The 141,922-nt window shown below is 48.9% G+C and overlaps 3 protein-coding genes across 9 annotated transcripts; all 3 read left to right on the top strand.

Annotated features, from left to right (window-relative positions):
- The first annotated feature begins 34,243 nt into the window (after nt 1-34,243).
- Nucleotides 34,244-49,242, top strand: LOC105941854 (signal-regulatory protein beta-1-like). The gene is made up of 7 exons (XM_058679894.1): nt 34,244-34,307; nt 35,472-35,801; nt 36,981-37,301; nt 39,972-40,280; nt 45,106-45,420; nt 46,230-46,339; nt 47,659-49,242. The coding sequence occupies exons 1-6, from the start codon at nt 34,244-34,246 to the stop codon at nt 46,334-46,336; spliced, it is 1,446 nt and encodes a 481-aa protein (XP_058535877.1). The 3' UTR covers nt 46,337-46,339; nt 47,659-49,242.
- Nucleotides 49,243-56,184: 6,942 nt separating this feature from the next.
- On the top strand, nt 56,185-106,603 carry LOC101520822 (signal-regulatory protein beta-1-like). Of its 7 annotated transcripts, none has more exons than XM_058679431.1 (7): nt 56,188-56,627; nt 62,739-63,092; nt 99,737-100,093; nt 103,538-103,858; nt 104,386-104,724; nt 105,341-105,452; nt 105,865-106,603. In XM_058679431.1, exons 1-7 carry the CDS (start codon nt 56,555-56,557, stop codon nt 105,929-105,931), a joined length of 1,623 nt encoding a protein of 540 aa, XP_058535414.1. In that variant the 5' UTR covers nt 56,188-56,554; the 3' UTR covers nt 105,932-106,603. The 7 variants fall into 7 exon arrangements, with proteins under 7 accessions (XP_058535417.1, XP_058535414.1, XP_058535415.1 ...); XM_058679430.1 differs by having other exon boundaries at nt 56,190-56,627; nt 62,736-63,092; XM_058679434.1 differs by lacking the exon at nt 62,739-63,092 and having other exon boundaries at nt 56,185-56,627.
- Nucleotides 106,604-108,957: 2,354 nt separating this feature from the next.
- Nucleotides 108,958-125,779, top strand: NSFL1C (NSFL1 cofactor). The gene is made up of 9 exons (XM_004585684.2): nt 108,958-109,114; nt 111,013-111,113; nt 116,530-116,604; nt 119,123-119,288; nt 119,755-119,847; nt 120,291-120,400; nt 121,212-121,349; nt 123,957-124,121; nt 125,377-125,779. Exons 1-9 carry the CDS (start codon nt 109,010-109,012, stop codon nt 125,537-125,539), a joined length of 1,116 nt encoding a protein of 371 aa, XP_004585741.2. The 5' UTR covers nt 108,958-109,009; the 3' UTR covers nt 125,540-125,779.
- The last annotated feature ends 16,143 nt before the right edge of the window (nt 125,780-141,922 follow it).

Raw genomic sequence — 141,922 nt, 5'->3', positions numbered from 1 at the left:
TTGTTCTGGGGAAGGAGAGAGAGACCTGTGAGAACACTAGAGAGGAGAGGGGATGGGAGAGAGACTGAGAGGGGACACATAGCAACAGGGAGGCTGGGAGGGTTTAGGGGAAGAGACAGGCAGGAAATGGCAGAGAGAGTGGGAGAGAGAGACAGAGAGAGAGACAGAGAGAGAGAAAGGAGCACCACTATGGTAGCTTGACAGAGTAGAGCCAGAGACATAGTAAAGCCGAATTGGACACAGGGAAGAGAGACACAGTGTGACTGTGACCCACAGTCAAGGAGACTGAAGGGACTTGTGTTGCTTAGGCTTGTGCAAGGGTGTGAGCAGCAGTGAGTGCCATGATGGTGTGCAGGAGGGGAGGAGCCTTGTCCTAGCCTGGCCCACTCATGTGTGCGTCAGTGGCATAACTCAGGCAGGCGGAGCAGATGGACCCACAGGGCGTAGTGTGGGTAAGTGACAGCCAGCCCTCCCAGGCCAGACATCTGTTGCACCAGTCATGGCTGGGTCCTCCTGGGCACCGGATCTAGTCTTGTGGAGTCTTAGCTTTGTTTTTGTTCTCTTTATTATTTATTTATTTATTTATTTATTTATTTATTTGAAAGGCAGAGTGATTAGACAGAGAGAGAGAGAGAGAGAGATGGGAACAAGTCAGGTAGAATCTTGGAGCCAATCTTAACCACCCAAACTGACTTGTTGCATCCCAGGTGCATGAGCAGAAAGCTGAATTAAAAGTGGAGTAACCAAGATTTCAACCAGGTACTCTAATGTGGGATGTGGGCACCCCCACCGGCAGCTTAGCCCTCTGCTGCACAGCCTTGGCTTTCTCATCTGAAAAGCAAGGACAGTAACTGCTGTTTCACAGGCTCACCCTGGTATCCACCTGTAGCACTTCCTGGAAAGTCCCCAGCAGAGCTCCTGGGCATAGTGGGGGCTGAGTCCGTCGGTGGGTAAAAGGGGAGCTGCTGTTCATCCTGCTGTCTGAGGCCCAAGTGCAGTGCTAGCATAATGTCCAAATGGACCAGCATCGATCTTGGTGTTCTGAGGTGAAAACCACCTGGCATGGGATCTGGAAAGGGGCCCCATAAGCAGAAGGGAGCAGCAAGTCTCTGTGGGAAGAGTGGCCAAGGGGGCTTTCTTGGGCAGCTGTGGTGGGTGCAGCAGGTAAGGGGGCTTGTTTGGTGTACTTGGCTGCCTTCCCTTCTTGACGTGTGGCCTTGAGTCCTACAGGGCTTCTGTTTGCCTGGCTGACTGGGCAGGGGATGGACAAGGTGCCCTGTGAGGGCCTTTGAGGCTTGATCATTCAGGGGTTCTCAGAGTCTATGATTGTGAGCAGCCCAGCTTCCCAGGGGGGCAGGAGGGTGTCCCCGGCTCCCCCCACCCTCCTGCCAAGACTGCAGAGGGAACAGAGGCGGCCCACTCTGAAGGCTCTGTCACAAAGCGCCGTGGTCGCTTACCGGTTACTGCATCAGCCAGGCCCTTGATCTGCCGTGTTTGAGGAAGCCCTTTGTTCCTTTCAAGCCTCTTTTCTCGCAGCCAGAGCTGGTGCAGGGACCCAAGCAGCGGGTTTGCTCTTTATTCCTTTGCCTTTTGGATTTTTAAAAATAACCAGCTTGTGCGTTTGGGCAGTGTTCTGAATTGGGTTCCCAGGCTGGGGTTCAAGGCCAGGGACCCCAGCAACACCTGATCCCAAGAAGCCCTTGAGGGAGGGAGAATCTAAAGGCTAATAGGGAAGGGAAGGGCATACACGGGTGTCCCCCTCCCCCTGTAATCCCCTGAGGGAAACTTGGGCTTGAGGAGATGATGGGGCATCCTGACCAGGCTGAAGCACCCCCAGGTTGGCTGACCCTGGCCACCTCCCTTCCCCTGCCTGGACCTCAGTTTTCACGATGTAAGCTTAGAAGCCCTAGTAGTCCTGGCCTCTTCTCCCCAAGCTAGACCCAGGCCAGACATTGTTAACTGATTGCCTTTCCTTGCAATGCTTTGATGAGCCCCAAGAACCCTTTTGTACATGTTGCTCAGGTCATCTGCTCTCAGTGACTTTTGGTCTCCAAAATGGGACCAGGCTTGCATCCTGGGGCAAGATCATCTCCAAGGATCCTTTTGTGAAGTGGGTATATGGCAAATATTTGTTGGATGAATGAAGAAATTTTTTTTCTTAGTCCTTCCTACCTCCCAGGCATTGTTCTAAGTTCTGTTCTTAGCAGTGAACAAAATAAAGTTCCTGACCTCAATCTAATGTGTGAGGGAGACAGGCAGTAAGCAAATAAGCAGAGGAATCTATCGGATGTCAGGTGGTGATCAGGGCTATAAAGGAAAATGAATGAGAGTAAAACAATGGGGAATGCAGGAGAGCGGGTGTGCATTCATGGAGTTGATGGGGAGGGGGGTGTGGAAGCACAGAACTCCAGCAAAAAGGAGTTGCCCAAGATACCAGCATTCTCAGCCTTGGCATCTGAATTGCCTTGACTCTAAGATTCTCATTTCTGTGGAGTAGGATTCCAGAAACTCATGAATTGAGGATTGTATAACCCGAATCGTAGATTTGCCCTGCTCTCAAAGTCCACCACAGTGATGGAGAATTCTGTGACTGAAATTCTGGGATTCACTGAAGCATCTTTTTGCTTGAATAGATTGGGATTCATGTCCCCCCTCCCTACTACCCCTTGGAAATGGAGCCGAAAATAGCAACAGTCAAAACAACAAGCCATTGCCGGGCTGAGCGTGGCTGAGCGTCGTAGTAAACAAACGGGCCCATGTCGCAGCAGGCTGTCACCACAGCGTTCCCAGACAGACCTATTCAGGAGGGGTCTTCCAGGGGTGAGGAAGAGGCATGAGCACCCAGGCTGGCTGAGGCCAGTTTCCGGAGGACTGAATCAGGTGGGCCCTCTGCCTCTGGGGAGCAAGGTGGTGGGCACTGAAAGTAGAGAGTAAAGAAAGGAGGGGCTATTGGAGTTGGACCTGGAGGCTGGTGAGTCTGCCAGGTTGGCAGAAGCTGGAGAAGTGAGTTCAGAAACTCCAAGGTGTCAAAGTGAGAGGAAGCCTGGCACTTATTCTACAGAGTCAGAGCCCAGGGCAGGGCAGGGGAGCAGGTGGGAGCAGAGGGCTCTGGAGGGGCAGGATCCTACAGGGATGTGACAATCAGGGTTGGGGACAGGGGAACTGCACAGAGTATGTGGCCGTACAATGGAATGGCACCAGTGTACCAGCCAAGAAGTGCCCTGGGGACTCACGGGAGGCAGTTTCTGGGAGGTAAAAGAAGGTCTTCTAGAGGAAGCATTGAGGAGGCAGGATGTAAAGACAAGGAAGGAGCCTTGGGGAACTTGGCTTGCTCTGGAAATGTGGAGCTGTCCACGTGGGCTGGGCCAGCAGGTGAATGGGAGGACCCAATGTGGGAGGAGCTTACGTCAACTGGGCTGGAGGTGGAGGTAGGTTCAGAATTAGGTCTGTCCCTTCCTGCTCAACTCTGCCTGCCCCTACCAGAGCTGAGTAATTTAATTAAGTGCCAGCTCCTAAACAAGATGCAGCTGTTTAGCAGATGTTGCCTTCTAACCCAGATGGAGGTGCGTTTTGGTGACGGGAAGAACATTTCCAGGGCGTCTAATTTGGGAGGCTGTGGAGGGGAAAGGAACTCAAGATGCTGCCATTATTCTTTAATAACCACCATTCATTACGCACCCCCTTCCCACCAGCACCACAGCCACATGTCCAATGTTCCTATGGGCTCCAGCCTTGAAGCTGAGAGGCGACAGGCTGGCAGGTGGGCAGGGAGTTGGACTTGCTGGTTCTTGTTCAGAAAAACAAGAAGAAAGAGGAGTGTAAAAGTTGCCAATATACAGAGTCTGCAAGGACTTTTAGGAGAGTGGTAAAAGACTTTCCCAGCCTCCCTGCTCATTTTTCATGAAAGTAGACAAATGGTACCCCCCACATACACACTACTATCACCACACACATACATGAAGCACCTGCCCGGAGACCTGGATACTACATCAGGTGCTTCTCATACATGGTCTCTGAGGTGTCCACCCTCCAGAAACCATGCACGGCCCTACCCCAGGGTCCTTGCGGTTTCCTCTGTTTTGGAGATGTCCTTCCTCCAGGCATTCATGGGACCAAATCCCACACATCCTTTAGGTCTCAACTTAATGGTACTTTCTCAGAGAGGCTTTCCCTGATCATGCTTCATAGACTTTTCTTCTCCTTGCTTAATTTTGCTCAATGTGCATGTGTCTGCTTGGTGTCTGTGGCTTCATTCTAGATTTTAAGCTCCCCAGGGCAAGGACTCATGTCTGTTTCTTTCATGATAGCCTCCCCAGCACTTGAAACAGCACAGAGTCCTAAAAATATTTGCTCAGTCGGTGAATGAACCATCAGTGGATCTCATTGAACACAGGGAGATAAAAATCACTTTCCCAAGAGTTACACAGCAGGCAAGGGGCCAGCTGGGATTTGAATTTGGGTCTGCCTGATGGCAAAGACCTGCCCCTTTTATCCGGGGCTTCTCTTTGCTTCCCTCTAGCATTTATTCCCTTGTACATATTATTTATCTGTTTGGTGCTGCCTGTCCCACTAGAATGGCAGTTTTGTGAGAACAGAGCTCACCCATTTTGCACACAGCTACAACCTAAACACTGCCTAGTACCTACTCATAGATGTAGGCTGGATGAAGGTGGGAAGGGCTGAGGTATGGGAGGCTGGGGGTCTTGACCCCCTTAACTGTGCCTCAGATCAGTGGGAATGAGGATGGGGAGCTCGCAGGAACTTTCTACCTTCTTTCTGTCACTCACACACAGACTTCTCACCTCTGCAAGGTAGGTATTAGCAATGCTCTTTTACAGACAGGTAAAATGGAGGATCAGTTAGAGAAATGACTTGCCTTGCCCCAAGATGGCCCAGCTACTGCATGGCAGAGCTGGAACTTGAACCTAGTCCTCCAGAGCTCATCTGTCACATGAAAGGAATCCCCACTTAGCACTCGCTGGTTCAGGCCACCCAGAGGCTTTTCTGGCCTGTAGGTGCACTCAACAACTCACTTGGGCTTCTCCTTCAAGGTCAGTGCTGTGAGGGCCCACGTGAAGCTCATGCTGCATTCGTAGCTCCCCAACTTTGTCCATTTACATGGAAACTTTCATGTTATTTTAACCCAAATCCCCCATCGACTTCAAGGGAAGCTTTGAATCCAAGAGGAAGGTCAGGAAGCGCTGGTGGAGGTAGCACAGGCACCCACTGGAAATCGTATTAGCATATTCATTATCGACAGGGCCCTTTGAATGTGGTTTTTTTGAGCTGTTCCCTTCAAGTGACTTGGGGACAATGGTTCCTTTCTGCCCACGAAGTTCTGGGCCCAAAGCGGACTGTGGTTGACTCTGCGAGCTTCCCACGTGGCCACTGAGCCTGAGTTGCATCAGGTGATGGGGAACAATGTCATCCGTGCTGCAGAAAAGATGTCACCATGGCAGGTATGGTGGAATCCCAGGGATTGGCTCAGGTAGCGAAAGGTGTCACTGCTCTGCCTTCTAGGGGGCTGCTACCTGCTCATAAGAGACCCCTGGGTGCTACCAAGAATCACATCAGGTCTGGATGACCACGTGGTCACCAGCAATAGCCTAGACCACAGTTGCCAGGGGAACTTGTATCAACAACCAAGGTGTACTACCTCTCACTGGATCATGGGGGTGGCCTGAATCCTGACAGGTGGGGGACAAGTGGGTGTCCAAAATTATTGGGTGTACCTTTGTGACTTCCCGGGCACAAATAGGCCGGGGAACAATGAACCGAGCTGCTTCCCACTCAAACTAGTGGCCAAGGAGGGAGGGAGGAAGGAAGAGCCACAGAAACTCTCCAGGAGGTGTACAGGGGAAAGAGAAATTTGGGGAAAGGGCTTTGTTTATTTAAAAAAGGACAATTTTTGGGCCTGGCGCGATAGCATAGCAGCTCAAGTCCTCGCCTTGAACGCGCCAGGATCCCATATGGTTCCCGGTTCTAATCCCAGCAGCCCTGCTTCCCATCCAGCTCCCTGCCTATGGCCTGGGAAAGCAGTGGAGGACGGCTCAAAGCCTTGGGCTCCTGTACCCGCGTGGGAGACCCGGAAGAAGCTCCTGGCACCTGACTTTGGACTGGCTTAGTTTCAGCTGTTGTGGCCGCTTGGGGAGTGAAGCAGCAGACAAAAGATCTTCCTCTCTGTCTCTCCTCTTCTGTATATCTGCCTTTCCAATAAAAAAAAAATCTTTAAAAAGGACAATTTTTAGGGCCCGGCGGCGTGGCCTGGCGGCTAAAGTCCTCGCCTTGAAAGCCCCGGGATCCCATATGGGCGCCAGTTCTAATCCCGGCAGCTCCACTTCCTGTCCAGCTCCCTGCTTGTGGCCTGGGAAGGCAGTTGAGGACGGCCCAATGCATTGGGACACTGCACCCACATGGGAGACCCGGAAGAGGTTCCAGGTTCCCGGCATTGGATTGGCGCGCATCGACCCGTTGCGGCTCACTTGGGGAGTGAATCATCGAACGGAGGATCTTCCTCTCTGTCTCTCCTCCTCTGTGTATATCTGGCTGTAATAAAATGAATAAATCTTTAAAAAAAAAAAAAAGGACAATTTTTAAATGACAACAAGGCAAAGCGGTGAATTCCCCCAGACCCGTGAGCAGCCTCATGGGTCATCCAGCACAAGCCCTTCCTGTTGCTCGAGTTTCCAGGGGAGTGCTGATCCAAGCTGCCCTGCACAGCTCCTGGGAATTACACGTAGCTTACTAGAAGATCCGTGGCCACAGCTCTATGACAGGTGTGCCAAGCTCAGATCTCAGGATATGACAAGCTCTAGCAGCATAGTCAACAGCTGGGACACAGCCTTTTATTTTATTTAGTATTATTTTTTTTTATCATGAAACAGATTCATCATAAAATAAGTCCTCCCTCTTCCTCCTTCCCCCCTTTTTGGACTCTCTGGAGTAGCTTCTCCTCTGTTCTGATGTTCTGGGGCAAGGCTTTGTGGCAGTTGTTCCCTGAAGGGATCCAGGATGAAAGGGGACATGCCTAAGGGCTGGGGGCATCTCGGCATGAGAATCAAGTGGGGATGCCTCTAGGAAATCCTCTTGTGGGACTTCTGGTTTGCTTGGCAGTGATTCACTGCGCACCTACTCTGTGCCGGGCATGGTCTCCTAGGTAACGGGATGCAGTGGTAAACACGGAGGCTGCCGAGAGATTTCCCCACGCGTAGCTTGCATTCTTAGGCAGGAGATGAGCCAGTGGACGGTGAGTGCAAGAGACTGTGTGGAGGATGGGGTCCTGTGCAACAGAGGAAAAGAGAGCAGGGAGCGAAACTAGGAGAGGGAGGGCTGGGGAAGACTGGTGCCCAGAGACAGGCATGCCCCCATCTCCAAGGGAGGAGCACTGCAGGTGGAGGACTAACAGCCGCAGAGGTCTGGAGTTGGGAGTCCTCCTTGCAGGAGCAGGGAGCAGTCCCACAGGCTAGGCATGGAGCGGGAGTAAGGGAGAAGGTGGGCAGGAGGGGTCTGTAGGGAAAACTAGATAGACCAGACCAGGTAAGACCTCACAGCCCTGCACCAAGGCATTTGTTTTTCTTCATTGGGAGAAGGGGCATAATTGGAAGGTTTTAAGCAAGAGGATTATGAGATCTGGCTGGGTTTCAGTGGGCTCTCTCTGGCCACTATGTCTAGAACAAGCTGCTTTAGAAAAAAAGACCAGAGCAGGAGATGGCTGTTGTGGCATCTAAGGAGACAGATAATCGTGGCCCAGACCACGGTGGGCAGGAGGGGTGTGGCCACAGTGGTTAGTTTATGAGAACATTGGAAAGCTGAGCTGATGAAACTTGCTGATGAAATAAAAGGAAAAAAAAAAAAACCCTGCTGGTGAAGGGATGCTGGGGTGTGAGACAGGACAGCAGCAATATTCAAGTGAAGCTTCTAGAACCAAGGAGCTGAGGTCTCCTGAGATGGGAATCCTTCAGGAAGGGAGGGTTTTGGAGACATCGTGAAGAGTTCTGCTTTGGATAGGTTGACTCTGATATCCCTGGACGTATGCTGGAGAGCAGAGGGAGATGGCGGGTGTAGGGTCTGGGTCTTGCACAGAACTGGGACCACACCTCTCTCCGTTTGCCACCTTCCCCACTTGGCATTTTCCCTAAGGTCAAAGGTGAATGTGGAGCTGTCTTCCTCTGGCTTGAAAAGAGCCTGGGGTAGATGTGTGGCAGCTCATGGGGATTTGCAGGCAACACCACCGCTAGAACCACTCAGGACTCCATTCCCCTGGCCTGACTTCATTCACCACCCTCCCAGGAGCAGGTTGTTGGTCTTCACCTCCTCCCCTGTGTTCCCCTTACTCGCCCGGTGTCTTGTACCCTCATGTAGTCCTGGGATTATCTGAGTATCCAGGGGTTTTTGTGCACTGTTGTCCCAAGGCTGTGATTGCAGCTCACACTGAGAGCCCTGACTGCTGCTGGCTGGTTTTATACATGATGCTCAGTGCCACTGTGGGGAGCTTCTGGACCAGCATCAGCTGCAGGACTGCCTGTAGTTCAGCAGCTTTTGGGTCAGGTGGATTCTCTTCCAGTCAGGTATTGTGGCAGTAGGGGAACCATTGGATACAGAATTAATGGTCAAGGTTAGTTAGAGTTATGGCAGTGACAGCAGCATCTACATGGAAAGGGACAGGATCAGACAACCTGGGTTCATGTTTAAGCCCCAATTCCACCACTGACTCATGTGGGACCTTGGGTGGCTGGTTCAACTTTACTGTAGCCCCATCTCTACATGTATAAGAGCCAAAGAATAATGGTACCTACATCTTAGGGTTGTGATGAAAAAAATGTATAAGCTAATCAATGACATGCTTACAGCACAGAGTTTAATTAGGGCTCAAAACATGCCAGTCACTATTATCATTGCTGCTGGTAGAAGAGTTCATCTGCACTAAATTAGGTGTCTTAATGGCACACTCACATCAAACTCTCACAAACTCCTCACCTTACAGAGGTGAAAGTGAAGGAAAGTTACATCACTTACCCAACTGGTAAAGAGGGAGGCTGGAATTGAAATATACGTGTGTGTGTAGCTCCAAGCCCAATGGTCAGAATCACTGTGGGCCCCTGACAGGGCACCTCCAGCTAAATAGCACCCTTGGACAACTTCTGTCACTTTCCCTCTTCCCCCAGCTCCCAGAAATCCCTTCTTTCCAAGGACTGAATGCTTTAAGTATCCCTCAACACTCCCACATGCACCTACTGTGAAGGGACTGCATCCCTCCCCAGCTACAACTTTGCATAAGTTGCTCCTGCCCCATGTTTTACATGGTCCCCAGCACTGCCCTTCAGCAGAAAAGGGTAAACTCCATCCCACAGTGCAGGTACATTGAGATCCCCCCACAGGATGGAACTAGGGTCTGGCTGTCTCTTTTTCCTCTCTGCCTTTTTAAGTGTCCTTAAGGAAAATTTGGGAGCCACTGCAGGTTCTTGAAGAGAGGTGGAATAAAGGTAAGAAGGACCTGGTGTCAGAATAGAATCACAGGCCCGGCGGCGTGGCCTAGCGGCTGAAGTCCTCGCCTTGAACGCCCCGGGATCCCATATGGGCGCAGGTTCTAATCCCGGCAGCTCCACTTCCCATCCAGCTCCCTGCTTGTGGCCTGGGAAAGCAGTCGAGGATGGCCCAATGCTTTGGGACCGTGCACCCGTGTGAGAGACCCGGAAGAGGTTCCTGGTTCCCGGCTTTGGATCGGCGCGCACCGGCCCGTTGTGGCTCACTTGGGGAGTGAATCATAGGACGGAAGATCTTCCTCTCTGTCTCTCCTCTCTGTATATCTGACTTTGTAATAAAATAAATAAATCTTTAAAAAAAAAAAGAATAGAACCACAGAACTGGATCAGAAATGTGTCTCATTTAACTGGCCTTGATATTGGACCCTCAGAAGAAAGGCTGGGCTGTGGGCTCTTGGCTCGTGTTTGTCTCCTATGACTCACACACTGAGTGGAGATGTGCCTTACCCACACATCAGCCAGTGGGGGGCTCCTGGGCATCACATGTGTGGGTGCATAGTTCTGGAGGCCAATAGACAGGGACAGGACTCCCTGATCCTTCTCGTTGTGTGGACTGGGGCAAGCCACTTGCCCTCTCTGGCCTTCCCTTTAGTCATCTCTGAGTCTCCATCCCTGAGTTGCTGCAAAGCTTGAGTGAAATGTGTCCATACAGAGGCTGGTGGGTGGCAAATGCTATTATTGTTGCAGGCATTAAGATCCCATGGCCTTCACATGAAAAACTTGAGATGCTAGCTGTTGGCATGGGAATGATTAAAACATTTACCTCTCAGGGACATAAAAAAAGAGAAAACTTCAAGGGAAGATTATTTTGATGACAGTGTGGAGGATGTATTCAGTGGTACAAGATGAGAAGTTGAAACATGTTCGTTGGTTGGGAATGTGTTTGGCTGTGGTAGCTGAAAGCCCAGTGGGGGAATACATTTCCAGCTTTTGCTCAGTGTCCATGGTCACCTTCTTCCTTCATCAACAGAATCCCTGTGTTTAAGGCTGAACACATGGCATTCTAAAGCAAATGAGACAACTTTTTTTTTTAATTTTATTATTATTGGAAAGCCGGATATACAGAGAGGAGGAGAGACAGAGAGGAAGATCTTCCGTCTGATGTTTCACTCCCAAAGTGAGCCGCAATGGGTCGATGCGCGCCAATCCGATGCCAGGACCAGAAACCTCTTCCGGGTCTCCCACGCGGGTGCAGGGTCCCAAAGCTTTGGGCTGTCCTCTCCTGCTTTCCCAGGCCACAAGCAGGGAGCTGGATGGGAAGTGGAGCTGCCGGGATTAGAACCTGCGCCCATATGGGATCCCGGGGCTTTCAAGGCAAGGACTTTAGCCACTAGGCCACGCCGCCGGGCCCAAACGAGACAACTGCTACCTCCCCTCCCACACGTAAGAGATGTCCATGTGGGTTCTGGGTATTGGAAAATGCTGCCTGTGACTTCTAGTAAATGCCTTGGCAGGAAAGTAAAATCCTTCTTCCTTTTGTCTCTGCTGGCTAGAATAGAAGATGCAATGGCAACATCTCAAGCAGCCATCTTGGGCCACGTAGCAAATTAGCAGTGGCTGTTGAAGCTTTGGCTCTCCTCCTTTTTAGAGAAGGGGGCTGTGTTCTGTGTCCTTGATTCTGAGTTGGCCTGTGACGTCCTTGACAAAGAGTGTGTTAGAAATGATGCTATGCTAACTCCAAGTAAACCCCTTAAAGGCACTGGCATCTTCTGTTTCATGAGCTTCTGTGAGAAAGGTCAGAATACCTTGCAAGGAGAGGCACCTGGGAAAGTCCTGGGGTCCCAGGCAGAGAGAGAGGCTGCTGGAGCCCAACCTTCAGCTGAGAGCCATGGATTTGGGTCTGCTCAGTGTTCCATCCAGCTTGGCTCTGCCTTAATGTCCCACCCCCCAAACCGCAGCAAACAGAACATTGTCATGGCTTGGGTGCAGTGTTGGGTCACGGTACATACTCAGATGGAGACCATGCAGTGGTCCCACCAGCCCCAGCCTGGCTGCCTCCCCTTTCCTTGTGACAGGCTGTTTGGCTCAGGCTCTGAGTTTGCTCCCTTGTTGTTGAAGGAAACACCAACCCCTGCCCTAGTAGTTTCCAAAGGAGCTGGAGTGGGTAGAGTGAGAACCAAGGAGAGGAGGCATTTATCATATAGTAACAAGCAGTACTCATGTCCCCACAGACCAGTGAGTGACCTGCACAGTTACAGTACAGGTAATACCTGCAAAATGGCTGGGTCCTGACCACGAACCAATGGTGGTGGAATTTGGAGTCAGACACACTACGGCTTGATACTCAGCCCTTCCATCCTGCAACTGGAGGAATTGGCGCCATCACCCACCCTCTCCATGCCTTAGATTCCTAATCAGTGAAAGCCAGCGGGTATAGTTTCCTCTTTAGAATCTGTGTAATGGGGTGGGCATTGTAGCACAGCTGGTTAAGCTGTCTCCAGCAGCCCTGATTCTGCTGAACAATATGTAAGATAAGGGCTTACAATGTTCAATCCTGTCTCCTCCACTTCCCATTGAGCTCCCTGCTAATGTGCCTGGGAAAGCAGCAGAGGATGGTGCATGACCATGGGCTCCTGGCACTGAGGTAGGAGACCCACATGGAGTTCCAGGCTCTTGGTTTTGGCTTGGCCCAGTTCTGGCCATCGGGTCCTTGGAGGAGAAAGCTAGTGGATGGCAGATCAATGTCTCTCCTGTCTGTGTAGCTCTTGCTTTCATATAAATAAACAAATATTTTTAAAGAAGTTTGAATGGAATTAATCCATCTTTTTGATAAATGTTGTGTGCTGGGTCAGAGCTACCCTTGATATTGGTGGGGTCTGATGTCCACTCACCCCTACCTCCAAATCCAGCTGGCATCTGGATTCTAAACTATTTTGCCCTTTCCTTGGTATGTAGAACTCCACAAACAACCTGGCTTCAGGTTTGGGATCTATGAGCAGGGAACACAGAGTCTGGGAGCCCAGAATGTTCTAGAAAGGGAGTAAAGGAATCTATGGGTGTGTCCGTTGGCATTGTGGACGCTCTGCCCTGTAGGGACATATGCAGCAGAACGATGACCAGAGAGGGACCTATCATAGCGTGGGATTCTTTAGGATCAGGAGCTTGCTGGGTATTGCAGACGCATGTGGAGGTGGAGCACCTCCCATCTTTCCTCCTTCCCCCACCCTGGGAGATGAGGCCACATCCCTGTCTTGTGGGCCTCAGTCCCAGCCCTAGCTGTAAGACAAGGGCTTAACTGATCTGACATTTCCAAGTGTGCGTTGGAGACCCAGGACTAGGGACTTGCTGAATGTCAACACATCTCCTTGAAGCCCGGAGTCCAGGGTTGGGGGTGGGAGTGGGAGTGGGGAAAGTGAAGGGACTAGAGGTTGGGGAGGGGACTGAGTGACCCAGCCTCCTTGAACCCAAGGCTGGCAGATCCGGGGAGCCTCTGCCATCTGGCTCCATGCCTTCCTTCAACAGCCTCCACAACAACACAACTTCCCACCACAGCTAGAATTGAAGTCCAGTTCGCTGTGGAGACAAAGTCTGCTCCCAGCATTTCCCATCCCCTGGGGCCTGACTCTGGCTGTTGCTGTTAGCTCAAGGTAGACCTGTCAGGTCTGGGAGGTCTGGGACCTTCCCTCTGCTCAGGAAACACTGAGCAGTTCACCACTGCCCCCCCCCCCCCCACACACACACCTGTGCACCTGCCTGGAGCCCCCACTCTCCTTACGTGGCTGGATTTTCTTACTAGATGGTGACACCCTTGAGAAGTAGCTCCCCCTCCAGCCCCTTCTCTTTGGAGCATGTCACCACTTTTTCTCCTTCTAAAGCCTCCCCCAAACCTCTTGGGGTTGACTTGCGGGGGGGCAGAAATCCACCTCTACCCTTCTTGGGTGTCTAAGCCTGGTGTTCAACCGGTGTCAGCCTGATGCGGTATTCCCGCATCCCTTGAATAGAATCTCAACCTCCATCTTCCCACGTGTGGCACGGGATGAGAATGAGGCTCTCTCAAAGGTTTGTGCGGAGCACACGGTAGGCAAGACCCACAACAGCGTTTAGAAGAGAGGGCGGCGCAAACATTGCTTTTGTGATCGCCAGCATGTTGACACCTGTTGCCTTTTAAAACGATCTTGTCTGTATTTCTTGCCTTATTTATGTTCCCTTTCTCTCTCTGAAGACAAACTCACCGCTGCAGCCTGCATGTGTCCTCCCAGCTCGCTTCCTTGTCCCACTATACAGGGACGAAGGATGGGTTGCAAGGAGCTGGCATCCCTAATAGCCAACTGCTGGTGGGGAGGCTGAGGCAAGGCGGGCTGCTCCCCATGCAACGCAGAGGGCGGGCCGCCTGGATCGAGCCCTCTCCCGCTCCCTATCCCGCTGCCGCAGACGCGGAACCGCACTTGGTGGGGCACACCCGCGGGTTTCTGCCGCGCTGGCGTTTTTTGTTCTGGCACGATTAAGTCTTTCAGGCCTGGTAGAAGCGAAGGCGGAAAAAGCGGTGCGCACCCGGCGTCAGCTGCGGTGCCGTCCTCCCGTCCCCAGTGTGCCGAACAAAGGCATTTGCATGAAAACAGGAACTCCCGATTGCTGCAAGGACCTGTTGGGGGTGCGACGCGCGCTCCAGTGCTTCGCAGCTGCGCGTCGCTCCCTGGGCGGGCAAGGAGCGGGATGCTGAGGCACCGGGCAGGGAGGGACGTCGCCCGGGTGCCTGGGACCGCACTCTACCCACTCCTCCGCACAATCCGCCAGGGCACGAGCCTCCTGCGCGGCGCCCTGGCCCAGCAGTGGCTGTTCAGTAGCTCGGACCCGTAGTCCACTCCTCTCGCAGCCCTGGGTTCAGCCTCCCAACCTGTCCCACCAGGGCACAAGAGTGGCATAACGCTGGTCTCCAGGGGGTACGGGAGCTTCCAGAGGGCTCCAGCGTATTCACTCCCAGGCCGCTTTCCAAAGCTATTTCTTAGCCGTGTCTCCTTTGGAGCCCCTCCTGGCTGCGCTCGGAAGCGCTGTCGGAACAGGTTTAGGAACCGGGGAGACCTGCGGTCAAAGCCTGCTCTTACTCAGCAGTGCGGTCGCTGCGAGCTGGCTGCTGTGTCTCCCGAGGCCTCAGCCTCCCCATCTGCAAAATGGGCACAATACATCCTCCACGATGCTTCGTTCAGTCTGTGTCACAAATTAGGGACTTCATTCTCGGATCCACGGCTTCCAGTTTGCAGATCTGGGACAGAGTTCCAGAAAAGGGCTTTCCCAAGGTCCCACGGTGTGTGTGGGAGTTGGGGGAGGCTGTCAGAGGCATACCCTTCGGGTCTCCTGATTCTAGGGGTCGTTAACCTTTAGCAGCCTGAAAAGCAGGGTGCCCAAATGACTTGTTCAGAGCGGTTTAGCCTTGCCTTTCTGGACCAACTCTTGTGGTTTCCCCTGGGAACCTGCTGTTCCTCCTGGCACTGCCTGGAATTAAGTTTTGGCGTGCACCCCCACCTCACCCCAATCCCTCAAGTCCAGATAATTTTACTTTTTTTTTTTTTTTGCTTACTGAAAGGCTTTTCGTTAAAGCCAGCCTGCTATAGAGGTAGAGGGCAGACTGCAGCGTCTTTTGGGTTCCTCGCAGGAAGGAAGCTGTGCGCTGCCCTCCAGTGGCGGCTCATGGCACTGGCCCCGGGTGAGCATGGAACCCACCTCTCTGTCCGCGCTGGGGGCAGGGTGCTGACCCGACTGCCAGCCTGAGGCTCCCAGCGGGTCTCAGAAATCTAGGAGAGGCACAAGTTTTGCCTTCGGCTTTTGTCTGTGTTTGAACAGGGGACATGTTTGCACGATGTAAAAGAAGCGAAGACGGCAGAGTGAAACGGAAATCTCTCCCTGCTGTTGGCCAATGATCACTCCCCACTCTGGGGCAAGCATCCTTACCAGTTTCTCCCTGGTCTCCTTAAGACTGGGAGCGAGGCTAGGCAAATGCGGATATTTCACAGGGTCAGTGGCTTTCCCGGGGGGGGGAAACTTCTGCATCTTGCTGCTGGCCTTAAAAATGGAACGTGGAGGGGGCTGGGTGCAGGAGACAAAGCTGCTGTTTGCCACTCAGCATGCAGTGTACGAGGCTAGTTCAAGTCCTGGCTGCTCCACCTCACATCCAGTTTGCTGCTAGTAAATGGCCTGGGAAGGCAGCAGACGGTCCAAGAGCTTGGGCCCCTGCCACTTATGTGGGAGACGCAGCTGGAACGCCAGGCTCCCAGCTGCTAGCTGGTCCAGCCCCTGCCACCGCAGGTATCTACGAAGTGAGCCAGTGGATGGAAGACCTTTCACTCTGCCTTTCAAATGCGATCTTTAAAAGTGGACAATTGGAGTCTGTTCTACCTGATTCTTTGGAACTTTGATCAAATGCCTCTTTTACGGATCTCTTGTGAGTGTTTGAAGAGTCTTTATTGAGATTGGAGATCACTCTCATGTCATCACAATGCTACAACAGATAAGCGTGTCCTTACACTGTCCTGAACTACCGCCAAATGGAAGGAAAGGTGGTGGTGTCTTCAAAAGTGTGATGGAAAAAGCTCTGCATGGATTTATCTTTAAAATTTGCACCCAAGTAAAATAATATTTTAATCCCGTTTCTACAAGTTGCTTGAAGGACTGTGATAGGCAACAAATCACTCCAAAAACTCAGTAGTTTTACATGAGTCACCTGTTATTTCTGGGTTATTTTAGGGTTCAGTTTGCCCTGATTCTCTGCTCCTGGAAACAGAGGGTGGGTGATTGCAGAGGAGAGGAGGGGGAGGATTGACTCATCCACGATGGTCCCAGTCGCCTGCCTGGCAGTTGGCTGGCTGTCACTGGGGACAAGTGGGGCCAGGCCAGACTCAAGTGCCGTGGGGAGCTGGACACCGCTTCTTCCAGGGAGGAGACACCAGAGTCACATGGCAAGGACTGTAGTGCAAGGGATATCAACTGGGGAGGCCGTTTGAGGATAAATAAGCTTTTGGTTTTAGAATACATTTAAATTTGTGGAAAAGTTGCGGAGATTTTTGGGAGTTTCCAGCTTCCCCTGATGCCATCACCTTATACCACCCTGGGGCATACACTGTGTTTTCCTGACCTGTGCTTTGAGGGACACTAGGTGGCATGTTGTCCAGTCTGGCTCTTGTAAATGCTGTTGCAGGGAATACAGGCATGCCAATAGCTTGTGCACCTGCTGCGTTCACTCCCCCTGCATAGGAGCCCTGTGGGACTGCTAGATTCTATCTCTGTGATTCTATCTCTGATTTCGGAAGGGGAACCTCCATACTAGTTTCCAAATTGTGCTGACATTCCCTTTAACGCTGGGCAAGTTTTTTTTTTTTTTTTTTTTTTTGCCACGTCCTCATCAACACTTTTATTGTTATTTGCTGTTTATGAGATTGGTAGGAACAACCCTCTTCGGTTTTTGATAGGAGTAATTTGTGTCTTCTCCCTCCCCCAATCTGGGTTAGCTTGGGTAGAGGCTTACTGATTTTATTCATCATTAAAAAGAAGCAGTCTTTGGTTTCATTTGTTTTTCTCTATTGCTTTTCTGGTTTCAGTTTCATTGACTTATGCTCTAATTTTTTTATGATTTTCTTTCTTCTATTAGATTTAATTTCTGCTTTCTGTGGTGTTCTAAGGTGGAAGTTTAAGTTATTGATTTTAGAACTTTACTTTTGCTAGCATGCAATTTAATGCTATAAATTTTCTTCCAAGTGCTGCATTAGCTGACTCCCCCATTTTGATAATTTGTATTCTCCTTTAGTTCCAAACATTTTCTTATTTCTTTTGAGATTTCCGTTTTGACCCATGGTTTATTTAGAAGTGTATTGTTTAATTTCTAAAGATATCCAGCTGTTTATCCATGTCCTGAATTTTTATCTTTTGTTGCTAAAAACACAATAGCTTCCTGGGTTCTTAAAGAATGAACCCCTTTATGGTGGCACAGTGTCCCCGACACTTTCTTTTGCTAACGTCTGCTTTATCTGAAATGAATAGAGTGACCCCAGCATTTTATGGATTAATATTAGCATAGTGTCTCTTCTTTGGTTCCTTTACTTTAAAATAAAATCAAGAGGCATTTCACATATGATAAAATTCCCTCCTTTTAAATGTGCAGTTCTCAATGTGTTCACAGTATCGAACAACAATTGCCTCTAATTCCAGAGCTTTTTTAAAAAAATTTTTTTTATTTATTATTTTTACTGGAAAGTCAGATCTACCAAGAGAAGGAGAGAGAGAGAGAAAGATCTTCCATCCACTGGTTCACTCTTCAAGCAGCTGCCAAGGCTGGAGCTGAGCTGATCCAAAGCCAGGAGCCAGGAACTTCTTTTAGATCTCCTACGTGGGTGCAGGGTGCAGGTCTCAAGCCTTTGGGCCACCTTTGACTGCTTTCCCAGGCCACAAGCAGGAAGCTGGATGGGAAGTAGAGTAGCTGGGATGAACTGGCACCCATAAGGGATCCCAGCACATGTAAGGTGAAGTTTTTTAAGCACTAGGCTACTGCACAAGGCCCCACATTTTTAAAAAGATTTATTTATATTTATTGGAAAGGCAGATGTACAGAGAGAAGGAGAGACACAGAGAAAGATCTTCTGTCTGCTGGTTCACTCCCAAGTGGTAGCAATGGCTGGAACTGAGCAAATCTGAAGCCAGGAAGCAGGAGCTTTTTCCGGGTCTCCTATACAGGTGCAGGGTCCCAAGACTTTAGGCCATCCCCAACTCTTTCCCATGCCGCAAGCAGGGAGTTGGATGGGAAGTGGAGCAGCCAGGATTAGAACTAGCGCCCATATAGGATCCTGGTGGATGCAAGGCAAGAATTTTAGCCAATAGGCTAATTGCGCCAGTCCCTTAATTCCAAAGCTCTTTTTTTTTTAAGATTTTATTTATTTTTATTGGAAAGTCAGATATACAGAGAGGAGGAGAGACAGAGAGGAAGATCTTCTGGCCAATGGTTCACTCCCCAAGTGGCCACAATGGCTGGAGCTGAGCCAATCCGAAGCCAGGAGCCAGGAGCTTCTTCCAGGTCTCCCAAATGGGTGCAGGGTCCCAAAGCTTTGGGCCATCCTCGACTGCTTTCCCAGGCCACAAGTGGGGAGCTGGATGGGAAGCGGGGCTTCCAGGATTAGAACCGATGCCCATATGGGATCCTGGGCGTGCAAGGTGAGGACCTTAACCACTGCACTATAGCGCAGAGCCTAATTCCAGAGCTCTTTAACCGCCCTAAGAAGATGCCCACAGTCATTGGAAACCACTTCCCATTCCCCCTTTCTGGCAGCACCTGGCAGCTGCTAAGCTATGTCCTCTATGGAGTCACCTGTTCTTCACATGTCCTATTTACGGAGTCATACAATGTGATTCTGTATTGTCTGGCTTCTTTCACTTAACATACTGTTTATAAAGTCCGTTCATGGTGTAGCACATGTCACCTCTTCCTTCCTTTGTTATGGCTGGCTAATGTTCTGTTGTATGATACTGTATTGCAGGGCACCATTCCATTCTGTTTATCCATGGCCGATGAACATTTGAATTGTTTGTATCTTCTGTCTCTATGAACACTGATGTGTGAGCTTTTGTGTAGATAAATGTTGCGGATCCCTGAGAGTAGAATTGCTGTGTCCTTTGGTAGCTGTGTATTGTAAACATTTTGAAAAATCACTGAACTGTTTACCAAAGCAGATGCACCGTTTTACCTGCCACTAACAACGCAGCAGTTCCTGGTGCCTCCAGATCCTTGCTCAGCCTTCTTATTGTAGATCTTTTTTTTGAGTATTCCTATTTTGATAAATGTGACAGAATTTTCCACGTTAAATGTGCATTACTTCATTCACAATGCCTTATAGCCATGATCATTATGTCTTGCTCTGTGTTTAGAAATCATTCCAAACAGAAATGCTGCAACCATTAAGCAATAATTACCATTTTTCTCCTAGTAACTGGTAACTCATAGTCTACTGTCTGTTTCTATTAATTTGTTTGTTCAAGGAATTTCCTGCAAGTGGAATCATACAATGCTTGTTATTTTGTGTCTGGGTCATTTCCCTTGGCATGTTTTGGGTTTTTTTTTTCCTTGCTGTAATATGTATCATATTGCCAGACCTCTCTGAGCTACATAAACACTACACTCCAGGTATTTGCCACATTTGGTTTAGCCATCCATCTGATGATGAACATGACTTGTTTCCACTTTTTGGCTATTGTGAATCATGCTACAATAAACTGTAGCATAGGAGGATTTATTTGAGGCTCTACTTTCACTTCTTCATGGTATTTAGACAGGAATGGAATTGCTGGATCATGTGGTAAGTCTATGTCAAGCTGTCTGAGAAACTGGTGAACTTTTTCTGTAGTGGCTTCAACATTTTCTATTTTTTAAAAAGAATTATTTATTTTTATTGGAAAGTAAGATATAGAGATAAGGAGAGACAGAGAGGAAGATCTTCTGTCTGCTGATTCACTCCCCAAGTTGCTGCAATGGCCAGAGCTGAGCTGAACTGAAGCCAGGAGCCAGGAGCCAGGAGCTTCTTCCAGGTCTCCCATGCTGGTGCAGGGTCCTAAGACTTTGGGCTGTCCATGACTGCTTTCCCAGGAAAGTGGATGAATGCCACAAATTGGTGCCCATATGGGATCCTAGCGCATGTAAGGTGAGGTTTTTAGCCACTAGGCTATTGCGCCGGGTCCAACATTTTCTATTCTTACCACCAAGTTTTGAGGGTTGCAGTTGCCCCCTATCCTGAATGAATGATGTTGAGCATCTTTCCATGAGCTTCCTGGATATTTGTGGATCATTGGAGACTTGTCTTTCAAGTGCTTTGCCCATTTTGTAAATTGTTTACTCTTATTGAATTGTAGGAGCACTTTATATACGCGTATATTGGATATTAAATTCCTATCACAAGTAATTTGCAAATACGCTCTCCTGTTGTCAATGGTTGTCTTTCTTGTTCTCTTGATAATGGCATTTGATGGCAAAATTTTCAATTGAAATAATTAATTTATTTGACAGGCAAGGAGACAGAGAAAAAGAGAGGGAGCATGCTTCCACCTATTGGTTCACTCTCCAAATGCTACAATGGCTAGTGTTGGACTAGCTTGCAGCCGGGAACTCGGACCTTGGTTTAGTCTCGTAGGACAGCCACATGGGTGGCAGGCATCCAGGTACTGTGAGCCATCACTTGCTACCCCCTCCTCCAGAGTATGCAGTAGCAGAAAATTATAACCAAGGCTTGAACCCGGGCACTCTAACATGGGATGCAAGTAGCCACACCACTAGGCTCAATGCCTTCCCCAAATTTCCAAATTTGAATCAATCTTTTTCTTTTGTCTTTCATGTTTTTGCAAACACTGCCAAATCCAGGGACATGAAGATTTATTTCTATGTTTTCCTCCACAAATGTAATGATTTCAGCTCTTATATTTAGGCTTTGATCCATCTTGAGGCAATTTTTGCATTTACTGTGAGGTAGAAATCCAACTTCAGTTCTCCGCATGTGGAACTCCACTTTTCCCAGCACAATCTGCCGGACAGTCTATTCTCTCCTTGTTGACTGGACCTGTCACCCTTGTCAGAGATAAGTTGTTCACAGATGTACTGGTTTATTTCTGGACTTTTTTTTTTTTTCCTTTTTCATTGGTTGATATGTCTATCTTTATGACAAGACAGCACTGTTTTAATTATGTTAACTTTGTAAGTAAGCTGCAAAATCAGACATGTGAGTCTTCCAACTTTCTTTTCAAGATTATTTTGGCTATTTAGGGCCCCTTAGAATTCCATATGCATTTGAGGATTAGATTTTCCATTTATGTCAAAAATTATTTTGGGGATTTTCATAGCATTTATGTTGAAATTTTTGATGATTTTGGGAAGCACTGACATGTTAACAATGCATGTTGTTCATCTTATCCATGCACAGAAAAGGTCTTTCTATTTGTCCAGATATTCCTTCATTTCTCCTGGCAGTGTTTTGTCATCTTTTGTGGACAATTCTACCATCTCCTTGGTTAAACCTCTCCCAGATATTTTGCTGTTTTAGATAATACGTTTAAGTAGAGCTGCTTTCTTAATTTCCTTTTCAAATTATTCATTGCTTATGTATAGAAACATGATCAAATTTTGGATATTAATCTTGTACTCAACAGCTCTGCTGAATTCATTTACTGGCTCTTGTAGTTTTCTTGTGGATTCTTTGAGGATTTTCTATTTGTAGAATCATGTCATTTGTGAGTAGACATGAGTTTACTCTCTGCTTGTTAGTTTGGTTACCTTTTATTTCTTTTTCTATTTAATTGTCTTGGCTAGAATGTCCAGTACCACACTGAATGGCAGGGGTGAACGTGGGCATCTCTGTCTTGTCTCTGATCTTTGGGGAGAAGCTCTCAATCTTTTACCGCTAAGTATGCCATTAGCCTTGGGTGCTTCAGAAATTCCCTTTATTAAGCTGAAGGGCTTTCCTTCTATTTGTAGTTTGCTGAGTGGGTTTTTAAAAAGTTATTATTATGAAAGAATACAAAGTTAATCCGTTGTGTGTTCTGGCTCAATAGAGATGTTCATGTGGGTCCCCTCCTTCATTCCAGTAATGTGATGTGTTACGCTGATTGATTTTACTGTTGAAACCACCCCTTCATTCCTGTACTGAATCCCACTTGGTCATGGAGTATGGTCCTGCTGAATCCAGCCAGCTAGCGTTTTAATGAGGATTTTGTGTCTCTATTCATAAGGATATTGGTTTATAGTATCATTTTTCTTTTTGCGTGTGCTCGCTCTGTATATGTAGAGAGAGAGATGTTTATCTGGCTTTACAGCCAGGATAATGCTGACTTCATAGACTAAATTAGTAAATGTTCCCTTGTCTTTTATTCTTTGGAATGGCTTAAAAGTCTGTGTTAATTCTTTATAAGTTTGGGTAAAATTCACCAGTGCAGCCGTCAGGCCCTGGGTTTTTCTTTGTTAGGAGAGTGTTTTTTGTTTGTTTGTTTTGTCTTTTGTTGTTGTTGTTGTTGTGGATTTGCTTTCTTGTAACAAGACTGTTGATATTTTCTATTACTTCATAAATCAGTTAAGGTAATTTCTATACATCTTTATATATATATATACATATATATATATATATATTTTTTTTTTTTTTGAGAAGCAGATTCACAGAGAGGAGAGACAGGAAGGGTATTTACTTCCCAAATGGCAACAATGGCCAGAGCTGAGCCCATCTGAATCCAGGAGTCGGGAGTGAACTGGATTGGGAATGGAGCAGCTGCAGTTTGAACCAGTGTCCATGCAGATGCGAGTGCTTAAAAGTGGAGTAACCTGTTGACCCATGGCTCCGGCCCCAGTAATTTATGTATTTCTAAGAATTTGTCCATTTGATCTGGTTATCCAATCTGTTGATATAATATTGTTCATAGTACTCTCTTCCAATCCCTTTTATTTCTATAATCAGTAGTAATATCCTTATTTTCATTGCTGGTTTTAGTAATTAGATCCTTTTCTCTTTAGTAAATCGATCTAGAGAGTGTCTAATTTTTTTATCTTTCTGAAGAACTATCTTCTGATCCGGTTGATTTTCCGTATTCTATATTTTGTATATTAGATATCTTTATCATAGCTTTCCCCCCACCAACTTTATATTTTTCCCTCTTCAAGTTCTGGGTTCAGCTTGCTTTTCTTTTGCTAGTTCCTTAAGACCTATAGGAAAGTTAATGATTTGATATCTTTTTATCTTCTTTAGTGTCAGCATTTACAGCTACAACTTTCCCAGTCAGGAATGCCTTCAGTACTTCCCAAGAGTCTTCATTTTTCATTTATCTCAATATGTTTTTAATTCCCTTCTGATTTCTTCTTTGGTTCATTGGTTGTAGAAAGTATGTCATTTAATTCCTATGTATTTGTGAGTTATTGCTCTACTTTTCCTTCATTATTGCTTTCAAGTTTGTTCCATTGTGTCTAGAGTGAGTTCAATCTGATAATTTTCCTAGGATTTATTTTGTGGCCTAGCATACAGTCTGTCCTAGAAAATATTTTCCCATCAGAAGCTGAACCATATTGATTAGTTATTTTCAACTCCCTTTCTGATAGTCTTTTAGCCCCCATGTTACATCTTCTGATAGCTGTTACATTTCTTTAGTCTTCATTTTCTCCCTGTTGTTTGGCATGTATAAGAGGCTGAGTGATGGGTTTTGGGATGGCAAGATTTTCCTGGTGGACCCTAACGCTATCCTGTATCTCCTTGTAAGAGACAAGTAAAGGGAACCGTGCACACAGGAAAAGAGGGGTGACGTGACCACGGAAGTGAGGCAGGTGTGATTTGGCCATGAGCCAACAGAAGAAGCAAGAAGGAATCCCTGCCCTCACGGGCAGTGCAGCCCTGCTCATGCCTTGAGTGCAGTCCTGGCCTCTGGAAGAATCAGGGAATGTATTTCCTTTGGTTTTATCCACTGAGCTTGTGACAATCTGTTACAGCAGCCCCAGGAAACTAACGTAGCATGCCTTTCAGATTTCTGTTGAAAGTTGGACACGCTGTGTAGGAAACTCAATGGGTGAGATAAGCAGCTTTCAGTATAAGGATGAGGATTCCAGGGACTAAGAGCCGGGCTCCACGCAGTGCTTGTAGCTCTAGACACCAGGGGCTTTTCATTCCGTGTTATTTTGTCCTGGTTTATGCAGCTCACCTCTGTGCTGCTCTTCACAGCTGCAATCTGCTGTGCAATACTGGGGTCTGATCTGTGTGGTCACAGGGTTGGGGAGTGTTTGCACTCGGGGTATTTAATGCAGAGCACAACCTATCCATGGTTAACAGAGGCACAGAGATGGGAAGTAAAAGTTTGTTACTCACGGTTCCTGTGAGGGAGTGTAGCAAGCCTGGAGGTCTACCCCCATCACTCCCGCCGACACACACACACCATGGATGTTCACAGGCCAGTGCCTCCTCAAAGCAGGTGTCTCACATGGGCTTGTCATGGGTGACAGCATGAGTTCCAGGAGAATATGAGAGAGCTCATTCTGCCATAGCCATGGGCTCAGGCATGTGTGAGGATCAGTGGGGCCAGTCTGTGGGTGGCCCGCAGCAAGGAGGTGATCTTCAGGAGGAAGGAGTTGAAAGCAGAAGTCTCTGGACTGCCAACACTGAGGAACTAGGAACTGCCCTAAGCCCTGCTCCAGCAGTAGACAGCACAGCCTAGGCTCAGAATGAAGCCACGGCAATATAAAGACATCAAGAAGAGAAAATGAAAGTGGCTGGACTTGGGCCAGGCCAGAACCAGGAGCCTGGAATTCCATTGGGGACTCCCATGGGGATGCCCATGTACTTGGGCCATCTGCTACTGCCTGCTCAGGTGCACTAGCGAGGAGCTGAAGGGAAATCAGAGCAGTTGGGACTGGAACTGGCACACCCAGGATGGTAGATGTGCAGATGGCTGGCCTCAGGGGGAGACCATGATCTGTTAATGAAAGCTCTTTCTTTCCATGGCCTCCACTTTAGGAAGGCATACAGCCGTCAGAGAGGTTTTCCTTCCTCCTTGGTGAGACAGGAAGTCGGGGAGGGGGGTGGGTTCTGGAGGATGCAGAGTTCTACTGTCTGTTGTGGGGATGAGAAGTAAAAGGCTTAGCATTGCCCTCTGGAGCAGCCGTGCCTCTGCGGATTGGGGAGGAATGGATAGCGGGACCTGACCATGGCTCCTGCCTGCCAGAACGACATGGGGGCTCTCTCAGCTTGTCCCCAGGAGAATCCGGAGGCCAGGTACCCAAAGGACAAACAGTGTCTGCTCTTGTGGCCTCATGCCCCTTCCAGTCTGCACTTGGACTCTGGCAGTCCACCAGAACAGCTAGGGGATGCTCTGGGTCTAAGCAGACCTCAGGGATTGGATCGCTCCGGATGCACCTGACTGCCTGGATTCTAGGGTGCAGGTTTACTTGGCAAGCTCAGTGCTCTGATGGGCTCCAGAAAAGTTGTTGCCTTTCTATTTGATCAGTTTTTGTTTCTCTCGTTATCAAGACAAGAGTAACAACTTCCAAGCTCTTAACATGTCAGAGTTGAAGCCATAAGTCCCTGCTGTGGCCATTTGGAAAAATCAATCAACTACAGCAAGTAAGAAATACTGTCTTGAAATCATAGGACTGTAATCTTGGAATCATAAAGGCTTTGACACTAGACTCATAGAGTTTTACAGCGGGGGAAGCATAAATTCTAAGAAGGAGTATTTCTCATTGAAAATCTCCATGGCCTCATCTTTGCTTATCGGATGACATTGGCATAAAATGCTTTGTGTGATCTGACCCGTTCCGTCTCTCCAGCCTCATTTCTCACCACTTGTCTCACCTCCCACTCAAGTCCTACTCTCCCTCCCACTCCCTGCCAACAGCAATTTCTCCCCACCAGCCAGGGTTTCAGCCACATCTCCAATCACTTGAGATTCCTTGATACATTTTGAGTCCTGCCTGAAACATGACAGATTCTCAGCATTCATTCATTAATCTAAGTAAAAATAAAATTACTGGGCTTGGCACATGGCATATCAGTTACAACACCACTTGGGGAGTCCACATACTGTATCAGAGTGCCTAGTTCAAGTCCCAGCTGTCCCACTTCCACTCCAGCTCTCTGCTAATGGGCCTGGAAAAGCAGATGATGGCCCAAGTGCTTAGGCCCTTTGCCACCCCCCTGGGAGACCTGGATGGAGTGCTAACTCCTGACATCAGCTTGAGCCAGTCATTTGGGAAGTGAAACAATGGAGAAAAAAAACTCTCTTTGTTTATAACTCTACTTTTCAAACAAATAAATACGTCATTAAAAAATCAAAACAAAAACCACAAGCCCTATGCTCAGGTGGCCTTGGGTTCAAATCATAGTCCTGCTGGGTAACCTTGATTAATCTTTTGTGTGACCAATTGAGCTTTTATTTCTCTCATCAATGAACTGGTGCTGAGAAAATGAGCTTCCTCATGGGCGTGGGTGAAATATGCAGCCATCTTAGCCAAAGGCTGAGCATCTACTGCCGTGTGGTTGTGACCATCTGATGAAATGCCTGTCTCTGTCACCTGTCTCAAGGGCAGGGACTGAATCTGATGAATTTCTGCCCCCGGCACTCAGCTGGTTTATGCTGCACATGAAAGCAAGATGGAGTCGTGAATGAAAAGAAGGAAATGAAGCTTAGAATCCCACTTTCATCACTTGGCACACAAAATCTAGGAATCTCATGTGACATTTGTTACATAACTGCTAGGTTGGAAAGAGCTTGCATATCAATTTCTTGAGGTTTCCAAGGATGAACTCCCATAGTTAGTAATATCCTCTATAGAGCCACCTGGTGCAAAGACACAGACACATGTATGCATACATGCACCACATGTGCATATCAAGAATCAGCACTTGTCCATTCAGTGTGAGATCAACACAGGTGTTTCCTCTCCCTCCTTTCTCCCTATCCTGTCCTTCCCTACTGTCCTCTATTGTTTTCCATTTGGGAAACTGCTGGCTTAAATCAGCCAAGTGGGTTTCATCACCCATGAAGACACTGTGACCTTCCAATGGCTCTAGCAGCCTCGTGTTCAGGAACCTGTGCCTGACTCTCCCATGCTCACATATCCCCATGAAGGAAGTTCCCCTCCAAAGGTACCGGGTTTCATTGTTGGACAGCATTCATTGCTAGAAAGTCCTTCCTTTTCTCAAGCTCATGGGAGCTCCCTCTGACACTTCTGCACTAGCTCCTGCCTCACTTGCTGTTCTTTGGCAACCTTCTACGTGGCTGTCTCGGCCAAATGCACACGTCTTAGGATCTCAGCACTGAAAGCCTCCTTCCAGGTGAAGGCACTGAGCTCCACCCATCATCTCCCAGGAACATGCTCACTTCTTTCTCCAGGAGTAGCAGACACGGGGGCCCATCCAGGGATAGCAGCTGAAATTTTCAGCCACTGGAGCAGAGTAGCAGGTCAGAGCTGCATAAGATACAAAAACGGTTTCTGTGCACCCCCAACCCCGGTCCCACTTCCAATCTCCTTGCTTGTCTTCTTTCTTCAACTGTTTGGGTCTTTCCAAGGAGATACCCATTGGGGTGACACATTGCATTTCAGGAGCCACAACCAGGCAAGGAGAAAAGGGCAAGTGTGTTGGCTGAATTGTCCCAGCCACCTTTTGTCTCCTCCCCCGAGGACCAGCCAAAGGCTGGCATTTGCAATGACGGCATTCCCCAGGGGAAGTCACCAGCCCTGAGGACACTGTGCGTTCTTAGTATCGGATAGCGCTGCTGATTCTGTAAATTCAACTCTTACTTCACTCATTCATTCAGCAATGTGTGTTGACCACCCTCTTCATGCCAAATTGTGCTTGGAGTTGAAGCCCTTACTCCCAACCTCCTTAGAGGGTTTAGGGCAACAGTATTGAGGACAAGGATAAAGGACAGTATGACATGTTAGGTGCTCAGTCAGATCAGGGTGTCGAGGGAGCTATGAGCCCGGTTCCCTCAGCTCACTGGGTGGGTGGGTGCATCCAGGGAGGTATCATGGAGAATACTTTTGCGCCAAGCCAGGTGAAGGACAGGGAACCCAGGCTGATGGTTAGCCTTTCTTCCTGGCTTTCTCTGTCAAGCTTTATTGCTGAAGCCAACTGGATCATGAGCTTAGAGAGAAGAGGACATGGAGGCAGGAATGCCAAGGCTGTCCTGATTCTCTGTGGTGTATGCTTTCCTTCAAAATGAAGGACCAAGATACATAGCTGTACCTGTCACATCACTAACCTTGCCCCGAGCATTTCAAAGTCAAGCAGCAGAGTAGTTATCAGTGAGTCCCAGTGAGCACAGGCCATGCAGGGGCCAGGCACCCAGCAGAGCCTGCAGAGGCTATGGAGAGGAAGGTCCAAGTTTAACCACAGGAACTCACACCACACTTATGAACGGTCAAGACGGAAGAGTCCTTAGCAATTACTTGGCAACTCATACCACACTTATGAACAGTCAAGATGGAAGAGTCTAGCAATCACCTGGTCACCCCTCCATGTTTCTTCAGTTGTAGACTGCAAGACCTGGAAAAAGGTACAAGCTTACCTTGTAACCTGGAGACAGAACCCGCCCTGAATTCCAGCCCCAGAACCTCTCTCCTTCCCTCCCTTTCTCCCCAGGGGGTCTCCTCCCTATGCAATGTCTTTAGGAAGCTCCCACCTAGGGCCAGCTTTGTAGTAGCAGGTTGCCGCTTGTGATGGCAGCATTCCATGTGGGCACTGGTTTGAGTCCTGGTTCCTTCCATTCCCATCCAGCTTCCTGCTAATGTGCCTGCGGGAAATCAGCAGAGGGTGACCCAAGTGCTTGGACCCCTGTACCCACATGAACCCTTGACTTGCTGTGGCCTGGTGTAGCTCTGGACATCGTGGCTGTTTGGGAATTAAACCAGCAGATGGGAGATCTCTCTCTCTGTCTTTCTCCCACTCTTTCTTTCCCTCTCTGTTAACTCTGCCTTTCAAGTAGGTATATTCAAAAATAAATAAAAAAAGAAACCTCCCACCTGCGTACAACTTGCAAATGTTCATTGCCTTCCCCACTACTTCTCTCTGACCCCAGCCCCAGACATCTAACCTTCTGCTTCCACCTCACTGCCCCCTAAGGCTTCCTCCTCTTCCCGCCCTGAACCTATCCACTTAGCTCCCAAGCAGTCTGAAACTCAGACCCAGCCCAGCCCTGTGCTCAGCCCCGGCATTGCAAACAGATTACAGTCCCAGGTCCTCACTGCATGCTGCAGGCTTGCCCTGCTCCCACCACAGTGAGTGGCTCAGAGGCGCCCAGCTCAGACCCACATTGCAAGCCACATCCTTCTCTAGAACACTCCGTCCCAAACACTCTTTGATGCTTTCCTTTCTTTCTACCACACAGCCTCTGGGAGAGAAGAGATCTGTTGTGCTCACTGCCCCCTTGTTCAGCACCCTGAATGGTACTTGGCACGAGGTGGGCACTCCATCAAGAGTTGAAGGAATGAATGAACAAACAAATGAAACACATCACTCAGTGAACGCATGTTCACAGGCTGTTCTGGAGCTAGAGGTAAGGATTCAGGCTTGGAGCTAGTGCACAGCAGAGGGTCCTTGCCCTCAAGGAGGAGGCTCACGGGGCGGGGGGAACACAATTCTTTGTGTGCAGGAGCCTTGTGGGGGGGGGATACAAGTGGCATTTCCTGCTGAGACCAAGCCCTGTCTCCGAAGATGGGGTGAGAATGAGAGTGAAGACAGCAAAGCACTGGGTTTCAGGACCCTTCAAGTACTTTTTCTGAGATGTGTGGGACTCTCTACCAGAGAGTGGGGGCCTACACTCACAGCGAGGGCTCCTGGCATCTCAGATCCCCTAAGAGGTTATACATATGGACTGGGTGGTATCTGGAAGAGGACTTCTGGGATTCCACCCAGAGGAAATTGGGTCCCACGCATAGGGCACATGCCCAGCTAGGAGGAGCCCTGTTGCTGGGTAAGCACTTCTCAGCACTCTCCCAGAAGACTCTCATTTCCTCACTTCTCCAGCCCTCCCACCTCCCAAGTCAGATTGACCGCAGCTCCCCTCCCTCCGTGGCAGCCAGCCCCATGTTGCCATTTCCTCCTTCCCTGCAGATGGTGTTGGTTAGAGAGTGTTTGAAGACAAGCTCACTTCCTCCACCTTTTCTGCTTTCTCACTGGGAGTACTTCCCTTTTTCCTTTACCCCACAGTGCGCGCGCGCACACACACACACACACACACACACACACACACACACACACACATTTTTAAGTTTGTTTAGCAATTGATCCATCCATTCTTCTACCCATGACTTCATCCATCTACCTATGGACCCACCTTCTATCCATGAATCCATCCAACCCTCTAGGGATCAAACCATCTATCCATGGATCCCTCCATCCATCCAGCAGATACTCACCAAACACCTACTGTGCTCCTGATCTCTTATTCAAGGTGGGAAATAAGGACATAATCCCTGTCCTTCAGATCCTACAGCCTGACAGGGGAATAACCATTGCACAAATAACTGCAAAGTTCACTACATCTGTGATAAATACTATGCAAGAGAAGTGCCTGAACTCTTGGAAAGTGGCACGGTAGACCTGTCTGAGAAAGGAAGGGTTCACTCAAGACCTGGCTGACTTGTTGCAACAGAGCACTGGACACGTGGCATTTAACAAATGGATACTTCAGTTTAATTTCAGTTTAAAAACAGAGCAGTGGAATTTTATTGTTGTTTATGACACAATACTTCATTGTTTGTGGTAGTGTAACCAAGAGTATTGGGCAAGAGGGGAACAGACAGAGGACGTGAAACTGTTTCCTGGCTTCAGCTTGTGTTTTGGAAGATGTAGAAGACAGACTTCCTTCCTGACATCTCACTCGGGAAGGCCCGGGCTACTACGGCCAGAAAATTCCTAAGAGACTGCTGCCAGATTTGCGGGTGAAGATGCGTGATGCTCGTGCTTGTGCAGAAACAAGCCTCACCAGACACTTCACTTGCTGTGGAATCCCCAGCAAGCTGCCTCTCAGGGAGGTGGTTTCTTTGGGGCAATTAGCCCTTCTCACTGTCTCCTTTACCTGGCATCAGTAAATAATACTTTTCTCTTGGGAAAACTTGGAGCTTATTTGGTGCCCCACTCCCCAAGCAAACAGACCTCTATGAGTAGGACTGCATTTTTACTTTGTAGAAAACTCAAGGTATATATATATGAAAACATGTAAAATGTCATATTTTTATGATGTTTTGCATGTTGAAGTGATGCCACTTTGGATATTGGAGTAGACAAATTTATTAAATTAAATGGAGTAATTTCACCTGATCTTTCTTAAATTTGAAAAAAAATATTTTTTGAGATCCCATTTCAAATTTACATCACATGGGCAGAGCCGAGGAGAGATGCGATACTCATTGGTCCCAATAGAGGTCGGGGCTCAGAAGAGAACCAACCCAGTGGTTAAAACCATCAGCTGATCAGAGTGATGGACGGTGGCGGGCACTGTGCTTACTAGTAGTACATGTAGGAGCCTGGACTGGGAATGCCTCGAAGTTTTTTTTTAGGGGGATTCCCCTGAACAAAATGGAGGAATCAAAGTATTAACCAAAAAAAGATGGAAAATGGAGTAGATCAATCAACCACCTCAGCTTTATGCTTCCAGCGGAAAACTGGACAAGGGGAAACCCTAAGACGGACTATGTCAATCAGTGGAATCTGCACCAGCCTCATCATACCTGGACTGTTGCTGATGATATGTTGGAGCTTCTAATTGATCAAGGTGACGCTCTGCTGGCTCTGCCTTCAAACCTGAAAGGGCCTCCCTAAGAGGCCGTTGAACTTGAACTGGACAAGGGGGATGCTGGACTCTGTATGGTGTGAACTTTTGGTTAGGGAATCTCAACGGAACTTGAGCTGTGGTTATGCATCAAGGTGAAGGAATTCATGATGGGGGAAGGGTTTGGGGTGAAGGGGGGGGAAATCCCAGTACCTATGAAATTGTGTCATGTAATGCAATGTAATTAATGAATAAATGAATATTAAAAAAAATTTACATCACAGTCAGCATTAAGACTCCATTAAATAGAGTTCAACAAATAAAATGTAAAATGACATAATCCAACAGGAAAATTGACAAGGGCTTATCAACCATAAACAAAGGAAAAGTTCAACTTCGCTAGTGTCCATTTAAAAATAGCTGCAGATGGACCTGGTGCAATGGTTCAATGGCTAAGATCCTTACCGTGCATGTGCTGGGATCCCACATGGGTGCCAATATGAGAGTGAATGGGCATTTGGGACTAGGAAAGTCCCACATAGCTTCGTGCTTCTGGCCTGGGAAAGCAATCAAGGATGCCCCAAAGCCTTCAGACCCGCGTGGGAGACCAGGGGGAGGCTCCTGGCTTCTGATCAGCTCAGCTCTGACTGTTGCAGCCACTTGCGGAGTGAAATAGTGGATGGAAGATCTTTCTCTGTCTCCCCTTCTCTCTGAAAATCTGCCTTTCTAAGAAAAATGAATAAATCTTTAAAGAACAAAATAAAAATAGCCACAGAAGCATTAAAACTACACTTGTTTGACAACCTTTATACATTTGAAAATGTTGCTACTAGAAAGACTAAATAACAACAAGTCTATAGATAAGGGACTTGCGCTCTGTCTGTGGACAGAGCTGAGCCGACAGTACAAGGCAGCAGTTGGCCAGCTAAAAGCAAGCAAAGGCACCAAGGATCTGGGGAGGCTGGTATTTCTGAGACCAGTTAGTTCCCATTTTCAGAGCTCTCATCTTGAGCTTACGACTTCAGACCTCCTAGGCACAGGAGGGAAACCATCTCGAGGGAGACGTGACGGATCCATCTCTTGCAGTGTATGAGCACCCTGAAGCATGGAGCTCCATGGCCGGTTGAGTTTCTTGACTTTTGCAGTGCAGGCTGGTTTTCATGTGTTAACACTGCTTTCAACCCAGCTCCGTTAAGTTCCTCCTGCCTGCCTGGCCTTGGTCTCTTAGACACCACCGCTGTTTCTGGACACTTGTAGCGATGCGCTGACAAATGGACCCCGGTCCCCAGTCCCGTGCTGTGCCTCTTGTGTCTGAGTCCTCCCACAAAAGGCCAGTGCTCCCTGTGGACTGCAGGCAGGATGCTGGGAACCAGCCACCACCCTCCCTCCATAGGGGACTTTCTAGGACTCTGCACTCTGACTCCTCTGTGTGGAGGAAGTCCAGGCTGCCCCTCTGTCAGCCCTTCTCTCGTTTCGGTTCCCTTTTCTTCTGCTCACAGCAGCACAGGTGTGGACCACCAAGTGGCTGCCTTAGGAGGTAGTCGAAAAAACAGAGTCTGCTTGCAGGCACCCTAGTCTGCGGGAGGGACCAGGCTGTCGTGACTCGCTTTCTGGGTGGCTGCAGGGTGGAGAGGGAAGGGAAATTTCATAACATGCCCAGCCCTCGGGCTGATGGCTTCTGCTGGCAGCTGAGGTGGGAAGGGGGCTGCGGTGGCTGGGGGAAGCAAGCCGGGCTTGGCTGCCTCCAGTCAGTCCTCAGGACTTCCCTGGCCCATTCACTGAGATTGAGCAGCCACGATGTGCTTGGTGCTTTGTAGTGGAGCAGGTAGCAACATCTTCACAGAAACCTGCCATTCAGGGGTGGAAACATATCAAAGCAAGCAAGTGTCCAAACAGGGCCAACCGAGGGAAACCAGGCAGAGCAGAGTGAGGGGTGGAAGGGAGACCTACGGTGGCTGGGGTGCCGGTGGCTGTCTGAATTTCACTTCCATTTCCCCAAGCTGGACGTTCAGGGGATGATCCTGGGCCTGGTGAAATGGCGAGGCAGGGGCTAGCTGCCCAGTGTACACCTTCCTTTTCTTCCTGTCTATCCTGATCCGACCTGAACCCAGAAACCACCCTGAGTCTAGAACAGCTGTTTAGGGAACACCTTCCGGAGGAGGGACCCCAACAAGGCCACCACATCAGAGACAACTCTGGGGCCTGGAGCAGGGTGCAGAGCCTGGCTCCCTCCCAGCCTAGCTCCAGGGCATCAGCAAGAGCCGGTGGCAGCCGACACTGGCCCACCTGGGGTCTGGGGTTTGGAAGAGGCTTGGCCACAGTAACCACTTCTCTTGTGGTGGCATAAACATCATCCCAGGCCTGGAGATGGGTGGGTAGGCAGCTGGGATATATAAGTCAGCCCTGGCCATGGGGACAGCGGGTGGTGACTGTTGGACTTGTGCAGAGTGTTGTCTGCGGGTGTCATCTGGCCAGACCAGGGACGCTGCGAGCGCCTTCCCATGGCTGCCGTACCTGGGCAGGTGCTGGCCTTCCTCTTGCCTACCATCCTGCTGGGATTCTCAGGTGAGTCTTGAATCAATGCAGGCACCCGTGTCCAAGCCCTGGCCAGGCTGTATCCCTGCCTGCCGGGTCTTTGTTTGCTTCTCTTTCTTTGTGAAGACCTTGGGGTGGCGGGGAAGGGAGATGAGCGAGCATGGGGTGAGAGCAGGAAGGTACCACACAAGGTCTGGGGGACATGGGAAGGCCACCTCCCACCCAATGTTCCTTCAGTCAGCACTACTCTGAGTCAGAGGGGGTGGGAGTAGGAAAGACAGAGGGAGGGAATGCTGAGTCCTGGCCGCAAATCCCACCCACTGCTAATCCTCCACCAGCCACTGTCAAGCTGTGTGATCCACAGCAAACCACCAGCTCTGAGTCTCTGTCTCCTTTTCAGGATGCTAGAATGACCATGCTGGCCTTCCCTACCCCCCGCCCCACACACACTCAGCTGGGGAGTGGGTGCAGACAGGCATGCATGCCCACAGCGTTTTACAAACTGTGGGGTGCTGGGCGTAGGCAGCATTAAGAGAGGACAAAAGGCCCCATGGCCTCCTGCTGCCTGCTGCCACCTGTCCCTGTTGGCCCGTAGGCTGGAAGCAGAGCATTTTGCCCCCGTTCCAGTGGCAGGAGACTGGGTAACACTGCCTGGGTGGAGACAGCCAGCAGAGGGAGGCTGCCCAAGCTGAGGGACGGAAGGCTACTTGTCCCCACACTGAGGGGACACTTCACTGCCAGACACAGTGCCCTTGGTGCCCGGCAGGAGAATCCTTACCTTTCCTAGGCTGTGTTCCCCAGTTCTTCCCATCTCAACAAAGGGGAGCCACCTCCACTCCGAAGCTGAAGAGGAGATGGATCACTTGTCCCTTGGCCTGCTCTGCTCCCACCTGTGTCAAGCCATTCCCAGCCTGACGGGCTCAGGCTCCCACATGCATTCCCAGGTCCTTTATTCCTCATGGCCTCCATGGTCTGGAGGCCCACAGGAGTCCCTTGGAAGGCTCCCCACACTTCTGACCTGCACCTCTGCTTGTTTCTGGAAAGGGCAAGGGAGCCAACCTTGACTGCCGGTCCCCTGGCTGTGGTGTGGGGCCTCCCCTGAGAGCTAGGCCTCCCGACCTCGGGTCCTGCTGTGTGTCCACCATGCGGCCCCCTCTCCCCCTAGCCACCCAGCTGTTGTTGTCGTTTGGTCAGGGGCTTTTTTTCTTGCAGCTGCACAGTTCTTCATCTCCCTCACGGGCCCCACCTCGAGGAACACCCCCGGGACGAACGTGCCTTTCAACTGCACAGCGGGTACCTTCCCCTCACAGAACATCAATGTTACATGGCTGAAGGACAATGACGAGAGCCCAGCCTCGGCCCAGTACCTGCTGGATCATGGTGGAGGCAACTATTCGGTCAGCAGCAAAGTCTTTGTGGTCCTGTCCTCCCATGACCTGGGGTCCACCATCACCTGTGAGATTGCCCACAGTGCCCTGGCCGAGCCCCTTCGGACCACCATGAATCTCTCGCAGGTGTTCCAAGGTGAGCCAGGCAGGTGGGTGGGCCCCAGCAGCATTGGCTTTCAGGGTCTCCTCCTACCCCACCCCATCCCCAAAGCCTGAACACCTGTTTCTGGATGCAAACATGGGTTCCTGAGGTGAGTCCCAGTGGCTGTGCCTCCCATCCAACTCTCCACTGTTGCAGCCATTTGGGGAATGAACCAGCAGCAGATGGAAGATTCTCTCTGTCTCTGCTGTTCAAGCTAATGGACTAAGAAAGAAAGAAAGAAAGAACGAATGAACGAAAGAAAGAAAAGAAAAGAGAGAATGCAGTTCCAGAAGACTGTTCCCTGCTCTCTGGTCCTACCTGAGTCACTTCACATGTGGCATGGGACTGGTCACATTCCTTCCCTCTTTCGTGTCTCAGTTTCCCTGTAAAATGGGGCTGACATGAAGCCTGGCTTGATCGAATTTTCACAAAGAGGAAACATCATCCCTCATACAACTCCTCCAGGAGTGCCTGGGACGGAAGGATGCACCTGCGCTGTGACCCCGTCTGGGTCTTCCCCGGCAGGCTCTCTCTGCTCACTGCTTTGCTCCATCAGCGTTGAAGTATGTAAATGTTCATCGTCCATTCAGTAAGTTAGGAGCACCCACAGCGAGCACGGTTCAAGGTGCTGGGGATGCTGCTATGAACAAAAGGGAGCCCTTGTTCTTGGGGGCTCTCATTGTGCTTTAATCATCCTGAAAGTTCCGTTTGACAACATGGAAGATCCTACACACAACAGAGAATGTGGCAAATGCCCTATTCTCCTGCCTGTATTTAATGAACTTGAACATCTACCCTATTTGCCTTATACTGAGTATGCAAGAACAACAAAAACTTAAAATTAATTTCTTATTTTTGTTTGAAACGGGGGTTACAGAGAGCTCACACAGATAGCTTCCATTTGCTGGTTCGCTCCCCAGTGGCCACGACAGCTGGAAGTAGTCTAGTCCAAAGTGTGCGGGGGTAGGTTGAGTTGGGGGTGGGTGGGTTGGTGGTGTAGTGCTTCTTCCAGGTCTCTCACATGGGTGCAGGGTCCCAAGGCTTTGGGCCATCCCCCACTGCTTTCCCAGGCCACCAATCAGGGAGCTGAATGGTGCCCATATGGGATCCCAGTGCTTGGAGGTGAAGGATTAGCCACTGAGCCATAACCCCTCTTTCTGTTTCCTGGTTCAGTCACCCCCACCCTGAAGATGACTACCAAGCCCTCTGTGAACCACCTCCGCGAGCATCAGAGAGTGAACCTCACCTGCCATGTGAGCAACTTCTACCCCGCCCATCTGACCCTTACGTGGATGGAGAACTGGCACAGGGTCGCTACCGTGTTGGACCCCCAGGTCATGAGGAACACAGATGGGACATACTCGCTGAGACACACGTGGCAGGCAGAGGCCACGCTGGAAGGGAGTGAGTTTGCCTGCTGGGTGGTGCAGGACGATCAGCCCCCTATACGAATCAACATCACCCTGCGTGCACAGGCACAGGAGCACAAGAAAGGTGGGTGTGGCCCCTGCCCAGCCTCCCCCAACCCCTCCCCGGGCAGGGCAGTGTGGCCAGGAAGGGCCAGGGGCTCTGGGTGGGAGTGGGTGGAGGTGAAGATGAACCCACATATTTACCCCACATCCACTTCTCCCACCCCCAGACTGCAGAGGACTGGATGCCCCTCCCTCAATCCCTTGTATCCTTCACATTAGAAGTTTCCTGCCTCCGCACATGAGTGTGAGCTTAAGGGACTGCTGGGCACTCAAGAGTCTTTAAGGAAAGATGTTTAGCAACACCGGTCTCCTGGGGAACTTTTGGATATCTGCTGAAAAGAGAGCAGAATTCGTGACTCATCCAGATGGGAAAGAGGAAGGACGGTATCGCCCCATGGGGTTGGTGAGAGTCCTTCTCCGCACTCACTCCTGTGCCTGTGATTCCCTCTTGTCTCTCTTCCCTACCCTACCTCATCTTCCTCCCCTTCCTTTTCCTCTTCCTACTGTGGCTCGTCTCACTCTTGCAGCCTTACATCCTGTTCTCCACCAGGGGGCGCTGCTGGCTGGCAGTCTGGACCAAACGGGCTGCTTGCCTTAGTCCAGCTGGGTTAAGCCTGGAAAAACGGAGTTGTTGGCATCCAGAATTTTTGGCCGTTTATGGGTAGTGGGAATTGGGTCTGACCAGGCCCAGGTGATCCAGGGATAAGCCATGGTGTGGACAGACAGCTCTTTAGAACCATGGGAAGTGACAAAGGTCACTTCCTAGGAGGTGTTAAGTGTGCACCAGTTTGGGTGTCTCTGCCACTCTCTGCCAGAATTGGCCTTGGCCTGGCGGCTGGGAGAAGCCGGTCCTAGCCCACCTGCTTTGCATTTCTCTGCACCCTTAGTGCTGCCCACCAGGAATGAGAAGCATATCCCCACCCCATGCCCCAGCAGCTGGGCACCCAGCTCCATCAGGGCCCTCCTGAGCAGAAACTGATAGGGCTAACTCTGCCAGGCCCACTGCTGCATCTTCCCATCTCTCTTACTGTCCACCCCCCACCAGTGGACCTTGTACCTGGGCCACTGTCTTCCAGCACCTCCCCCACAAATAAGCACCTGGGCAGCCCCTGTGCTTTTGCTGCTGTTTGGCCAAGCCCCACCGGGCACCGCTGTGTGCCAGGCTGAGACTGCGTGGCAGGTGTGGGGACCAGCAGCTCAGAACCTGGGACTACTTGGTGAGGCTGTCCACTCCCGTGTTCCCCTGTGTTTGTCTCCTTTCTCCTGGCAAGCCTTAGGGCTATCTAAAGCTTCTTCTTAGAGCCCGGTCTTAATTACTTTATTATTATTTATTGAAAGATTTATTTAGAGAGAGAGGTCTTCTGTCTGCTGGCTCACTCCTCAGATGAAGATCACTCCCCAGCCTGGCAGGGGCTGGGCCAGGCAGAAGGCAGAATCTAGGAGCTCCATCTGGGTCTCCCACATGGGTGGCAGGGGCCCAAGCACTCAGGCCATGTTTCATCCCTTTCCAGGCATGTTAGCAGGGTGCTGGATGGGAAGTGAAGCAGCTAGGTCTTGAACTGGTACCCATATGGGATGTCTGTCCCAGGCTTAACCTGATGAGCCACAGCACAGGTTTCAGCACTTCCCTTTTTGCATCCAAGTTCTTCACCTGTGTCCTGACACAGCCTTAAGTGGCCTGGACCTGCAAGGACTCCTCTCCCTGCACCCTGGGTGGCCTGTGAATAGGCATGCCTGCCCTCTGTTCCCACCGCACCTGGCCCAGAGCTGGGCTGAGACCAAGCTGGTGTTCAGCATCCCTGATTGGTATGGGGGCACCTGTGAAGAGCTCAAGTTGGTGCTCATGCAACAGCGAAAACTCTCAGCTGGGATTCAGAACCCCTGGGTGTCTATGTCCGTTCTGTTAGCTGTGAGGCCCCTGGGTGTGTCACAAACCCTCTCTGAGCCTTGAAAGAATAATTCATATCAGTTCCTCGGATGCACAGGTCACCATTCACAGAGTAGTAATGACACACACATTCTCCATTGGTTACTGTAATTGTCAGCTCGGAATCGACAACCATTCCCATTTTACGGTAAGCAAACTGAGGCTTAGAGAGATCAGCTGTTCAAGCTCACCCAGTGGAGGAGCTGGAATGCAGACTTGGATCCCTTGCGACCCCATAGCCTATGCTCCTCACCTATTCCTTCTGGTTCTACTACTTCCCCAGCCCGGCCAGGCCTAGTCCAGAAGCAGTGAGGTGTTCTTTCCTTTTAAGGCCTGAGACATTCAGGAACATGGACTCTGGGGCTAGACTACCTGGGTAAGTGCCTCGGTTAACCCCCACCCATATCCTGCCAGCTGCAGGCCTTGAACAAATAACCTAGTCTGTCTTGGCCTCATTTGCTCATCTGTGAAATGGGCTAATTGGCAGCCTCACTCCCTGAGATGTTCTGTTGGAACTCAGTCTGTCGAGAAGAGCCTGTGGCAGAGCCAGGGTGAAATGGGTGCTCCTCGAGCCGTACTGGTAGTCAGCTCCCTCAGAAGCTGCTGCTGTCCCCTGTGGCTCGGGGTCCAGCCCAACATCTGCCTCAGAATCAGCTCCTCTTGGACTGCAGCCTGCAAGCTGCAGGCCAGGGGCAGCCCTGGCTTCCTGACGTCCTGGGCCCTTGGCCCTGCTGTGTCCTCTCTCACAGGGGTTTCTCCCTGCAGGCAGGATGGCCCACTCCGTGCAGCTGCAGGGCCCCCAGCAGCGGTCTGAGCCAGGCACCAGCATCCAGCTCACTTACAGCTCCAGCAGGGTGCAGACACAGCACGTCACTGTCACCTGGTTTAAGAACAGCCTCGAGCTCCCCAGATCACAGACCAGCATCCAGCCTGTTGGGGACACCTACAACGTGACCAGCAGCGTGCTTGTCCCTCTCCTGGCGGGCGACGCGCTCTCCCTCGTTCTCTGCCACGTCAAGCACAAATCCACCCTGGTCTTCCAACAGTCTGTCCACCTGAACCACTACCTCCGGGGTAAGACCTTTCTCTGTTGGGCCGAGCTAGTGCCGAGCTGGGTGCTTCTCTGAGCCTCAATTTTTTCATTGAAAGAAGTGTAGCTCTCACTCGGCTGAGGCAGGGGCCAACACCTACTGGGTACTGAATAGCTCAGGGTACTCAACCCAGTTTTGGTAGAGTACTTAAACACAATAGCTGTAGAGTGTTCAGCTCAATGTCTGAAGCGTACTTAACACAGTACCTGTGGTGTACTTAACACAATACTTGAAGGATACTTAACACAACACTCACAGGGTGCTTAACAGCTCCAGGGTACTCTGCACTACACCTACAGGGTATTTAATACTACTACACCTGCAAGGTACTAACATGTGCAGGGTTCTTAGCGCAAACCCTGGAGGGTACTTAGCTCGTCTGCAGGGTACTTAACACAGAGCCTCGCCCACACCACTCAGAAGTTACAGCTTGCTAATTAACCCTCTTCATGTTGCCTCTCGGATTATCCTCCTGTCTGTAAGCTGCAGACAGCTTCTCCTGTGAGAACTTAGCTGCATTAATGCTGTTTTACATGAAGAAGAGTGAAGGGCTTGGCAGGCTTCTAACTTTTAGGGACTGTGATGTCTTTAGATCTTTAGTCATTTCTGGAATAAGTCTTTTGGTTGCTTTCCCTGAGCTGGGCCTGTGCTTGGCAGATCTGAGGGTTCTGTGAGGTCAAGAACGCATTATGGCCAGAGGGAATATTAGCAATCATTCCATAGCCAAGGGCCACCCTAAAGAAGGTGAGTGAGGCCTTTAAATGCCTATTGCACTTTAAAATTGACACAATGTTTCCTGCTTCACTTTCTCCTCCACAAGTTAGGGAAGAAGTACGCTGTGTGAATATGGAAGTGAGCCCATCCTTTTACCTGAAGGAAAATATTGGTAGTAAAGCTTGAACGAGCCCAGTGCAGTAACACACAGTCACGTAGGGTAAGGTACACCCATGTTGTCTCCTTCAGGGCTGCCAGGAGAAACTGGGGCCCAGAGACGGGAAAGCTGCACGAGTCTGAAAACTGCTTGAGTCAGGCTCTCCATGCTGCCAGCTGCACCTGCTATGAGCTCACCTCCAAGCCACTTTCCTTCTCTCAGCCTCGAGATATTTGGCTTGAAATAGAAAATGGGCAGTTATTTTTTTAAAGATTTATTTATTTTTTATTACAAAGTCAGATATACAGAGAGGAGGAGAGACAGAGAGGAAGATCTTCCGTCTGATGATTCACTCCCCAAGTGAGCTGCAATGGCCGGTGCTGTGCCGATCTGAAGCCGGGAACCAGGAACTTCTTCCGGGTCTCCCACACGGGTGCAGGGTCCCAAAGCATTGGGCCATCCTTGACTGCTTTCCCAGGCCACAAGCAGGGAGCTGGATGGGAAGTAGAGCTGCCGGGATTAGAACCGGCGCCCATATGGGATCCCGGTGCTTTCAAGGCGAGGACTTTGGCCACTAGGCCACGCCGCTGGGCCCAATGGGCAGTTATTGTTTGAAGGGTAGAGGCAGAGATCTTCTGCCTCCTGGCTCGCTCCCTAAGTACCCATATTGGCACAGGTTGAACTAGGTTGAGGCCAAGACCCTGGCACTCAATCCTGGTCTCCCTTGGCGTGACAGGGACTTGAGCCATCACCTGCTGTCTCCCAGGGTGTGCACTAGCAGGAAGCTGGAATTGGAAGTTGAAATAGAACTCAGAAAGGTGCACTCTGATATGGAATGAGTGTCTTAACTACCTGGCCAAAATGCCCTATAGTCAGGACAGGTGTATGGAGAAGCAGAAGTCATTGCAAACACAGTGACAAGTGAGGGATTATTCCTAAAATTAGCACACACTACTAGGCCCCCTTGCCAGCACTGCCTCCTCCCAGGTCGTGTCTTCCATCCCACATGACTTTTGTGGGAGGTCTTTCTTGTGGTTCCCCTGAAAGCAGATCTTGAAGCCAAGACTTGCGGGCAGGAGGTTGGAAAGTGATGCTGAGAGGAGTGTGATGGGGAGAAAGAAGGGAGGAAAAGCAAGGGGGAAGCCACTGAGGATGTCCCCTGGACTGCGGGCAGTGGGTTTCAGCCTCCTGAGGGATGGGTAGGTAGACAATGCTTCAGAGGGCCCCATGCAGGAGGAGGAGGCTGGAGGTGCCTGCAGGTCTGTGTGGTTGTAGGAAAATCTGAGGTCAAGAAGCAAGCAAGTGTGAGAGCCAAAGGAAGGATTCCACTTGGGTGTGGCCCCAGTGGCAAGGCTGTCTTCTGGCTAGGAGGGTCATGGCACAGGGTATGGAGCTGGTCACCACACCATTCTATACAAATAGAATTCACTTCCACTGCAAAGGAACACCAGACATCTAGCAACACTCTTGTGTGAAGAAGTTGATGCAAATGACACTGTTGCGGGTGGAGGGGCACAGGAGAAACCACTGAGCAGCTAAGTGTGGAAGAAGCGCAGTGGGCATTTGATGCAGTGGTCAAGGCACTGCTTGAGACCGCTTCATCCCCTCTTGAGGTCCTGGATTCGAGTCCCAGTTTCTGATTCAGCTTCCTGCAGGTGCACACCCTGGAGGGGTAATAGGTGATGTTCAAATAGTTGGGTCCCAGCCCCTCACATGGGAGGCCCAGATTGAGTTCCAAGCTTCTGCCTTCAGTCTAGCCATCCTGGCTGTTGTGGGCATTTGAACAGTGCACCAGCTAGTGGAAGATCTCTGTCTCCCTGCCTTTCAAATAAATAAAGATAGTTAAGTTATTTATAAAACCATAGAAGAATAAGGAGGAAAAAAATCTGTGATGATAATAATACTATGGGTACTTTATGGAAAAAACACTGTGAGTAAAAGGGGGCCTCTGTGAAAATTGATAGAGCATTTGAAGAATTTCTAATAATTTTCCCAAAGTATCTTTTAATGGTTGTGCTGTGAATGTGAAATTTGAGGTGAAGGATTGGTTGGTACCGTGGCACAAGTTTGCAGGAAAAATGACATCAGCTTCCTTCTGCCCCCAGCAGTTGTTCTGTTTGACGCATAGCTGTAATTATAGCCTATATTGAATTAAAAGTACAAATGAAATGAAATTGTCTTTATAATTTAAATGTGTTTCAAGACGGAGTTCCAACCAATTGTCTTGATCATTTCTGTGAAATTGGGGCTTGGTTTTGTATTTGCTTTTTGCTGTTCCCATAGCAAATGATTTCTCTGTGTTTACTGCACTTGCTTTTATAAAGAGTGAATAAGAAAGTGTACACACAGTGCCTTAAACACTGCCTTGGAGTGCACAGATACAGTTGTTCCCAGTTGTGCTCGGGCCTCCTCCTCCCAACACCATGTTAGAGAGCTGGGATGGGCCACCAGTGCCCTCCACTCCCTGTTTTTCTCATGGCACCTGCTTGGTGGCACCTCTTCCCAGCTAACTGTGCATCAGGCCTTTGTCATTCTGGACCCTCCCTTCTCAGATCTCTTTGCTCGGTGGGAATCCCTGTGCTATCCCTGGACGGGAAGGATGGAGCACAGTGAGCGAGCTTCAGGGGATCATGTCATCCCTGAGCTGTCCAACCCCTCAGCAAAATCACATGTCTGAGTGGGCTGAGGGTGAGGAAAGGATGTTTTGAGATCAGATGCCTTTAGTTTCTTCCAACTGCACGACATGCAAATTGTTCTTTCTACCCCAGACCAAGAGGTGGGATCTGTCTAAATTAGACCCACGAGAACTCATCGGATCTTAGAGGATTTCATCATTTCTATCTGGGAAAACAGAGTAGAAGTGATTTGTGCCAAGTTTTGCTGTTGACTATGGTGTCAGTGCAGTGACCAGAATCTGGGTCTCCTGGCCGTTAGCTTGAAGCTGCATCCTGCGGAGTGCTTATAGGAAGTCCACTGGTACTGATGGAAATCCTTCTTATAAACAGTTTGGATTGCACAGCTGGAAAAAGACTTTTATAAATCTTAAAGTTATTAGGTTCTAATGTCAGAAGTCCAGAGTCAAAAATGCATATTGCTTTATAGTTTGGGTATCAGAATAGTATAAAGCAAAAAACATTGCCTGTAGTATAATCCCAGGTTTGCCACTTGTGGCCGTGGGCAAGCAACCTATCCTCTCCAAACTCAAATCTCTTCATGGGTAACATCTTTGTATCTTGGAGCAGAATCTAAGAACCTTCAAATCTTAGAATAATTGAGGCACAGAATAATTGAGGCACTGATTTGAAATGAATTAAATGATATTCATACCTCATCTTTTCATCTTTCATGGGCAAAGTGGAAAAGGAAGTAACAGGGAGGTTAGCTTTCACCAGTCCCGTTCATTCTTCTGTCCACTCATCCGCCACTCCAACTTGCTTTCATTCATGCACTCATGCTCTTTTTTTTTTTAAAGATTTATTTATTTTTATTACAAAGTCAGATACACTGAGAGGAGAGAGAGAGAGAGGAAGATCTTCCATCCGATGATTCACTCCCCAAGTGAGCCGCAACGGCCGGTGCTGTGCCGATCTGAAGCCGGGAAACAGGAACTTCTTCCGGGTCTCCCACACGGGTGCAGGGTCCCAAAGCATTGGGCCATCCTTGACTGCTTTCCCAGGCCACAAGCAGGGAGCTGGATGGGAAGCGGAGCTGCCAGGATTAGAACTGGCGCGCATATGGGATCCTGGTGTGTTCAAGGCGAGGACTTTAGCCGCTAGGCCATGCTGCCGGGCCCACACTCATGCTCTTGTCCAGTTGTATGTCTCCTCTGCAAGCTGCAGTTCACCAGTGCCTAAATCCCTCCCCCCCCCCCCCCCGGGCAGCTCTGGCCTTGCCCAGCAGGCTTCTCATGGTAACTGCTTTCTCTGGATTTTGTTAGTTTCCCCTGCAGTGACCGTGTCCCAGTCTTCCACTTCCTCCGGCTTGGTGGCTGTCACCTGCCATGTGCAGAGATTCTATCCTCAGAGTGTGTATGTCACCTGGCTGGAGGACTGCCATCCACAAAATGGAACCAAACAACCCCTGTCCAAGATGAACCAAGATGGGTCCTACAGCCTGGAGAGCTCGTATCTGGTGAACATGTCGGCACAGAGAACAGAGCGTGTGTTCACCTGCAGGGTGCAGCACGAGGCCCAGTCTCCCATCCAGGCCAGCCTCATCCTGTCCGCAGCAGCACACACCCCCTTGAGCTCAGGTGAGGTCCTCTTGGTGAGAATAGATGCCCAGAGACATGGAGCGGAGGGCAAGCGTGATAGTTGCTATTGAGGTCTTGGCCACCTTAACAGTGTGCAGTTCTCTGAATCACCAGAACAGTTTCTGGCCAGTGGCTTCCTGCAGGGCTGGTCCTCTGGAAGTTTGTGAGGAAAGAGTACTCTCTGATCCCAACCCCCTTGACAATGGCTGTGAAAGTGCAACTGGGTACTCTCACTTGCTGGGGATTCTGAGATGGTTGCCACCAAGACTGTCTTATTCTAAATGATCTTTGTGAAAGATGTAGCAGCGATCTTGCCTGTACATTGACTTGTTCCCGTTTGGGGTCAGGGGAGTGCCTGATGATAATACAGGTTTTTCTGGTTAATTCAGGTACTTCTCCCTCTATACCCCAGTTTGTTCATCCATAGAGGATCTAAAGGAAGTTTATAAATCATGGAGTCCTTCTGGGGGCTAAACAAATTAATCTATGTAACTCATGACCCTACAAACATATAAGAAATTCAGCTACTGTCACATTTGAATTCTAGTGGAATGATTTTTAATTTCCAGTAATTACAGTTTTGCAAACTTAGCCAACTAAGTCCATTTTTGTGTCAGAGCCTCAGTTTACTCATCTGTAAAATGGGGCTAATTATAGCACCCTCCTAGGATTGTAGCAAAGCTTGCATCTGACAGCCACAGGGGGTTGAGCTTAGACTGTGATGGAACTGGGTACAACTTGTGCGTTATGGGACTTTGCAACCTCAAGCATTGAAATATACTTACTGGCTCCTGTCCTGTGGCATTTAGGTCTGGAAATGCCTGCCATCATCTTTGTGGCTTTGCTCCTGGGATTCAAGGTCTTGCTGGTGATCAGTTTCACAGTCACATACATCTGCAAGTGGTGGCACCTGTGACAGGTAAGGTCAAGGTGGGCCTTACTCCTTAGGGAGGAAGGTCAAGGCCACATTTGTGAGGTGGCCGGGGGGTCCAGGACATACAGTGTCCCTGGAGTGATGCAGCCTCCAGAGAAAATTCTGCATTCTCCTGCCTTGTCTGATTCTTTTGGAAGCCTCAGAACTTCCCAATTCTGTGTGCTGTGCAGTACCCTGGGGTTAGAAGATTTTCCAGTTCAGGACCTTGATACCCTGAAGATGGACATTCAAGGTGTGGGAAGGGCATCAAGGTCAAGACCCAATCTCTGAAAATTCTGAATGCTGTTCGGCATTTATGTATTCCTGTTGATTATGCTTGAATGAGTAAAGAAAAGTACTGCTGAAATCTACTCAGAACTATTGAAGGGGCACACAGATATGGAATGGTGGCAAAGATGAATGTGGGTAGCAGAGAGAGTCCAGAACCCGGACAGTGAGCACTAGATGCTTTGCTTCTAGTCTGTACCATGAACTTGGCCAATGAACCAATAATAAGTAGTAAGCAAGTAAATGTCCCATAAGTACATGGCATCATGAGCTGCCATGCAGTAAGTGCTCAGTCAGTACTTGTGGCTTGAATACACAAGTGAATGAGTGAATGGGGTACCTTTTTCCTATAACTCTTATAGATCCTGGAATATGTTATCTTCTGGCCTCTCCAATGGGCTCAAGTGCGAAGAAACAGCTAGCAGGGACCTACAGGTGTCCAAGACCCCTGGCCCTTACTGTGCCATCCCCCATGGACATGCTCACTTCCACAACCCCTCCTGGTCCTGCTCCCTTAGATTTGGAGCCCAGTTAGATACGAGACCCCAGAGATATCTTGGTCCTGCTACACTGGACTTCACTCCACTCAAGAGAGAGCCAGTATGCTTGATCATGAACAGCCCTTGGTCTTCAGAGCACTTTTCGTCTTGCATCTGGTGGCTTTCATAGGCATAATTTCATTCCAACACACGTTTAATTTGAAGTCATTAAAATAGTGAACAAGCATTTCTCTACGCTGAATTCTATAAAATATCATATAAAATATCACCTTTTGCCATTGTGTTCTTTGGTTCCTTCTTAAAAACATTGTCCTGAAGTTGGTCATTTCTAAGCATGATCTTACACTTCTATAATATTTGGATATACCTATAAGTAATACACAGTATTACTATGCATGTTTTAAATTTTATGTGTTAGTATATTGTGCACTGCATTCTGGTTCTTTTTTATGCATAGCAGTTTGTGGAATTTATTCACATTGATATGTGTAGCTCCGTTGCATTAATGTTTCACTGCTCTGTGGTCTTCTGTTGCAGGCATACAGCACCACGTGTAGATTCTTGTCGTGATGGATGGTGAAGCTTTCTTCAGTGTTTTACTGGTACAACTTCCTGACCTTCTGTCATTTGTCTCCTTGGGTACTTGTGGGAGAGTCTCCTGGTCCCGTTAGTATTGTCTACAAAGCAACAGTGTTGTTAACATTTGGAAGCTTTAGTTACACAAACTGCTTTCAAGTGTTGCCTTTTTTTTTTTTTTCTGGTGGGTGAGCAAGTCAGTGCGGTGTGTATGTGCTGCAGTTGGGAGAGGTCCTTTTTCCTGCAAAGATACATTGTTCAGCACTCCCTCATAATGCATTTCTCTCTTTGCCATTTATCAAATTTCTAGAAATCTGAGCTGTTTTGATGATCTCTTTGTTCCACAAATCTACTTACCTATCCCTTTGTCAGCCCTGCACTCTCCTAGTTTGAATAACTTTGTAATAAGTTTTGCTACCCCTTTTGAACAAATCATCTCACCTTTTCTTGTTCAAAATTGTCTTGGTCCAAATGTATTTTAAACTTGCTCTGTCGAGTTTCATGAGAACTCATTTTAAATGATTTGATGGCATTGAATTTATACATTAATTTGGGCAAACGGATCTCTTTCCAATATCTTCTCATTGATGGGCCTGGCATACCTCTTTTTATTTAGGTTTTCTTATATAACTTTCAATTTATAATTTTGCAGTCCCCCCATAATGGACTTATGCATCCTTGGAGCTGTTTTTAATACTTTTTAGTCTGAAACCTCTAAAAATCATTATTGCTTTATTTCAGTGGCTTTTGACTGCTGAATAGGATTGACATTGGGTTTTGAACATCAATCTTATATCCAGAAAGCTTATAAAAATTCTTCTGCAATTGCTAATAGTATGGGTAGTCTTTTATGTGTAACTCCTTTACATCAACCTGATGGTCTAAGATTTGTTTTGACCTGTATCAGTGTTCCATGTGCACACGGGGCGACAGTCACATCATTCTGTAAGTTGCTCCATAGGAGACCTGGAGTCACTCACATCTGTGCCATCTTCCACTCCTGACATCACCATTTTCAGTTCTGCTAACTGATGTTTGTCACATCTCTTGCAACATACATGTTGCTGATTTTGATTTTTTCTTTCGGAGCCATTATTCAACTTCCCACAACCGAGGGTGACATGATGCCCTACTCTTACTTCATGTCACATGTGCTCCTGTTCTCTTTCCATCACCCTGTTGTGATTTATCATAATCTGGGACAACTGAATAGGCAGCGTCTCCATTGTAATGACCATGTGAATGCCATTTATTGTCAAGCCTGGTGTTAGTCCCAGCTCCTGCTTAGGTTGGTCCTTTCATACATGTCCTTACGTGACCACAGTCAAGTACCCTACAGGACAACGCCATGATTCTAACGGTCTCCCTGTGCATCGTTTCTTAGTGATCTCCCATTTCCACCATCCCCAATCCCTGGAAAATACTAATCTTTTCTTTGTTTATGTGATGTCAACACTGTTAAATGAAGACACTCAGACAGGATGTGACTTTTTGCACTCAATGCCTCAAGACCCTTACAAGTCATCACAAGTAATTCATTCCTCTTCATTGTTTTTTTTAATTATTTATTTGGCTTTATTTAAATTTGAAAATTGACACCTAATTCCACATTCCTCTTCATTGTTAAGGAGTATTGCATCAGATGGCTATGCAGTTTGCTTTATTATTCACCCTTTAGATGTCTTTGTTGTTTTCAGCTTTCTGTCACTACAAAGAAAACTGCTGTAAGCATTTATGCACAGACTTTTCTGTGTACATAAGTTTTCATTTCTCTGGGATAGATAAATGGGAGAACAATTGTTAGATCATGTGTAGTAAAGTATGTCTTGGATTTTTGAGAAATTGCCAGACTACTTTAGACTGACCGGGCCAGTTTGCATTCCCACCTGCAATCTGTGAGAAATGCCCCTCTGCACGTCCTAGCTGGCATTTTGTAGCATCACCATGCTTTATTGTCACCAACTGATTAAATACATAGCAGTATCACACTGTGGTCTTCATTTGCATTTGCCTGATGGCAGTGATGTTAAACATCTTTTCATGGTTTGTTTGCTATTTGTATATTCTTGTTGGTGAAATGTCTCTTTATGTCCTTGGCACAGTTGCAATAAGAATTCTTGTCTTGTTTTTCTTGCATGTTTGCTGCTAAGTTGTGAGAGTTCTGTTGCAAATGTGAGGCCTTTGTTACATTTGTGGTTGGCAGATGTTTTCACCCAGTCTGTAGCTTTTTTTCCATGCCTGGAGCTGACCTTTTGGACAGTATAAGTGTTTAATTTCCAATTTATCAAATTAAAAAGTGGGTCATGTTTGTGATGTCATACCTATGAACCTTTCACCAAACCCCAGATCTTGAAGATGTTTTCCTATATTTGCTTCCAAATATTTAACGTTTGTCTATTTTACATTTGTACCTATGATGAATTTTGAGATTTTTTAATGTAAAATGTAAGATTTAGGTCAGGGTTCATTTTTTGTTTTGAATAATAACCAGTTCCTTGTGTTCAGAAAGCTTTCTTGGGTCCAGTGTTGTGGGATAGCAGATAAACCTGTTGCCTGGGATGCTATAGCATTCCATATGGTTTGAATCCCTGCTGCTTCACTTCTGATCCAGTTTCCTGTTAATGTGCCTTGGAAAGCAGTGAAAGGTGACTGAAGTCTCTGAACACCTGCACCCATGTAGGAGACTGGGAAAAAGCTCCTAGCTTCAGTTAGGCCCAGCTCTGGCCATTGCAATTATGTGGGGAGTGAATCAGCAGATAGGAGATATTTCCCTCTCTTTCTCTCTCCCTCCCTCTCTCCATTTCCCGCTTCTCTGTATAAATAAAATAAACCTCTCTCTTTTAAAAAAGGCTTTCTCTTTTAAGGAATCAATTCCTCCTCTGTTGAATTGCTTGGCCTGTTGGAGAAACTGTCAGTTTATGGCTTTGTTTCTGAGTTCTTTGTTGTATTCCATTGATCCGTGCGTCTGTCACTTGCCATGCCATGCACTTCTGACTACTGCATCTGAACTAGGCTTAAAATGGTGTGCAGTAGCCCTCCCATTTTGTTCTGTTTTCAAAACTGTTTTACACTCATCTCTCTCTCCTTCTCGTAGTCTGCCTGTATACATGTTTGAGTGCTTTCATCTATACCTACAAATCTATGGCTGAGATGTTGATAGGCATTGGTGATCCAATCGAGTTGGAAAAGGCAATTGCTGGGTCACTTTCTAGAAGTAAGATAAACAAGACAACTTGCTCCAAATCTTATCTGACTGCCAGAGTGTTACAGGAGGGAGAAATCCCAGCTACATTTCTTCCAGATTTTTGTCTCAATATATAAAAGAATTCAAGGAGGAGACACAGATGTGCAGGAGAGCGAGGTTTATTTAGACACATGGTATAATGAGAACAATATGGTGACTTATCATTGTTAATCTTCAGCCTGTGGTGCCAGTAGCTCAAATAGATACCAGCTTGTATTCCAGTTGCTCCATTTCTGATCTAACTGCATGTTTACAGCCTAGGAAGGCATTGTGGATGGCTCTAGTCTTTGGTCCACTGTACCCATCAGAGACCTAACGGAAGTTGCTGGCTCCTGGCTTTGGAGCAGGTCATCTCTAGCCATTGTAGCCATTTGGGAATGAATCACCAAATGGGAAAATCTCTGTCTTTCCTTCTCTGTGGATTTGCCTTTCAAATAAAACTAAGTAAATATTGAAAAAAAAGTTGGGGTGGAGAGGAATGTTACACTGTCAGACACAGTTGAGTTAATCTCTGAGAAAGCTGAGTATTGACATTTACAAGAATGGGGCAGTATGGTGTGGCTCCAGTTGCGCAATCGGTTAGTGCATGGTACTTATAAGAATGGGGCAGTATGGGGTCAGGGCCTAACTGAATATTCAAAGGAGGTGTGGTTAGTGGTGGGACTGCTGCAAATGTGGTGACCTCTAAGACAGTGTCACAGCATCCATTGCATGGTGGGAAATGAGGCTAAGGTGCATGATGGGGAATGTGGTCCTGAGCCTGTAGCTATGTAGGACTGATGTGGAAGAGTGTAGGGGGTTTGGGCACTGTGCATGTGTGGGCAGGTGCTGGCAGTCCTCAGGTTTTCTTCAGTTACTTCCCCACCAAGCCCAAGAGCAATCCAGATCTCAAGTTATTTAATGTAGAGACTGGAGATTATAGTCAAACCGAGAGCATTCTGGCGCTTAACTAAGCCTTCGGCAAAAGCCCAGTGTGCAGTGTCTTTCCCAAGAGGGAATTAATAAGCACTTGGAGAAACACAAGTTAATCTGCTACCAATGAAGTGACAACAGCTCTCTAGAGGAGATCTTATGAGACCAGCAGAAAATCTCCCAAAGACATTTCTCTGTCATTGTGTCTGAACTAAGCACAAAAACCCCATTGATCAAGGAACTAAATGGTAATGGGGTTAAATATTGGGGACTTACGTGGTGACTCCAGAGCCTGAAGTCAGCCAGGATGCTGTCCCTGCTATGAAGAAGCACTGCGTGGAGTATGACCTTTCAAAACATTTCAACCATGATCAAGGATGCAACATTTATGGACAAGGAAAACTGTGCTGCAGCTTGTGGAGGAGCCTTACATCTTAGGGCAACTGTGGGCAGAACAGTGAATGAGCCTACTGTTTTATTCTCCTCCTTGGAAAGGACATGCAGTGTGGGAATGGAATGTCCCTCCTTATTGATAATCAAATCTGATATTATGTCAGCTGTTCTTCAGTTGTTCAGCAAGGTATGCTTGGGTTTTCAATGTGATTTATTATACATGCATGGATCTGTAGTGATTAAATCTGAGTCAATGGAAGCACTCCCCCTAGCAGAAAAGAGTAAGACACAGTGTACTACACACACTGTTAAAAATGTGTAACCTCTGGCCACTGACCAGGTAGTTATTGGTTTAAATCCTAAGTTTGCCTAGTGAGATAATCTTTAACTTGGATTTTTTTTCAAAGTGGCTCTGATTATTTCTGCCAATAATGTGAAAGAATAAGCCAAAACCAAGTTGCATTCTCACCCTGTTACTGAACAGAAAACAGCAGAACCAAGGACATACCCCAGTTTGTTTCAGGAAGGAGCTAATCCCTGACAAAGTAAGCATGAGGTGATAACCTTCTCAACCATGCCTTAGACCTTAAACATGCAGAAGACTACAACAATGAAAATTCAGGAGCCATGAGTTCTCATTGAGCAGTTGGTAGCCGAAATTCAGCTATCCAAAGCAGCCTAGCCAAAGAGAAGATAAAATGAGGATAAATCTAACAACAGCTTTCAACCATAAGCATGGACTCTGAGCTTTAACTTGAGAAAAAAGCTCTTCCCAGAACTATTTCTTGAATGGTAACGGTTCCCAAAACTCAAGACTCAAGGTGGTGACACAACCACCGATGGAAAGGAACCCCGAAGGGAGTCCAAACTAATTTAAGTGTTAAAAAGAAGACAACAGCAGAGGAACAAAGAAAATGACTGGAAGAATGGCAGAAACCTGAGTGGCCCCATAAGAAATGTCTAAGAAAAATAAAAGAATTGAGTGTTACATTCTAGAAAACCAGTGGAAAAGAAGACATAGGGGGGAAAAAGGACAAGCTGACTTACCCAATAGAAATGAGAACTCTGGGGCAGAATGTTGGTAACTCATGGAATGGGGCACTTTCTAATAAAATATTTAACATGTTTTCCAGTACTCCTGAGGCTGAAAAATTGTTGAAATGGTGGATCTGTAAAGTTGTTAGCAAATAAAGTGAAGTTACTGGATGAATGGCGTAAAGCAACCACTAAAAATGGGGCAACAATGAAATAAGCATTGCCAGAGGTGGTGGTGAATATTTTGTAAGATCCAGAGGAACCACAGAAAAAATTCCTGTGTGTCTTTAGTTTCTGAAAACAAGAATCAAACCAGGGACCCCATGTGATGGCAGAGGCTAAATCCTCATCTTACTAGAGACCATATGGTTACTGGTCCATGTCCCAGCTGCTCCACTTCCCATCTAGCTCTTCACTTATGTATGACCTGGGAAAGCAGTCAAGGATGGCCCAAATAAAAATTATTTATTTTATTGTTTTATGACACAATTCACAGGCTCTTGGATTTCACTTCTCCCCTCCCTAACTCCGCCTGCCACATTAATTTCTCCTATATTATTGCAATAGTATAGTCCTTCATAGACAGTCATAAATGTCCATTATTCTGCTATTTCAATGTATCCTGATATTACGGTATTGTCAGTGGAAGAGTTCAGCAGCTTATTGTTAAGATATATTTAATAGTTTCATTATGAGTCCATTTTTAATTTGGAAGTGCAAATGCATACTGCATTGCATCTTCAAATCTGGATATGATAGTCTCTACTACACAGTTACTATATCCCCTTGAATGAAAGGCATAACATAAACATAAATAAGTCTTTGAAAAAAAAAATCACAATGGTGGGACAGCTGGCCAGGGTGGGTCTGAACAGGTTGCTCTTTCTTCATCAGAAAGGAGTCCTAAAATGGTCTAGAATCATCATCCTAGGACCAAGCTACAGATTGTTCCATCCCTGGAATAAATCAAGGGGAAGACATTTTGGGCTTGGAGCCCATTACTCCTGTGTGGTGCTCAGGCTAGCGTCCCCAGAAATCCTACAGCACAAAATGGAATGAAAGTTTCTCCTGACAAACTCCAAAGGTAGAGAAACAGAGAGTTTTATATTCAGTAAAAAAGAGTTTTTGCCTAGAACACTAAGGTTTCAAATTCTTCAATCATCAGTTTTTTTGATTCTTTGCAAAAAGTTATTTTATCTATTTGAAATGCAGAGTGACAGGGGGAGAGACAGAGAGGAGAGGAACTCTTCCAGCTGCTTAATTTTGTTAAAGATTTATTTACAGAGAGAGAGAGAAAGATCTTACATCTACTGTTTCACTCCCCAAATGGCTGCTCTGGCAAAAGTTGTGCCAAGCTAGAGCCAGGAGCCTAAAACACCATCGAGGTCTCCCACATAGGTGGTAGGGCCCAAAGCACTTGGACCGTCTTCTGCTGTCTTCCTGGGCACAATTAACAGGGAGCTGGATGTGACATCAAGCAGCTGGGATTGCAATTGATGCTCCTTTATGGAATGTGGCACCTTAACCCACTTGGTGGCAACATTGATCCCTCTTGATCCTTTTTTGAAGAAAAGAAAAAAAATGGAGGAGGGAAGACAAAAGGGAAGAAAAGGAAAAGTTCAACAAGAAAAGAAACCCTGCTCAGGCACAGCAGCAGACTCGGCTCCTGCAGGACTGGGTGTGGCTGAGGACGGGGCTCTGCAACTACAGATCAAGGAACTCCTCCTGTTTTCCACAAAGCGTTTCCCAGGGAACAGAGAACCACAGACACGCATCCTATGGTTACATGTGTGGGTGTTTCCTCAGACTTCTTCCAAGATTTTTTTCTTTGCCTTTGACTTTTTGGATTTTGAATAGAATGAGCTTATGTCTAGTATTTCAATATTTCCCGCCCCCCTGCATTGATCATTATTGGTGCTGCTGAGGCATCTCCATCTGTGGTTAGGTGTCTGACATCCTTTGGGGAAAATTCTGTCGGTACTGTTTTGAATATTCTGCTTTTTTCTCTTCTTCTGATATGCTCACATCGCTTTCATCATCCACGACTTTGGGATGCTCTCAGATGTTTCCAGTCTTTTTTTCTCTTCTCTCTGCTTTTTCAGTTTTGTGGTTTTCTGCTGTTTTGTCCTCATGCTCAGAGATGCTTCTCCTCCCATGCCCCATTTCAGGCACTCCTCACTTCTGCTCTGGGCTTTTGATTCCCATCATGTCTATTTTCTTTCTTGCCTTAGAATTTCAGCCTCTCAGATCTCATTTTTCCACTGTTCCAACCAGTTTTTTACTTTTCCTTCCAAAACACATTGCATGTTAATTGTGGAATTTGTTTTTGTTTGTTTGTTTGTTTTAAGTTCTGGTCTGTCAATTGCAACATTTCTGCCATAGACTACTTTGGTTCTGGTTCCTGTTCTGTCTTCCCATGGTGTTTTGTCACTTTTCAAAGCCCTCGTCATGTGTCGTAATAGCTGAAGTTGACATACATGCTAAAGCCAACTGCCATCAACAGGCCTTCTGTGGTGTGGTGAGGAGGAGGGAGCATCCAAAGTCCATGACTAGAGCTTTTGGTGACCAATGTCATGTGAATGTCACAAGGACACCACCAGGTTCCCCACCCTACCCTGCAACCTTAGAAAGAGCTAGATGGCTGGGGGAGCTGGAGTTGTGTAATTTTTAGCCACCATGTACAAGAATAGGAGGATATAGTGCCTTACTGACTCCTTAGCACTTGCTTGGGTCAGGGTCTTCGTCCGTGCTCTCTCCTCAATTCTTACTGGCACACAGTGGTGACTGGAATGGTTGCTACCACAGGGATCTGGTCCAGAGCAGACCTGGTTCTTCTCCCATGCTGAGCAGCTCCTGGGGTCCCTCCTCCTGCTACCAGCTGACGGAGTCCCTGTTGAATCTGGTGCAGAGCCAAGCCACAAGCCAACCACATTCCAGGCTTTGGGAGTTGGGGACACAACTTACACCACAAATCCTTCTCTACCTGGGACTCCCAAATGGGAAATCAGCAAGAGGACTTCAAGCTGCCTCAGAGGACCAAGAGGCGAGGGTTCACACCCTAGGCAAGAAGGAAGCATTGCTTCTTAGGGACCTGTCCCAATCTCTCTAAAAATGGACAATGAGCAACTCCTAGCCTCGTGGCAGGAAGCTGATTGCTATTGGGGGCACTTCCTCTTGGGGTGTAGCAGGCACAGGACTCTTCCTTCCCCAGAGTAACCCAGGATCCCTGCCAGCACAGACATTCAGACCAGGCAGGCTCCTCAGGTCTGCACCATGCCTGCCCCTGCCTCCCAGCCCCACCATCCTCATCCTTTCCTGCTGCTGACTCTGCTGCTGGAACTGACAGGTGAGTCCTGCTGGGGAGCACCTGAATTACCCTACCTCTCGCGAACTTCTGGGGATTCCAGACAGCTAGTGCCGTGAAAGGCCAGGGGCTGGGCATTGCTGAGTTCAGAGAAGGTGGACTTGGAGCATTTGCTCTATAGCAATGGTCAGAGCATCAAGGCAGAAATGCTGAAGCCATGGCAATAGTAATTATTACTTAAATTCGCACCACATTTTTATTTGCAGAACTATATCAGAAGGGGTCCACCGTGGGGGAGGGGCATGGAGATGGGTGGGGTGGGGAATCCCAGAGCCTATGAAACTGTCACATAATGCAAAATAATTAATAAAAAATAAAAATAAATAAAAATTAAAAAAAAGAACTATATCAGAAGGGTCATTTCAATCCTCACAAGGCACAAGGCCTCAAGGGTCTATGCCACCTGCCCGTGGCCACAGAATGAGCTCAAAGACAGCTGCCAGCACTGCCTGGCTTCCAGCCAGGGATTTGCTTCCTGTAGTCTGGGAAGCCCCTGCTCACAGCTCGCAGACACCCCTCCTCTCCAGCCATGGTTCTGACCCCAGGGCGCCGGCTGCCCCCAACATGGGATTTTCTGTGATGCCACCTCCCCTGTCTGAGAGAGCAGGAGTATAGCTTCACAGAGTGTCCCTGTGACACACGCTGCGTGAAGGACGGTGGCAGGGGCTCTGTGGTGGGGCTCTTCTGGCAGGGCAGGTTTAGTCTTCAGCACTCTGTGTGCTGAATGCAGCTCAACCTCACTGCCTTCCTGAGTGCTAGCTCTTAGTATCATCACCTGTTTCTTCATGGAGAAACTGAGGGAGAGAGAGGAATAAGCTCAGGGTCTCCTCCCTCCATCAGTGGAGCAGCCAAGATTCAAACAGTCTGAACAAGCTCCAGGCTTCATCTACTTATTTTTTTAAAGATTTATTTCTTTCTGTTGGAAAGGAAGATCAGATTTACAAAGAGAAGGAGAGATAAAGATCCTCCATCCTTTGGTTCATTCTTTAAATGGCCACAAGCTGGAGTTGAGCTGCCCCAAAGCCAGGAGCCAGGAGCTCCTTCTGGGTCTCCCATGTGGGTGTAGAATCCCAAGGCTTTGAGCCAGCCTCTGCTGCTTCCCCAGGTCTCAGCCAGGGAGCTGAATGGGAAGTGGTCCTGCCAGGACATAAACCAGGACCCATATGGGATCCTGGTACATGTAAGGTAAGGATGTAGCCAATTGAGCCATCGCACTCAGCCCTAAGCTTCCTGTAGTCTTTTAAACTTTTAACCTTACTGTGCTGGCAGCTCCCCAGGTAGAATTATGGAAAAAAAATAGAAATTGCAGAGAAGCACACTGAAGGATGACCGTGATCAGCCCCCTCTTGGGGATAACTGCCATGTACTGGATGCTTGCTGTGTGCCCAATAGTCTCCTGAGTTTTTACCATGTATTACGATGTGAATCCTCAAAACCACCTTTGTCCTAGCACGGGGCCACACATAACCTGTGAAAGCTCCCCTGTGCATGCATGTGAATGCAAGTGTATGAAAGACATGAGTGTGTGCATGTAGGAAGCACACATACAGACAGAATTTTCAAAAAACCTGTCCCTGCTGCTGTCTGTACAAATAGCCTGTTACACAGATGTGTGGTCTTTCTGCTGCCCTGCCACTTCTCTATCCTCCACATCCCCTCCAGGCTCCTCAGGTGAACCAAGTTCTCTGCCAGTGAAATGAATTATCTCTCAAAGTTGAATGTCTATGCCCCACAAGCTTGCCGTTTGCTCTTCTGTGCAGGGGGTGGAAGGCAGAAGGGAATAGGACAGACATTCTGCTGTTGCTGTTGTCTGTGTCTGTAATTACATCTACATCAAGTCTACCTTGGTGGGTATAAGCCAGTGCCTCTGTGCCTACAGGTTGTCTACCATTTTGTTTAAAGATTTACTTTATTCATCTGAAAGACAGAGTTAGGGAAAGAGAGATGGGGGAGAGAGAAAGAGGAGAAGAGAGGAGAGTAGAGCAGGGCAGAGGAGAGGAGAGGAGAGAATAGGAGGGAAGGGGAAAGGAAAGGAGAGTAGAGCAGAAGAGAGGAGGGGAGGGAATGGGAGGGGAGGGGAAAGGAGAGGAGAGGAGAGAAGGGGAGGGGAGGGGAAAGGAGGAGAGGGGAAGGGAAAGGAGGAGAGGAGAGGGGAGAGGAAGGGAGGGGAGAGGAGGAGAGGGGAGAGGAGAGGAGAGGGGAGAAGAGAGGAGAGGGGAGGGGAGGAGAGGGGAGGGGAGATGTCTGCCATCTGCTGGGCTTCTCCAGAAATGACTAAAACAACAAGAACCGGGCCAAATCAGTCAGGCATCAGGAACTTCCTCTGGGTCTCCCATGTAAGTACAGAGGCCTAAGGACTTGGGCCATCCTTGGTAGCTAAAGCAGTTGTCTCAAGCACATTAACAAGGAACTGGATCAGAAGCCTAGCACCTGAGGTGCAAACTGATGCCCCTATAAATGCCAGTCCTAAGAATGGCTACTTAACCCACTATGTCACATCATTGGCTTCTACATTTTCTATGTCAAAAAAAGAGAGATTTATTTATTTAGTGAATGTTTGAGAGAGGTAGAGATAGAGAGAGGGAGAATGGGAGAGACAGAGAGAGAGAAAGAGAGGTTTTCCACTTGCTGGTTCACTTCCCAGGTGGCAGTAATGGCCAGAACTCGGTCAGGTGGAAGGAAGCCAGGAATCAGGGGCTTCATTCAGGTCTCCTATGTGGGTATCAGGGGCCCAAACACTTGGGCTATTTTTATCTGTTTTCCAAAGATGCATTACCAAGAAGATAGACCGTAAGTGGAACAGCTGGGATATGACACAGAATTTGTGTTGGATTCAGGCTCCACAGGCCATGACCTAACCTGCTCTGCCAGAATGCCAGCCCCTTCCCATGTGCCAGACACTGTTGGAAATGCCTAGGGATCCTTCCCCATGTGAGCCTTATATCCAACAACTCTCCTCACCCCGCCTGACTGTTAAAGACACAGAAATGCACCAGGAGCTGCAGGTCTTTCAGTGGCAAGGGGGAGCTGGGGTTTGACCTCGGGCAGGCAGATGCAGAGCCCACAGGATTACCTGTTACTTTTCTCAAACACTCTTGAGCTCATGAAGGTATAATCCCTGAGGTCTCATCAGCTTCTGTCAGTGGAAGAAGAGGAGGGCCAACAGGACTAGAGGTGCCTTGTCACGTCCATGGGTCACTTCCTTCATCTATGCAAAAAAAAAAAATTTTTTTTGTTGACAATTCCTATAGGTGGGATTTATGAGAAATAGTCCCCAGTGTCCGTGTGACGTGTTACCCTGAGTATTGAACCTATGGGGGACACAGATGATGAGGTACCTGTTATATGCCAGGAACTGTGACAAGTGCTTGGGTGCAGTGGTGGATAAGCACAAAGTACTTGTCCTGTGTACCTTGTGTCCCATAGGGGAAAATGACAGTAATCAATGCACACAGTACAGAGGTAACTAATATGGAATATTTAGCCATGCTGAAGGCTCAGGAAAAAATTAGGTATAGCTAGGTATGAGAATTGGGGTCTGTGAGGGGAAATGGATTGAAAACAGTATAGCCTAGATGGGCTTCATGAGGAACAGAATTCTGAGTGAAGCTATCACACAGGCATGGGAGTGAAAAGGTGGCTCTTAGGGGACAGACTTTCTGACAGGGAACAGCTGGTGCAGAGACCCTGGGACTCTATTTTCTTGCTGGGCTTCAGGAATGTTGGCTATCAGTGCTGAGTGAAGTAGGAACCATGGAAAGGTATAGAGAAACACTAAGTGAAGTGGAAGCCATAGCAAGGCATAGAACAAACTCAGTCATGAGTCTTAAAGGGTTACTCTAACATTTGGCTGCAAATAGACTATAACTAGACAGATGGAAGCACCTAGGACATTTAAGATATTGTTGCACCACGTATATCTGAACAAGTGATGGAGGCTTCCATCTGGGAAGCAGCAGAGTTAAGGAAATGGGATCCCATTTTGGATGCACAGTGAAGTGGAGCCACAGGATTCCTAGTGGACAGGATTTCTGGATAGTTAAGGCCTGAGAAGCTGTAGAAAGGCCTCGGGTAAGATACAGAGGGCTGAGAGAAGGGACAGTCAGGAGGTCAGTTTGGGATGTGATAACTTTGAGATTGTTTTCATCCATGGAACCTGTCGACAGGCAGCAGGACAGACAACTCAGAGCTGAGAGGCGTCAGCAGGGGAATTACAGATAGGCAAATACAGTTTCTTCCCCTGCTGGCCCCTCTTGACTCTTGCTGCTCTCTGCTCTCTCCTCTAACTCCTGCTTTCCTCTCCCCGACAATTATTCCAATGTCTGCCTGCCCTTCCCTGATCTCTTCTACTCTGAAAACTGATGCTATCAGGTATCCCAGGAGCACAAAGCCACTGCCCTGTAAAGGCACGTGCCCTCCTTGGGGCCTGCATTCCCTCACCAGCAGTGTCAAGGGACTCTGCCCTGCAGCACATACCTGCAGAGCAGAGCCACATGTCTTTCCCTAAGTGTTGCTGGAAAGGAAGGCAAACTTCAGTTGGTGTCCCCCAGCCACCTGTGCCTGAGATGTAGATTCCTGCAACTAGAACCCATGCCTTTCTTTTAGGACATTTTATACAAGGAGGGATGTTGCATTTCTCCCAGCATCCATAGTCAAAGAGGCGGGGCATTGATCCAGAGCGTCTTGCACCCCAGGGTGACCCATGTCCCTTCAGTTCAGAATTTCATGCCCCAACATAGTCATGTGGCCCTAAACAGCTCCCCATAATTCATTTGGAAACCCCAGCTCTGAAGCTCCCTGATTCCTTGCTTGCTGGGCCCTGAGGTTCTCTCTCTCCACTGATGGCACATTAGATCTTTATAATCTGTTTTTTTCACTTGAACCTTCTAGTGTAGTTCAAAAGTTTTATGTAAGCTACCATTTTTAGGTACATGCAATTCAGTGGCACTCATTTGTTTTTGGAGAACAATCATCAACATCCTTTTACAGTAGGCTTCTCCACATTCCAAACAGAAACACTGCGCCCAAGCTCCTTTTGCCTCAGGCCCTGGTGGGTTATCCTATGTTTGTTTCTGTGAATTGGCCTATGAATAAATTAATATTTTAAATAAACAAATTTTTAAAATTAAAAAGCATTGGGAATAATCATCTATTTAATAGATTTTATATAGTAAAAATGATTCTCAAATATATCTCTTTGATTTATTCTATTCTATTTTATCAGGAAGTTTATAAAGATTCATTTATCAATTTATTTATTTACTTTTTAAAGATTTATTTATTTTATTGGAAAGGCAGATGTACAGAGAGGAGGAGAGACAGAGAGGAAGGAAGATCTTCCATCCAATGATTCACTCCCCAAGTGGCCACAATGGCTGGTGCTGCGCTGATCTGAAGCCAGGAGCCAGGAACTTCTTTCTGGGTCTCCCACACGGGTGCAGGGTCCCAAGGCTTTGGGCCATCCTCGACTGCTTTCCCAGGCCACAAGCAGGGAGCTGGATGGGAAATGGAGCTGCTGGGATTAGAACTGGCACCCATATGGGATCCCAGGGCGTTCAAGGCGAGGACCTTAACCATTATGCCAGGTCCTCATTTATCAATTTTTAAGAGCTGAGTATTGGACCCAGTGCAATAACTTATGGCTAAATCCTAGTCTTGCATGCTCGGGGTCCCATATGGGTGCCAGTTTGTGTATAAGCTGCTCCACTTCCCATCTAGGTCCCTGCTTGTGGCCTGGGAAAGCAGTAGAGGACAGCCCAAAACCTTGGAACCCTGCACTCAAGTGGAAGACCCAAAAGAAGCTCCTGGTTTCTGGATTCAGATCGGCTCAGCTCAGGCAGTTGTGGCCATATGGGATTGAATCAGCAGATGGAAGATCTTCCTATATCTCCATTTCTCTGTTATTCTGCCTTTCCAATAAAAATAATTTAAAAATCACTTTAAAAAGAACTGAGTATTTTAATTTATTATTCGTTGTATTAGAGTTTCTTTGCCCAATTGGGGTAAATGATCCTAAGACTGCCACGCACTTCCTGATGTAAGCAGGTTCCCATGAGGACGGATAGATAAGGTCTCTGTCTCCTCCCCCAGCAGGGGCAGCAGAGGAGGAGCTGCAGGTGACTCAGCCTGACAAGTCCGTGTTGGTGGCAGCTGGAGACTCGGTGACCCTGCACTGCAGTGTAAACACCCTGCTGCCCGTTGGACCCGTATACTGGTTCAGAGGGGCTGGGCCAGGCCGGAAGATGATCTATGACTTCAAGGGAGGCCAGTACCCCCGAGTCACAAACCTCTCAGATGCCACAAAGCGACAGAACCTGGACTTTTCCATCCGCATCAGTGACATCACCATGGCAGACACAGGCACCTACTACTGTGTGAAGTTCCAGAGAGTGGGTACTAGAGATGTGGAGTTTAAGTCTGGACCGGGCACACAGGTGTCTGTGCGAGGTGAGTCCCCATGGGCCTCCATCAGTGTCTAAGGGGGTGGTAATAGTCCCAGGTCCGTAGTAACACCCTCCATTCTGTGGACAGCCCCTGGGAGCCAAGTGCAATGTGAAAGCTCATTGTCCCAACCTTCTACAGATCAGGAAAGTTGAGGCTGAAGAGGCTGTACTAGCTGCTCAAGGCTGTCCGGATGGGAAATGGGACAGGGCCCTGTTCTACAGGGCTCCCTGGCCCGTCCCCCACTGTAGTCTAAACATGCCAAGTCCCTTCCTGTTTGAGTGCCTGCTGCATGCCTAACCCTTTCCTAGGGGTATCCTCACTCTGGTGATGGGAGCTCTGTCACTCAGCTCCTCCTCCTACTGTTTCTGCCTGTGCTGTTTCAGTTCCTCCCATCGTGGAGGTCACACAGCAGCCCGTGGGGGCAGGGACCCAGGTGAACGTCACCTGCCACGTGGACAAGTTCTACCCGCAGCGAGTGCGACTGACCTGGTTGGAGAATGGAAATGTGTCCCGGAAGCACTTGGCCTGGACAATAGTGAAGAACAAAGATGGGACCTACAATTGCACAAGCTGGATCCTGGTGAACAACAGGGAGGACCTGGTGATTTCCTGCCAGGTGGAGCATGATGGGCAGCCAGCGGTCACCAGAAGCCACACCCTGCAGGTATCAGCCCAGCCCAAGGAGCCCGACTCAAACATCAACATCAACACCAGCGATGGTGAGACTACCCCTCCAGCAGGCCTGGCTGTTTTGAAATTTTATTTTAACCTTATCCTTTTTCAAAAAATGTGAGAAGTAGTAGTCTTGCTTGTAGAGTTATCTAGATTTTAAACATCAAGCAGAGTTTTAAATCCAGCTCCCCCATCCAAATCCCACATTCCAAGAGTTGCCATGGCTTAGAGTTTGGGACATGTCATGATGTCCTATTGGTGTTCTGGCATCAGCAGCTGGAGGAACCCATGTGAGTGGCAGGTGTTTCTTGGAGAAGCAGCAAAGAGGCCCACTCTGCTGTCCTGCCACAAGCATCTCTCACGGCCTTATAGACTCCCCCATGAAAGCCGTGAGCCTCCAGAAATTTTTTCAGGAGGTAGAAAATGTAGGAATTCAGTTTCCTTAATAGCTTAAAATTCTACATTGTGTTCATTTCCTATTGGGTTAATAGTGATGGGTTGTGCTTTTTGAGGAATTATTGGTTCATTGTATCAAACTTGTCAAATTATTGTGTGTAGAACTGATCCCATTATCCCCCTATTATTCTTTCTGTGTCTGTAGTGCCTGTAGGGATAGCCCCTGTATCATTCATGGTGTTGGAAGTGTGTAATTTCTCTTTTTTACTTTGTTATTCTGGCTAGAGGTTTTTCCATTTTTATTGCTCTTTTCAAAGACCCAGCTCTCTGTGTCATTCAGTTTCTCTGCTGTTTCCTGTTTTTAATTTCATTCATTTTCTGCTCTTTCCTTTTTATTCCCTTTTTCCTGCCTCTAGGGTTTCTTTGCTGTTCTCTGTCCAGTTTCTTATGGTAGAGGCACGGGTCTCGACTTGAGAGTTACCCACATTTTCAGGCTGCACCTCTGCCGCTGGGGCCTGGGAGCTGGGTTTGGGGTTGGGGTTTTGTCCTAAGGTGTTTGCTATAGTGTCATTGTCCAGGTCTCAGGTCCCTGCCTGTCTGCCTTCTTCCTCTACTTCTGAAATTCCCTTCTGCTGGCTTCTTGTAGTACTTCTAGGATTTATAGTTGCCATTCACAGGAAAGAGTGAGGAGAAACGAGTCTGCCCCACCTGAACTGACCAACAGTCTTCTTTTAGTCTTGCCTTTTAGTCTTCTGTCCACCTGTACGGTCTGGCCCCTCCTGTGGGCTTTCAGCTTGTCTGATCACATCTTTACCGATACTGTGGCTGAATATGTGTGATGGGCAGCAGCCACATGCTCCTGCTACACCAGGAGGCCACAGGCTACCCCGATCCTCTCAGTCCCGGCTTCCATGCCTCTGTGTATTTTGATTACACAGGTACTTTTCAGATACTTTACAATGTTTCTGGCTGAGTTGACCTCTCTTTGTTAGTATAGAATAATCAAGATTTGTTTGACAGTAAGGAAAGTATCCTTTTTATTTTTCAAACATTTATTGTTTGTTATATGAAAAGGGGAGAGAGAGAGAGAGATCTTCCACTAGCTGGTTCAGTAGACAAATGGTTGCAATGGGAGGGGCTGGGCTGGAGAAATTGGTAACGTCATACAGGTTTCCCCTAATGGCAGGGTTCCAAGCATTTGGCCTTCATCTACTGTCTTCCTAGGCTCATTAACAGGGAACTGGAATGGAATCGGAGCTGATGGGATTTGAGCCACTGCTCAGATGGGAAGCCAGCATTGCCAGTGATGGTTTATTAACATGCTGCACTGTGCAGGGCTCTTACTGTGCACCTCAAAACTTCCTTACCTCACAGACCTGAGGCCAGATGTCTCCTCTACTTCAGCAGGGCTGTTCCTCCCTCAGGAGGCTCAGGAAAAGAGGTGCAGGGGCGAGAAGGCAGTGGCCTCTATTCCCTTGCCTGATTCTTACAGCAGTGGAAAACTTGGATTATGCCAACGGCCATTGAATCTTTATAGCATCATTTATGGTCCACACAGAATCATCAGCTTAAAAAATGAGGGCCTGGCACAGTAGCCTAGTGGCTAAACTCCTCCCCTTGTAAGCACCAGGAACCCATATGGGCACCAGTTCTAATCTCGGCAGCCCTGCTTCCCATACAGCTCCCTGCTTGTAACCTCGGAAGACAGTCGAGGATAACCCAAGGCTTTGGGACCCTGCACCCAAATGGGAGACCCAGAAGAAGCTCCTGGCTCCTGGCTTCAGATTGGCTCAGCACTGGCCATTGTGGTCACTTTGGGAGTGAATCATTAGATGGAAGATCTTCCTTTCTATCTCTCCTCTTCTCTGTATATCCTGACTTTGCAATAAAAAATAAATACATCTTTTTGAAAATATGAGCCTGTCACATATATGTTCAATTTCAAATCTTGCCTGAAAGAAATGAATCCAGGCCTGAGAAGGCCCATGGACCAAACATTCTCCTCCCATGTTAGAGACTGTGACATTGTCTGGTTGCTGCTCTGTCATGGCCACATCTCTTTCTAGGACTCTGATTTCTCCGCGTCCCTTCTGCTCATCCAAAGCCCCTGTGATTGCTTAGCTCACCTGGAGAACGCCAGTGCCTGGCCCCTCCTCAGGGCCCTGAATCACAGCCACCCAGGCCTGCTTCCCAGTAAAGGCAAACATTCACAGCTCTTTGACATCAGGCCTGATTCAAGGTCCCTTCTGAGGGTCTGTGCTCGGATCTGTGCTGGAGTCTGCAGAGTTTTTCAGTATTTTCCTTTTAGGGGTGTGCTATGAGATCAGTGGCTCTCCAGGCTCCCCGGGACTCCTTCCTGCACTTTTCCTCTCGGGCTGGTAATGGTGAAAGGTGCGGAGGGAGGGAGGGAGTCTGCACAAGGCATTGATTCTCTTTCCCACACTGCAGTTCAGCTGCCTCTCGGTGAGTCATGCTGGAGGTCAGTTTTGGGCAGAGTGTAGTCTTCATTCTTTGTTGTTTCTCTTCATTTGTGGATGATTTTAGTGGAGATGACCTTCATCCTGCTTCCTGCTGCACCTGTTCTTCTAGAGGCCCAGGGAAGGTTCCAGAGTGCTTTGGCTTGGATGTGCCCATCTTACCTCTCAGTGTCCCACAGCTTCCCCACCCTGTTCTAGCATGACAGGCTTGTCCTGAACCTTGGCTATTGTTGGATTTATTCCCAGGGCACAAGCCCCAGCTTCTTCTGCCCCATGATCCAGGAGATAAGAATCTGTGTTGCTTTCAGGAAGCCCTCTGGCTTTCTTCCTTCCTTCACTTTAACTTGTAGTGGAGCACTCAGCCCCAGTGTCTTTCTCTAAAGGATTGGAGCCTGCTGGCTATTGTCCCATCCATAGTCCTAACCATGAACACTTCCCCACTGCATTTCAAGTACTCAATGTCACGGAGTTCCCAGGCCACAACCAGTGGAAGTTGTAACCAACACAGCACAGACTGTCTCCGCTGAGCTCCTCATTGCCCACACAGGAGCCATCAGTTATCAAACCTGTGTTTCTAGACCAGTGGTCCGGGTCGGTTTCCCGGGAAACTGACTCCAAGATTTAACAGGAAAGCAGGGAGCATCCAGGAATGTTCACAAGGTCAATGCTTGTCACCAGCCTGGCAGAGGTAGTGTCAGTCTGCAAGTCCAGGCCATACAAAGGACTCAGTGGCTCATGTGGAGAGCAAGAAGGGTGGGAATGGTCTTTGAGGATTGTTCTCAACTGAGGGGAGGGTGCTGGGCAAGTCTTGGATGGGGGTTGCCCTTGAAGGATTCATGACCTTGGTGTGGGGGTACAGCTCTCTGCTGCTGAGGCTGTGTCCCTGCACTCCTTAGCTGAGCAGTCAGCCCCCAGCACCCCTGCAGCCACATGTGATGAGGTTCCCTCCTGACTGGAGGTGGGTATCAGCATTATCTTATTTATCAAATAGATGTTTCAGCACCATTGTTTCATTTTACCTGGGTTCCTGCCTTGGCCTTGAGCCAGTGTAGGATACAGGTGTCAGAGCATTGACAGGTCCAGGCAACCTCAGATGAGCTCATGGCTCATGAGCTCTAATGGCTGCTCCTGTCTCTGATCTGCAGATTCTCCACCTGCTGCATTCTTCGTAATTCTCCTCTTCTGCCTCAAGGTGCTGCTGGTGATCATTCTCTCTGCCATTCTTTGCTTCAAGAAGCAGAAGATCTCAGAGTAAGTTGTGTGTATTGGAGGGAGGGCAAGGTCAGCAGGCCGGGCCAGGTTATATATTCTACATCAGGTCCAGCCAGGTCTATACAAGATGGCCCCTGGTCCTCGGCCATTGTGAGGAAAGTGCTGTGTTTCTTTGTAAAGTCCTGTCTGCTGTAGTTTGCCACCTTCTGGTATAAGTTACAGTTTGTGAATGCTCACCTGCCTTTCTGTTCGCCTCTTACTCTTGGAACCATCAAGATGTGACTATCCCCAAAAGCTCCTTAAATATGATGTATTTTGCTGGTGTCTCCTTTGCTGAGACATCTTCACCCACATCCATACCCACACTTCTCTCCTTTAGTTCAGGAAGTTCGGCTTCACCAGTGTTGGGACAGCGAGATATCGTCAAGTCCCCATGTCCTCAGGCGGCTACTGATCCACCTCTGACCCCACCTTCAGTGTGTTCCAATGTCACTTCCCATGTCACACCTCCTCCTCACTTCACTGCAGTTTTACCTCCGTTGTCAAATGCTCCTCTCCATGATTAATTTCTGTGACGCGTGGTGTGCACCCAGCCCTTGAAGGAGACCTCAGCCACGAAGGAGACCTCGTGGCTATGGACTTCGAGGTCTTGCATGCAAGCAAGGATTTGCAGGGACTCATCATCAGCAGACTTTGGATGAAGTGACCTAACTGGTCAATGGTCAAGAGGCACACTTGTTGTTTGTGGACTGAAGAGCTGGCCCAGAAGTTTGAATCTCATGGCAGCTTTTACTGTAATCACACTGCATGTCAAGTTTCCTCACAGTAACGTATGGTGGTGACTGAAACTGGAGCCATGTGCTGCGGGATTTGTGCGATTTTAGGGAACTCAGATGACTAGAATTCATGCACATTAACATCAGTGTGAGAACTGCCCGAGTGTGTTTGTTTTTCTTTTTCAGTTCTAAGGGAAATGACTGTGTACAGGCAGATGCCAAGAGAGTAAGGACTATACAGGAGGCCGTCAAGTTTCCCTTATTAAATGAATGACTGTCTCATTGAGAACATTAGTGTCTCTTACATGTCACAGTTCTGTTTTTTCTCCACGATGACATTTTATTGGCATATGACAGTTTACAACGGTGCATGTTAAATTATACCTTACACTGAGTAAGAATCATTTAGCCATCTGCATGCATTCTTACTCGGTGACATTTTTTCTCAGATTATGATTTAATTCCCAATACTGATGTTAACAGTGACAGATGGAATAAAAACAATTCCTTGAAGTAGACTGCAATTGGAAAATCATACTTTGCCTTCTCTATTAATAAGTCTTTCTTCATTCAGTCACCCAGCTCTTGTACTCCCAAGCACTGTTCTTCAAGCTTACTCTCTCTGCTTTGTATTAAAAAACTCATCAAAAATTCAATATTCTCCAGAAAATAAAGAAGTACCCCTTCAAAAGGAAAAAGCCAAAAGCAAGTCCACTTTGATTGAAGTATGTTGAAAGGGCAGAGGAGCCAACTGCAAGAACTCCCAGTGGCCAAAACTGGAACAACATAATAAATAAAGCAGTATTGGGTTATAACCCCACATAGCACACACACATCTGTGAGCCCTACTGACATAAATAAGTGAATACACTAACCAAAGAGAAGAGACACATCTCCGCCTAGAGAAGTCTCAGATGATTGGAGTGCATAGGGGCCACTAAGGAAGTGGAACACAGCTCCCTACACACACAAAAATGTGGGCCATACAGTGACTCTCCTCCCAATAGTGCAGTGTGGGAGGGGGTGAGGAATGACCTCACCGTGGAGAGAGACTTGCAGCCAGTTGATCAGCAGTTTATACACACTCACAAGTCAGGCTCAGCAGTTGGAAAACAACACCCACAGGTAGAAATCAACATGGAGTTCGACAGCCAGAAATTGTGTCAAGGACCCTTGATGGGAGGAAAGAGATGCTTTTTCTCTGTTGCCATCATCCTCCAAATACCAGAACTCCAGTCCAATCATGAGAAAAAACAGCATATGAATTTCCACAATGGGGTGTCATCACACAATACACCCATTCAGCACCCCTCAAAAATCACAAGTACATCAAAATCAACTTTTTTTAGATTCATGTTAAGTATTAGAGAGAACCTGCAGTATTTGTCTTCTGTGCCTGGATTATTCCTTATAATGTCCCCAGGTTAATTCATAATGTTGCAAATTAAAGAAGTTCCTGCTTTTTAAAAAGAATATATAGTATTTAATCATTTAAACATAACACACTTGTTTTTCAGCCATTTTCGTTGGTTGTTTCTGCATCTCAGCCACAAGGAGTAATTCTGTTACACTGTCATTCTTGCCTTGATCACATGTTGTTCATTTTTCCAGAATTTCAGTGTCAGTGCAGCTTGTATGATGCCCAACAACACATAAACAGGAGCAGTCAACCACAAAGAAATGGGACAATCATTAGCCAGAGTGAAGCAGAGAGGGCACATTCCAGGAGTAGGAGAGGACAAGCTGATGGCAGAGGGGTACCTAGAGACTGACAGACATGGGAAAGTAGCAGAGACAACGTTATGGTGTTGCAGTGACCAGATACCCCAGTAGCAGTCAGTGAGCAGTGAGCCAACCTCCACTGGTGGCCAGAGCTCCACCAGCAGTCAAGTGGGAAGGGATATTCACCGGGAGAATAGGAAGTGAACCCAGGCAAAAACTGCACATCCTGCTGATTTGTTTGATTTGACCAGGACCATAGAGAACAGTCAACCCCAAGTTGGCAATGCAAGAACAGGGTGGATTTCACAGCCCAAACCCTCACCTTAGCTGCATTAGGCACCATTTTGTGTAGGAAGGCAAAGGCTGTGGGATGGGACTGTGCATGCACTAAGCAGAGAGCGAACTAAAAATTCAGTGGAAAGTCTCAATAACAGAATGAATGAGGCAAAAGAATCTCAGAGTTGGAAGATATTTCTTGCCCCCAGTGATCAAAAAGCTACAAGAGGAACAAAGTCAAACTAAGAAAAGTATTCAAGAATTAAGGGATACTATTTAAAAACCAAATATTAGTATGGGGGTTCCAGAAAGATCAGAAAGAGAAGCTGAGTTTGAAGATGGATTCAATGAAACAATAAAGGAAAACTTCCCTAATCTGGAGAAAGAATTGGTAAACAAAATACAGGAGGGACACAGACCTCCCAACAATGTTGGTCAAAAGTGATCTGCACCACGACACATGATAATCAAGCTCTCTTCAGTCAAACACAGAGAAAAGATCCTTAAATGTGCATGTAAAAAAATCAATTACATATACAAGAATGAGAATCAGACACACAGCTGCCTTCTCACAGAAAACTATACAGGCCAGAAGAGACTGGAGTGACAAATTCCAGATTCTAAAAGGAGAAAATTGTTGGCCAGAATAACATATCCAGTAAAGCTTTCCTTTATCTTTGAAAATGAAATAAAATTCTTCCACAGTAAAGAAAAGCTCAAAGAGTATGCCTCTTCCAGATCTCCCCCACAGATGATACTTAAAGATGTTCTCTCGTCAGAGAAAGTTAATAACACCTACCAAAACGAAAGGCAAATGTGAAGAACATCCCAGTAAAATAACAACAGAAGACTAAATCAAACCATGAACAATGCATTGCTAAAATGACAGAACCAAATTATCACCTATTCATATTAACCCTGAATATAATGGCTTAACTCATCAGTCAGATCTCACAGATCAGTAGACCGGATCAAAAAACAAAACCCACCTATCTGTTGCCTACACAAGAAACATCAACAAAGATCAGCAGAAACTATATCTCATGGATTTTGTTCCTTTTGTTTTTATTTTTATTGCTTCAAAGCAGTTTTTTTTTGCATTAAATTCTTCACTGACTCATATGTCATATAGCATCATTTTCTTTAAGAAGTTTCTTGATTTTCATTTTTACTTCTTCAGCGACACATTAGAAGTTTAGTAGCATGTTATTTAACTTCCTGGCATTGTTAATTTCTATTTTTATTCCTGTGGTTGATTTTGTTTTATGGCTTTTCATATAAGTGAATGTATAGTAATTGCATAATGGAGACTATCATATCCAGATGTGAGGATACAATGCAGTATGTGTCTCTGCTTCCAGATCTAAGATGGACTCCCAATGAAACTGTTGAATATTTCTCAACAATGGGATGCTGGACTCTGCCATTGTCCATGTCTGCAATGATGGACTTAACGATTGTTTATGAAGAGTTATATTATTGTAATGATATAGGGGAAGAAAGTGAGGAGGAAGGAGGGAATTTGACAAGGGAATGAAGGAAATTCCAGACCCTGTGGAACTGGATCATAAACTAATAATAGTAGTAATAAGTGGAAAAAAAGCACAATGGAATGAGATTTTGTTGAGTAGAAGTGAACATTGACAAACACAAACCACTCTGATATCTAAGATGCTTTCGCATCTCAGATAATCTCAGATCATCTCACATCTGAGATCATCTCAGCAATAAGGTCTTCATTGTGTGGAACGCTGTTATTATGCTAAATATCACTGAAGACCCAATGGACCTCTGATCTTGCCATTCTATCAGAACCGTGAGATGTGTATTTTAGATGGAAAAATGAGACTCAGAAAAGTTGAGTGATATACGATGTTTCAATTGATTTCCCAATATTCAGCTGGTCGCTGGATGCTAGACTAAACCAGTAAGTTCATTCCTCGTCTCCTGCTGGTGTTTGACACAAATGTGTGACCAAGTCAAGCCAATGCAGGTATACAAGAGAGAAACATTTTCAGAGAAATCTAGAGACCCAAAAAGCTTTCTTGTCCTTTGGCTGAGAGCAAGTGATTATTTTACATGAGGTTGCCTCCAGCTGGACTATGGTGAGAGCCAAGGTGAAGAATATTTCACTCAAAACAAATGAAGAGATGTGAAGGGTGTGGTTGGACAGTGTCGCACAGCTGTCCTTTTCCTGGATCCAATCTCACTTCCAGGCCCATGGTAGTTGGGAGGGAAAACACTTTGTCAAGCCACTTTGCTTAAAGTCTACAGTGTCCTACAGGATCCCAGATCATGATGCCCTGTGTCCACAGAGTGGTAAGTTACAAATCAGTTTTTCTTTCTGTCCTCAAAACCTTACTTTTCTTAGTGTTTCATCACTTGTGATGCTGTATGAACTTTAAGTCTAAGAAATGATTGCCTCAGTGATACAATAGGGCTGCCATTTCCTAGACACCCACTTTATCTCAGGCACTTTATTCCTGTCCCTTATGTGGTGATCCTTGTGTGTAGGGATATTTGTGCTCATTGCAAGACTGTGCACACCAAGACCCAAGGAGTTCCAGGGGAGGGGTGTGCTCTGTGTTAGTCAAGAACCTTTTCTTACAGGGCTACGAACTCAATTCACCAATCAAAGTAAGGATTATTTTTTTGAGTGTTTTCTTTACAGTTTGGTAGCGCCTATTTTTATTTTTGCTGCATATGATATTGGTGTCTTTTCATAGAAGTCTTTTCCTTTGGAAAATGCATTGCAGAGTTTCCCTAATGTTTGATGGAAGTCATTCTAGGAGTTAGATTCCTAAGCAAATATACTTCCAGTCATGACTCTTCTCTTTAGGTTGAATAAAGAAATGAAGAAATTCAAACAACAAAATAGTCAACCAGAGAATCTCTAGAAATACCATTTTCACATTATAACTGCCTAAAACCCAGTTCATGAAGGATCATGCCAGTAGTTCATTTGATTAATGTTACCAATTTTGTTTTATCAAGATAGTTCTGGAAAACTCAAGCAAAAAGGTAAGCTTATAAATGGATGCATTATAGATCTAGATATTTTGTAGGTCTAAATATAAATATAAAGACACATAAATATAAATGTAAAATATATGCAAAGATATAATTTAGACAAACTTTATTATGCTTACAAAGAAAGAACTTTCAGAGGTAAGACAAGATGGAAGAAAAGGGTAAGGATATGTTTAAACAAATGGAGAATCATTAACCAAGTTAAAACAGAGAGGCCATGATCCTGGGAAATAAGAGAGTACAGGCCAACGTCAGGGGGACACCTGGAGACTTGCAGACACAGGGCAGCAACAGATAGAGTGGAACAGTGTTTTAGAGACCAGATACCCTGGATGAATGAATGGGAGAAAATATTTTTAAACTATACAACTGGTAAAGGATTAATACCCATCATCTATAAAAATCAATTTCGTTAAGAAACAGGCAAAGTGTCTGTGTGTATTGGCATCATTGCAAATAGCTTGTAAAAAATGAATTTTATATTTTTGTCAAATCAATCTATGTTTGGTATATACTTGCAATGAAGGAATCTCAACTGAACTTGAACTGTGGTTATACAGCAAGGTGGAGGAATCCACCATGGAGAGAGGGTTTGGGGAGGGGTAGGGGGAATCCCAGTACCTAAAAACTGTGTCACATAATACAATGTAATTAATAAATTAATAAAAATGAAAAAACAAAAAAAACAAAGTAAGGATTAACCAGCGATGTAGTTGAGGAGGGCTCTGGGCTGCTTGTGCATCCAGAAGAAGCTGGAAAAATCAGGGACTGCAGAGTAGGGTGAGACTCCATGCTCTCCAGACTCGTCCTCTCTGACATTGCCTTGTCTCTGCTCATCTCTGCCTGTTTGCACACAGACCTTCTCCAGATAGAGCTGGGCAGTGTTGACATTCAGCCCCCTGGTTTAACAACCAAGCTGGACAGAGAGCCTCTTCCCCCACCAATGAGTCACAGGGATGCCTTTAGGTTGACCTTTCCTTGGGGTGTGTGCCCAACAGTTCTCTTACTCACTGTTGCCAAGGAGAGGAGGTGCTATGATGGAAAAAGCATCCACGGCTGAAATAGATGCTAAACCCACTGGAAGCAAAATATCCCAGCTTGTGATGCAACTCCTTCGTGTCACAGATGGGGAGACCTAAGATAATGCAGTATCTGCAAAACTTAATAAAACAGGACTCTAAGTATTACAAATATGATCATTTAGTAACAAAGTTATCAAATAAAGGAACAGAAACAAGTACATTTATAGGTAGAAACAAAAGGCAGCTGGAAGATAGAATAGAAAAAATGAGCAAATATCCTATAGAAAAAAAAAAAAAAGAACTACTTAGGACAGTTTTTACCAAGACAATGGGAAGCAGTTCATTTACTTGCCTACAGACATCTGGGCAAAGTATCTGGAAGAACAGTAGACAAGACCCTGCACACCAGGCAACCGAGCACCATTAGCTCTGCAAGGTGTTAATCAGTGTGGTGAGCACTAGGCTTCCCTCAGCCTGCGCTCTGAGAAGGGTCAAGGTCCACAGGCAGAAAGTGAGACCTCAGGTGGATTCTGGAGACCTCTGAGAAGGAAAAGAAGAAAGGAGAAGACCCTGCAGGTCAGAGTGGCTGGGGCATTCTGGAGAAAGGCTCAAAGTGCAGAGAGCTTCCAGAGACAGATTTCCAGGGTCAGCCGCTGGTCCTCCCTCCCCTGAGGGCAGGCGATGGGCTGAAATCCTGCAATCGCACCTGTTTGTACCTCTCTGTGCAACAGTTCTCCTGCTTCATGGGGCCTCTGACACAATAGGCCTCCAGGAAGGGGTAAGAATTGGCTCCTGACTAAGGGACACCGTGATCCTGACACACAGAGTTCAGGTAATGAGATGGAAAAGATGAAACTGCTCTCAGATCGTTTAGCTACATTGGCTAACAAGCCCAAGCAATTGGCAGAAATACAAGATATCTAGACCTAAGAACCTCAAATCTTCCATATCTGACACCTAATACAAACTTGGGAGGCATGGAAATGGCAGCAAAGTGTGATTTCTACAGACAAACAAAACCCAGTATTTGGAAACTTAACCAGAAAAGACAGAGGAGAGTTTAGTACACAAGGACATGAAAGTTCTTATGAAGTATCCAGTCTATATTCGAGAAGCTGGGAGACAATCTGGGAAGTAGATGCACAGGAAGCATTTAAAAGACCCTTAATGAGCTTTACAGGATAAAAGCTGCAACAGCTAACAAAATAATTGACTGAGTGGGATTAATAATACAGAAAACGTTAAAGAAAAAAATGAATCCAAAGATGGCACCAAGAACTACTCATACTGACACTTATTTGGAGTTCTATGTTTAAAAAGAGTAAAAACAAATCACAAGGGTACTTACTTCTGAAAGGTCACGGAGAATGGAGTTTAAGAGAACTTCATTCTGGTGTGAGAAAATTTTGAATATTACACATACGAAGGGTCTTAAGAAAGTTTGTGCAAATGCATTTTGTGATAAACCATGCAGAGGTTTCAAAAATGTGTGCATCAAAATACAATTTTCTTTTGATTATGTTTTCTATGAACATTTTGAAGCGCCATGGTACAAACATCCATATTTCTTCATGATTGTTTTAAAAGGAAGCCTAAAGAAAAAGTAATTCTAAAAGTAGAGGCACAACGGCAGGAAGCCCGGACAGAAGAGACAAAGATGAAAGCTAGACTTCTCTGAATGGAGCTTAAGCTTTGGTTTTGTGAACACATGAATGCTTTTAATAATTAATAAAATCCAAAAGGAAAACATTTCCAAAAATCCAAGTGACTAAATCCAAAATGAAAGTCATTCATCTCACCATGCCTTCATGACTTACTCACATAAAGGCACAGTATTTCAAGGAATTTTAAGGGGCAGGGTTTTAGCCTGGGCTCAAGAGAAGCAGCTCTGGAGACAAGGAGTGAGTGCAGGCAACCTCAGCAGTGAGAGGTGACATCAGACACTCGGTACAGGCTGAACCATCAAGTCAGGGCCACTATGGGCAACCGGAGAGTCATCTAGCTGGGAAACTCTGGGAACCAGGACAGAAGGTGAGAAGTTGGGTCACTGCAAAGACGTGGTAGTTTCCAACAAAGAAAAGGGGCAAGAGAGAAGAGGAATTTCTTTATTAAGAGATGAAAAACAGGGTGGGTCAAAGGCTGGGCACCTTGGAGCTCCTGTACCTGCCCCCTTTGCTCTTTCCCACCCCCATGCTGGATGCTGGCTGTGTTTCAAGAACCAGACATCCTGTCTCCAAGGATGACGCACAGATTAAAGAGGGCAGAGGCAGGGCTATGTCTTCCACGGTACCCGCATTAGTGTCTCAGCTCTCCACGACATCGCAGGACAGCAAGCTGCCACCTCCCCTGCTGCATCTGCCACACACAGCTTTTACCTTCAAAGACACGTGAATCACGTGCCCCGAGAGGGAAGGAACACATGTTTCCAGACCTCTGAGACCCTAGCTCTCACCAGGAACCCTATAAAAGTTTCACTTGTCAGGTGAAGCATGAGGTACAGGTGCGGGTGCAGGCCAACAGGTGGCAGAATGAGGTTAGAGGAGAACCAGTGAGCAGGGTGAGTGGGCCTAGGGCCTGATGCAGGCTGGCTCTGCAGGTGGAGAGGTGGGGTTGAGCGTCCAGGAGGGGACTCCAACTGCCAGGGCACCGCGAGAGGAAGATGGCCATGGGCTTGCACTCCCTGTTCCCCTTGACCTTGAAAGGTAACGAATCTGAGGGCTTTGGAGCTGGCCCTAACCACTTCAGCCCTGTTCTGTCTCTCATGCCAGGCCCAGCTTGAGCACAGAAGGCGAGGCTCCCTGGTATTGGGCAGGGGTGGGTGGGAGAAGTAGGGAGCAGATGCGATGACCACTCCTCCCCCACAAGGATGTTGAAGGGGAACAAAGGCTGCCGCTCCGGTTCCTGCTTCCACTGTAGGTCACAACCCAGTGGGTACTCCGCTCCTCAAAAGCAAAGGATCCTCCCTCCCCTCCTGCCTTGGTCAGCAGGTGCTGCCCAACATGGAACCAGCCATAATGCCTGGAGCTGCCACCCTGGCTTCCCCTGCCTCAATACACTTCGAAGTCCACCCACATCCACTGTTACTCACAGTCTCCCTTGGTGGGGAGAGCCAGAATCAGAATGAGCAGTAGTGGAAGCGGGGCTCTTGTGCCCCACCCGGGGGAAAATCTCTGTGAAGCTTCAGACCTCAAGTCCATGACCTTGACTAAGAACCCAGCAGAGGCAGCACTGGCTCTGACTAAAACACAATGCTCATGGCCCCCGCTCTGCGCCCCACTCCAGGGAAACCCATTTTGACTGCCCCACAAGTTCTGTAATTAACCTGCACAGCCTCCCAATGACTTGTACTATCTTACATTTTATTTTAAATTGTTGCCATTTACACAGAGACATATAAAGATGAATTAAATGAATATACATGGATTTATAATTTCTAAATATTTGTGACACATGTATTATACATGCACATACTCACTAATTATCCTGAAAGGAGAGGAAGGGATATTAATAGCACATGGTGTGGGATTTGTGGCAAAGATCATAATGAGAGAAAAGAGAGCTACATTATTATCTTTTGGGTTTAGTTCATGAATGTCTATATCTCACGGCATCCTCACATTTCTTATTCTACGTGTGCACTAATTTTCTCATGTGAAGGAAAGCACTTGAAATTTGTCTTTCTGTTTCTGGCTTATGGCACTTAGTATAATGATCTCCAACTCATCCACTTGGGTGCAAATGTAGGAATTCATTCCTTTTTTGTGGCTGAGTCATACTCCATCACGTACACATACCACATTTTCTGTGTCCAGTCATCAGCTGGTGTCCATCTGGGTTGATTTCCTATCTTTGCTATTGTGAATGGAGCCGCAATAAACATGGGAATACTTTAATATGCTGACTTCATTTCCTTTGCACTTGTTCCCGGAAGTAGGATAGCTGAATCATATGGCTGATCTATTTTTATTTTTCTGCAGGATCACCATGCCGTTTTCCTATACTGGCTGTACTGATTTGCATTCCCACCAACCATGTGTGTTAGGATTTGCTGTTCTCCACAGCTCAGCAGCATTTGCTATTTCTTGACCTTTTGGTAACAGCCATTTCATCTGGAGTGAGGATACTTCACTGTGGTTTTCAGTTGCATTCCCTAATGGCTGGTGATAGTAAACATTTTCTTATGTGTTTGTCAGCCATTCACATCTCTTGTTTTGATAAATATGTTTTCAGATCCTTGCTCACTTATTAGCTGGATCCTTTGTGTTGTTGTTGAGTCTCATGAACCCCTTATGTTATGGATATTAATGCTTTATCAGATGCACAGATTGCAGATACCTTGTCCCATTCTATTGGTTATCTACTCACACCGATTGTCTCCTTTGCAGTGGAGAAGGTTCTTAGTTTGACACACTTTGCTTTTGTCTGCTTTTTGTTCCATTATTTGTGCATTTGGACTACTGTCCAAGAAATAATTGCCTTTGCCAGTCAACATCTTGGAGTGTTTCTTTGTATTTTCCTCTAATAGTTTCATAGTTTTGGGTTTTACATTTAGAGCTTTGATCCATGTCAAGTTGGTTTTGGGTAGGGTGTAAATTAACACTGTTGTTTCCAACTTCTGCAGGTGGAAATCCAGTTTTCCCAACACTACATGTGGAAGACACTGTCCTTTCTCCAGAGAGTGTTTTTAGCACCCTGTCAAAGATAAGGTGATTGGAGATGCCTGGATTTATTTCTGGGCTTTCTATTCTGCTTTATTGATTCATGTCTATTTTTATGTGTGTACCATGCTGTTTAGGTGATAATAACCCTGTTGTATGTCTAGAAGTTTTGGTTGCCTCCAGCTTTGTTTATATCATTCAAGATTGATTTGAATATTTGAAATCTTTTGTATGTTCATATCAACTTTAACCTTGCTTTTTCTAATTCCATGAAGGGTATAATTGGTATCTTGATGATGATTGCACTGAAATTTTGACAATATTAATTCTTCTAACCATGAACAATGAAGGGCTTTTCACATTGGTGTGTCAGCCTGCACAACTGAGATTTAAAATTAGAAGACATTCAATACACATATGAAGAGACACTTTGACTCGTTACTAATCAGGGAGAGTCAAGGGGAAGCCACCTTGAGGTGCCCTTTTGTCCCTGGCAGAAATACCAGAGCAGCTGTGCGGACAGAAGGGACACCATGACTCTGGAAAACAGTTCTGAAATGTTTTGCTGCATTGAACACTTGCAGACCCTATCACTCACCATGCCCACTCTTGGTTTATACCCCAAAGAAACTCTTGCACTTGCACACCAGGAGATGTGTACAAATACCTACATGGTAGCATTGTTTTAAAATTAGCAAAACCTGCAGATGGCCCAGACGGGCAAGACACAAATAATGGCAATCAGTTTAGTACAATCCAAAAGGGAATGTTAGGCAGAGGTTAAACAAAAAATGAATTAACTGAAGCTACACATGGTAATATGGACTAACATTAAGTAGTAAAATATTGGTGGGAGGGAATAAGCCCTGAAAAATATTAGAGTATGATATTCTTTCCTTACATAGTGCACGGTTTTTAGGAATATGATAAAATCTCATATTTTAAAAAAGGAACAATAAACACAAGATTCCAACAGCTGTGACCTGGAATGTTGACAGGAGCAGAATGAGAAGGTAGCTTTTCTACAAGTAGATGGCAGTTGGTTGATGTTCTAGCTCCTCCAGTGGGGGCCTCCATGAATGTCTGTATTGTTACAAATGAACAAGTAGACAAAAGTGAGCAGCACAGTACAGGGTTGATTCAGATATGTAGAAGGAGATGATGGATGTGTGTTTACTAAAGCTTCCTGAGAGTTCTTCCTTCCACTAAGCCACTCCTCAAGACAGGTACAGAGGATGGCTAACATGTTCCATCCCTGGAAGCCAGAGCCAAGTGAAACAATCCAAGGAGTCCTAGTTTGGGCATGAAAATGTGTCTTCCCTTTGAGGAAATAACTTGTGTCCTAGGAAAGCCCCACCCAGTGCTTCCAGATGAGCGTTTGCTCATGGTACACTTTCACTGGATGCACAGATGTCACTGAGTGCCAACTCTGTATAGGTGCTGAATAAGCATGTGAGAACGCTGGTCTGGTCAAGGTGCTCCCTACCTTTGTGGAGTCTACAACCCCAAGAGTTTAGAGACAGGAATGGAGGGAGGAAGGGAGAATCTAAATGTGATGAATGCTCCAAAGACAATAAAAACATACATGAAAGACCCAGTATGATGCCTTAATAGCTGACTCCTCACCTTGCAAGTGCTGGGGTCCCATAGCGGTTCTAATTTGAATCCTGGCTGCCCTACTTCCCATCCAGCTCTCTGCTCGTGGCCTGGAAAAGCAGTAGAGGATGACCTAAAACCTTGGGATCCTCAACCCCCATGGGAGACCCAGAATAGGTTCCTGACTTCAGATAGGCATGGCTCCAGCCTTTTGGCCATTTGGAGAATGAACCAGAGGAAGGAACATGCTATGATGTCAAGCCCTGAGATGTGACTTGGACAGTCACAGGGGAGGAAGGGGACAGTGGGGCCGGGAGTGCTAGTGGAACAAGGGAAATGCTGGTGCCACCAGGTCGCCCAGGGTAGTGGCCCTGTGAGAGAGTTTGGTTTCAGTGAGAGAATGAAACCCTATTAAGAGTCTTAATCCAGAACCAATGGCAAGAGCGTGGGATTCTTAGTAGTCATGACTCCTGTTGCAGAGGTGAGCGAAAGGCAAACTCCTTGCCATGAAGCAGGAGGCTTGAGAGTGATGGGGGCCATGGAGGTGCTGGTGGCAGTGGAGAGACAGTGACTAATAGGAGGCGTCCCTAAAAACAGCCAGGAAGCTGCGCCTGGGGATTGAATCTGAAAGGTCAAGAAGTGGAAGGACTCCGGGATGGCGTCATGATAAGGTTGTGCAGTGGAGGAGAGAGGAAAGCAGGTGGAAGAGGCTTGTGGTGGGAGCTCACAGCTCATCCCCGAGTGGTTAAATATAGCCTGTGCTCGTCATCTCAGCGGAGGTGCAGAGCGTCCAGCGGGCGTGGAAGGACGTGGTTCAGAAGCAGGGTCAGACTTGGAGAGGTATTTTTGGAGCAGTTGGAGCTGTGGAGCTGGTTGCCAGGGCAGCCAGGAGGTAGCACCGAAGTTCAGGGCCTCCCCAAGCCCTCAGACTCAAGGCAGCCTCCAGGCTTTGGCACAGAGTAGGCGTCACCTAGAACCAGATGGAAAGAGGAAACCCTCACATCTGTCATGATTGCAGGATTATGGATGTACTTTTCATTTTCAGATCAACAAAGCATTTTGAAATAGTTACATGTGTCCGAAATTGTTGGTACTTTGAGGATCTGTGCCTGCCTGGGTTGGGAATGTCCCACAGGCTCCCTGTCCTCCTGGGGTCTTCTGGGGGTTCTCAGTGGCCTAACTAGAGACTGGAGAGAGATGGAAACCATTCAGGGACAAACAGTGCAGCATCTGAGAGAGGGGCTGCCCCTTTCCCATCTGAGTTGCAGAGGCTGTGGGGCCTGGAGCACAGGTAAGTGATGTGATTTTAGGCACCATTGCAGGTATGCAAAAGTTATCACACTTACATTCTTTCCCATAAGCTGTTTTTTATTTTAACCACTCTTTGCATCAAAATCAGGGTCCCCATACTCTCTTAGGTGCTTTTGTGACGTCAGCTCACACAGCTACAACACACCAGTACCCTTGGCAGTCCGGGCAGTCCTCGACAGAGCAGTCACACAAGTACTCTGTGTCCCCTCCCACCGCCCTCCCAGCACCCTCTTCCTCCTGATCTCAGCTTCTCCAGCCCTGCCTACAATGCTGTCTCTCACTTTTTCAAACACTTGACATCCTTCATCTGAACCTCAGCTTTGAAACTCAAAGATAACATTTGTTCTGTTCCTGAGTGATAACTTCCCTCCAGGCTGAAGGGTTGCATTTATCTCCTGCCCAAATTATCACAATAAAACACATACCCACACTGTGGCAGGGGCATGCATGAAACCTGGACTGACTGACTCTGCAGCGCCCCTAGCAGGTAGGTTTTGTAATGACACATCACAAGCCTGTGCCATCCCAGGTTCCAGGGCTGTCCAACTGTGAATGATTGTCATAGCCATTCAGCTGGATGCTTCATACAGGTGAATTACATCTCAGCAAAGTGGGAAAGGTGGAGAAGCCACAGCAACGTGAGGACCTCACAGGAACTGAGCTTCTCTTCTGACTTGGGCTCGGCAGGGAGGATCTGATGCATCCACACAATCCCCACACACAGAACACACAGTTCCTTAGGGGCTTTATTCCTACAAATGTCCCTTATTCAAATGAGGGAAGAGAGGAAATGAGGAGTTTTGTGGAAACCAGATGGAACTCTCATTTTTTCCCACAAAGTAGCCCTGTGAGAACTGATGTCAGACTGGAAAGGAAGCAGGGGGAAAGCGACATAGAGGGCAAGCTGAGACAGTTGGACGCATTATTGCCCATGGTCCCTACAGTGCTCTCATAAAGGGGCTTATTCGTATGTTCATTAAATGCACTCACTGTGTCTCGCAGAGGTGGGAAAACTGTTTTCTGCCAAGGGCCATCTGAATATTTATCATACCATTTGTGGATATGTAATGTTATCAACCTAAAAATTAACCTGCCATAGATTTCTTGAATTCTGAGTCCCACCTGCAGCTGCCTTGGCAGGACCAATCAGATGATTTTTTTTTAACATGTTTTGTGCAGCTGCCAGCTGGAATGTACCCCACCCCTGAGTATTAGAGGTGGTGAGCTTAGAGAGTTTTATTCCCTAGAAGCTGCAGGTCAACCTTACTTTGCATCTGATTGGCCAAAAATCTTTTTTTCTTTTGACCTTTTTAAAACATTATTTGTTTTATTATTTTATGATACAATTTCATAGGCTCTGGGATTTCCCTTCCCTCCTCCCTTGGCTAGAATTTTAACAAGTAACCCAACGTCAACCAACCACTGACTGGGGGTGGGACTGAATTGGACTAATGAAGATCCACCTCCTAGGGCTAGGGAAGGGCCTATATTCTGCTGAGTTCCATTTCTAGGTGGGATGTGGATTCTGTTAGCGAGGCAGGAGCCAGGTCTGGCCATGGAGGGGCCCAGGCAGTGGGTGGTGGGTTCAGTGAGCTGTAGGGTACTGCACCCTGCGAACATGTAAAGCACCAGAGGAGCTAAGAGCAGGGTGCTGTTTGCATCCCAGAAAAACTGAGGTTCTCAGAACCACAGCCTTAAGAACCTCATTGAAAGCCCCCAAGAGAGAGCCTGGCCTGGAGAGAGGGGAGCAGCCAGCAGAGCCAGGCACCCTGGCAGGAGCAGTTAGACTTGGGAAGAAACAGCGGCTGCAGGAACCCATATAAAATGAAATCTGAGGGTTACCCTATCATTGCTGGGAAGCATTAGCCCCAGTGCCCTTGTACAACCCAGGAGAGGATGAGGACCCTTGGGAAAGAGCTACCGCCTACTTCTTCTCTGACCTGGATTTGATTGAAGTTAGGGGACAAAGAGAGACATAATTATTTATTATAATACAGTGGAAATGCTGGAAGGATGTTATCTAACAGTCAAAGTGAACCAAGTAATGGGAGAAAAAAAAATCTAAATTGTGTTGTTTCTGCCGCAGATGCCAGACCGTGGCTCTCATCAGGAGGAGGTGGAAGAAAAAGCCATTGAGAGGGACATTCTACAGCAATATCTGGCCTGTCTTTTTCCAAAGTGTCCGAGTCACACAGCAAGGAGAAACTGTGACGTATTAAAGGAAACTAAAGAGATACGGAAGGGAAACACAATGGGTTCCTTTCTAGTCCAATGTGTTATTGGGACCAGGACACGATGGGAAGAGAAGGGAGAGGAGTCTCCAGTCTCGGGCTGCGGATGAAGTGCTGTGGTCCAGCGAGGCCTAGCAGCTCTTCCTGTAATCAGTCAGGACTTAAGAGCTGCGTTTTTTGGGGAAACTGTCATTGGTACTGGGCAGCAATGAATGAGATCAGAGATGGTTCTGGGTACCGAATGACATGTCCTCTGTTGTCACAAACTGTTCTCAGTGTCCTTGGGAGGCAGGTGGGGAGGGAGCAGGACTGGAGTCCTTGTTTTCCCGCTCTCCTGTCCCCTCCCCTCCTTCTCAGGATAGATCTATCAGAGTATGGAGCCGTAGGTACCTGGCTTGTCATGCCCAGCCACCCACACCCGTGTTTCCTGTTCACCACTGCATTGGGTCTTTGGTAAGGCGTATGAGGGGTCACAAAGGGTCTCTAGGAGCCAAACCCAGAGGCCACACACACTGTTGCTCGAGCCAGGAAGGAAGGGCCACAAGGGAGAACATAGTCTTTCCCAATTACTGTGCAGGTCAAGTTCACCCAACCCTCCTACATGCTTTCTAACCCTTTGTGTTGCTATGGCTGTGACCATCCACTAGGAGTGCTGGCTGCTATAGGGCTCCAGCAGAAAGCTGCAGATCCCTGTCCCTGTTCTTCACCACTGTCCCACCAAACGGACCACTTTGTCGCTCCACAACCCCTCTTCTTCCAGGAGGAAAGCTTATACTTGCCCATGTGGCACTCACCACGTGGCGCTGTGGAAGGTTTGGCTTCTTGGCCATTTTGACAAGCCACTCCATTCTTCCTCCGGGATTGGGACAGAGGAAAGGGCAAAGGGCAAAGGGCAAAGGGCTTCTGACATGATTTACTTTCCTCCTCCTCCTCGTTTACACACAGTTTGCAATTCCAGATGCAATTCTTTCCAGCTCCACTTTTATAAGCTTCTTACCCGTGTCTTGTAGGGGACTCCAGGCTGCATGTCCAAGCAGCTGGCCAGTCTCCCATTCTCCTCCTGTCTGGATGTGAGACAGTGCAAATGTCCTGGGGACACCTGTCAGGCTGGCTGAGGGTCCCCTGAAGGCCCCCGCAGTTGGCCCAAGGGGGGCAAAGGTCTTCCTCCGTCTCCTGTGTATTTGAATCATGCGAGCTTTAAACAAGGCCCCACTCCCTAGGTCCCCATGCTTTTCCGTCCATCCCTCTCTGACAAATGCTCACTGTAGGTGTTGGGCTGTCGCTGGCAGAACCGGGAATCCTCAGCAACATCTCCACCCCATGACCATTGGCACATCATGCACAGATGTTCCAGCGCCTTCATTTCCTGAGGTGTATGGCACATCTCCCTGCCAGCTGTGCAGTCCCAGGGGATCACAGGCTCATTTTAGCATCCTGCCATAAAACTTTGCATTTGGTATTGATGACACGCCTGGCTCTGCTTGTGTTGGTAGTAGTTAATCCTCATGCCTTTGTACACAGACACATCCAGAAACCAGGGATAAGGTTCCTGCTCACCGTGCTTCCAAAACCAACCAAATTGAGGTCTGGTAGGAAATATCTTAACCTGCACTTGCTACAGCGCCGCCTCCTGGGAGAGAGCTGAATAACAGAGAAAACTCCCAAGTCCTGACTTCTCCCTGGGGAGTGGGAAGAGTGTAACATCTACCTGATGTTCTGACTTTTGGAGATGCTTCCTGGATGTTTGGTATCTATTTTGCCTCAATCCAAACACAGGCAGTAGTGAAGACCAGGTTTGGGACATCTGCAAACAAAAAATAATCAGTAATGGTTGGGACTTTGTGGCCAAAATCTGCAGTATCACCAACAACCACGAGGTGGAGCTCCAGTACCATAGCTGACTTTAGTCACACTGAGCCCACAACACTGAAGACCAGTAAGAGCTCCTGAGTGGAAAAAAAAAAAAAAAAAAACAGAGAATTTCAGAAAAGCACGCGCGAGCTTACAAACTCAGAGAGGATGTAACTGCAGAAAAGGAATCAGCAGAGGCCTCGGATCACCTCCAAACTGGTTGGAGAAAAAGCAGAGGAGATGAGCTTCAGATCTCCAGGTGCATGCAGAGAAGAAGGCAAACGAGGCTTATGCAAAGAAATAAATTTCTGGAAACCGAGGCCCTCTGCGTGCTGTGTGTGCGTCAACTCCGCGTTCTCTGTTCCTTTTGTCTGTGTGTCCTGGCGTCACTCCCATGCTTTTTTGATGTAAGTCTTGACATCACATTGTATTCCTTGTCCAGCTTTATTCTTCTTCAGATGGTTTTGACTGAGAGTTTTAAATTTGATCTGCTGATTTCTAATGGGAACCCTGAAGAGATCTGAATAGAGCTTACATGAAATCTGTATATCCGTTCGAAGAGAGTTAACATAAACAACAAGTCTTCCAATGTATGAATACTGCATATCTGTCTAGTTTCTTTTTTACTAGTGTAATGTTTTCTAAGTTTTCATTGTATAGATCCTTCCATTTTTAGTCACATTTATCCCCAGATAGGTCCAATTTTCAATGATATTGATGCCATAACTATTAAAATTTTAGTTTCCAACTGTTACTTTTTTGTACAAGAATACAAAGCGCTTTGGTGTAATGATCGTGTACCTTGCAATTTTGCCAAATTCAATTGTTCAGACCAGTAGTTTTGGGGTTCAGCACAGCAGTGTAACAAGTAAGTTGACACCAGCTGCTCCACTTCCCATCCAACTCCCTGCTTGTGCCCTGGGAAAGCAGCAGAAGATGCCCCAAAGCCTTGGATCCCTGCTCATATGAAGACCCGGAAGAAGTTCCTGGCTCCTGGCTTTGGATAAGTTCAGCTCTGGCCATCTGGGGAGTGAAGCAGCAAATGAAAGATTCCCTCTTTCTCTCTCTCCTTCTCTCTATGTTAAATCTGCCTTTCAAATGAAATAATCACATAAGTCTTTCTTTGAAGCACTAGTAGATTTTTAAAGAGGTTCCATCGCAATATTGGGATAAAGGTAGTTTGCTTCTTTGTGACCTGCATACGCTTTGTTACTTGCTGCACTGGCTTGGATTTCCGGCCCAATCTTGAATGGCAGCAGTAGTGACAGGCATGCTCAGCTAGCGCCTGATCGGAGTGAGGAAAGCATTCATTCTTCGGACACTGGGCCTGCTGTTTAAGATTGTCACAGCTGTCCTTTGACACTTTGAAGAAGTTTCTTTCTAGTCCTAGTTATTATCAACAAGGGAATTTAGATTTTTTAAAAGATGTATTTACTTTCATTGGAACGGAAGATTTATAGCGAGAAGGAGAGACAGAGAGAAAGGTCTTTCATCTGTTGGTATCGCTCGCCAAGTGTCCACAATGGCCAGAACTGAGCTGATCAGAAGCCAGGAGCCGGGAGCTTCTTCTGGGTCTCCCATGTGCATGCAGGGTCCCAAGGCTTTGAGCATCTTCTACTGCTTTCCCAGGCCACAATTAGGGAGCTGGATGGGAAATGGAGCAGCTGGGACATGAGCCACTGTCTGTACAGAATCTCAGTCTTACAAGGTAGGGATTTAAGCAACTGAGCCTTTGTTGGTCCTGGGACTTGGGATTTTATTGATTATATTAAGTAAATGCCAAATTCAAATGAGGGAAAAATGCAATTTGGTCATGATTTTTTTATATAGATAGATTGCTGAATTTGATTGTGGCTACATTATATTTAAAAATTTTGCTTCTTTGTTCCACAGGGAGATTGGTTTCCTTTCCTTGGAAGCGTTTCATGCTGAGGTAATGGGACTCACAGGATAGTCAGAGGTGTGCCTATCTTTTCCATTGTCTGGAAGTGTTTCTATAAAATGGGTATGATTCCTTTTATGTATTTTCTTCAAAGCACGATACATTTCACTTGTTTGTGCTACCTACTGCTTCTTGAGGTAGATTGGACAGGTTGGAAGCTTCAGAGTTTGTCAACTACGTGGAGCCTTGGGGTTGCTGCAAACAATCCCTGCTTACACTTGGGGTGTCTGTTGTGTCTACGGCGTTGTCACCTCTCTCCTTCCTGACTTTGGGGATTTAAGTTCCGCCTCCAACCCCACTTCACAACCGACATGTAGAAAAACATCCGTGGGAGTCTTCAGCATCTTTTTTGGCACCCAGCCCAAGACCAGACTCCCCACTTCAGCCTGTCCCCAAAGCCAACCTGCTGCACAGCACAGGAGCAGGAACTGCTGTTTGGGGGTTCACAGGAGGTGGGGAGAGTCTTGAGCAGATCTGCACACTGCACGGTCTGCATCCCCCAAGACGCGTTTGAGGATGAGAGCAGAGGCCTCAGAAGCAGGCAGCCAGGCTCAGCAGCTGGGCTCCGTCATCATGGGCATGTTGGTGGGGCCTGAGTCTGCTCAGGCTTCCCCATCAAAGCTCATATTAGCTGTGTGTTTCTCACTTACCTAGAAAATGAGTGAATCATTTTCCCTGGATGTTTCTCCCCATCTACAAATACAGGGTCATTAGCCAATGTTCCAGGGCTGGTCAGAGGATTAGAACAGGTGGTTGGAGAGGACTAAAATCCAGATGTGAATCGAGGAGTGTCTTTTGGTTTGGGTTTTGTCTTTTTTTTTTTTTTTTGATGTTTTTATTGGAAAAGCAGATCAAATTTACAGAGATAAGGACAGACAAGGAAAAAAGATCTTCAATTCACAGGTTCACTCCAAGCAAATGCCAGATTTGAGCTGACTGAAACCAGGAGCTTACTCTGAATCTTCCACATGGGTGCAGGGTCCCAAGGTTTTGAGCCATACACTGCTGCTTTCCCAGGTCATAATCAAAGAGCTGAATGTGGAGGCAGAGCAGCCAGGACTCGAACTGATGCCCATATATGATTCCTAGGCTTGCAAGGTGCAGATTTAGCCAACGGAACCATTGAGCTAGGTCTGGGAGTGCATTTCTGACCACACAGACAAGGATGCTGCTGGACTGCTGCAGGTGCAAACGGATGTTGGGCCAGGAAGGTGTGGAGGGCTTGGCCGTTGAAGTCCTCTCGCGGGGTTGATATGATTCCAGAGGTGGCACTGCAGCTGTGCCTGAGCCTGGCTGTGGGTGGCTTATGAGGGGTGCTGCCCACCATGGTCCTGCCTGTCCCCCCAGGCTTGCTGTCTATGCTCATGCTTGCTCTGGGGCTAAAGGCAGTGACTTTGGCCACATTCCTGCTGGCTCTGGCTGACCCCAGGTCCAGCAGCACTGTGGACACCTCAGGGTGGGTGGGGCAAGGGACAAGAGTGAGGGGATGACCACAGAGCAGGTCCTCAGAGTCAGACAGAAATCACACTCCTGAACCACCTCTCTGCTTCCAGAAGCCCCTAGGTCCCCAGGGCCCGCCACACCCCCTTTCAGCCTACCTGGGGAAATGGCCTGTGTGGCACTGGGTTCTCCCTCAGTGTACCTCCCTCCACCCTCTCAACCCCTTCCTCAGCGGCTCCCCATATCCATACATTCTTGTCTTCCAGATCCAAATCAGATTCTTCTTCCAGAAGGCTCCCTGGATCTCTCTGAGTTCACTCAGTGACCACCTATGTTTCTCCACTTACCTCCCTCTTCTCCACTTCCTGCTCCTTCCTAACTCCTCCCTTCTCTACTGCTCCCTGCCTGTGACTGGCTTGGTGGGTATAATGGATAAAAGGCAGGCTTGGCAATTGTTATAAAGATCTTAAGCAACAGAGCCTGGCTCCGTGGCCTAGCAGCTAAAGTCCTCGATTCACCTGGGTGTCTTCCCTTAAACAGAAAACAGTTTGGGTTGAGCCAAAGAGGACATGAATTTAGTTCAAGAACTGAGTAAATCACCAAGTACCAGACATGAAAAGGGCTGACATGGAGACTGAGCAATGCCACCCCCATTGCCCTGAAACACCTCTAGAGACACCCCTATCTCAAAGATTCTTGAGACAGAGAGAGAGATGTGTCAAGCTTTGATGCAGAGGAAGCCTGGCCCTGTGGCCACCTTGACCTCTGACCTCTGGCCTCCAGAACTGGGAGGGAAAACACTGCTGTTGTAAAGCCACCAAGCTCATAGTCTTTTGTTGCAGGAGCTGCAGGAAGCCAATACAGAATGGGAGCAGGAAGCCGGTCTCCTACACTCCCCAGAGACCCTTAGTTGCCCCAGGAGGCCTCTTACGTCATCTCCTCTTAAATCTACCCTGCCCTGGCAGCCCAACCTCCCCCTGATCTTAGGGCTCCCTAATTCATTCAAGTCTGTGTGTAGTGGTTTCCTTCAGTGGCCTGTCTAGAATATTCTGTGTGTAACAGCACTTCAGGTACTCTTGGTTCCCCTATACCACTTCTGATTTCTTCATAGAACCTTAGAAAAGTGTATATGCAGGGTGCTGCACAATGAGCTAGTGGCTAAATCTTCACACGCAGTGATGACTGGAATGGGCGCTACAACAGGGATCGGGTCCAGAGCAGACCTGGTTCTTCTCCTGTATTGAGCAAGTTTTGGGGTCCCTCCTCCTGCTGCCGGCTGAGGGAGTCCCTGTTGAAGCTGGTGCAGAGCCAAACCACAAGCCAACCATACTCCGGGCGCTGGGTTCCTGGCTTTGGGCACAGCCCTCAACCACAGTTCCTTCTCCATGTTGGGCTCCCAAGTGGGAAATCAGCAAGAAGACTTCAAGATGGCTCAGAGAACCGAGAGGAGGGGCTCACGCTCCAGGCAAGAAGGAAGCGTTGATTTTGCTGGGCCTGCCACAGTCTGAAAATGGATGGTGCAACTCCTAGCCTTGTGGTCAGAAGCCGGAAGCTGTTGTGTCCACTTCCTCTTGGGGTGCAGCAGGCCAACACCTCTTCCCTCCCCAGAGCAGCCCGGGATCCCTGCCGGCACAGACATTCGAACCAGGCAGGCTCCTTAGGTCTGCACCATGCCTGTCTCTGCCTCCCAGCCACACTTTTCTCATCCTTTCTTGCTGCTGACTCTGCTGCTGGAGTTAACAGGTGAGTCCTGCTGGGGAGCACATGATTCACCCTCCTGCTGCTTTCCCAGGTGCATTAACAAGGAACTGTATCAGAAGTCTAGCAGCTGAGACACAAAGTGGTGCTCCTCTGGTGTGCCAGTGCTACAAACGGCTATTTATCCTACTATGCCACAGCATTGGCCTCCACATTTTACATGTTCCAATTTTAAGATTTATTTATTTGTTTTTCTGTTGTTGTTGTTCGAGATAGAAACAGAGAAAGGGAAAAAAGGGTAAGACAGAGAGAGAGTAAGATTGACCTTCCATTTGCTGGCTCACTTCCCACGTGCCTGACATGGCTTGAGCTGGGTCAGGTGGAAACCAGAAACTAGGGCTACATTCAGGTCTCCTGTATGAGTTGCAGGGTCCCACACATTTGGGTTAATTGTCTCTGTTTTCATGATGCACTTTCAGGGAGCCAGACCAAAAGTGAACCAGCCTTGATATGACTCAGAGGCTCTATGGGATTCTGGCTTCAGTCCATGGCTTAACCTGCTCTGCCAGAATGCCAGCCCCTTCCCATGTGCCAGACACTGTTGCAAATGCCTATGGGCCCTTCTGCATGGGAGCCTTATGTCCAAGGGACTCTGATCACCCTGCCTGACTGGTAAGGACACAGAAGTGCACCAGGAGCTTCCAAGGGAGCTGGGGTTTGACCTCGGGCAGGCAGATGCAGAGCCCGCAGAATTACCTGTTACTTTTCTCAAACACTCTTGAGCTCATGAGGGTTTATCCGCTGAGATGTCTTCAGCTTCTGCCAGTGGAAGGAGAAGAGGGCCACCAGGGCTAGTGGTGCCTGGTCCCATCCACTGGTCACTTCCTTCATCTATGCAAATTGATTTCATTTTATTTTATTATTTTTTTTTTGCCAGTCATCTGCATGGGGAAGTCCAGTTCGGACAGTCCTGTAGAAAAGATTCATGGGAAATAGTTTTCAGTGTCCCAGGAAGGTGTCATCCTGAGTAATGAGCCTATTGGGGACACAGATTATGTGATAACTGCTGTGTGCCAAGTGTTGTGACAAGCGCTTGAGTGCATTGGTGGATAAAGTACTTGTTCTGTGTACCTTGTGTCCCATAGGGGAAATTAACAGTAATCAATGCACACAGTATGGAGGTAACTAATATGGAATATTTAGTTATGCTGAAGGCTCAGGAAAAAGTAAGTATAGCTGGGTAAGAGAATTGGGGTCTGTGAGGGGAACTGGATTGAAAACAGGGTAACCTACATATGCTTCACAAGAAGCAAATCTGAGCGAAGATCTCACACAGGTGTGGGATTGAGCAGGTGGTTGATGGGCAGAGCCTTTCTAACAGGAAACAGCAGGTGCAGAGACCCTGAGACTTGCTCTTCCTGCTGGGTTTCAGGAACGCTGGCTGTCAATGCTAAGTAAAGTGGGGTGTCAAGGAACTGGACCCTGCAGCACATATACCTGCAAAGGAGAGCACACATCTTACCTGAGGTGTTGCTGGAAAATAGGAAGGAAGGCAACTTCAGTTAGGGTTCCCCAGCCACCTGTGCCTGAGGAGTAGATCCCTGTCACTAGAATCCACGTTTTTCTTTAGGACATTTTATACAAGAAGGGTTATTGTATTTCTCCCAGCATCCATAGACAATGAGGCAGGGAAATTAATAAGAATGTCTTACTGCTCAGGGTGACCCATGTCCCTTCCGCTCAGAATTTGTTGTCCCAAGATACTCAAGTGGCCCTAAACAGTTACCTGTAATTCTTTTAGAAGCCTTAGCTCTGAAGCTGTCTCTTTCTTTGATTGCTTGGCTCTGTGGTTCTGAACCTCTCCATTCGTGGCATTGTCAGTCCTCATAGTTCATCTTTTTTCTTGAATTATCTAGTCTTATTCCAAAGTTTTCCATAGGATACCATTTTTAGGTACATTTATATTGTATTAAAACATGCCTGATATAAAACTACTATTTTAATTGCTCTACACATACAGTTTATTGACACCCATTTAAAAAAAAAAAAAACTAGCAACAACATCCATTTTAGAAGCTTCTCCACATCCCAAACAGAAACACTGCACCCAAATTTCTTTTGCCTCCGGCCCTGGTGGGCCTATTCTGTGTTTGTCTCTTTGAATTGGCCTGTTCCAGTTACTTCATGTGAGCAGAATCTTGTCTTTGTCCTGTATCTGGCCTATTTCACTTCACATAATATTTTCAAGGCTCAAAGATGTTGTAGGACAGATCAAAAATGATTGCTTCTTAAGGCAAAAGAATATCCACTGTATTTATGTTTACATTTTGTTTCCTCAGTCATCTGTGGAAGGAGATTCGGGTTGTTTCTGTCCTGTTTTGGCTACTGTGGATAAGAGTGCCGTGAACTTGATGGACACTTCTCTGAGCCTCTGCTTTTTAGTTGTTGAGGGTTTATACCTAAGAGCGGAATTGCTGCATTGTTGGGTGATTCTATGTTTAAATTTTAGAGAAGGAGGGAATCTGGTGTGGCCCACTCACCTGGCCCAGGTCGTTGGGCCTGTGCGCTGGGTCCCAGGTCCATGAGCCTCAGAGTTGGGGGTGGTCCAGTGTGGCCCAGGTCAACTACCTTGGGTCCCTAAGCTTTCCTGCACAGTGGGTGCTGGTCTGTGAGCCCCATGGGCAGGGAGGTCCAACGAGGTCTGGGTCGCCTGGCCCAGGTCCTTGGGCCTGCCTGTGCAGTGGGTGCTGGGTCCGTGAACTCTGGACATGGAGTATTGGGAATGGCCTTGGTTGGGCATCCCAGGGCACCAATGGCACAGGGTAAGCTCATCAGCCACCTGGTGGCACACTTGTGAGGACTTGGTGTGTGGGGTTGCAGGGGTCTTGGAATGGCACAGGTGGGGGTGTGCTGGGGACTGGAGTCTCACATCAGGAGTGGTGGTCTGACTGTGGAGTGCATATGTCAGAACTGGGCCTCCTCAGAGGAAAAGATGGAACAGTCGACAGCTATCCAAGATGCGCATGTAGGATATGGCAGCCCATTGCAGACAACAAAGGACATCTGAAACCATAGCAGAGGAAGGAGGACAGAACACATCGGACAACTACCCCAGCCAAATGATGACAGCAAACATCTGGGCATATGGAAACTCCAAGGTTGACTATGTCAGCCAGCAGACATTGGAAGGGATTCCTCATCTTGGATTGGCGAGATCAACAGCATTTCAGAACTATCAAAACCACTCTGACAGAACCCTCGGAGCATGTGCCACAATGGGGATCCTGGGTTGATACTGGGTGGCCATTCTCCATCCCTGGGTACTGGGGTAGTTAGGAGGCTAGGGATGGCTTCTCCCCTTATCGCCTTCCTTCCCCCAGACACAGGAAGAATTAATAGAAAATTTGAAAACAATGATTGCATCCACTTTTCCCTAACCCTTAATCCTTCCCACCCTGATCAACTATGTAAACAAAATTAAAAATTAAAAAATTAAACAACTGAATTTTAGAGAGGTGCTGCTACTAGAACACAGCCATGACCTGTGACACCAGCATCCCAAATGAGTGCCATTCAAGTCCCAGCTTCTCAGCTTCCAATTCAGCTTCTCACTAATGAATCTGGGAAAAACAGCAGGAGTCAAATACTTGGAATTTACTACCCATATAGGAGAACTGGATGAACTTTCTGGTCCCTGGCTTTGACCAAGGCCATTTGGGGAGTAAATCAGCAGATGGAAGATCTCTCTCTCTCTCTCTTTCTCTCTCTCTCTCTCTCAGTGCAAATTGGCTTTTCGAGCAAATGTCTTGCTAAAAATTAAGTCTTTAGAAAACGTCATGATTTTTCATAGCAGCTGCCTGTTTTGTATTCCTACCAGCAATGCAGAGAAAGTCCAATTGTTCCACATCTTTGCTGATACTTACTATTTTATATTTTTGTTTTGCTTTCCTCATTTTTGCTTTGTGAGGAGTGTTTCATTTTGGTCCTGACTTTCGTTATCCTTTATTAGCAGTGTGTCTCAGCATCGTCTCTCACGCTTATTGAGTGTTTGTGCATCTTCTTTGGAGAAAGGATATCCCCTCTTCATCATCCTTCAGAGAGATGGGCTTTGCAAGTATTTCCTCCCATCCTGTGCCTCTTTTCACTTTCCTGATAGGATCTGTTGACACACAAATGTTTTCAGCTTTGATGAAGTCAGGTTTCATCTTCAGGAAGTCATTGTTAAATCCATTGTTATGAAACATTTTCCCCCAAGGGTTGTATTGTTTTAGTTCCTATCCTTAGATTTGGTTTAGTGTTGTATAAGGTACAAGGTAAGGTTACAGGTTCATTCACTTGCCTATGGATATCTAAGTAAGTGGGAAAAAAAACTGTTCTCAGAAACAAGATAGCGGAATAGGGTAAGGACACATTTAAACAGAAAGAGAATCATCAGCTAGGGTGAAGCAGAGATGGTGCATCCCAGGAAATAGGAGAGGACAGGTGGGAGGAACCCCTGCAGACCTGTGGACACAGGGAAGCAACAGAGACAGCAGAGCCGTGTAGCAATGACCAGATACCCCAGTGATCATCAGCAATCTGCAATCAGAGCTCCACCAGTGGCCAGGTGGAAGGGGAATTCACTTGGAGCTCAGGAGGTAAATCCAGGGATAGAACTGGCCATCCTGCTGGTTTGCTTGATCCAACCATGAACAGAGGCAGGGTGGCAGAGTCCAAGCAGGTGGCTGCAGGAACAGGGTAGATGCCCACTGGGCATCATTTTGTGTACTGAGCAAAGAATTGGCAGGTTGCCTGGAGGAACAGTGAACTCCACATATACTAAGCTGGGAGAGAACTTGTGTCTAACTAAAGGCATTGCACTGGTACCACAGGGAAAACAGTATTGATTCAGCATCCTGCTGGTTCCACCCAAAATAGGTCTGGGTGGACCCTAGACCCTACAGCCAGCAGGCACAGACCTGCAGTAATAACACATCAGATACCATTTTGTGTATAGAAAGAAGGCTATAGGAGGAGGACTGAAAGAACAACATTGAGCGAGCAGGTGCTAAGCCAGGAGAGAGCTCGTTCTGACTCAACACATTGCACTGGTCTCATGGGAAAATGGTACCAACTTGGCATCCTTAGGATTCTACACAAAATAAATCCAAGTGGCCCTCACCTAATGGCCAGCAGGTTGCCTTTAGTCAGACCAGAACCACTGACAGTGATTTAGGATTTAGTTATTTAAGACAGATGGTGTTTCCCTAATCCCAGGCACTGCTCAAGCCAGGAGCAAGAGAAAAGTTGTGTAGACAATGGTGTGGCCACAGCACAAGGTCATAGAGGGTGGAGAGTGGTGAGCCAGGGGCTGGGGCTATGGAAATCGTGGTGGAAGCCTAGCATAAGGGCCCAGGACTGAAACTTGCTGGAGAGAGTGGCACAAGTGACTGCAAACAAAGAACTGGGTAATTAATGCAATCCAGTAAAATCGACCTGAAGACCTGTAGGCAGCACAGCTTTGAAACCAGCCTGGAGGAGAGGAATCTGCTAACCAGAATAGCAATGACCAGGAATAAAAGAAGAGACAGAGGCACAATGCCTCCCCTGCAAAGGAGCAAAAGCCTTTGCCAACCTCAGAGTTAGCTCAGGAGTACATCGAGGAAATGGGGAATAAAGAACTGTAGAAAGTTGTTATCAAGATTCCTAACAACAGTGAGAAGCACATATAGGAGTCCAAGAAATTTAAGGAATATGTCCCACAAAAAATAGCAATACTGAAACAAAATTAAGCATGATTACTAGAAATGAAGGACACAGTGGAGCAAATTAAAAATTCAGTGGAAAGTCTCAATAATAGAATGAAGAAGGCACAAGAAAGAATCACAGAATTGGAAGAAATTTTCTTCAACAATGGGAGGGAATATCAAAAAGCTAGAAGAAGAACTGAGTTAATGTACGAAAAATATTCAATAACGAAGAGACTATGATAATCAAGCTCTCTTTAGTTGAACACAAGGAAAAGATCCTTAAATATTCATGTGAAAAAATCAGTTAACATGTGGAGGAAGGCCAATCAGATTCACTGCTAATCAATCAGAGGAAACTACAGGCCAGAAGAGAATGGAGTGACACAGTCTAGATTCTAAAAGGAAAAATATTGTCACCCCAAAATAAGGTACCCGGCAAAACTTTGCTCTGTCTTTGAAAATGAAATAAAATTCTTCCATAGTAAAGAAAAGCTCAAGGAATTTACCTCTTCCAGACCTTACTGCTTGACAGTAAGAGAAAAGGAATAGCTCCTACCAAAATCAAAGGCAAATGTGGAGAATGTTCCAATAAAACAGCAAAAGAAGACTAAATCAATGAACAACACATTGCTAAAATGGCAGGACCAAAACACTACATTTTGATATTAATCCTGAATTTAAATAGCTTAAACTCATCAATCAGTTGTCATAGATTAATGGACTGGATCAAAAAATGAAACCCATCAATCTGTTGCCTACAGGAGACAGATCTCACCAATAAAGATATGCAGAAACTGAAAGTGAAAGGATGGAAAAAGATATTCCAGGCTAATGAAAAGGGAAAAATAAGCTGGTATGGCCATTCTTAGATAAAATAAAATGGGCTTTGATGTGAATAATATTAAAAGAGATGAATGACATCACATTATGATCAAAGGACCCATTCAGCAAGAGATCACCTTACTAGTTTCTTACGATGTTTTCTTTTTCATCTCTAATTTTACTTTGCTTTTCCTGCTAGTCTAGCTAAACATTTGTTTTGCTCATCTTCTTAAAAAATGGCTGTTTCTTGTTGCAATTTAGAGTTTTTTAGTTTTGGTGTCATTTATTTTTGCTGCGATTTTTATCATTTGTTGCTTCCTGTTCATTTTCCTGTTTTAATAAATCTTTGAGATGCATTATTAGATCATTTAAAATGAAAAAGGATAACTCTTCCATGTTCTTCATTTAAATTATTTTATTTTCAATTGAAAGGCAGAGCTATAGAGAGAGAGACAGAGAGAGAGAGAGAGAGAGAGAGAGAGAGAGATCACCCATCTGCTGATTCACTACCCAGATGTCTGCAACGGCTGGAGCTGAGCCAATCCAAGGTCAGGAGCTTCTTCCAGGCTCCCACATAGATGCAGGGGCCCAAGGACTTGCTGCTTTCCCAGGCCGTGAGTAGGGAGCTGAATCAGAATTAGCAATATGCTATATCGACATTGCAGCAAAAGATTAGCTTCCTATGCCACCAGGCAGCCTCATTAAACCAAAACCTTTTAATCACTTTGCTGCAAAAATAATATGCTGCTACTGAAACCCCAAAAGAGTTTTAAAATTATCAGCTTTTGTGTCATTAACAAAATTTTCGAATGAACGGCTTGAAAGAGTGATGACCATGTGATGTTTCACCCATATTACAGGAGAAAGGGGCTGTTGTTAAGATCTTACCTGCAAATATTGCATCTGATGGCAAAACTGTTGAGGACTGCCTTGGGTGGCCTAGAAAGGAGGGACAGCACCCTTCAGAGGAGGAGGCTGATGGCAGCTAAGAGGTTTTTGTATGATAAGAGAACATGTTTACCAGTCTATGTGTGCCAAGATTTTGATGGAGTAGAATCAGTGGTTTAACAATATTAGTGACTGCATATGAAGGCCCTGGCAAGTGGAACAAAACTGTATTCTTCTTATAGGGATCCATCAGGAGATACCTTTAATTTTTTTCCAAGATTTATGTTGAATGAAAAAGCAGGGGCCAGTGTTTGTGGTGTAGTCCCTTGTGGGTACTGGTTCATGTCTTAGTTGCTTTACGTCTCACCCAGCTCCCTGCTACTGACTGGAAAGACAGCAGAAGAATCTCAAGTACTTGGGACCTTGCCTCTCATGTGGAAATCATGGAGGGGTCTTCTGCCCTAGTCTGTCCAGACTTGGCCATTGTGGCCGCCAGGGGTGAACATTATGGTTCCAGATGTAATGTGTTTATTTCTCCTTGTCTGAAACTCAGACTTTCATATGAATAAGTGAATCTTTAAAATAAATAGATAAACTTTAAAAATTAAGAATCACTGGGAATAATCATCTATTTATTAGGTTTTATATAATACATTTGAAAATCCTTAAAACATCTCCTTTGATTGATTATGAAACTCACTGTTTTAACTGAAAGTTCATAGAGTTCCATTTATCAATGTATAAGAGCTGAGTATTTTAACTTATCATTCGTTGTGTCAGAATTTCTTTGTCCAGTTAGAATATTTTAGGGCAAATGATCCTAAGACTGACACACACTTTCTGATGTGAGCAGGTTCCCATGAGGATGAATAGATAATGTCTCTGTCTCCTCCCCCAGCAGGGGCAGCAGAGGAGGAGCTGCAGGTGACTCAGCCTGACAAGTCCGTGTCGGTGGCAGCTGGAGACTCGGTGACCCTGCACTGCAGTGTAAACACCCTGCTGCCCGTTGGACCCATATACTGGTTCAGAGGGGCTGGGCCAGACCGGAAGACGATCTATGACTTCAAGGGAGGCCAGTACCCCCGAGTCACAAACCTCTCAGATGTCACAAAGCGACAGAACATGGACTTTTCCATCCGCATCAGTGACATCACCACAGCAGACACCGGCACCTACTACTGCGTGAAGTTCCGGAGAGAGGGTGCAGGAGACGTGGAGTTTAAGTCTGGACCGGGCACACAGTTGTCTGTGCAAGGTGAGTGTCCCACAGGTTTCCATTGGCGTTTGGCAGGTGGTAACAGTCCCAGGTTATTAGTAACACCCTCCACTCTGTGGCCAGCCCCTGGGAACCAGGTACAGTGTAGAAAACTCATTGTCCCAACCTGATATCATCCCTTCTACAGATGAGGAAAGGTGAGACTGCAGAAGCTGTGCTAACTGCTCAATGCTGTAAAGCTCAGAAATGGGTGGACACTGCTCCTTGATCTGCAGAGCTCCCTGGCCCACCCTCTCTGCAGCCTGGTCCAGGCTTCCCACCCACAGTAGGGGTTAGGAATTGGCGATCTGTGGAACGCAGGCCTCACCTGCTTCCTCGCGGAGAGTGTCCCCTTGGGGTGGCACAGCTTCTCTTCCCCTAGTAGGCTTGGGGCACACCAACTGTGTGCCTTGCTCCCCTGGGATGCACACTGGGTCTTGTCACAGTCCACTCATCCCATGAACCTTGGGCAAAAGAAAGACAGTTGCTACACATGGGACACTGAGGACCCCTAGGGTGTCTCCTCTGGTTATCCCAGCCCTTGGGGGTGCAGGTGAAACCAGGTCTGTGGACTCCATGTCTGCTGCTGTGTTTTCAGTGACACTCAGGGAGAAAGGGTGGGGTTGAATATAGGAATTGTTCATGCGTCATCCCCTGAATCAAGGATAGGGGGCAGAGTGGGCACTGGGGAAAAAATGCACCCAGGCTCCAGGAGGAAACTGGAGACACAGCAGCCAAGGGACACACCCTGCAGAGGGTGCATGGGGGATGATGGCGGGCCTGAAATTTCTCAACTTCAGATTCCTCATCTGTGAAATGGTGATCAGTAGGGGCTCCTTTTGGAGAGTGGCAAGGATTGGGGGCATCTCAGGGAGCCCCCAGCACAGAGCAGTCACCCCTGAATGCAGGGTTGTTGCCAGGGTGTGTGATCCTGGGCAGGTCCTGGCATCCCTCAGGTCCTTACTTCCCCACTGTGAGATGTGGATGATTCTGGCTGCCACGTAGAGCCCCAGACATGCCTGGATCAGAGCTGGCCCCGAGCATCATCTGGAAGCAGTGGTTAGGGGTACACACCTGCCTGGCACCTTCCCAGCCTAGGTGGGGACACTAGGGTCTCCCAGAAAGGCCTTAGGGCTCCATTTCCCGGCCACAGCGTGAGATGAGAGCAGTGCTAAGGGCTTCATCAGCCCACATGGTCGTGGGCTTGTCAGTTCCTCCTCAGGCTTCAACTACCTAGGGGTTGGGCAGGCTGGGCTGAGTCCACCTCTTCTGCTCTTTAGAATTTCACACCCAGGCAAGCTGAGAGCCAGGGCAGCTGAAATTTTAAGTATACCAGAAAATGCTAGAACAGTGTCAGGGCGTCAAAGCCTGAGGCCACAGAAGAATAGTGGCTTTCCACCTGCACAATGGTCCCCTGGGATTGTCCTTGAGAACAGCTTTGAGAGTGCGATGCTTCATGATAGCAGGAGCCTAGGCAGCCTTTACGAGGCCCCCGGCCTTGCAGGGACTGTTTCCACACACAGCCAGGACACACCTGCTCAGATCCAGCCTCAGCATATGAAATTTGCTTGTGTCTGAACAGCAGGAGCCCCGTATCTCCCCACACACACACACACACTTTATAGCTCCTGCACAGCCTGCAACCACAGACCTGCCCCTGCACAGCCTGCAGGGCCCTGTGGGATCTGACCCCCTGCCTAGCATGAGCACACCTAAAGCACCTGTGATCTTGCTGGGGCTTTACAAGGCAGCTCCCAGCCTGCACACCTGAGGATCTTAAAGAGAAGAGGGCGAGATCTCCCTAGGCAGTTTCTTCTGTTTGTGTTCAGCTTCTGTTGCCACTGGACAGGTCAGAGTTGAGCTTCTGTCTGTGGCCCTGCCTCGTGTCTCATGCAGCTTCAGAACCAGGAATGATCAGAGACCCTGTGCAACCACAGGTGTTCATTACTTTTGTACAGATTTATTTTTCTTTCAAAGGCAGATTTGCAGAGAGAACGGGCCAAACAGAGCAGAAGATAGTCCATCTACTGGCTCATTTCCTAAATGGCCACAGTGGTTGGAACTCTGCATTGCTATCTGAAGCCATGAGCCAGGAGCTTCCTCCAGGTGTCCCACAGGGGTACAGGAGTCCAAGGTATTGGGATATACTCTGTTTCTTTCTTAGACCATAAACCGGGAGCTGGATATAAGTGGAGTAGACAGGACATGAACAGGTGCCCGTATGAGAGGTTGGCGCTTCATGAACAGTGTAAGTTTGCTATGCCACCATGCTGGATTGGTGATCCTGTGATTTGTGCTTACCTCACTCACCTCACCAGGGTGGTGTTTTTATCTACTCCAGGCTCGTGGCCAGCCACACATGACTCTGTCACTTGTCCCGTGATGAAGCCCTCACTGGGACACACATAAACACACTCAGAGCTGGGGGAGGATTCAGGCACTGAGATAAACAGCGCTATGGCCTGCATCAAGGTCTTGAAGAGCCCAGTGTGGGTGATACTGATGATTGTGGCTCATCATGGAGGGATGCTGGCTGCTGATGGCTAGATGACTTGTTCAAGCGACACCCACATTACTGAGTGCTAATATGGGTGTCAGGGAACAAGTTAATATTCACATATGCATATACTTGTGTGAGTATAAGCACTGTGGGGAACCCTTTAGAACACATGAGCAGGGAGGGCTGCCCAGGCTCTTGTAATTCACACACACATACACACCTTATGTGCTTGTAGGGACACAAAGAGCTGCCTGCTCAGGGCTTTGGTTCCTGGAACTTGGAGCTGCTGAGAAACAAACCAGCTCTGCTTTGTGGGCTTTCTGATCTTGGTTTGCTGCCCATAACAAGAGATCCCTGATTCCCCTCCCTTCCCAGGGGCCACAAATCTGGCACCTGCTGGAATGCTTATGGAAAGGCAGAGATTTTAATCCCTGCAGGGAGAGCTCAGGATAGAACCAGACCCAGGAGACAGGGAGTCTGTGGCGTGCAGCACCTTGGGTGCCACAATGAAGGTCATGGTGCTCCTGGCTACACATAGACCTGCTGCAGCCCTTGGGGAGAAACGCCTGCTCTCCTGTTTCACAGACACAGAGCCATCATGTGTCCAGTCCACCTCCTGGGGGCCAGTCATCCTGGCTCCAGCCATGAGGGCAGCAGTGCTGAGCCACTGTTCCTGCAGGTGCTTCTGGAAAGTTCTGTGTAAGTTTTGTTGGACAGGCAGCATAACAGAGAGCAGCCAGGACTGTGTTCCTGAGCAGGGCTGGGGAGTCAGGCCTAACAGGGAAGGAGCTGCTCATGGTCAGACCTTAAGCATCCTGCCCCTCTGTGAACGAGGATGAGGGCCTGCTGCCCAGCATGATACATGGACATGACCTCTGCGTCCCTAGCCTGTGGTAACCATGGTCATCACTATCTTGTTTCCCGTGTGAATGCTCCTTTTGTAGCCAAACCCTCCAACCCTGAGGTGTCTGGCCCTGTGACCAGGGTAGCCCCTGAGCAGACTGTAAGCTTCACCTGCAAGTCCCATGGCTTCTCACCCCGCAACATCAGCCTGAGATGGTTCAAGAACAGAAACGAGCTCTCGGCCTTCCAGACCAGCGTGGAGCCCGCAGGAGAGAGCGTCTCCTACAACATCTCCAGCACCGCCCAGGTGGTCCTGTCATCTGGGGATGTATATTCACAGGTCATCTGTGAGGTGGCCCATGTCACACTTCAGGGGGGCCCTCCTCTTCGTGGGACTATCTACTTGTCTGACACCATCCGAGGTAGATTCCCACAGCCCTTATCTATGTCCATATCTGACCAGCATGCTTTTTCCCTGCCAGCTCTGTTTGATGCCTTGGTTGCTTCATCCAATTCTCAGCAGCCCTGTCTACTCACCTTGCACCTAGGGGTGCTGGTCACTTCCTGTCCTCTTAGTGACAACTGCCATTGAACACCTGCCAAGCACTATGTAGATGGCTCCACTTATCCTCATGATAGCAGAATGTTCTAGCAAGTACCTGTGTGGGCCAGACCCTTGTGCTTGTTGACATAACTGCATGGGCTGTTCTACCTGCATCAAGAATCTGGGCTTGTTGAGTCACTTGGTGGCATGCTGTTAGGAGTTCCCTGTCCTTAGCTCCTCTGCATGTACTGCTGCCACTTGCATAATGAGTCCCTTCCTGTCTGAGTGCCTGCTACATGCCTGGCCCTGTTTCAGGGGTGCCCTCATCCTGGTAACCCTCCCTAGTGACCTGGGAGCCCTGTCACTCAGCCCCTTCTCCTCCAGCAGCTGCCTGTGCTGTTTCAGTTCCCCCCAGTGTGGAGGTCACACAGCAGCCCGTGGGGACAGGGGCCCAGGTGAACGTCACCTGCCACGTGGACAAGTTTTACCCCAGGAGCATGCGGCTGACGTGGCTGGAGAATGGAAACATGTCCCACACAGAGATGGCCTGGACATTAGTGAAGAACAAGGACGGGACCTACAACCGCACAAGCTGGATCCTGGTGAACAACTCTGCCCACAGGGAGGACCTGGTGATTTCCTGCCAGGTGGAGCATGATGGGCAGCCAGCAGTCATCAGAAGCCACACCCTGCAGGTGTCAGCCCAGCCCAAGGAGCCCGACTCAAACACCAACATCAGTGATGGTGAGGCCACCCCTCAAGCTGGCCTGGCTGTTATGAAATTTTATTTTAACCTTATCCCTTTTCAAAAATGTGAGCAGTAGTAGTCTTCCTCATTGTAGAGTTATCTAGAAGATTAAAAACATCAAGCAGAGTTTTAAAGCCAGCTCCCTCCTCCAAATCCCCATGCTCCAAAAGTCACCACAGCTCAGAGTTTGGGACATATCATGATGTCCTATTGGTGTTCTGGCATCAGCAGCTGGAGGAACCCATGTGAGTGGCAGGAGTTTCCTGGAGAAGCAGGAAGAGGCCCACTCTGCTGTCCTGCCACAGGCATCTCTCAGGGCTTTATAGAATACCGCATGAGAACTGTGGGCCTCCAACAATCTTTTTAGAAGCTGGAATTTTTATGAGTTCAGTTTTCTTAGCAGCTTAAAACTATACATTGTATCCATTTCCTATTGTGCAAATGGTGATAGATGGTGCTTTCTCTGCAGCATGAGACACAAATGACAGGGCATGGGGACCCCCTTCACCAGGTTCTGCTTTGGGCTTCAGCCAGGCCAGGACGCAGGGTCCAGCAGCCTCAGAAGGGCCGGTGAGGGTCCTCCAATTGCAGCTCCTCTCCTCTGATCTCCAGGTGAGGTGTCATCTCCTGCTTCACTCTTCATAGCTCTCCTGCTTGGCCCCAAGGTGCTGTTGGTGTTTGGTGTCTCTGCCATCCTTGTCTTCAAGAAGCAGAAGACCTCAAGGTAAATTGTGGGAGAGGGAGGGCAGGGGTCAGCAGGCTGGCCCAGAGGACATGTCCACAATGTCAGGGCCAGGCATGTCTACACAAGAATGCACTTGTCCTATGCCACCTTGGGGATCTGCTGCAAGATGCCCAGCTTGCAAGAAGTGCATGAACTGCCAGAGGTAGGCTAAGTCAAAGGGTTTCACATGAGGCATGAGACTGCAGAGTCCCGTGGTGGGGAGGATAAGTTCTTTGCAGGCTGCTTTTCCATTAGCTGGATTCTGTAGTAAGAGTAGTGTCTCATTTAGAGCAGTGACAGGAAGCCCCAGGCTAGCTGGCCAAAACAGAAAGGAAAGGGTCAGGGAAGGAGGAGCTAGGGATGAAGGCTGAGGGCCAAACGCCTGTCTCAGGGGCTGCCCATATTCCCACAGGCATCCAGGGAGAGCATCCGCAAGGACAGCACAGAGGCAGCGGACAACCTGTGAAGATGAGCAGTGATCCCTGTGGAGCGTTTTCTCGCAGCTGTGCCAGTCCTCCCCTGCCACAAGGAAACCTTTTCTGAGGGGCTCAGCCCAAGAGAAGGAATCCTTGAGAAGCTTCTGTAAACTGCTCAGGTCACTTCCCTTCCCTAGGACATCCACCTGCTCATGGCTCCTACTCCTCCTTCCCAGTTTCCTGGACAGCTGGGTCTGTGTTTGTTGTCCTGGCAAGGGCCACGGTAATTGGCTGTGGACCCTGACTTTTGGTACCTCCCAGGAGCTGAGCAACAAGGCAGCTCTAAAGCGTCAGAACTCCTCTTGTCATCTTGGGCTTGGCCTTGAGCCACACAGGTTCTGGTCAACTCTCTCTCTAAAGCTGGTTCATCTGGAACCATATTTGGTGCAGCAGATAAGATGCTGCTGGGGACGCCTGTACGTCTGATCCAAGTACTTGGTTCAAGTTCCAGCTCTGACTGGAGCTTCCTGTGACTGTGTCCCCTCGAGGCAGCAGGTGATGGCTCCCTGCCAGACCCCACAGGAGACCAGACAGAGTTCTGACTCCTATCTTAGTCCTGGCTCAGCTCTGGATGCTGTGGGCATTTGGGTTTGATCCAGCTGATGGAAATGTGCTCTCTCTCTCTCTCTCTCAGTATCTCTATCTCTCCTTCTTCCTTTGTTTCTCTCTGTCTCTCTCTCCATCTCTCTCCCTTCTCTCTCTCTCTCTGCCCCTCAACGAGATGACTGGAGAAGTTTCAAGAGTTTTGCGATCTGGTGGTAAACTGTTGGTAGCCTGAAATTAGCCATTTGGAGAGTATTTTTACATAGAAATTGGCAGCACTAAAAATCAGGTGTTTTTTCTTCCTATTCAGCCAAAGGATATCCAATCGGTCACACAAATGGCATCCATCCAGTTGTTTTCATAAAATGTTATCCAATCAATTGTAATCCTGTGCTCACTGAACTTCTAGGGCCACAGTGTCCTTCTACAGAGTTGGATCTTGGGGACCCCAATACCCATAGATCTCTACCCTACATTAATCCATTTGTCAGACTCCTGAGCAGGTAGAACCCCCACCCTTTGCTTACTAGCAATCTTGTTTGGGGAGAGAGGGGTTACCTCACATACCCACAACCTATAATGGTCATGTGCCTACTTGTTGTCCAGTGCTTTGCAATCCCATCATAGTCATGCTAAAAAAAAAATTAGTCTGAAAACTTGAAAGAGCCAACCAACTGCCAGCTGCAGCCAGTGTTGTACCTGGAGCCTGCACAGATCATCTCAGACAGACTGGAGAGTTACCTGTCCTTCAGCATCCTCTTAAGCCATACACCTGCCATGACTCTTTGCACAGGTCATGCTTGTCATGCCAGGAGCTGTCAAAATGCATGCTCCAGGGACATGTCCCACCCCTTCCCTTTGTCCACTTGCTTTCACCTAGTGACCCTAACTGCATATATTCCCAACCTACTTTCTCTATGAAAAGATTGATTCTTGCCTTGGTCGAACCTGCCCCTTTTCTCCAAGCATATAATCAATAGGCAATGTTGTCTTTCTCAGAATATAGGATGGGTGCTTTATAATAATGACAGTGTACCTGTGCGGAGGGGACCTACCACCTGATGGATACTGCATGGGACCAGGACACTGGCACTGGGTGGTCTCACAGTGGAAAGGAGGGCTCTTGCATTGTAATGGGGGTCCCCACTCCTGCAGGTCCTGCCAGGACACAATGCACTGAAAACCAGCTCAGAACAACCTGAGCCCAGATCCCACTTCACCTGATGTGCAAATTTAATGCAGTTTTTCCCATGTCAATGGATCTGTAATTAGGTTATGATGAGTCTGGCACTGTGGTACAGTGGGCTAAGTCAACATTTGCGATGCCAATATCCTATATGGGTGCCGGTTCAAGTCCCAGCTGCTCCATTTCTGATCCAGCTCCCTGACCATGTGGAGGATGGCCCAAGGCCTTTGGGCCCCTACACCGACAAATGAGACCTTGATGGAGCTCCTGGCTCCAACCTGACCCAGCTCTGCCTGTTGAGGCCATCTGAAGAGTAAACTGACAACTGGAAGCTCTCTGTCTCTTCTCCTTTCTCTGAAACTTTTCTTCTCAAATAAATAACCTCTTTTTAAAAATAAAGTTTATTCAGGGAAGACTATGAGTGACATTGGCCCAGGAAACACAAGCCCGGTGATTTTCAAGGAGCCTTGGGAATTATCCCCAAGTGGTCTGATGCCAGTCAGAATTTGAGATTCCACAGTGAGCAAGCTATCAGCCTGGACTGGAGAGGTGAGCTTTAGCAGAGCGTGGCAGGATGGGCTGTATCTCAGAGATCAGAATATGGTCAGGCCTGGTGCCATAGCCTAGTCCTCACCTTGCATGTGCCAGGATTCCATATCAATACCAGTTCGTGTCCTAGCTATTCCACTTCCCTTCCAGATCCCTACTTGTGGCCTAGGAAAGCAGGAGAGGTTGGCTCCAAGTCTTGGGAGCCTGCACCCACGGGGGAGACCGAGAAGAAGCTCCTGGTTTCAGATTGGCTCAGCTCTAGCCATTGCAGCCATTGGAGAGTGAGCCAGTGGACAGAGAATCTTTCTCTCTGTAGCTCCTTCTCTCTGTATATCTGCCTTTACAATAAAAATAAACAAATCTTAAAACAAAACAAAAAAAGGAATATGGTCTGCCAGGGAGCACGCTGTGAGCAGAATAATGAGCTGAGGGACCGGGTCAGGCTGGTTTGCGTTCTCCCTCTCTAGACTGTGAGCAACAAGATAGCAGCGGCTTTTTCATGGCTGTCAGTAACGCTGGAGCAAGTGAGAAACGCTCAGGAAGCCTCTGAGTAACCAGGGCTCCCGGGTCCCCACAGGTGGTAGCTACCTGCAGGGGCCTCTGTCACCCACGTCCACCGTTAGGCTGCAGTACCGCGCGCCTCAGCCGCCAGAGGGCGCTAAGCGGCGGCGTTTCCCACACGGAGGACTTTGCGTGAGGCACTGCGTGGGGCGGGGCGCCCAGCGAGAGAGGCTGGGCGGTGTCGGGCGGAACGCGGCCGCGCGGCGCCGTCCGGAGCAGTTTAGGAGGTGCACGAGGCGAAGATGGCGGCGGAGCGGGAGGACGCGCTGAGGGAGTTCGTGGCGGTGACGGGCGCCGAGGAGGACCGGGCCCGCTTCTTCCTTGAGTCAGCCGGCTGGGACCTGCAGGTCGGGCCGCGAGGCGGGCGGGCGTTGAGCGGGTCGCGGGGGGCCCGCGGGGCTTGGGAGCTTGGTGCCGGGAGCCCGAGGCGGCCGAAGCGCACCGTCATTCCCCGCCCGGCCGGAGCCCGACCCAGGTCTCAGGGGCTTGGGCCCGCTCGCTCCGCGTGGCGGGGTCGTGGGGAAGGCCTGGCCGACCCTCACTGCTCCCGTTGGGGCTCGCCGTTCTCTCGCTGGCCGCTTCACCCGCGCGGCGCGGCTGCCGTCGTGGAGAGGGGCGCCCGGGGGCGTGGCGGCCGCGCGAGGTGGGCGCTGCTGGCCGGGGAGGACCGGGGTGGGCACGCCGAGCTCCCGAAGGGAGCAACCCCTCGTCCCGAGCCGCCGGCCCGGCGGGTGGAGAGGGCTGGTCCGGCCCGGGGAGTTGGCTCACGCCCCTGCTCCGACCCAGCTGCTGAGGGTGGCAGGGGTTGGGGCGTCAGCGTTACCGCTGGGGGAACCGGCTCTCCTTTACTCGGGGAACTTCTCTTGTGAAATGGGGGGTCGGGGAGGGGGAGCTCGTGGAATTGACTGGGTGGGTCACTTGGCCCGTGGTCGGCAGCTGTGAACGATTTGTGGGGCGGATGAAACAAACGTGAAATCAGCTGCGCGCGGTTGAGTGCGCCGCTCCGTCCCGGGCGGCCAGGACAATACCCCTCGCTGAGAAATGCGTGAAGATGGCATTATGTCCCCGGTTTTGGCCAGCCTCCTTAAGTAAACGGCGATGACTAATGTTTACCGAGGACCCGGCGGGAGCCTCGCGCTGACCTCTGCCTTGCGTGCCCTGGCCTGTTGCAGCTGGCGTGTGCAGAGGTTACTGACTTGTTCAAGAGGGCTCTCTAGCTGCCCAGCGGAAGAGAGGGGCTGGAACTTGGTGCTGTATGCTCTTAGGCTGAGTTAAAGTAGACCCTATTCTGTGGCTGAGGAGTTGGAAGCCCAGAGGGCAAGAGATGTGTCCCCAAGGTCACACACCCAGTAAGCTAGAGGGGTTAGCATTCCAACAGGGACCTCGACTCCCCACATTTCCTACCCCCTTGCTTCAGTTGCTTCCCAGAGGTAAGCTGGAGGATGGGTCACACCTGTTCGGTGTAGCTCACCTAGCCCTGGCGGCAATGCAGTTCAGAAGCTTTGCCTGAAAGCTGAAAGCACAGGGCTGTGGCCCAGAGGCTCATGCGTGGCAGCCCAGACCTTGAGTGTGTTTCCTGAGACAGCGCACTGCCCCCTACTTCGCGCACACGTGGAGGGGTTCCCACTAGCTCAGTGCCCAAGCTGGACAGGAGCTGTGTCCTTGTGTTCATTTCTGTGGATCTCGGGGCTCTTCACTGTCCGAGTAAATGAGCCGTGAGAGCTTATGCAGTGAGTTAGATGTGTGCTGCAGCACAGGTGGCCCCAAAACTCCCTTGTTCCTGCCATGTGGACAGAGCTGACTCTGGCCTGTGTGTAACCGTAGGGTGTCATCTCCAGGATGCAGGCTCAGACAGGTGCCCCCTTTTCACAGATTGGGAACCTGGACTTTAGAAAGAGCAGCCCAGGCCAGTCCCCCAGCCCCTGACTTCTGGCTGCCTCGGAACAGTGTCCACTGGGGGCAGTTTTCGTCACTTCTCGGTGCCTGGTGTTTCGTGTAAAATGAGACGGATGGTGCTGGTTGCAGCACAGCCTAGTGCAGAAGTAGCTGCTCGGCCAGTGACTGCTGTCCAGTGCTCCCCGACGCAGCCTGGGCTCAGCTGATTTGTAGACTGGCAACCACCCGTTACCCTTCAGGCTGCTTTTCCTGCTACAGGCCACTTTGTAAGTGGGGTCTATCTTTGTTCCTTTGTGCTCCAGGGAAATGTGTGTTCAGGGTGCCAAGGGTCCTGGCTTGTCTGTTTCAGATCGCACTGGCGAGCTTTTACGAGGATGGAGGGGATGAAGATATTGTGACCATTTCTTCCCAGGCAGCCCCCAGTTCAGTATCCAGAGGCACAGCCCCCAGGTAAGAGCCTTTTTTTTTTTTTAATTGCAAAGTCAGATTTACAGAGGAAGATCTTCCGTCCTATGATTTACTCCCCAAGTGGCCACCAAGGCAGGAGCTAAGCCAATCCAGAGCCAGGAGCCAGAGCCCTTTTCAAAAGATAAGATGTATTTTATTTATTTGGAATGGAGAATTACAAAAAGAAACTGAGAGAGCATGCACAGCGGGCGATCTTTTCCGTTTGCTGGTTCACCTCCCAAATGGCTGCAGAAGCCAGGGCTGGACCAGCCAAGCTGAGGCCAGGAGCCTGGAACTGCAGCCAGATCTGTCTGGTGGGTGCAGGGGTCCAGGCACTTGGGCCATCTGCTGCTGCTTTCCCAGGGGAGTCCACAGGGACCACGCGATTGGTTCCAGCAGTGCTGAGGAGCTGTTTCTGACTTGCCGAGGCCATGGAGGGTATGGAGCAGAGCTTAGAGAACTCAGGCTGCATGGCAGGTGGTAACTGTTGGGAAGCGGCAGCGGTTTCCTGTAGAGAAGCAAGACTCACCTGGCTGCACATCAGTTCTGGAACTACCACAGGGCCTTTTTAGGGTCTTCGAGAAGAGCCTTTCAGTCATGGAACATGAGGCGTGACTGCCACGTTTCTGGAATTTTTAAAGTAGAAGACAGAGCACTTCCTTCAGGTGTTGTAAAAGATGAGGGCAGGTGGCCTAGGAAGGTGCTTTTGATGTTTTAGGATGCCTCTTAGCCCTTTTAAGAAGTCTTACAGGAAATACACCTATGCACACACTTTCCTGGGTTGGTCAGGGTCCGCTTGTGTATCGCCATGTGCGTCCTTCCTTGGCCCCTTTGGCCCCCAGGGAAGTGACTGCTGCCCTCTCATCTGCGAGTGGCGCAATGTGGGGCCCCGGGTGGCAGCAGGGCCTCTTCTGGCAGACGTGTCTGGATTGTGTCCTATCTGCCCTGGCCCCATTGCTTTGACTCTGGTGTTTGGGTTTCAGTTCAAGCACAGACTACAAATGTATTGTTTCTTTGACGTGACATGATAAATTATGGTTTTCTCTTTAATGTTCATTTCCTTCCCATGAAGGAGCGCTAGCCTCAGGTCTCATCGCTTCCCTCACCTCTTCCCTGGTGGAGGCAGTGAGGCTTGCAGGTGTTAGCGGGTGCTGGTCCCTGAGTTGCCAGGAGGGGTCTAGGGAATGTGTGCAGCACCTCGGTCACTGTTGGGGTGGCTGTGAGACTGTCAAGGTGGAGGAGACGCCCAGCCTGAGCGCAGACGCTCGCTCTCCTCAGACTCGGGTCAGGGCTGTGGTTTATTAGACAGTGGGCCCTGGAACTCAAATGCTGTGATTGAAACACTAGGTCTGCACCTCCTTGCGACCTGTCAGATGGAATGACAGTAGTGCTTGCCACATGTTGGATTTAATGAGTTAATATTTAATCTACCACATGTATCATCTGCTCTTTTTAAAAAGATTTATTTAGTCAAAAGGCAAAGTGACAATCTTCTATCTGCTGATTCATTCCCCAAGTGCTCACAGTAACAAGACCTGGGCCAAGCCAAAGCCAGGTGCTGGGAACTCCCTCCTGGTCTCCCATGCGGTGGTGCTTTGGGCCATTATTTGCAGCTTTGCTGGGCTCATTAGCAGGAAGCTGGATTGGAAACAGCATCCAGGACTCAAAGCAGCCCTCTGACAGGGGACGCCAGCATCCTAGGTGGAGATTCAACTGGCTGTGCCCCAACAGACTCCTAGTACTCCTAGTACTATATATATACATGATATATTCATGTATCTGAAAAAGCATCAGAGATCCTCAGACCACTGGTTTACTCCCCCAAAAAAACAGCAGAGCTGGGCCACGCCAAAGCCAGGGACCAGGACCCAGCCACATCTTGTGTGAGTGGCCGGGCCCAACCACTTCACTACCTTCTGCTGCCTCCGCTGGCACATGATCCTGAGCTGGGTCGGAAGTGAGGCAGCTAGTACTCAAAGTGACACTCTGATACGATGCCAATGTCTCATACAGCAGTTTGACACACTGTGTTCCCTGTATGTAGGGGCCTAAAAGCAAAAAGAACTGACACGTAACATTAAGGTTAGGTGAACTTCGAGGCTTAGAGCCCTTGCCTTCTTACCAGGGTTTGTTGGTTCGAACTCAGATTTAGGGGCCCAGTGTGATGACTCAGTGGCTAAATCCTCGCCTCGCACATGCCAGGATCCCATGTAGGTGCCAGTTTGTATCCCAAATGTTCCACTTCCCATCCAGCTCCCTGCTTATAGCCTGGGAAAATAGTAGAGGACAGCGTAAAGCCTTGAGCCTGCATAGAAGACCCAGAAGCTCCTCGTTTCTGGCTTCAGGTCGGCTCAGTTCCAGCTGTTACAGTCACTCGAATGAATTAGCAGGTCGAAGATCTTTTTCTCTGTCTTCCCTTCTCTCTGTAAATCTACCTTTCCAATAAACATAAATAAATAACTCTTTAAAAAGCAAAAAAGAAAGAACTCAGACTTGATACAGGCCTGTTTGGGCCAAGGAGTGCATAGGTGATTGTGCTGCTGTCCCTCTTCGGGACAAAGTCACCGTGTCAGGAGAAGGCAGGCTTGGGCTGGCATGTCAGAAGACCTTTGTGTGGGAACAGACTCCCTCCTACTTGGCTGTGGCAAGACACTGGCATGCTCCTGGACCCTCTCTCCCCCCTCCATCTTGTCAGACACCAGTTCAAGTGGTTAGTCACTGCTGCCACAGCAGCACCCAGCAGTGCGGGCCTCCTTAACTCTGGAATGTGGGTTCCCAATGTGGAACCCTCCTGAACCTTCAGAGAAATCTGGCTTGGGCATGAAAAGGTTCATAAATGGTCAAAGTCTGTGTGTATGTTGGCAGAGATCTTTTCTGTCAAGAGAATCCATAGCTTTTTTTCAGATCCCTCAGCATGCTAGGTGACCCTAAAAGGTTAGCCACTGCTATGGGAGAAAACCAAATTCCTCAATAGTAAGTTTTGGGGCTGGTTGGTTTGCACACTTCATAGGTGCCAGGCCCATTAAACCTTCACAGAGACAGCGTTTAGTCCTCACAGCAACCTGAGGATTTGCTAGTCTCCCAGGTTCCCAGATGACTGCTGATGCTCAGGGGCCACACTTTTAGGACCAGTGCTCAGGAGTGGTATGTGCGTGTGGCAGTCAGGCTTAGAGGCTTTGCCTGCGTCAAGCCCCACCGCGTGCTGAAAGCCCAGGAAGTTGGTGTGGTGATGCTTTTTATTTGCAGTGAAGAAACGAAGGCTTTGCAAATTTAAATGGTGTGTTCAGGATGCCGGGTTTGGAACTGGGGATGTGGATGCCGGCATCTGTCATCTTCCACCTGGGTGTGGAACGGCTTTTCAGGGAAAGAAGCAAACCCTAGCTGGAGGGAGTAGTTTGCTCAGGTGCGCTCACAGACATACGGAAAGGAGTCGGGAAGGAGAAAGAATTTTCCCTCGATGCTCATCCTGGCCCAGTTGTTTCAGCCTCTGAAAACCTGTGTAGGAAGAGGAGCAGGTAGACTCGGCCTCTGGGACAGCAGCAGGGACTGCGTTGCTTGGGTCCTGTTAGCTGCGGGTGGCCCGTGGAGCACCGGCGGTGTTTCAGCTGCTTGGATTGGGCTTTGTCCTCTCAATTCTGGCTGATGGGAACGCAGAGCTTCTTGTGATTTCCAACCGTCTCCCTGAAAGAGACTTTCCGGACTGAGCAGGAACTTTCTTCATGGAAACAAGCCTGCTCCCAGCCCGTCTTGCTGGTGCTGATTCCCTTCTCTCCCAAGGCAGGAGTACTGCTCTCTGCCCTGAAGAGCACAGACACTTGGGTCATTTTAAAATGGTTTCTTGGGATCGTGAAAAACCAGGTTTGTTCCTTGAAGCTTAAATGAGGACGCAGGTGGCAGAAGACACTCGGGGGAGAGTTCTCCCTTCTCGTTGTGGTTGTGTGCCCCTCCCCCTCCTATGATTCTGCTGATTCCCTGAGTAATAGTAATAGTTGTTGTGGGGGCAGGGGTTGGTTGTTTGTTTACTCTTTCGGATTTATTTATTTTTAGTTTGAAAGGCATATTTTGACAAAGAAAGCTCTTCCGTCCACTGGTTCACTCCCCAAATGGCTGCATCAGCCAGAACAGAGCTGATCCAAAGCTGGGAGCCAGGAGCTTCTTCCCAGCCTCCCTCATGGATGCAGTTTCCCAAGGCCTTGGGCCATTCTCCACTCCCTTCTCAGGCTATAAGCAGAGAGCTGGATCAGAAATGGAGCAACCAGGACATGAACTAGCACCCAGATAGGATGCCGCCACTTACAGGTGGAGGATTTGTGTGCAGTGTCACCACACCAATATTAGTAATTACTTCTCTTGGCCAGCCTGCATTAGAGAAAGGAGCCTTTCCTCCTGTGGTGCTGCTATCTTCATTTCCATCAGCTTCTTTGCCCCCGGCCCTCCTCCACTGGGCTGCTCCCTCTGCTCCCACTGCTATAAAATGCACTTCGAAACTTCAGACTCCCCCTCGCCCCAAACTCGCACCCTTTTTCCTCCTGTGTCTTCCAGTTCTTTGGCATTGAATACAGATGTCTCATTTCTCTGGAACACTTTTCTTAACACACACACAGAACAGGAAGCTGTATACTTAGGTGGCCCCTTTATGCAGTGTTGAATGGATTGCCTCCCTGGCCTGTGTGCTCAGTAACCTGCAAGAACTACGTGATTACCTGTATTGTCTCTGTAGAACTAGTGTGCCTGGCCCTGTCTAGCAATGAAGGATGGCCACTGTGGTCAGGGAGTCCAACTGCCACCTGGGCCGGGCCTGTTCCTGAATGCTTGATGGCGAGGCCCACCTCTACTTCCAGTCCAGTTTTCTCTTAACAAGTACCCTGGGAGGCAGCATATGGTGACCTAGTGTTGGTCCCTGCCATCAACATAGGAAACCTGGGTAGATGGAGCTCTTGGCTCCTGGCTTTGCCTGCCCAGCCCCTGCTGCTGCAAAGATGAACCAGCATTTAGAAATTCAGTCTCCCTCCTCACCCTGATGTCTTTGCCTTTCCAATAAGAATCAACTTTAAAAAATTAAATGATATCGCTTCTCGGCCTTTTGGCTAAGATCAGGTGTAAAAATTAAATGATTAAAAAGTAACTCAATAGTGATTTTTCATAAGTCATCACGACCCCATCTTCCCCATCCCACAGAACAGTTTAAATTAATTCCCATTTGATCTCATTTAATTTGTTCTCAGTCCTGTGTGACCTTGAAAGGGGGGAAAGGTCACATTGTGTGTGCATGTAGATCTGGGGGTTGACTTTTCCACATACATCCCTTTCTGCTCTACCAAAAAATTCGAGTCCCAGGAACCTCAACTCAAAAACCAAGGGTAGAGGCTACCTTTCTTTAACTTATCCTGAAATAATTTTTTTCTTTTTATCTTGCCAGTGACAGTAGAGTAACGTCTTTCAGAGACCTCATTCATGACCAAGATGAAGATGATGATGAGGAGGAGGGCCAGAGGTGAGTTTAATAGAGGGCCCAGTCTGTGTGACGTGCCATGCTGTCTGTGGGTGGTCCGAGTATGCTGTGTGTGTGTGCTGGGCACAGGCCCCCACATGCTGTGCCCTCTTCCTCCGTTCTCTCTTGCTTATTCTGAGGTGTTGAGTTATGGAGGGTTGGGAGGGGTTACGGGAAAGCCATTTATGATACCACAACTCTGGGATGACCAAGTTATCGATATTTTGGGTTTATTTCTTTGCAGCTTTTAGTTTTTAATTGAAAAAGCAATATGTTACATGCACAGAATAGCAGCCTTACAAGTATATATTTTCCCAAATACACACTCTGTTTGCTCTTAGTTCTTAAGAATGTTTAATTATAAAAATTAATGTCCATTGTGAAAAATAGAGTAATGAAAATAGGACAGTGAGCCATCCTTTGGTGTAATTAATTTTATATTTCTGTTTAATCTGTTTCATGTGAAGAAAGTCATGTCATTCTATTTCTTGACTTTTGTTGGATTAATTCTACATCTTTGTTTAAAATTTTTATTTGAAAGAGTTGGAGATATATACAGATATCATTCATCACTGATTTATTCCCTAGATTTGCAGTAGCTGTAATTACAGTGCGTCAGATGGGCTGTCCAACATTCAATTGTTCCCACTATTTTCATTTGTAAATATCTGTACTGTAGAATGGTTCCTGGAATGACAAAGCCAGCCAGGGGCATGAGTATCTGTGAGGCTCCCAGGTCTTGAAGACTTTGAGGTCCTGGAAGAAATTTCACAGTCTTTGAGCAGCACTTCATCTACCTGGCGTAAGCAATAGGGAACTGGCTGCAGCCTCATTTCACAGACTTCAGTTCTCCGTGGGCTCTGCCTCAGTCTGGGAGAACATTTGTGTAATAACCGTACAAAAATGGAGTTACCTCATCGTGATCAGTCTTTGGGAAGTGGCCTGAGGAATTACCTGTATTCTGGTTCCCTGTTTTTGTCTATGCTGTGACCCTCATACTGCCTCAGAACCTCCCTCATGGATACACTCAGGGTCCAGGAATACATGTTAACTTCAGGGTTTCACACTCCTTTGAGTGAAAGGCAGCACCATCAAGTATAAGGTACATTGAAAATTTTCATTGAAAATGAAATTAAGAGGCTTATTTTCCGTGCAGAAACTTGTGTACTTGAGATCTTCAAGAATGCTGTGAGAAATGCGTAGTGTATGAAAACTATGCCTAAATTTCAAAAGGCAGAATTAAAGGGAGAAATCTTTCATCCACTGGTTGATTTCCCCAGATGGCCACTTAGGTTGGGCCAGGCTGCGTGGCAAGGACCTGACTCTCGGCCATCTTTTGCTGACTTTCCCAGGCCATTAGCAGGAAATTGGGCCAGAAGTGGAGCAGCCAGGACACAGACCAAATCAGCAGCCCTATGGGACCCTGGCATTGCAGGCCATGGCCTAACCGGCTGTGCTAAGTGCGCTCGTATGTTACTGTTGCTGAATGACTTTCTCCGCCTTCTCCCATCCAGTGACATCCTCCAAGTGAGAACCTTTACTTCACGTCCCTCTTCCTGGCCCCTCGGCATCTCACACCCAAAATGACACTGGTGATTTTTGTCCATGCCTGAACCTGTGGCCTGGCTTTGCACTTCCTGGTGATGGTTAGAAAGAGAGCCGATGCTGACTCTCAGCAGTGTTCCATTCTCCCCACTCGGGATCTTTCTGTTAACCTGTGAACAGGAATGATGAGGCAGCTGTATGAAAACTGGTTTTCAGATCCAAGTAAAAGCCCACCTTGGGTGTCTTGGAACCTGGATTTGAATATTTGAGATTGGAGCTGCGCTGCTCCTCTCCCTGGAGCCGCCAGTCGTGCCCCAGGAGCAGTGAGGTGAGGCATGGGGGAGTTCTCCGGGCTGTGTCTCACCGCCTCACGTGTGTGCATTACTCTGCTTGTTCTTTTGCATACATCTGCCGGTCTGACCTCACGGCCCTGACTTAAGGAGCAGGTAGGTAGGGCATGTGCTCCTTCCCTCCCGTTTCGAAGATGAGGCGAATGTTGAGGGCAGCAGCCTGGCTTCCCGGGTCTCTCAGGGCAGAGCCAGAACTGGAGTCTTGCTGCTTGTACTAACCACACCACTACCACATTAACACAAGCTGCTAGGCCATGCTGGGACCACCCACAGCAGCCGTCTCCTGGAGAGGTGCCAGCCACTGGCTGGCTGGGTCCCAGCAGGCTCTCCTGCGCATGCCTGGAATGACATCCCTGACAGCCCCTGACCAGCTCACCCTCAGCCACCCTTTCAGAGGGCACAGCCGTCCTCCCCAGCTCAGTTTCCCAGGACCCCTTACCGGCCTGCATTACTGCTCACACTGCATTGTCCCTGCTTGCTGCCTCACATGGCTCCCAGCGAGCCAGCAAGTTCCTCAAAGATGGACATTGTATGCTTCACCTATACCTACCCGACACCTGGCCTACAGCCTGGCGCATGCTATTTTTCAAATGTGTCTGATTTTAAACCGTGTATTTTCTATGCAGGTTTTATGCTGGGGGCTCAGAGAGAAGCGGACAGCAGATTGTTGGCCCACCCCGGAAAAAAAGTCCCAATGAGCTGGTGGACGACCTCTTTAAAGGCGCCAAGGAGCACGGAGCAGTAGCCGTGGAGCGGGTGACCAGGAGCCCCGGGGAGAGTAGCAAAACCAGAGTGAGTGTGCGGGTCAGCGCCTGCCCTGGGGAGCCCGGGACTGGAGGAGGGGGTCTTTACTTGCAATTCTGCCCTTGGCTGGCATGGCCTGCTAGGCAGCAGGCTGCTGTGGCTTCTGTCTCCTAAATGGAACCGGGATTGGGGCGCAGCTTGCCCCATCCAGGTTGGTCTACTCAGTGTTCTGTTTTCATTGAATTAATGGCCACCCATTAATTTTTCATAGAAAACCTAGATTTGTGTTCTCTGGGAGAATCAGTCTTTAGTGTATTCTGGAACCCAGATCCCTACAGGATCTTGTCTAACTAGACCCTAGTAGCAACCTTTAGCCAGGCATCTGCTCCTTCCAGGTTGCACCCCAATTTTAGTCCTTCATTTACCACACTGCCTGGCTCAGTAGGCCCCCCAATCTGAGATACTGGGTCCCCAGAACACTACCACCAAGTGGTGATGAATTTGTCTTTTATAGCCATTCGCAGGGGGTGGCTACCGCCTGGGGGCAGCACCAGAGGAGGAATCTGCCTACGTGGCGGGAGAGAGGCGACGGCATTCCGGCCAAGATGTGAGTGTGCGGGAGGGAGGGGACTGTTCTGCTTGTCTGTGGAAGGGCTCAGTGTGGTGGTGACACAGCGGCCTGTGGAAGGGAGGCCTTCGTAGTCAGTGACCTGTGTGGTTGCCTCAATGGAGAGGCACCTCCAGAGGCCATGCAGCCCCTCTGCTGGGTGGAGGAGCTACCAGGAAGGGGGGGCACCTGAGGAGGCACAGCCTCAATTGCATCACCTGCTCAGAGCTGCCTCACTGGCAGGCAGCATCAGGACACACTCCAGTGTGGTTATAAGAAAGATCCTGCTCATTACCCTGTGCCCTCGCACCTTCTGCTTTCAAGGTTGTTGCTGCTGTAGTCGGGCACTGGTTGATTTCCCCTGCACGTAGGTGGGTGTGCTGATGGGTGTCTCAGTAATCCCAGCACTGAAATGGGCTCAAATGGTGTGTGATGTTTGCCAGGTTCATGTGGTGCTGAAACTCTGGAAAAGTGGATTTAGCCTGGACGATGGTGATCTTAGAAGCTACCAGGACCCAGCCAACGCCCAGTTTCTGGAGTCTATCCGTAGAGGGTGAGTCGAAAAACCCCTCTGAGACTAGTCAGTAAATGAGACAGCAAGTACGACAGGAAGAGGCAGACCATGCATTACAGAAATGAACTTTCTGAACTCTAACGTATTAGAGAGCCCCGTATGCTGCCTCCCTGGAGTCTGGGACTCAGACCTGGTCTCACATGGGTGGAGGAACCCACTCCCTTGACCACCATCTACTGCTTCCTGGGGTCTGCACTGGCCCGAAGCTGGGCAGGCGCCAGAGCTGAGAGTTGAACTCAGAGACACTCCATCGTGGAGGAAGTAAGCTTTTTGAAGCAGATTTAGCATGGTTGAGATATAGGTCTCCAGAATCCTTGCTTGTCCACTTTTCCTCTGGGAGCAGAACCAAGTAGTCAGTGTGTACGCATGAGCTGAGGGAACACAAGTATTCCTCCTGTCGGAAGGAGCCTGCCCTCTCCCGGCAACTCCTGGAACTTGAGCAACTCTTCTTATCCCTCAGTGGTACCAGCAGCTGCTCCTTGGGAAGGGCGTACCTAGCAGGCAGGTGGATGCAGCCTGCCCTTGTACACGGAGAAGTTTTCCTGTGAATTCACAGTCCAGAGTTCCTTATTAACTTGGGCTCAGAGAAGATGAAGGGTTGGGCGGGGGGGTATGTAGGGCCTGAGCAAGGGAGGGAAGGCAGGCAGGAGGGCGCTAGACCTGCCCAGTCTAGCCCACTCTTGAGGAGGCCCAGCCAGCTTTAGCACACGGCCTGAAGCAGTGTCTTCTCCCCTTAGACCCGTCGCTGTCCTGCTGTTTGTGGACTCCCAGCTTGCCTTTTCTCCCGCAGGGAGGTGCCAGCAGAGCTGCGGAGGTTAGCTCATGGTGGACAGGTGAACCTGGACATGGAGGACCACCGGGATGAGGACTTCGTGAAGCCCAAAGGAGCCTTCAAGGCCTTCACTGGCGAGGGTCAGAAACTAGGCAGGTAAGTCACGGCCAGGGCCCGCTGGTCTGTGCTGCTCGCTTAGGAAAGCTCTTGGCACTTTGGCGTGGACAGGCCTAATGCTCTGCCTCACTTTCCCTCTTTACTCCACTGTAACTTGGGCTGAAGAGAGTCCTTGCCAGTGAGGATCACAGCAATGGCCGGTCAGGCCATGGTGCAGAGCCTCGACCCTGGGAGGCAGCTGGAGAGTGGAACTCCGACTTGGATGTGGTCCCCTTGCCAGCTTCAGGCCTGAACTGGGGACACTGACAGGGAGTAAGAGAATGTTGAGTTCCCTGCCCAGCAGCATTGACCCAGGGGAGTTCCAGGGCACTGCTGGTGTGCAGGATGGAGCCCTGCTAGGGCCACTCAGCTTGCCTTTACTGGACACATCACTTGCTGTGACTACCCCGTCTTCTCACCTTTGTGCCCCTCCCTACCAGTGGAACCCGCTGGATCGAACTGTTAGTAGCACCGTAATCCCCAACACATAGACTTCTCTCCTAGGCCTTGGGCCAGTGCAGACCCTTTTAGCAGTGGGAACATTGAGATTCTTGGGGTTCAAGGGTTGACTCTTGTGTACTAACACTGATGGAGCGAGGCCTGGAACTCAGATCTGCATTGGCAGGACACCCCACTGTCCCTTTCTGTGCAGTTGCATTCTTTGAGGTTAAGACAGTAGAGGCCCAAGGCTGTAACTGACAGGACAGCTGTCGTGGGTGGGGGTGGGTGGGGCCTCCCTGTGGCTCTGGAGTGTTTGTGGAACATTTGGCAACTTTCATAATGAAAAACGTGATCAGCAATTTTAGAAAGATAGTATCAAATAACAGCAGCTATCCATAACCACCATAACCCAAAGGGTAGTTCCCACACATCCCCCGAGAGTACGTCCTGCTGACACGCCTGCTTCTGCCCAGCCAGCAAAGGATGCCGTCATTCCAAACCCACAGATGCCTTTCTACACTTATCTGGAGCTCAAGTGGCTTAATCGGCCCTCGCTGATAGACATTGGGGCAAGCTGCCGGTATTACGGACAGTGATGCTGAAGCAAAATCTCTAATTAAAGCTTTGTGCACTCCTTACAACTGAGCCACAAACACAGCCGCTGGCTCCAAAGGCCTTCACATTAAGATGTCACATTGCCCTTCAGAAAGAGGGCAGTGTTCCCTGCATCAGTTCTGAGGGAGCACCTAACTCCAGGCCTGCACAGAGTGGGTTAGCCAACGTCCTGGGCTGGTGGAGCGGCTTGTGCCACCAGCACGGCTGACACCAGCACGTGCGCAGCCTCCATGGCTCCAGGTACTTAGAGTGTGGGGGGAGCCCAGCTTGAGCTTGTAGCTAGTCTGGGGTCCATCAGGGCCGTGTCCTCTGCCACTTGCATTGTTACTTAGTACTGGCATTTCTGGAAAATCAGGATTTTCCAGGAGATTTAGATGGAGAACTTCAGTTTTTCCTGGAAACCTTACTGTGTCTTCATTTCTTAACAATGTTCAAGGGCCAGACCTGTAAGAAAATGTTGTCTTGTTTGCCTTGGAAATAAGGCATCCGAGTTTTATTTATCTGTGTAGAAAAAAAAAAAAAACATGTATTATTTAACCACCAGGCTACTTTATATGCAAATAAGTTGGCCTGAACCATAGCATCCCTCAAAACATTTTGTGCTAGTTGCCTGGGATGCCTCTGCTGGGGGAGGCTGGGTGCAGTGGGGACGGTCCCTGAGCTCTCGGGTAGATCCCTCAAGGGCCTAGGGCTCTGTGGGCCCTCGGAAAGCTCCTGCAGTTGGGTTTGCTACAGGTGCCATACTTGGGCTGCAAAGTTGAGAGGGAAGGCTGTGCTGTAGGACTCATCTACTGACCGACTTCAGAATGCAGGAGGCAACTGGTGAACACTCAGTGGCTTAGGTCACCTGATAGAGTGAGGCAGAGGAGTGGCTCAGTGACCAGATGAGGCTCCACTGGTAGTTGGGAGCTCCATGTAGTGCCAAGCACCCCACAGGCTTCATGTAATTCCTCACAAAGTGAGCAAGGTAAATGACCTCATTCCTTCTTAGTAGCTTTGGTGGTGAAACTAAAGAAGCTTCAGTAGCTTCCCCAAGGCCCACACACCCGGGGGATTCCAGACCCAGTCCGTCCCAAGCAGAGATCAGGGCACTAAACCCCGTGACAGATGGCAGGTGCTGCCTGCTGTCTAACACTTAGCTCACCTTCGAGACTTCTCACTGTCCCAGAGGGTGATGCTCTCGTCAGGGAGACGGGCCTGAAGCTGCCTTGACAATCCTCTACCAAGCTGTTCCGGAGTAGCCTGAGCCACCACACCGAGGCTAAAACACTTCCTGATCTATGGTCTTCTGGTCTCGTGATTCCGTCTCCAAGCCCAGGCTGGGCTGCATCTCCTCCCTCCCCTTGAGCCCGGGTTCCTCAGGGCTGGGAGAGCTGCAGTAATGTGGGGTTCAGGGGTCGAGGCAAATTCTGTGGGCCCTTCAAGTTCTGTTTGGGTGGGACTTTAGTCTGGCTCACTGTGTCATCGGCGCCACCAGTGGTCACTCTGAGAAGGGATGCCCTTGCTGCTGGGGCCTGATTTGCATGTCCTCACGCAAGCCTCTCCCTTCAGCACTGCCCCCCAGGTGTTGACTGCCAGCTCTCCAGCCCAGCAGGCAGAAAATGAAGCCAAAGCCAGTTCTTCCGTATTAATCAACGAGTCAGAACCTACCACAAACATCCAGATACGGCTTGCTGATGGCGGGCGGCTGGTGCAGAAATTCAACCACAGCCACAGGTACCTGTGTGGGCGGGGCTGGCCTAAGTGTGGGGGAAGTAGAGCGTGTTCGTCCTCCCAACCAGTAGGCTCCTCGTGCAGCCCCGGCAGAGGCGGCGGGGACAGGGTGCGAGTAGATTTGCAGGCCTGCTCCCAGGTCCTCCCGGTTCTCACTGCTCTGCATTCCTCACCTGTAAAGTCGGCAATCAGATCTTGGGTTTTCAAGCCAGTAAATACTTTGTTCAAGGGAAATCTAAATGCTAAAACCCAAGTATAGAAGAGAGAACTAGAATTGCTGCACTCAGAGGGAGACCCAGCACCCCAACCATGTGGCGCTTCCACCTGCCACTAGGCTGACGGTCTCTTGGATCTGGCGTTTGAGAGTCTTGGGGATGCCTGCTTCACAGGCATGCAGGCAAGGTGGGGGCAAACTGTGCCACTGGGCTTTGAAGACAAGGACCTGTCGAGGCACATAAGCCGGGCAGGGCCGTGCTCTGGACTGTTGCACAGCTGCTTTCCTAGACCAGGGCTCATCTGCATCGCATCAGCCATGGCCGATGCACAGAGTGCACACACAAATGCTGTGGCAGTCCTCGTAGTGACAGGGTTCCCCCGGGTGTGAAACAAGCCACAGGTATGTGCTAGGGGCACAGGCCTGACTCCCCTTGGCTTCTTGGCACTCCTCAGCCCAGCATGGCTGATGACCCAGGCAGTGAGCTGCACACCAGCAGCCTGAGACTGCTTCTCGCGTAGCCAGGCTCTTACTGTGCCAGACTGCAGGTGCCATAGCCATCAGGCTGGAGGCAGGAACAAACTTCCCAAGTCTTCTAGGGAAGGAGACTGGCTGTCTCCACAGGCTCCATTCTCCCCAGTGTGGCCAGGGTCTCCGGCTCTAAGGAGTAGTTGGCCCTTGTCAACTTTAGCAGATGGGTTGAGGCCTCAAGTGAGACATTTTGTGCTAGAATTCTGGTCTGCGGGAGAGGGTGTTCAGAGCACAGTGGGACGTGCCCAGGGACCGTGGGTGTGTGGCAGGAAGGTTGGGCAGAGGCTGCTCTGTGACTATAGTCACAGAAAGGGGTTCCCTGTTGAGTCCCAGGACCCGAAACCTGATGGTGGGGCTGGGTCCTGTGTCATGGACTGAGGTAGAGTGGGGGGCAGGGGAACAGCCAGGCCTGGGGGTCACAGAAAATGTCCCAGGAAACACAGGAGGGTACTGGGAGGCGGTGAGGAGAGAGGAAAGGCCTTACTCACCACCGCTCTGCTCACCCCACTGCAGGATCAGCGACATCCGACTCTTCATTGTGGACGCCCGGCCAGCCATGGCTGCCACCAGCTTTGTCCTCATGACCACCTTCCCGAACAAAGAGCTGGCAGATGAGAGCCAGACCCTGAAGGAAGCTAACCTGCTCAATGCTGTCATCGTGCAGAGGTTGACATAGCCCCCGGCAGCTGCCTCCCTGGCTCCCCCTACCCCTGCCAGCAGCCGGGGGGTGCTCTGTGGGGACCGCCCTCCCCTCCTCCATTGTGCACGCCCAGCAGCCCCGTGGTGCTTCTGCACCGTAGCTCTGGGTTCTCAGTGCTCAGCTGGACATTTGTTTTCTCCTTAGTTTTATTTCCTGAGTTTTTGTGAAGAGAAACGGACTTTAAAGAAAAAATAAAACCAAAAAACTGAAGGACTATCACCAGTATATTCCATGGACACAACCAAAGCAGATGCTGACTGCTTTGACATGAGCTGTACCTTGAGGGTGCCAGGAGAGGAGACATTTTCCCATCCTCCCTGCCATTTTTGTGTCCCACCTGCCACCCCAAAAGGTAACTGTCAAAGGATGGGAGAAGGGGTGCCTAGAAGGTGGCTACTGGCTCCCACAAGACCACCACCCATGTGCCAGCGGACAACAGCCAGAGCGCAGTGCCCAGGGCCTCCGATGGCAGGTGCTTCCTTGCACCCCCTTCCCTGGCCCCTGGATGCCCACACTCCCCAGGCCGCTCCTGCAGTGCCTCACAAAGTGGCCTACGAGGTCTACCACACACAGGAGCTACAAGTGCAGCCCCCTGGTTTCTGCCCAAGGTGGGGTACTTTCACTGAGGCACCTCACGGCAGTCCAGCTGAATTCAGGTTCAGGGGAGCTTGGCCTGAGAAAGCGCTGCTGTGGTGTCCCTCACGATGTGGGCAAACGAGCCATCTGCTGTACCCCACGCACCCTGGTGTTGGCAGGAGCAGGGCAGCGTGAGGTCAGCAGCTGGTTGTGGTCTCAGCTTCACCACCCCAGCCTGGTGAAGGCCTTTGCCCCCCTGTACGTGCGGGGAGGAAGACCATGACAGGCTTAGACAAACAGGCCAAGGTCATAAATGACATGCCTGCCGCCTCTGCCTAGGCAGCCAGTGCCAGTCATTGTCACTGTCACACCCTGCCACAGCCGCAGCACAGTCAGCCAAGCCTCCCAAGAGGGTGTTGCCTGTGCTTGCGGTTGCTCCAGCAGGTGGTAGAAACTAATGCAGAACTGAGAAACCCAAGTTGTCACGTTGACTGTTAAACAACATGAAGACAGAGCGGTGGTTGTGTTTGCCAAGAGACTGTCCTGAAGGAGGCTAGTGGCCTTGGAAGGCCACAGGGCTTCCAGCAGCCCCACGTGACAGCACAAAGCCAAAAGCCCCGGTGCCCAACTGGCAAGGGCCAAGTGCCACCTGTCAGCATGCGTTGGGTGCTCTCCCGTCCCTCATTGTACCCCAGGCCCCTGCCATCGTGAGCACACATCGGGAAGGGTCACCAAAGCACCCACTTAGTGCACTGGCTGGAGCAGTTGGCGAGGCAGCTGGTGTAACCTTCAGTGCAGTCGGACGGCCCCAGGGCCAAGGGTTGCCATGAGCTACTCCAGGCTGAAGAAGGAAGCGTCCAGGCCTGATTTTCCTCTCTCGGCAGCCCAGATGGGAGGGTCCGCCCACCCCAGATCTTTTCATGAAAGGTCATTCTTAAAGAAATGATGCTTAACAGCCATTCCTTGTGGGCCTTCCAAGTTGGAGGCAGCTATCAGGTGAGGCACCTCACATTACAAGAACTAGCCCACGACAAAACTTCCTGATGTGAAATGTCCTCAGGAGCCAGAAGTGGCAAAGACAAGCCAGCTATCTTGGCATCCTAAAGCCAACCTTCCCCACCGTACGTGTGCATCCTTAACCAGCCCTGTAGGAAGAGCCGTGCTCACATGGTAGCTTCCCCAGGAGCCTGCCAGGAAGGAAAGTGGGTCTGTGGGGTGGCAGCTGGGCATGGCCCTAAGGCTTTGGCACTGTCCTGCCTTGGTCCCCTTCCTACTTTTCAATAGAGCAATTAACTCAGAAATGTGCTTCTCGCTGTTCCCTGCTGGCCGCCAGCACGTCCACATGGGCTGCCCTCCCGTGTCCCAAGATCTGTGGCTGCGACCTCCCACAAAAGTGTGGCAGGGAGAAGGCTGCAAAAGAGGACAGCAGCAGGCACAACCTGAGCTGGAGCCCGGCCTGGGCCAGCCTTTGCTGGGGGACGTCACCGTCCCAGTGTCCTCAGCAAGTGAACCCGGTGCCGCTTACCAGCCCTGCCCTCCTGGGCCAGCCTCCATGTCCTGCCCATGTGCCCTGCCTCTACGCTACCCCTTGTCTCGCCTCAAGGGTGCCTCTGCATCCTTGGCCACAAGGGAGGATGCATCCTCTGAAGCCTTCAGGAGCTCCCCAATACCTTCAGAGACTCCGGCAGTCCTAGCCTGTCACCCTGTCTCCCCTTGCTCTGCTGTCTTCTCCCCCTTGGTCACGTTTGCTTTGTGTCCATGTCCTTTGTTCTTCAGCTAGATGACAAACTACATGGACAGGGATCTCAGTCCATCACTCCTCCATCCAGACATGCACTAGCTCTTCAACTGAGTGAAGCTAAGGGATCAGGGCCCTTTGGGCTCAAGGACAGACAAGACTGCCAGGAGCGCCCTCGTGTGGTGTGCACTGGGAACATGAGGCCCCCCTGCTCTCCCTCTGGATGCAAGTCCTCCTTCAGCCACAGGGTGGCATCACACTAAGGATAGCCGTGGCTTCAGGTCCTCACTGTGCAGGTGTCTTGGTGGAGTCGTTTGCCAGGTACAGCCCCAGCCACCACCTTTCTGAGCTCCTGACTCCACTAGGTTCAGCAAGGACCAGTTCCCACACGAGGAGCAGTGGACCAGTAGAGGCCCAGACTAGGCCTTTAGGGGCCAGCATCATGGAGCAGCAAGTTCAACTATTGCCTGAAGTGCTGAATCCCAGAGGACCGCAAGTTCGATTCCTGGCTGCACCACTTCCTATCCTGACACCGCACCCAGGGAAAGCAGCAGAGGATGGCCCAACCACGTGGGAGACCCAGATGAGCTGGCATCAGCCTGGCCTGACCCTGGCATTAGAGCTATTTGGGAGAGTAAACAAACCAACAGATGGAGGATTGAGCTCTGTGTCGAATTCTGCTTGCAAATGAATCCTAACAGCAGTAAGACGACGCTGGGCTAGGCCTTTGGCTGCTCCCTGTATCAGCAGCTGAGGTTATCTGAGCCCTAATTCTGTGCCAGGCCCCAGTAGGTGCTTCATCTCATTTAGTTCAGCACCCACCCAAAGGTGCCACAGCTAGCCCATTTTACAGAAGACAGCACTGAGACCTGAACACACATGAAATCCCTAACTAAAACCAGAGCCCTTGAACTGGAGGCTCTACTGCTGCAGAAAGGGCCTGCCAACACTGGGGCGGGGCTGTCGACAGGTGGCACAGGGAAACACAAGGGCCTGCCAGGAGCCGGACTCTAAAGGGTGACCTAGTGGCTGTTTTCTTCAACAAGGAGATCAAAGATTTTCTCTGCCTTCAGGGCAACCCCACAGCACATGTGGAAGCCTGGGCAGGGCACACAGGCCTGGCTTTGAAGTTGGTTTCCAGCTTCTTGGAGGCATTTCCGAAGTGTCTCATCCACCAGACTGCCAACAGTTGTCCCCTCATCCTGCACTGTGGGGGATTCAAAGTGAGGTCTGAAAGCCTTGACACACAGTGGGGCTTTCACATATACCCAGTGGCTGCCATCCATGTGCCAGGAGACCACGCAGCACATGGCAGGCAGGCTGTACCTTACATGTCTTTGGAGAGGGATCAGCATTGTGACATAGCAAGTTAAGTTGCCACCTGCAACATCAACATCCCATCTGGCCACCAGTTCAAGTCCTGGCCGCTCTATTTCCAATCAAGCTCCCTGCTGATGCACCTGGGAAAGCAGGAAGCCCAGGTGAAGCTCCTGACTTAGGCCTGGTCCAGCCCTGGCCATTGTCGCCATTTGGGGCTTGAACCAGCAGATGAAAGATCTCTTTTTCCTTCTCTAACTCTGCTTTTAAAATCTTTAAAACAAGACAAAATCAGTTGGAGAAGCAAGTCAGGATTCAGAAGAGAAAGCTTGTTCAGGATACACTAGAGCCAAAATTTGAGCCTCCTGGTACCACACTCATACCCTCTGCCCGAGTTTATTTCAATTCAGATTCAGGGGTAGGAGGCTTCGTGCTCAAGAATCAGACACTGGGCCCAAGGCCGTGTGGCCCTGGGATGTCCAGGATGGCCCTAGGGTCCCAGGATGACAGGGGACCACACGCCACCTCCCAAGGGGAGAAGCAGCCTGACCTGGCTGACACGGCAGGTGGGAGACTCCACACTGGAGTGCAGATGGGAGGGGCAGGGACAGCAGCCTTCTCTCCCCTTGGCCAGCGAGGGAGGCCAAGAGGTCGCTGCAGCAGACAGTGCCCGGAGCCCTGGGCCCTGCAGTCTGTGGGCCCAAGGGTGCAGTTTCCCTTGGGCCCCACCTGGAGCTCCCAGCTGGAGGGACAGGGACCTAGGTGTAGAAGGGACCTGCCAGAGCCAAGGAAAGAAATGCAAGCAGCCAGCCTCTCATCCGTTTGTGAGGACGCCGAAACCCGCAAATGCAACTACCGGGGTGGGGAAGGGGGGCCGCAGAGGGTCAGGAGAGGCTTGTCTGCCCTGGGCATGGGAAACCAGGAGGCATGGTCCTGCTCACAACCACTCCCTCCACCTGGCCCTGAGGGAAGTTGAAAGCCCTAGGTCTAAGTTCAAAGCCTTGGTCATGAGTGGAAATGGTTTAAATATAGATATGTGTATGTATGTGACAGTCACATATCCCCTTTGGCCCCCTTCCTTCCCTCTCCATGAGTTTCCTAGCTTTCTGTTAGTTTCCTAAACACAAGCACAAACCCCATCTGTTTGTTTTTATTGAAAGGCAGAGGTACAGAGAGGAGAGACAGGGAGAGATTTTCTAGCCACTGATTCATTCCTAGATGTCCACAATGACCAGACTGCAATCATCTGAAACCGGGAGCTACTTCTGGTCTTCTGCGTGGGTGCAGGGTCCCAAGGACCTCCGCCATCTTCCACTGATTTCAAATAAAGACATTTAAAATAAACTGACCTTTTATTTCAATTTTCACATACGTCTGGCGAGTGTACTTGTATTTATTTCACTTACACTTGCCCTGTTTATCTATACCACAATAAAGCATGATTCACATTCACATGTACCTAGCATCCTCAGATGCAAGGCCCCAAGCCCGAGTTCCTCTCCTCCGCAGCCAGCAGTACCTCCCCACACCGCGTGTCCAGGCCCCGGGGAAACCTGCAAAGCTCTTTGGACACAAACACTCTGGAGGCCACTTGTGGGAAGGCTCTCGTGTCCCTAGTGCTTGTGGCAGGCACCCACCCTGCAGAGGCCGGCGAGCCAGGAGGCTCAGGGAGGCTCCGCATGCCAGGACCCGCTCTTCCACAGATTCGCCAGGAGAGGGCGCCAATGGGCATCTGCCGCGCAGGTGCATGAGCGCCGGCCGTCGTCACGGAAGACTCCCTGTACTTTTTAGGAGCTCGTGGCTTCCTCTGCCCTGCCTGTCTTAGTCCTCAAAGCATAAGCAGCTGCCTGCAGTGTGCAGGTGGCCACGGTGGAGCTCCTGCTCTCTGCCACCGTGCCCCGCCTCCCTTGACCAGCCTACACGGGAGGGCCGGAGTGACCACAGCCTGACCACATGGGTGTGCTAGCCGCATTGTCTGTGTCCATCTCCCACTGACCCTGCTCATCAGCAAGGCCTTCCTATCCTGGGCCTCCCCTCCAGCCAAGCTCCACCTCCCTCCAAGGCTGGTGGAACTTCTGGACGTTTCCTGATACCTATTAGGGAAACCGATGACAAAAGCGAATGCATCCCCGTCCCTGCAGCCCCTGCACCTTCACAGGCATGAAGGATCGGCTTCAACTCCCTCCTGTTGGAGTTTAAAAGATTTATTTTTATTTGGAAGGCAGATTTATAGAGAGGGAGGGAGAGATAGTCACAGAGAGATCTTCCATTGGTCTGACGCTGGGAGCCAGGAGCCTTTTCTGGATCTCCCACGTGGGTGAAGGGGCCATCTTGAGCCATCTTCTGTGGCTCTCCTAAGTGCATTAAATAGGGAGCTGGATCAGAAGTGGAGTAGCCAGGACTCGAACCAGTACCCATATAGGATGCTAGCACCACAGGCAGAGGCCTAGTGCATTATGCCACAGTGCCAGTTCCTATTTATTGGCATCCTAAAATCTCTATTAAAAGACCTACAGGGCCCGGCGGCGTGGCCTAGCAGCTAAAGTCCTCGCCTTGAATGCCCCGGGATCCCATATGGGCGCCAGTTCTAATCCCAGCAGCTCCACTTCCCATCCAGCTCCCTGCTTGTGGCCTGGGAAAAGCAGTCGAGGACGGCCCAAAGCTTTGGGACCCTGCACCCGTGTGGGAGACCCGGAAGAGGTTCCAGGTTCCCGGCTTCGGATCGACGCGTACCGGCCCGTTGCAGCTCACTTGGGGAGTGAATCATCGGACGGAAGATCTTCCTCTCTGTCTCTGCTCCTCTCTGTATGTCCAGCTTTTCAATAATAATAAATCTTTTAAAAAAAAAAAAAAAAAAAAAAAAAAGACCTACAGTCCCAGCACATTGGCCTAGCAGCTAAAGTCCTCACCTTGAACACACCGAGATCCCATGTGGACTCTGGTTCTAATCCCAGTAGCCCCACTTCCCATCCAGCTCCCTGCTTGTGGCCTGGGAAGGCAGTCGGGGATGGCCCAAAGCCTTGGGACCATGCACTCATGTGGGGTCCTAGAAGAGGTCCCTGGCTTCAAAATGACGTAGCACCAGCCATTGCGCTCACTTGGGGAGTGAATCAGACAAAAGATCTTCCTGTCTCTCCTCCTCTCTGTATATCTGACTTTCCAATAAAAATAAATAAATAAATCTAAAAAAAAATAGAGCAGCCAGGACTTGAACCAGTGTCCAAATGGGATGCCGGCACTGCAATCAGAGGCTTAACGTACCACACCACAGCACCTACAGACATTAGTTTTTTCCATCTCTGCATTTTTCATCCCTTATGGGAATTCCAAAGAGGTAGAAGTTAGAACACTTGCTGTCCCATACAGCCTAAGGGCTCTGTTCATTTTTAACATTTTCTTCACTCCTTTACTGAGGTTATAATCTATCTTCAAGTTCATTCTTTCTTTCATTACCCCCTGCTGTCCCCCTAGGGATGCTAAGTCTGACAAGCCTGGTGACAGATAACGACACTTTTTCTTTTTCTGTAGTTCTTGAGTTTGATGATGACATTGGGGGTAGCAAGGGCCTCTCAGGGTCTAGGGTGAGATCCCTTCTTGCTTTACCCGCCTTCTGAGGACCGTGACACGCCTCATCTTCCCGTCACCCGCTGCCCTCCTGGCACCTGTTCCTGCGTGTACGCTTCTGTCACAGTGACATCAGCCACACAGCTGGGATCCAGCCCCCTCAGCCAGCGTGGCCTCATCTTCCTCTGATTGGACCTGCTAAGACCCTAGGAAGTTGGTCATCCCTGCAGGAAGCAGGGATGAAACGCTGTCCAGACGGCGGCGTTGTCTTTTGTGGACATGCCTCGCCCCAGTGTGCCTCCACCTTGCTCTCTAGCCTGGCCAGGTTTTTATTTCATTTATAATTTTTCAATTCCAAAATTGCTCATTTTTTTGAATTGTTTTCCATTGTGTGTTCTTAAAATTTATTACTTATGTAAAAGAATTGCCTGGTTCACTCATTAAATGGCCACGACAGCCGGAGCTGGGCTGCTCCGAAGCCAATGGTCTCTTTGAAGTCTCCCACAAGGATGCAAGGTCCCAAGGCTTTGGGACATCCTCCACTGCTTTTCCAGGCCATAAGCTGGATCAGAAGCGGAGCAGCCAGGATCAAACTTGCAATGTACATGTGACACTGACACAGTGCTGGCTTTACCCATTTCTCTACCTTGCACTCCTCATGCTTTTGTTAATTTCTTACCATCTGTTTTAAGAGTGCTCATTCTTACTTCAACCATAGGCCTAATAAACTCGAAATGGATCAATGAGTTAAATATGAACTCTAAAACAGCTGGCTCTGCAGTGTAGCAGGCCTACTCTGCCTGTGGCACCATTCAGGTTCTGCTCCACTTCTACTCCAGCTCCCTGCTAAGGGCCCAGGAAAGCAACACAGAACGACTCAAATGCTTGGGACCCTGTATCCACGTGGAAAACCTGGAAGCAGCTCCTGGCTCCTGGCTTTGGACTAGCCCAGCTCCAACCATTGTAGCTATTTGAGGAGCCAGTGCGTAGCTCTCTCTTTTCTCCATCTCTCCTTCTCTTTTTGTAACTTTCCAATAAAAATAATTTTTTGAAAAGACCGAAAACATTATAGTCCACTTCCCATCCAGCTCCCTGCCTATGGCCTGGGAAAGCAGTGGGGGATGGCTCAAAAGGCTTAGGATCCTGTACCCATGTGGGAAACCCAGAAGAAGCTCCTGGCTGCAGATCGGCTCAGCTCTTCTGGCCATTGTATTTAACTTAGAGAGTGAACCAGCAGACAGAAGATCTTTCTCTCTCTCCTTCTTTCAGCAATTCTGCCATTACAATGAAAAAGTTTTTTAGTGCTTTTGGAAAGATTTAAGTCAAGGGCAGAAGAAAGTAAAAAGGCAGCAGCAGAATGGGAGAAAATATTTACAAATCCTTAATCCTATGTCTGACAAAGGCGTTGTATGCAGAAAACATAAACAAGTTACAGTTAGGCCCAGCCCGGTAGCCTAGTGGCTAAAGTCCTGGCCTTGCACGTCTCAGGATCCCATATGGGCTCCGGTTTGTATCCTGGTGGCCCCACTTCCCATCCAGCTCCCTGCCTGTGGCCTGGGAAAGCAGTCAAGGACGTCCCAATGCCTTGGGACCCTGCACCTGTGTAGGAGACCCGGAAAAAGCTCCTGGCTCCTGACTTCAGATCAGCTCAGCTCCAGCTGTTGCTGCCACTTGGGGAGTGAATCAGAGGATGGAAGATCTTTCTGTCTCTCCTCTCTGCAAAATCTGACTTTCCAATAAAATAAATAAATCTTACAAGGAAAAAAAACTACAGAACATGGCTGAAAGAAATTAAAAATCAAAACAAGTACCAAGACGTTCCATGTTAAATGTGTTGGACAATTAATGGCGGCGATGGCAACTCTTCCCAGTGGCTTAGGGTCCAAACTCCAATGACCTTTCTTACAAAAATGGAAAAAATAATCCTTAAATTCGTACATGAAATGCTTCCCAAATAGCTAAGACAGTATTCAAATAATACAGAATTGGAGGATTCATATGTACTTTAGTATTTTTATAACTTAAAGCTACAGGAATCAAAACAATGTAATCCTGGCAGAAGGACAGACACAACGACCAATGGCGTATACAGAGAGCCCAGAAACAAAGAGCTTGGGCTCACCGACTGCACCGGACCCTGCCCTGGAAGGCAGAACAAGAGGCCAGGGAAGATCCCGCATGGACAGCAGGCAGGGCAGCAGGGGAGGCTACTGACCTCCCCCACCCCGGTTCCACGTCCAAAGCTGGGCAGTCCTGGTGAGAAGCTGTGGTAGCTGGTTTTAGTGCAGTAAGATGCGCTGGAGGAGGAGGGCAGGGCAAAGCTGCACCTCTCACCTCTGCCCACCTCCAAGCCCCACTGCCTGGAGAGAGGTGGGTCCCACCCCCTCAACAAGACCTGCCCGTCCCCCAGAGCCGAGCTGCAGCACTGTGTGCCAGCCTGGGGACAGGTGGCATCCTGGTGAAGAGAACTAGGCACACTGCACCTGCTGCTCCATCACTCAGACCAGCCCTGAACCAATAGGGACTTTGTTCAATAGCAAAGGGTCAGCCGAGGCCCTGGACAGTCCACACCGGTGCCCGGGGCAGCGCAGGCCCGAGGCCTGGCACCGGAGCTTCTGGGTGAGCACACCATGCCCACCTGGCAGAAGCAGCCCAGCCAGTGTCACACCCTTTCCTGGCCAGGCTCTTGCTTCACAGAGCCTGCTGCAGAGCCCACCTACCTGGAAGCTGCTGCGAATCAGTCACTCCCAGCAGTTCCAAGGATGCAGCCCTGGGTGCCAGCCCTAAGATGAATCCCAAGAAGCTCCTCTGCAGAGGCCCCTCCCCCAGCAAAGAGCTGCCCCAGCAACGGAAGCAGCCTCTGTACACCCTCAGCCCGGCAGGCAGCCAGCCCTGAGCAGCTGAGCCCTCAGAGGCCCCAGAAGGAACCCAGCCCGCCCACCCATGACCCCAGGAACGACTGAGCGCGTTTTCCAGCATGGCCCAGCTCACCTGCTGCAGGGAAGCATCTGGGTGCACCAACCCCACCCTGCCATCATCCTGTTGCTCCAAGACGCATGGAGCAGCCTGACTCACCTGCCAGCTAGTTGGGCACCCTCAGACACAGGCACTGTGCATGCTGCCTGGGCAGCACCCCCACACTTAACACACACAGAGAACCCACAGGAGCAACACACACACACACCCTACCTACCTCTGCCCCTTCCCTCCCACAGTCCCCCAACAGGAGAGTTTCTGCAGCTAGAAACACCTGCCCTGCCTCCCACAGCCAAGTCCCACCTAGTGCTGGGAGCCCACAACCCCTACAGTCTGGGCCACCAAGACACCCACAGACATTACAACTGAGGCACTGATCCCAGGTGCCACTGGGATCAAACCCCACAGGGCTTGCCAGCAGGCACCAGCCCACAGTGCCAGCAGCGCCCCTCCCACTAGGAAATCTGCCCTGGAGGGCTGGAAGACACAGTGACTCAGAAAAACCAGAAGGGGGCGCAAGCAGTCTTTTTTTTTTTTTTTTTTTCAATTGGAAAGGCAGCTTTAGAGAGAAAATATCTTCCATCTGCAAAAAATTTTTTTAAAAAGCAAGGAATCCTGGGGGCTGCTGCCGTGGCACAGCACGACAATCCTCTATGTGCAGTACCAGCATCCTGTCTCTGCCTGTTTGAGTCCCAGCTGTTCCACTTGTGATCCACTCCCTGCTAAGAACCTGAGAAGACAGCAGATGGGCCAAGCGCTTGGGCCCCCACACCCACATGGGAGACCCAGAAGAAGCTCCTGACTTCACACCGACCCAGCCCTGGCTGTTGAGACCATTTGGGGAGTGAGCTAGCAGAGAGAAGATCTGTCTCTCCTTCTCTGTAAATCTGCCTTTCCAATCAAAATAAGTAAATCTTCAACAACAACAAGGCATCGCGGCTCATCTCACTTGTTTTCTGGATTTGACTTGCCGTCCGTTCAGCTAAGAGGTCTTTCCCACACTAGCACCTCTGTTCTGACCGCTCATTCCCCTCAGTTGGACATCAGGGCCGTGACATCTGGACAACCAACTGAGAGCGCTCACTCGCCCGTGTGCTGACAGAGTGCAGCACTGGGCTGTTAAGTGTTTCTTAAACGTTCAGAATTCACCAGTGGGCCCGGTGCAGTAGCCTAGCAGCTAAAAGTCCTCGCCTTGAACGGGTCAGGATCCCATATGGATGCCGGTTCTAATCCCAGCGGCTCCACTTCCCATCCAGCTCCCTGCTTGTGTCCTGGGAAAGCAGTTGAGGACGGCCCAATGCCTTGGGACTCTGCAACCGTGTGGGAGACCTGGAGGAAGTTCCTGGTTCCTGGCTCCGGATCAGTGCAGCACTGGCCGTTGCGCTCACTTGGGGAGTGAATCATCAGACAGAAGATTTTTCTGTCTCTTCTCTCTGTATATCTGACTTTGTAATAAAAATAAATAAATATTTAAAAAAAAGAATTCACCAATGAAACCAATTCAGCCTCTGCTTATTTCCGGAGGAAATTTCTGAAAATCCATTTAGGAGCTAGTATTGTGGTACTGGGAGCTAAGCAGCTGCTAAAGATGGCGGAGGCCCGTCTCAGGTGCTGGCTCCAGTCCAACTGCCCCACTATTTTTAAATATTTATTTATTTTGGAGCTATTGCAGTGGTTCAACAGGCTAATCCTCTACCTGCAAGTACTGGCATCCCATGTGGGCACTGATTCATGTCCCGGCTGCTCCACTTCCCATCCAGCTCCCTGCCTATGACCTAGGAAGGCAGTCGAGGACGGCCCAAAGCCTTGGGACCCTGCACCCGCGTGGGAGAGCTGAAGAGGCTCCTGGCCTCAGATTTACTTGGTTGTGGCCATTGAAGCCACAGCAGATGGAAGATTCTGGGTTTCTATTCTTTCTGTAACCCTTTTAAGTAAAACAAGTCTTAAAATACATACATACATTCACCTAATGAAGAAAAGATTTACTTATTTTTATTTGAAAGGGGAAACTTTTACAGAGAAAGAAGGAACCACAGAAAGGCAGATCTTCCATCCTCTGGTTCACTCTCCAAATGGCTGCAATGGCAAGAGCTGAGCTGCTCTGCAGCCAGGAGCTTCTTCCCAGCCTCCCATGTGGGTGCTGGGTCCCAAGGCAGTGGGCCATCCTCCACTGCTTTCCAAGACCATAAGCAGTGAGCTGGATGTGAAACAGAGCAACCAGGACACAAGCCAGTGCCCTTATGGAAACTGGTGTTAGGCAGAAGGTTAGCCAACTAGTGCCCTTATGGGAACTGGTGTTAGGCAGAAGGTTAGCCAACTATGCCACCACCCTAGCCCCTGGTTATTCCACTTCTGATCCAGCTCCCTGCTATCATACCAGGCAAAGCAAAAGATGGCTCAAGAACTTGAGCCCCTGCCACTTGTTGTGGCACCACGATGGACCGTCTGGCTCCTGGCTTTGGCCTGGTCCAGTCCTGGCTAATGTGGCCACTTGTGGAGTGAACAAGCAGATGAAAGGCTGGCCTGTTTACCACCTGTCCCACCCACCCACCCCACCTACCACTGCTTTGCCTTTCTGTATTAAAAAAAATTAAATGTATTTGTTTATTTGAAAGGTTACAGAGAAACAGGAAGAAAGAGACATCTTCCATCAGCTGGTTCACTCCCCAAATGGCTGCAATGGCTAGAGCTGGGCTGGTCTGAAGCCAGAAGCTTCTTCTGGGTCTCCTGTGTGGGTGCAGGGACCCATCTTCCAACTGCCTTTCCAGGCTATTAGCAGGGAGCTGGATCACTATTGGAACATCTGGGACTTGAACCAGCATCCATATGGAATGCAGCACCACAGGCCTAAATTACTAATGCCATGACGCTGGTGCTGAAGATTTATATTTTATGTTGAATGGCAGAATCAGAGGAGAGACAGAGAAAGAACAAGCTCTTCCATCCAGTGGGTCACTTCCCGAATGGCTACAATGACTAAGGCTTTTCTAGGCCACAGTTGCCTCTGCGTCTCCCACGTGAGTGCAGGGGCCTAAGTAACTGAGCCATCCTCTGTTGCTTTCCCAAGTGCCACGGCAGGGAACTGGGTTAGAGGAGGAGCAGCCGGCACACGAACTGGTGCCCATAAGGCATTCCGGTGTCACAGGCAGTTTCGCTTGATATACCATAACGCTGGTTCTGATTCTCAAATTATTTTAAATAACATAAATATAAGGGCTGGCATTGTGCCGTAGTGGATAAAACCACTATGTTCAGCCTGCAACACTGACATCCCATATGGGTGCCTGTTTGTGTCCTGGCTGCTGCACTTCTGACCCCTGCTAACAGCCCTGGGAGAAGCAGCATAGGATGATCCAAATGTGTGGGGCCCTGGGCTCCTGACCCAGCCCTGGCCATGGTGGCCATCTGGGGGATGAACCAGCGGGTGTAATTTCCTCTCCCCACGTCTGCCAAAAAATAAAGAAATATTGGGGGGAAGACACATGAATTTAGGCAAGATTGTAGCCAAGTAAGATGCTGCAGTACTCGCTCACCCACACCCAGAGATGCCAACAGAGCCACAAGCCACCTCCCTGAGATCAGCCAGGCAGAGCCAGCGGGGCTGGGCCTCCACACAGCAGCAAGACTAGGCCCTGAACAATCAATGGCACAGATCCCTGCCATCACTGCTCCCCCAGCTCCACCCAGCACAGCGCCCAGCCTCCTGCCTAGGGCACAGAGAGAAAATTAAATCCCCGCTCTTGGATCTGAAACTCAGCACCAGGCCTAGCAGGGTACAAGTCAGGACACACAACCCTGCCACAGGCAGGTAACTACTGACCAAGTCAGCCACTAACCCTACCCCCAACTCCTGGCAAAGAGCAGAGCAAGGTTCAGCCACTAGAAATTAGAGTGGGAAAGTAGGGCATTGCGTTGGGATTTGATGCGGGGCCAGCACCAGAGCAAGCTGGAAGTTTGTGCCTCTCGGAGCCAGTGCTGGGGATGGCCACTGGCAGCCGTTCATCCTTGCAGAAACTGCGGTACGCACGCCCTCTAGTGCTGATCCGGCGACAACACACCAAAAGCCACTTTACGGCAAACCTCGATTTATGGCGCCGTCTGGTGCTGAAAGGTGGAATTGCACACAAATTCAGAGCCGGCAGATTGCTTTTAAACTCTCCTCTGGAAGGGCACCAAGGCAGCCAGCCATGAAGCCCGAAGTGCGGATGACGCAATACGCCAAAAAGCATCCAGAATTTCCAGAGAACCATCTCTCCCAAGGGGCAATCAGAAACAGTTTGGTGCAAATTCTGATGTAGAAATTCAAAGCAGCTGAACTGCAATGAGATTCAGGAAAGCAAACTCACTATTCGAAGAAAAAAAAAGATATGAAATCTTTAAAACAAGAAAAAAAGGAAAGAAATCAAGCAATTGAGTTGAAAAGCACATCATTAACTGAAACTAAAATTGTTCTCAGCCGGGCCTGACTGCAGACAGCTGCCCCCGTCATGTCAGCCTGCATCCCACACAATACCAGGCTCGCCTGGGCTTGTTGCCAACTTGCTGCAAACCCCAGGTAGTCTCCCCTGTTTGGGCAGCAAACTCCACACACAGAAAACGTGTGTGGCTTTTCCACTTGCTTACCAGGGCTCCTCAGGCAAGCAGCCTAACACCTAAGCCTTATTTTCCTCACCTGTGAAATGGGCTCATTCTCCAAAGATGTGCTGACCACTTGCAAGGTGTGAAGGAAAGAAAAAAAAGATCCCTATGTAGCATATGTTTCAGTGGAGACGATAAGTAATTAAGCAGAGAGAAGTGGTCACTTCTATGAAGGCAACTATGGAACAAACAGAATGGTCACCAGGGACAAGGCTAGGGGATGGACAAACCATTCTGAGGTCTGGTGGGGTGGGGGCCTCTCAGCAGCACAAATGCTCTGGGGCGGGAAGAAGCTGGCTGTGGGAGCAGCATCAGAAACACCCAGGGTAACTGACTCGGAGGGAACACATGGAGGGGGTACTCGGGAGAGGCTGGAAGTCGCCAGAAGGCCTGTGGTTTTGTGGGCTCCACCTTGGAAGCTGCCATGACTTCCAGCTTCTGCGGTCCCTGGGGACTGTGGCTCCGTGGACTCCCCCCTGCATCTGTCTAGACCACAGGCTTGGCTCCAGCCTTGACCAGCTGGGTGGCCCAGCAGAGTGGCCAAGGCTGGGCTTACATGGGAGTGACCATGGGTACCCAGAGGGTTCCGGAGGCCAGTCCCAACCCAGAGATTTGGATCTCATTGCACCTCAGCTCAGTCTGGCCATGGAGATTTTGCCACGCTTTGCTTGAACATCAAAATGCCTAGCTGGCCTGAGAGCAGGTGTTGGTACTACGGGCCTAACATCTATTGGTGCACCCTCTCTGCTGTGTCCTGCCCTGGCTGCCATATTGGCTTCCTGTGACCTTGAAAGCCAAGGAGCTCAGCAATTAAAACAACACAAAGTTATTCTCTTACCAGCCTGCAGGTTGAGGTCAGACACCGGTCAGCTTATCCTGGTGCTCCAGTGGCGGCAGCAGAGCCTCATGCCTTGCTGCGAGCCCTGGCAGTGCCCACTCTGTTCACGGCCCAGCTCTCGTGACACCCAGGCTCTGCTGCAGCTTTGAGTCCTTCCCACCCTACACCACACTGACCTCCCCTTCCCCTCCTCTTCCGCTTCTGCGGCCCCGGGTGATTGAATTGGGCTCAGCTGGGGAGGCCAGTGCGCTCTCCCTCCACTGAGCAACATTCCTTCCACCTGCAGCCAGTATCTTTTACTTTGAAAGGCAGAGCACTCCCCTGAGCCAGCTCATTCCCCTAGCTCAATCCAGGTCTCCCCAAGAAGCGGCTCAGCTCTAGCTAGTCGACCTGACAAGGTCTGCATAGCCAGAAGCTGGAATCCGGAGCCTGAGTCAGGAATCGAACCCATGGCACCCTGCACTGCATCTGGACCAAGTGCCCACCCCCCACAGCTCTGCTTGTCATCTGCCATGTGCAGTGGATGACAGGCACAGCTGCTAGGCTCATAGCGACGGGGACATCTCCAGGAGGGGCACCAGGGGGGTGCAGCAGGTGCCAGGCTCCGCTCACAGTGGGTACCCTTGCCTTGCTCCCCATCCCAGCCAGATCCAGCCTGAGACAAGTTTTGCTTCCTCACCCTGCCTTCAAAGCTTCCGTTTTCTTGGCAGTA

Source organism: Ochotona princeps, chromosome 22 (genome assembly GCF_030435755.1).
Source record: "Ochotona princeps isolate mOchPri1 chromosome 22, mOchPri1.hap1, whole genome shotgun sequence".
Taxonomy (NCBI): Eukaryota; Metazoa; Chordata; class Mammalia; order Lagomorpha; family Ochotonidae; genus Ochotona; species Ochotona princeps.
The sequence above is the reverse complement of the archived record's forward strand: the minus strand, read 5'-3'. Positions and strand labels throughout refer to the sequence as shown.

Bases quoted from the DNA above. Each gene is read 5' to 3' on its own strand.
- NSFL1C (XM_004585684.2), top strand. From the start codon at position 109,010: ATGGCGGCGGAGCGGGAGGACGCGCTGAGGGAGTTCGTGGCGGTGACG. The intron at 120,401-121,211 runs GTGAGTCGAAAA...TTTCTCCCGCAG, and splicing joins CTGGAGTCTATCCGTAGAGG to GGAGGTGCCAGCAGAGCTGC. The intron at 124,122-125,376 runs GTACCTGTGTGG...ACCCCACTGCAG, and splicing joins AAATTCAACCACAGCCACAG to GATCAGCGACATCCGACTCT.
- LOC101520822 (XM_058679430.1), top strand. From the start codon at position 56,555: ATGCCTGCCCCTGCCTCCCAGCCCCACCATCCTCATCCTTTCCTGCTG. The intron at 56,628-62,735 runs GTGAGTCCTGCT...CTCCTCCCCCAG, and splicing joins TCTGCTGCTGGAACTGACAG to CAGGGGCAGCAGAGGAGGAG. The intron at 105,453-105,864 runs GTAAATTGTGGG...ATATTCCCACAG, and splicing joins AAGAAGCAGAAGACCTCAAG to GCATCCAGGGAGAGCATCCG.
- LOC105941854 (XM_058679894.1), top strand. From the start codon at position 34,244: ATGGCTGCCGTACCTGGGCAGGTGCTGGCCTTCCTCTTGCCTACCATC. The intron at 34,308-35,471 runs GTGAGTCTTGAA...TCGTTTGGTCAG, and splicing joins CATCCTGCTGGGATTCTCAG to GGGCTTTTTTTCTTGCAGCT. The intron at 40,281-45,105 runs GTAAGACCTTTC...GGATTTTGTTAG, and splicing joins CCTGAACCACTACCTCCGGG to TTTCCCCTGCAGTGACCGTG.